Here is a 144179-nt window from a genome sequence, read left to right as displayed (position 1 = left end):
TTTTTTTTAGGAGCCAGCCAAATTAGGTGCTGTTTATAGAATCAGCCCCTTAGAGACCAGACTGATCTGAAGAGATGCCCTCATTTACACCAGCTGTAGGGATTACATCTTCAATTAAGGCATGTTTTCAACCAGTTGTGCTAGTATTTTATAAAGAAAAATAGGTGCCTACTAAAATAGGCTTAAAAGAGGTGCATTTTGGCTGCTTTAATCTCCCTTTTAAGGGTGTAATTTTTATTATGCATTTTTCCTTACCTAAAGCTTACTTTACATGCAGAAAACAACTTTTGCAAAATTGCACAACCGTGTACACACATAAATGCCCTAATTCTATATATGGCGCTCAAAAGTGTGTGCATACACTTTATGTTCACATTCAATTTGTGTGTACAATGTAATTGATAAATGAGCCAATTAGTGGGCACTAATACTCAGTTACTGATGCTATTGGCATTAATTAAAATTTGCGTGCACATTTTTAGGTACCTCATCGGGCCAATGATGATCACAACAAAAGAGTACCCCCTTTGTGTGAATTTCAAGTGGGCTTCAAGTGGAATTTGGACAAACATGTTTTGGATCAGGTAGTAGTTATAATTAGTTTTGATATTGGTTTTATTTTGTTTTATATTGTTGTATTAATTATTCCAGGCAGCATATTCTCACAGAAGGGTGATGTCTTCCATGGAGGCCTGGTAAACTGATTGCCTCTTTAGCTGCAACTCAGGAATGGGCAAACACCAACTAACTCTGTTTTGTTGCAGGTTTCCGAGTCTCACTGCGCCTTGTCAGGTAGAACCAATGTTTCAGCCATCATGCTGTGACTTTCTTTAGGGTTTGCAGTGAGGTCTGCAGTTTGTCTTTATATAGTAGGTCCTCAAACTCAATTGGTTGGGACTTTAGGTGAATGAGGCAGGAAAGTCCATTGGTCACCAGTTTGAATTTTGGTGGGAAAGTCAGTTGGTTACAACTGCAGACCTCACAGCATGCCCTGAGGAAAGCCACAGCATGATGGCTGAGACACAGCTGCTCGACTCCACGGAAAACTAAGAACGGCAGGGCTTGCGAGCTGACAATGGGTGGGAACGCACTAGCACACACGTGGTATGGGCAGTCTTAAAGTGACAGTACACTTTTTGACTATTCGTGCTGGGTTCCGTGTGTAATGTCACTCTCAAGTGAGAATATAAGGCTTGCTTATCCTCGGAGAACATCAAGTTACAGAAAATACAACAATAGGACTGGAACTAATCATAAGGCTAGTCAAAGAATAGTCAAATAGGTTAAAAGCTGCTTTGAAAAATACAGTTTTGATCCTTTATTTAAAAGCTAAATAAATAATCTAAAGCCCTTATATCTTTAGGAAGTTAACTGCACATCAATGGAATTGTTCATGCACCCGATTGTCAGCACCTGCTAAACAGCCCCTTTCAATGATTTTGTGCCATTTATAAATTTATAAATGGCACAAAATCATTGCTTCCTTCTCTAGAACAGTTTTGGTGTCATTTATAAATATGTTAAAAAGTACTGATTGCAGTTCAGATCTCTGGGGCACTTCACTATCAGACTGATGCTCAAAACCAAACACAGGTGCTGGAAAATACTGTGGGAGCAGTGCAGGCTAAAAACTTCTCAATGCTCAAAACTAATAGAATGCAAATCGCGACCTTAGAATTACATGGTTCTAACTGTTGGCTCGCAGTTAGAACCTTGTAATCCCATGCATAGACTAATTTCTGTACATAGAACCATGTGATTTCTTATGAAATGAAGGAACGGTTAAGTTGCAATAAATCCTCGTGAGTGTTGTAACATCTACATGTCAGATAGAACCCAGAAGTCATCGGAGTTAAAAATACTGAAAATTGTCACTTAGAACCCTGTAATTCTAAGGTCGCGAAATGTATATGCACATTCTTAGCATTGAACATTGGGAAGTTACGGAGCTGAGACTTGATATACCACTCTTTCTGCGTGGCTGCAATCAAAGTGGTTTACATAGTTTAGATACAACAAGAAAATACACAGTCAAGTTACGTTATCATGACCATCTGCTAATACCCAGAATAAACGCCTCTGTCAGCAAGTCGGCAGCCAGACGATGGGCGTGACTCAATAAGATGCTGGGCGGTTGCTAGAGGTATCTGAAACCATGCAGACTGCAGTGCGTCTGACAGTTACTGACATGTGCATGGTGGTGGATCCAGTCATCGAACATGTCAATCGAGGTAGTCCCAAATGTGCTTGATTGGGTTAAGGTCTGGGGAATTCAGAGGCCAGGGAAGTAGCTGGAAGACTTGGTTGAATTCTGCCAACCACTCATAAACAATTCTGGCGGTATGATATGTTGCATTGTCCTTTTGAAAGATTCCATCGGCCATAGGGAAGACCGTCAATATGTACAGGTGTACTTGATTGGCAAGAATGGAGAGAGACCTATATCAATTGAGAGTGCCTTCCAGAAGTATCAAGGGATCCAGATCATACCAAGAAAACATTCCCCAGACCGTAATGCTGCCACCACCAGCTTGTGTACATCCAACAATTGTTGCTGGGTGTTTGTTCTCAGCGGTTTCATGCCTAACATGCCAACGTCCATCCATTCAATGGAGCTCAAAACATGGCTCATCAGAGAAGGCAACCCTCTGCCAGTTGGTGCAAGTCCAATGTCGGTACTCCTATGCAAATTGCATACGTTTCTTGCAGTGAACCCTCGTGAGCATGGGTGCAGTCACCAGCTGTCTGCTTTAGAGCCCCATTCGCAATAGGGTTTGCTGTACAGTCATTTGGGGCACATATCTGGAAGCCCTCTGGTTTATTTGGAAGGTGAGTTGCTCCACGAAAGTATACCAATCGGCTCGTACCCACCTACACATCCAACATTCACCTCTCACATTGATGACTCATACTGCCCTACAGTTATCATGGGTTGTCAAAAAGGTTCCATTCATCCACTTACGGTACATTTTAACCTTAGCAGCTCGTGAACAGTTTACAAACTGCGCTGTCTCTGAAATGCTGCCTTCTTTGTCCCGGTAGCTGATGATCATGCCTTTTTCAGTGTCTAATAAATTGGGCTTTTTACCAATGAAAGCCACGGTTGCTATATTGGCAACTGGCTGACATCTCACCTTATATATCCATGGCCTTACCTACATTGTAAACCAGCACTGTATAATATTTAAGAACAAATACTTTGGTTTTACTTCAGAGTACAACACGCCGACAAGAGAAAATAGCCTCGCTTTCATTATATGAAAATATATACAAAGAGGTTTTTATATCTTCTATGACATAGGTTATTCTCATACACCTTACCAACAAGTAACTCACCAGTCCCCTGAGGAAGGCTTGGGCCGAAACTGGGATCCTAGTTGGGACCGTAACAGATGAGAGTGTTTCTCTTTGTTGGACTAATAAATGTGGATTTTTCGGTTGCTTTAAGACATCTCACTTGCCTTTTTTGTTGTGTTTCCTTGCTGATTTTATTGAGGCTGGTTTCTCATTGTGCCTACCCTCATATTCCACGACATTTTTATTTCCTAGGGAACTTTTCATGGACAAGAGTTTGGAATCAGGACTTCCAGGTTGTGGTGTGCTCGAGTCCGGTAGTTTTCCGGTCTCCTCATGTATTTCATTTAAATCACTTGTTCTTGTTTTTAACAGTTTACACTCCAGTCAGCCACAATACCTTTCAAAGCTTTTGATACCTTTTACTCCTTCTAGATCCTTTTGCTCTTCAGAAAAACAAATATTACGTAGAAATACTCTCCGCCGCACTCTTTACCTCTTCTCCATCAGAGCAAAAATATTCAGCGTGCAGGAGCCACAATTATGGAATTCACTTCCATTAGAACTACATCTAAAAACTTCCATCACTACTTATAAGGACAAACTCAAAACATCTCTTTTCGATAAAACATTTGCTCTTTAGGAGTGCTTGCCTGATCCTCCCCTTTAGACGGTGTCTGATGTCTCCTAATTTGGCACAAACTAATCCACTCTGCTCCCTTTTCTCTCCTATATTATTGTAATTTCCCTTTTCCGTATCCTGAACATGTTAGGAATATAAACCGCTTTGATGGTCTTCCCTAAGCAGTATATTAAGCTAAAATAAACTCAGCAATTTCTCCCACAGATGAATACGAACTGGCCACCGGTATTGCAACGTCCGATGCTGTCTTCTTTGAAAATGTTTTAAAAAAATTGCTTCTGGTATTGGTACTTTCCTTGGCCCCTAAAAGATAGTCGACTAAATAATGGTCAAATTTCTGATAGTTGATGATTTACTTTTCACTGCATATACCCTCTCATTTACAAAGCTTTGCTAGTGTTTGTAGTGCCAGCCGCCGCGGTAACAACTCCAACGCTCTTAGAATTCCTATGAGCGTCCAAGCTGCTAACACCGCGGCTGGCTTTGCAAAGGAGGGGGATAATCTTCTTGATATTCACGAATCTGTATTCAAGCATTGATATGCTTGTCTTTAAGGGCCTGTTTTACAAAGCCGCGCTAGCGGCTGCAGTGCGGTAACGGCCCCGAAGCCCATAGAAATTTTAAAGGGCTTCGGGGCTGTTGCTAGAAAACAGGCCCTAAGTTGTAATTCCTAAATAAAAAAAATTAAAATTAAGTTCAAATAAACATGGGAACTTGGTATTTTAGGAAAGTATCTGCCGACATGGGGCCTTTTCGAAAACACTCGCAAGAATGCACATGTGTTTTTGCCAGCTTGTGCAGCAGGAGCAGCCACTTTACAAATGCACAGCTTGCACCCAGAAGCTTCCATCTCTAGGCGTCAGCACTTATATGTCGAAGTGGCAATTTCACTGCTTCCATATGTAAGTGGTGGCATGACCATGTAAAGCTGTCCCATTTTACAAACCTACACATGTAAGTACTGAGGGCACAATTTTAAACTGGCTTCATTTTAGAGCCGGAAATAAACAATAGCTCTGTCAGTCTCTCATGTAAAGCCCAAGCAAGCACTATTTGAAAAACAAAGTGGGCTTCTGAGCCGATGTAAAGCCTGAGGTAGAAATTTGTCCTTGTACATGGATATGTGCTTTGTAAAATGTGGAATACATGCGTAGATTTTAGTCCCATTCAAGCCAAGCCTAAACTAGCCCCACTTGACATCACGATTTAGCATCTGCTTAGCTCATTGGCTTATTATTCAGGCAGTGGCGTAGCAACGGTGAGAAGTGCCTGGGGCAGTGGTTCCCCTCCCCCTCTTCTCTGCCCCCCCCCACACACTCCTTCCCCGCCCCCTCCTGCCACGCACACACAACTTCCCTTCCCCCATATAACTGTAATGTTTGTGGCACGGGCAGTAACCCCCAAGCTGCTGTCGCACCAGCATGACTTAAAGATTTTTTGTTAGGTTATTTGCACTCTGGGGAAGGGTGATAGTTGAATCTGGCATACTTGGGGTGGTTGAGGAAGTTGGCTCAGGACCCCTCTACCTTCAGGGTTGGCAGGTATGCCAAGCCTTGCCAGCTGAAGATGTCACCTACCTGAGTTGCGCATGCAGTGACAATTATGGGAAGATTCTCAAATATTATTGGTAAAATCCAACGGGCCTCTACTCTAGATCAATGCCTAACCATGAAAAACCAGGTGGACTCCTTAATCAGAAAGGGTTTCTTCACTCTCTGGAAACTCAGATTCATTAAAGCTTATTTTGATACGTCGGCATTCAGAACCCTGGTCCAATCCCTCGTACTAAATCAACTTGACTACTGTAACATCGCCTACTTAGCCATTTCCCAAAAAAATATGCAACATGTACAACTAATGCAAAATGCAGCGGTCAGATTAATCTTCGGACTAAAGAAATTTGATCATGTATCACCCTACTATTGGCAGTTACATTGGCTACCGATGGAAGCACGCATAAAGTTTAAATTCGCCTGCTTCTGCTTTAAAGCGCTAAACGGACTTGCCCCTAAATACATAATTGACCTTTTCTCATTCTCTGCCAACAGACACAAGAGAAGCTCTCATTCCTACTTCGTTTCCCCCCCAGTTAGAGGTTGTAAACTGAAAAAACACCATGAACACCTTCTTTCACATCAAGCAGCATTGTGGGGTAAAGACCTAGATCAACTGCTTTCGCCCACTACTTATGAGGAATTCAGAAAACGTCTAAAAACTCAACTGTTCCTAAAGTATCTAGACAACTGACCCACTCATCTTCTTTCTCCTCCATAGTGATTCCTCTGTCCTATTAATCTCTTTCTCCTCAACAACGCATTTCCGGTCCTATTAACTCTCCTCTTCCCCCCTCTTAAATTCAATCAATTTGTACCTCGCTTAATCTATTGTAAACCGCATAGAACTTAACGGTATTGCGGTATATAAACTGTTATTATTATTATACCAATTTTAAAAAGTCAAGTTGTTCTTAAAAAGCCATGCATACAAATGAGGTTGGCGGAGGGTTGCTAAATTTGCATGTGCCAATCACTGGTGATAGCGAATGGCACATGTGCAGAATAAATGCAAAAATAAAAATAAGACCCCCAAATAGAAGATTAGCAGGAGGGATGCCCACTCCCTCCCACTGCCGATGTCAAGCAACCCCCCCTCCCCTGGCAGTATGAGGAATGCCCACTCCCTCCCGCCCAGCAGCTGGAGAGATGCCCACTCCCTCCCACCACCAAGCAACCTCCCTGACACCCCCCAACCCCCACCCCAGCAGCAGGAGAGATACTCCCTCCTGCCACCAAACAATCCCCCCCCAGCAGTGGGAAGGATGTCCACTCCCTTCCGCCACCGCCGTATTACCCCCAATAGCCCCGCCTCCCCCTTACCTTGTTTACGGAGGCCAGCCGGAGGGATACCTCCTACCTCCCGCCAGCAAGCCCATCTCTTCAAAATGGCGAGCCTTCCCCTCTGCGGTGTATCATGGAATACGCCAGGGAAGGACCTAAGGCCCCTGTGGAAGGGACCTTAAGCAACCTATGCCGGTCAGAGCCTTAGGCCCCTCCCTGGCGCATCCCAGGATGCACCATGGAGGAAAAGGCCCGCTATTTTGAAGAGGCAGGCCTGCTGGTTGGAGGTAGGAGGCATCCCTCTGGCCAGCCGTTGTAAACAAGGTAAGAGGGCAGAGGATCATCATAGGCGGGGGGGTCGTTGGGAGTACAATGGTAGTTGTGGGAGGGTGTTGGCATCTCTCCTGCTGCTAGGGGGTGTTGAGGGGGTTGTTTGTTGGCAGGAATGAGTGGGCATCTCTCCCACTGCTGGGTGTGTGTGTGTGGGGAGGGTTGCATAATGGCAGTAGCAGAAGGGAGTGGGCATCCCTCCCAGTGACGGTGGGGGGGTTCGGTTGTGTGACGGCAGCAAGATTTTCTGGCAGGTCTGAGCTGTCAAGCCTTACTTTCTTGTCATTGTCTAAGCCAATTGGCACTCAGGCACTGATCAAAAAGTAAGTCTAAGACAGCTCAGACCTGAAGGAAAAGTTTGTATGCAGCGAGCACAGCAAGGTTAGGGAATCACTTGGCAATAATAGAGAATTGCCCAGAGTGACCATTTAAATATTAATGACCTCATTGTAATGCATTTGCATGGCAGAGTTGGAGACTGCGGGGAAAGCTCGGAAAAGGCCACGATAAGCTGTTTGGAAAATCTGCTGCTAACATACATGAACACTAAACCGTCTAGAACCGGTTTAACGACCAGGTTGAAGTTTTGGGAATCTTCCCCTTAATTCGCTCAGGCTTGCTTTGGCTGCTAATGCCACATGCTAACTGAGCATACACAGGAGAGTTGGCTTTAGCAGCCAAAGCACACCTGAGTGAATTGTTGGTGCAGGTGCAACTCAGGTGAGAGATGTCTTCAGCTGGCAGGGCTTGGTATTCCTGCCAGCAAAGGTAATATTATGGTGGGCAGCAGTTGGGTGGGTGGCCTGGGGGAGGAGAAGAATAGCAGGACCCCCCCCCTCCCCCAGTCCATTTTTGGGAACAATCCCTGGCATAAATGCATAGTTAAATGAGTTAAAAGCAGACATCACTGGGGCAATTCGGAAAGTACTTCCTGGAGGTAGTGGCAAAATATTGTTGTCAGGGGCTCAACTTAGATTACGCCAGTCATGTCGGTATATTTTGCAGCGTTTTGAGAATTTTCTGCTGAGCCCAGCAATATTTAAATGCTGAGTTTCTCTCGTGCAAATGCTTTTGTTAAATGGTTTATCTAAACTCAACTTCTGCTTCTTGTTCTCTGTCAAGCGTAGCCCCAGTCTGGGATGAAAAATGTCTCTTTGCCGGGGGATCTGGACTTGCTGATTTATGTGGGAACCCGGTGGAGAAGCGCAGACGGGGTAAAGGAACGGGCTCAGGGCTCAGCAGAGCAACAACACAGCGACAGCCGGGAACATTTGCGCGCTTCAGCTTGCGCTACTTTATAGTAACGCTGCCGTTTTCTCCCCAGAGGGGCGATTGCTTTATGGCTTTAAAATAAACACTATTATTTTGTCACTTGCCTGTAACTCTATTAACAATGTGAAGATTTCCGTATTTATAAAAAAAAAGAGAGAGAGAGAGAGAAATTTCCTTGTAAAATCTACAGCTTGCGACATAATTTATTGTTTCACTTTCCTCTGGAGCTTTTATAAACTGTATTACTGGCAAACCAAAAAAAGCCTGTCTACGGACATTTATTCCGATTGAGATTCGGTGTACCGGTATGTTCTTTTTACAACACTGCTCTCACATTTTAAGAATCACATAATAAATTCATGGAAGCATTTATTAACATTTCCCAAGCTACTTTGCAGTCATTCTGCATATCAAACATGAAGGGGGCACTTCAGCTCCTCTAATCTGCATCCTCGGCATCTTAAGGGTTCAGGAAATAAACGATTAAAGATCACCAGCTAATTGCATGTTATCCTGCGCTTATAATAGGCTTTAAAACGTCGGGAGATCGCAAGGTCGTCATCGAGTAGAATAATGTCTGTCCTTAGACTGGGAATTCTAAAGCCATTATCGATCTAGTCCAAGCAAATAATATTGCATGTGCATACTTCAATAGAACAGATATCCAAAAATGCTTGAAGAGCCAATTTGAGATTACTTGTAGAATACGAACGCTGCTTGATTTAGGAGTAAAAATGCAGCCACAGTATAATGTCTAACCACCTAAGAGAGGAGAAATCTTTAAATACCTTTAAGATTAGCTTAAAAACATTTGTGTTCAAAGATGCCTTTCGACTATAATCGTCCTTTTAAGGATGTCTTAGTTGCATTTTAATTCTGCAGGTTGTTTTGTTTTCCCTTCCCTTCATTCCTCCCTATTTCCTCCTTTTTCTTTAAATATTGTAGTTCTTCCCTTTATCCTATTGTTTCTGTAGCGTCTGCACATTATTGTATTCTATTATGTTTTTGTCTCCTGTTCATTCGATTATGTATTTTACCTTTGTAAACCGCCTTGATGTCTGATTAGACGATATAACAAATTTTTAATAAACTTGAAACTTGATAAGCCAAAGGGAATGTCTGTGATAAGCTGTTTGGGCTACTCCTGGCTTGAATTAGTCCTGATGCAATGACTAAAATTACTGTGATATTTTTAAAAATTGTATATTTATGTGAGGAAATAAGAGGCCAGTAAAAGGATGTGATACCTTTTCAGAGGACAAATGTACTACATTTCTTGATTAGCCACTGCTTGCCTTGTATCGGTAGAATGGAATATTGTTACTCCTTGGGTTTTGGCCAGGTACTATTGAGCTGGATTGGCCACTGTGAGAACAGGCTACTGGGCTTGATGGACCATTGGTCTGACCCAATAAGGCTATTCTTATGTAGCATTTCTCAGCATTCATCAAGTGGAAACAGAAACACATACACAGTACATTCCTTGGGGGGGGGGGGTTTCTCAGCCCAACCAACCAACTTCCTAAATCCTGAGTGTTATTTTGCCCTTGTACCTGAAAAGAGTGTTATCTTAAACCCCCTTTTGTCAAACTGCTTAGGGATTTTTATTGCAGACTGCTCTTGTAAAAGCTCCGGCCCTCATAGAATTCCTATGAATGTCGGAGCATTTTTACTGCAGCAACTCACGATTTAAAAAAAACAAAAACAACTCAAAACCCTAATGCAGCTTGATAAAAGGGGGTCTTATTTGGTTAAGTGCCAATTTGCAGAAATGAAATTCTATGCATTTTTAAAAATTGTTTCAGATCATTGATAGAACCATATTCGCGTCATTCTGTTCTTGGTTGGGCTGAGAACTTTTCAGCACCCCCACTCCCTGTAAATGAAGGTGGTTAATAAATAAATGCATGTAAGGGGGGGAAATTCATTTTTTTAAAAAATCATGTGCTTTACACTATCTGGATAGTAACGTTTGGAGACAGGCAAGGGGTAGATGTTATCAAAGATAATGAGAAAGGCAAATATTAAACAAGTGGGTTTTTTGTTGTTGTTTTTTTTTACTACATTAAGTGTTGTATCATGGGCTAGAAATTCTTTTTTTATTTATTTATTTATGAATTTTTAAAATTTTTTAACAAGCATTACAATCTTGTACAGAAAAGTACGATCAAGAAAACATATCATTGATTATTCTCAAACTTGAAAATAAATCAAAATTACATCAAAATTACATAAAAGGTAATAAGTCTGACTTAATCATACACTAGTCCTCAACAATGGATCCAAGATTAAGGAATTAGGAGTAAATATAGTACAATAAGAAATTTAAGCAAAAGACATCATCTGATGCTGAAAGAGAGCTTAATTAATTGATTAAGACACTGATGTTTCTCCTTTTTCTAGGCGCTTCATAGAGAGGAAAGCAGTCAGATGAGATGGTTCAAAGAAAATATATTTAAGGGAATTATATCTAATTACACACTTACAAGGATATCTAAGAAAAAATAATCCCCCCATCTGGGTCACACCAGGTTTTAACAATAAAAATTCCCTCCTTCTTTTCTGAGTTTCTCTCGAAACATCAGGATAAATTTGAATATGGAAGCCAAGGAAATCCCTGGATCTATTTTTGAAGAAAAGTTTAAGAATCCAATCTCTGTCCGGAGCCAAAGCTACAGTCAGTAAGAGAGTGGCTGAACTAGCCACCTCTCTATCAGATTGTTCCAATAAAGCTGTAACATCCAAAGGATTTTCCTGTGGTCTGCCATCACCATCTTTTTTTTGAGAGTCCGTGGGCTAGAAATTCTAAGGGCTTTTGCCTCCACCATTTTCCGTCTATGGGAAAATATATTGTGGATTTAGAAGAGGTACAGAGAAAGGCAACAGAAATAATAAAGGGTTTGAGACAACTTCCTTATGAAGAAAGGCATAAAAAGCTAGGGCTCTTCAGCTTGGAGAAGAGACAGCTGAGGGGGATATGCTAGACTAAGGTTTATAAAATACTGAATGGAGTGGAACAAGTAGATGTGAATCACCTGTTTACTCGTTCCAAAAATACTAGGACTAGGTGGCATGCAATGAAGCTACTATAGTAGATTTAAAACAAACCAGAGAATATATTTCTGCTCTCAATGTGTAATTAAACTCTGAAATTTATTCCCAGAGAATGTGGTAAAAGCAGTTAGTATAGCAAGCTTTAAAAATGATTTTGGACAATTTCCTAAAAGAAAAGTCTATAAGCCATTATTAAGAAAGACTTGGGAAAATACATTGTTTCTAGGATGAGCAGTATATTAGATTTTACTTGAAATTTTGCCAAGTACTTGGACTTGTATTGGCCATTACATAGAAACATAAGAATAGCCTTACTGGGTCAGCCCAATGGTCCATCAAGCCCAGAAGCCCGTTCTTACTAGTACCTGGCCAAAACCCAAGGTGTAGCAATACTCCATGCTACTGATACAGGGCAAGCAGTGGCTTCCCCCGTGTCTTTCTCAATAACAGACTATGGACTTTTCCTCCAGAAACTTGACAGCTGATAAAGGCCAAATGGCCCATCCAGTCTGCCCATCCACAGCATCCACTATCTCCTCCTCTTCCTAAGAGATCCAACATGCCTGTCCTATGCTCTCTTGATTTCGGACACAGTCATTGTCTCTACCACCTCTACCGGGAGACTATTCCATGCATCCACCACCCTTTCTGTAAAAAAAAATATTTCTTTAAATTACTCCTGAGCTCATCACCTCTTAACTTCATCCTATGGCCCTCTCATTCTGGAGCTTCCTTTCAAATGAGAGACTCGCCTCGTCTGCATTTATGCCACGTAGGTATTTAAATGTCTATCATATCTCTCATCTCCTCCAAAGTATACATATTGAGATCTTTAAGTCTGTCCCTATACACCTTATGACAAAGACCACTGACCATTTTAATAGCCTTCCTCTGGACCAACTCCATCCTGTTTATATCTTTTTGTAAGTGTGGTCTCTAGAATTGTACACCATATGCTAAATGAGGTCTCACCAGAGTCTTATACAGGGGCATCAGTACTTCCTTTTTCCTACTGACCATACCTGTCCCTCTTCATTCTAGCATCCTTCTAGCTTTCAATTTTGCCTTTTCAACCTGTTTGACCGCCTTAAGATCATGAGCATAGGGCATTGCAAATAAACATTTTAAGCCTATATATATAAACACTCGCAGGGAAGTTGGAAAGAATGCCATACTCTGCATGTTTTCCCTATGTATTCGCATGTAGTTTATAGTTACTCTGAATAAAATTCAGTTACTGGATGTTTAGTGCATCTTAAAAAGAATACTGTTCCCCTCTGTATGAGGACCACTCTTTAAAAAAAAATGGGACAGTACTTCTGTTACTGATTGTTTTGTGCATACTGTATGCATTCCAGGGAATTATGTATAAAAAAAAATATATCAAAACAATGTACAGGAAAACAACATATTGAACAGAATAATATTTGCAGTATTCTGGAAATATATGGGGTATTGTAATACTTAGCTTGCCAGAACCAGTATCTTTCTGTTGGTCATGTAAACAGTGATATTCCTGCAGCACTAAACTAAAATCCTGAAGTTAATAGCAACCTTAGAGGGACATAATCAAAAGATACATCTAAGTCCGATTCGGACGTATGGCACTAGACGCCCAAAGTTGGAAGTGGGAAAATGTCCATTCTTGAGAAATACATCTAAAAAATTTTTTTTTAAAGAATCGTCTATCTGGACGTCCAGGCCGCCAAGTCATCTATCTTTATACCACATTCACAACCAAAATTTCATCCAAGTCGCAAACGCCCAGAACAAGACCTTTTGGATGAGGGAGGGGTCAGCATTGTGATGGACCGGCCACCCAGACATGGCAACAGAGCAGTGGGGTTCCTTACAGGGTACTGCTGTGAACTTCACAAAAAGGGTGCCACATAAACATCTCACCAGAACTCCATTATGGTGAGCCCCACAAAACACCCCCAAAACCCACTATAGTCACCTGTCTACAATCCCAATAGCCCATATGGGTGCAGGTGCCACCTATATGGCAGTACTATAGGGTTTGGAGTTATTTTTTGGTGGGCACACATGTTCCACCTACTGTAACTGAATGAAACTTACCTTAAGCTATTACTGAGAAAGGTGTGATCTAAATCCAAACCCCAAATCCAGTGAAGTAATATAAATGTCACCCAGGACCTGAAGAGCAATTCTACCATACCATAATAGCAGTAACATCCATAAGTCACGCAACAAGGACCTACTTAGGAAAACAAAACACCAAACACTGCAATGCATACTAGAACATCAATAAACCTATTGGAAAACTAAAGAAGCCAGATTAGTATATATCCATCCTGCACAATTAATACAGAAAACTCCCTCGTCGGTAAACTCGGGTCCTCCCTCCACTTCAGAATCGCCCAGCTCTGGAACAGTCTCCCTTCCCCTCTCCGCAACTTGAGCCCCCTTCTACCATTCCGTAAGCTTCTGAAGACTTGGCTCTTCTCCAAAACGTAACCCGTCCCCTCCCCATTATTATCACACTTAACCTCTCTCTTACTTACTTTTATAAACCCACTGGAGTTCCGCTGCTTCCTAACCATGTAAACCGTGTCGAGCTCCACCAGTTGGAGATGATGCGGTATATAAACCCAAGATTTAGATTAGATTAGATTAGATTAGAAAACCATGTCTTTCCTCTGCAATGTTCTGTCCCGGCAGAAACAGGAAGTAACAGCAGCAGAGGAGAGGCTTCCGGGTTACTGGCAGGCAGCCTGTAGCAATCATAGCCGCTGACTCTGACCTGTTGAAGCCTGTGGAAAGTGAATAGAGGGAGGTGCAGGACCGCGGGAGCTTAGTCTGCTTGCCCGAAGCTGGTGTGGAAAGGTTCTCTTTCCTGCCCCTGCTGCTGCTAGAGCCACTGGTCTGAAGATTTTCAAAATGGCTGCCAAGACTTCATGGGGCAGCCTCGTGAGACTTCACAAAGTCTTGCGAGGCTACTGCATGTAGTCTCAGCAGCCATTTTGAAAATCTTTGGACTTGCAGCTCTAGCAATGTCAGGGGCAGGAAAGAGTTGGGCTCATTCCTGCCCCCAAAGAAGCCACTACACCACTAGGGATGTTAAAAGGTAGGCTTGGATAGGGTGCCCTGGGTCCCCATTGTCACAGTATTACCATGGTAGCGGTTCCTGTTCCCGCGCCACTACCACAGAATAGTGTACCATTGCCATTGTAATATCGGGTGAAATTGGCAACTTGATCCCATTACCATGGGAATTACTGCAGTAACCACAGAATTACCATGGTGATCATTACCGTGTCACTCTCTAACTTGTTTTTACTGGATACTCTGTGAACCCCTCAATCATCAAAAGTGGCTTGCCCCTTGCATGGTGAAACACACTTTCACAAGAATAAAGATATGGTAATGTCATATAAAGAATGTAGGCAGTGCTGCTTCAGTTCCAAGGAGAAAGTTCAGATAGAACTGGAGGAAAAGCATCAGATAAAGGCCCTCCCACCACCACAATGGTGGATAAAGGTGGTCGGGTGATAACCTCACTGGCAAAAACCTCCGTTGTACTCCCAAATGAAAAAACTGTAAGCAGGGCTGTCTATGCTTGATAGAAGAAAAAAACTTTCTACTTATCTCATTGATCGGTACACCGACGATGGCCAGCGTTTCACTAACTTGCTGCCTCAGGGTGTATCAAAAGTCCGATCAAAACTTTAAGCAGGACGCCGTAACGTCTCATCTGATCATGAGACGTTACGGCGTCCTGCTTAAAGTTTTGATCGGACTTTTGATACACCCTGAGGCAGCAAGTTAGTGAAACGCTGGCCATCGTCGGTGTACCGATCAATGAGATAAGTAGAAAGTTTTTTTCTTCTATCAAGCATAGACAGCCCTGCTTACAGTTTTTTCATTTGGGAGTACAACGGAGGTTTTTGCCAGTGAGGTTATCACCCGACCACCTTTATCCACCATTGTGGTGGTGGGAGGGCCTTTATCTGATGCTTTTCCTCCAGTTCTATCTGAACTTTCTCCTTGGAACTGAAGCAGCACTGCCTACATTCTTTATATGACATTACCATATCTTTATTCTTGTGAAAGTGTGTTTCGCCATATTATTGATTTTTCACAGATCCGAGTATCTTGTTGCCCCTTGCATGGTAACATGCACAAATTTGAAAGTTTCTATGTAAGAAATTTTAGTAGAGAAAAAACATGGCTTGCCAGGCATCAAAATGCCTTTTAAAATATAATCCTCTCTAGGAGGAAGACACCTGAATAGTCTAAAAAGAAATTGTGCATCTAGCATGAGCCATAGCTTGTTTCTTGCAAGCCACTCAAGTGAGCAACTTTGGGCTGGGAGAGGGTAAAACAAGGACAAAAAGAAAGCAGCCGTTATGTGGGGTTTGCAGGGATCCTCATTTTAACTCCTGCAGACCTCAGGGATCCCGCTTACCCCATTAGCCTGGACACCTAAGGCCCCACCATAGGAGGAGCCTTAAACAACATGGGCCAATCAGAGCCTCAGGCTCCTCCCCAGTACATCTGGGGAGGGGCTCGAGGCTCTGATTGGCCCAGGTTGTTTTAAGCCCCTCCCAGGATGCACCAGGGAGGGAAAGGCCCAGCATTTTGAAAAGGCAGGTCTGCTGGCTGGAAGAAGTAGGCATCTCTCCAGCCAGCCATCTAAGTAAGGTAAGGGCAGGGGTCGTTGGAGACAAGGGGGAGGGGGGCGTGTGGTAGCCGGACAGATTGGGCATCTCTCCCGCTGCTGAGGGGATGTTGCAGGTGTGTTGCTTGGTGGCAGGAGAGAGTGGGTATCTCTCCCGCTGCCAAGAGGATGTTGGGGGGGGGGTGTTGCTTCATGTCGGGAGAGATGCCCACTCTCTCCCACTGCCCGAGGGGGTGTTGCTTAGCAGTGAAAGAGAGTGGGCATCTCTCCCACTGCCAAGGGGATGTTGGGGGGTGTTGCTTTGGCAGCAGGAGAGCGTGGATATCTCTCCCATTGCCTGGGGGGTATTGCTTAGTGGCGGGAGAGAGTGGGCATCTTTCCCACTGCCACGGGGGTGTTGGAGGGGATTTTGCTTGGCAGTGGGAGGGGAGATGCAATGTTGGCTTTTAACAAGTGTGCATAAGACATGCCTTTTCTCCCACAAAAACTACTATAATGCATAAGACATGGCTATATACACGCACTCAAGAAGTGTTATTTTACCACTCCCCCTAAAAACAAACTATAATTTATATGAATTATGTAAATTTTATTTTGTTTCATTAACTACAGTCAAAACACATACCACGAGATGCATTTTTCACAATGCTGGCACTGTACCGGCACCCCCGGACAAAAGTCAATGCCACACTTGGAGAATGACTTGGCGATGTTTAAGAATCCACCAGAGTGCTCATTTCAATATTCAAGAGCCCATTTGTATGGCAGTGTTGAAGACTGCTAGAAAGCTCTCTAAAGACCGCAATAAGTCTTTTTGATAATCCGCCGCTAAAATGCATGCAAGCGACCGCGTTTTGAGAATCTGGCCCTAAGTGTTTATTTCAGTGGGATTTAGGACCTTAGAGCCCTAGATTATTAATATTTGGAATGTTAATTACTATTTGGCCAAATACAAATAATGTATTTGGGGCCACATCAAACTGAATACAAATATAGCCCTAGCGTAGAGGAGGGGTGATCTTGCAACACAGAGCATGGTCAGAGGAAGATGCCTTCCCTTGCTACTGCTCCTGCATCCTTGCAAAGAAACTCCTCCGCTCCTTTTCACTCCTACACCTAAATATTCTTAAAAAGTAAATCTAGGTTGGTTCTGGGCAATAATAGAAGGGTTTTTTTTTTCCTGCATTGGCCCCCTGGGAGATGACAGAAGAGGAGGGGCTGTTCAGATTAGTCACCAGAGCCTGTGTCAATACTTTAGATCAGTGGTCTCAAACTCAAACCCTATGTAGGGCCACCTTTTGGATTTGTAGGTACTTGGAGGGCCTCAGAAAAATAGGTAAAACTCTTTATAGTTGATAAATCTTTCCTTTTGGCTAAGTCTTAATAATAATATTGTCATTTATAGCTAAAGAGACATATGATCAAGAAACTGTTTTATTTTACTTTTGTGATTATGATAAACATACCGAGGGCCTCAAAATAGTACTCGGAGGGCCGCGAGTTTGAGACCACTGTTCTAGATCATTCTGTGCCCTGTACTTTTTATTTATTTATTTAGTCGATTTTCTAGCCTGTCCTCCCAGAAGAGCCCAGATAGAACGGGTTACAATTTTACATACACGGTGGAAGGTTATCAACAAGTTACAAATTCACACAGAGCAGATATACAGAACAACAGAATGAAAGGAGGGACGGCAATAGTGAGATAATTTCTATGCACTGTGTGTAGGATTGAATACATGTTTAGGGGGGTTGAGCACTATAGCACGGCAATTGATAAGGCAGTGTAAGTATAGCAGCTAGAAAAATAATACATTCGTTGTATAGGGCAAATACATTTGATGCGAAGGACAATGGAAGGCATTCTTGGTGTAGATACATGTAGTGGGGGACAAGGTCTTGTATAGTTTGGAATCGTGTGCGTGTATAGAGACTTAGGGCCCCTTTTACTAAGGTGCGCTAGCGTTTTTAGCGCACGCAGCAGATTAGCGCGCGCTAACCACGCACTACGCGGCTAGAACTAATGCCATCTATTCCGTACGTTAATGCCCTAACGCAGCTTAGTAAAAGGAGCCCTTAGTTACAGCTACAAGTCAGGTGGAGGGCACATACAGTGAGGCAGTATAACTTTTCTGGGGTAGAAGTAGAGGTTAGGGTAGGGTTACCAGACGCCCGGATTTCCCTAGACCTGTCCGGATGGCTTTTCAAAACCCGGCACTTTCTCCGGCTTTTGAAAAGCTTCTCATCAAAATCGCGTTGGGAAGGGGCATGAGCGGACACAATGCAGTGACATCATTGCGTCACGTCCACGCGAGCGCAGATGCAATCTGGGAGCAGAGCTGGGGGGGTGGAAAGGGGCGTGGCACAGGTGGAACAGGGCAGGCCTGGGGGGCATGGCCATGGGTCCGGATTTTCCTTCGGGAAGATCTGGTAACCCTAGGTTAGGGTGTTCTTTTTAATTACTGTTACTAGCACCATTAGGGCCTTTTTCCCTTTTCACTCTTTTAACCACTATAAGCCACAATGTGCATGTCAAGATATTCACAGTTTGCAGCCTATTTTACAAAAGGCCCACTGAACATGGATTGTGCATGGACATGCAGGAGTACGCATGTAATTTGCTGGCACAGACAGTGGGAGCAGCCATTTTATGAGAAAACACGTTCAGAACAGGAGCAGCATCAACTGCGTGGGCATGCACTGGAGCTTGCATATGCAATTACTTCCTTTCACAAAACTACATGTATAACAGTCACCATGTTTTTTTTTTTTTGTTTTTTTTTTTTTTAATTTATTTATACTTTTACAAATTAACATGTCAATCAGTGCTTGAAGGAAATATAACAATCCAATAAGAAAAACAATTATTAATTATAAAATAATGCCACATAGTAACTATGAGTAAAGTCCACAATCTGAGAGGAGAAGGAATCAATCACTTCCAAGGGTAGTTGGTTCCAAGAAATAAACTAAATTAATACAATACAAATAACAGAGTGCAGTTGGAGTTATTTAACTAATGGCCTGCTGGATAGATTCCATGGAGGTATCTGGAATTCTTGTGGTTACTTTACCTTCAAGAAAAAACTGCAATTGATCGGGTTCATAAAAAATATATCTATTACTCTGATAAGTAATGCAACATTTACAGGGGAAACGTAATTGAAAAGTTGCCCCTAAACTCAAAACAGACTGACGACAAGCCAAAAACTTCTTACGTCTGGCTTGTGTCCACTTAGATACATCAGGAAATATAGAAATTTTGAGTCCATGAAATTCCACCTTTTCAGTCCTATAGAATAGACGAAGAATTGATTCTTTATCTTGAAGAAAGACAAAAGTTACCAATAAAGTAGCTCTAGTCATTAAATCTTCTTGCGATGTCTCCAGCATACCAGTGAGATCCAATTCTCCCGGTATAGCGTTCCCTTTATCTTTATCCTCCTTTGGTAAATTTAGGTAATATATCTTTTGTAATGGTGGCATGTTATTTTCAGGAAATTTCAAAACAGTATTCAAAAAAGAATGAAATAGATCCCTAGGAGATTGAAACTTGGAAACAGGAAAATTTAAAAGTCTCAAATTTAGGTTCCTATTAGCATTTTCCAAATTTTCAATTTTCCTAGCAAGTAAAGCTTTCTCCTTAAGTTATAAATTAGTAGTAATCTTCCCATCTGCCACAGATTTCTCCAATTTATCCATTCTAAGAGACTGTTGCTGGAGTTTCTCTTCAAAAGTTTTAAATTTAGTATCAGTATTTTGTGTAGAAAGTACAATTTGGGAGCATACCTTATGTAAAGTCTCCATAGCGCTCCATAATGCCTCCATGTCAATCACCGCTGGTTTAATCAGGGGAGCAGGGGTAGCTATTCCGGGGGACTCCACCATAGGATCCATCTCCACCTTCCCCGCTTCCCGCTGACTTTCAGGTCCTCCGGTTTCCAATGCTGACTGTAAGGAAGTCAGCAAGCTGTGGTTTCCATCCGGGGTCAGGGGTGAGACCTGCAGCGCCGCCGGAGACATCAATTCCGGCGCTTCCTGTGCGTCTGAGGGCGTCCCCGACATCATCCCGGGACGCGGAGGAACTCCGGGCCCAAAGGGGCTAAGCGAAACGTCGCCTTCCAAGACCGAGGTCTGCCCTCCTCGGTCAGCGGATGCGCCCTCTCCAACTGGGACGACATAAGATGTTATTGCCGTTTGCCGAGTCAGTGAAGTGGAAGAGGAGGCAGGAAGCACACTCCTCTGCTTACCCCTGCGCTTAGGCATAGCAGGTAAATTTCTATAAGAAAGAGTTGAAAAATTGAAAAAAAATGCCAAACAGAGCAGGAGCCACTTGGTAGCTCGACTCACTCCGACGCCATCTTAACAGTCACCATGTTAAGAGGCCAAGCTCCTAAAGTCTAGTTTTTTTCTTTGGAGTCATTTAAAAACCAAGTCGGTTAAGCACAGCTGCTCCTTAGGGTTTATGGACACTTATGTGTGGCCTGGAGGAGATACAGGGGATAGATTCCGTACAAACGTAAGGAAGTTCTTCTTCACCCAGAGAGTGGTGGAGAGCTGGAACGCTCTTCCGGAGTCTGTTGTAGGGGAAAACACCTTCCAGGGTTTCAAGACTAAGCTGGACAAGTTCCTGCTAAACTGGGACGTACACAGGTGAGGCTGGACTCATTTAGAGCACTGGTCTTTGAGCTGGGGGCCGCCGCGTGAGCAGACTGCCGGGCAGGATGGACCACCGGTCTGACCCAGCGGCGGCAATTCTTATGTTCTTATGTACAGAAACTGATAAAGGAGGAGACGCTTTTCTGCGGCAGTTTCAAGCAACAATAGAAGCAGACCCAAAGAGAGGAGAGTGTAGTGCAGCGGTTAAAGCTACAGCCTCAGCACCCTGAGGTTGTGTGTTCAAATCCACACTGCTCGTTGTGACCCTGGGCAAGTCACGTAATCCTCCCATTGCCCCAGGTACAGTCGATAGATTGGGAGCCCTCCGGGACAGACAGGGGAAAATGCGTAAGTACCTGAATAAATTCACGTAAACCATTCTGAGCTCTCTTGGGAGACCAGTATAGAAAATTGAATAAATAAATAAAAGGATGAGAATCCAAAAACCATTATTTGCTTCAATTCATGAAGATAAAGAAAGCATTACCCAATGCGACCACATTTCACCCTCCTATGGGCTACATCAGGAATTTGACTGTCAATGAACATAACAGTATAAATTCATAGAACATTAAACACATAAATAATGCCTGAGATATTTAAATTTATTCAATTTTCTATACCGTTCTTCCAGGAGAGCTCAGAACAGTTTACATGAATTTATTCAGGTCCTCAAGCATTTTTCCCTGTCTGTCCCAGGGGGCTCACAATCTACCTAATGTACCTGGGGCAATGGGGGGATTAAGTGACTCGCCCAGGATCACAAGGAACAGCGTGGGTTTGAACCCACAACCCCAGGATGCTGAGGCTGTAGCTTTAACCACTGCGCCATACTCTCCCTCTAAGCCAGGGATCTCAAAGTCCCTCCTTGAGGGCCGCAATCCAGTCGGGTTTTCAGGATTTCCCCAATGAATATGCATTGAAAGCAGTGCATGCACATAGATCTCATGCCTATTCATTGAGGAAATCCTGAAAACCCGACTGGATTGCGGCCCTCGAGGAGGGACTTTGAGACCCCTGCTCTAAGCCATTTTATCAAAAGGTAAATTAAAAGTCAAACATATGATTGTAACTCATGGTGCAGCTCCTAGGAGGGCGAAACGTGGCCACGCCAGGTAACTTTTTCTTAATCTTCATGAATTGCAGCAAATAAAGGGTTCCTTTTAAAAAGCTGGGCTCACAATTTCCATGTGGCAAGTGTGACAAAGTCCATAGGAATTGAATGGGCTTTGTTACATTTGATATGTGGGAATTTCTAGCGCAGCTATGTAATAGCAACCCAAAGTTTTTGAATTTTTATCCTTTTACATTCATCGGCTCATGCTCTTTCTATTCTGCAGGGGTGGGCAACTCCGGTCCTCTAGGGCCGGAATCCAGTCGGGTTTTCAGGATTTCCCCAATGAATATGCATTGAAAGCAGTGCAAGCAAATAGATCTACTAAATGGCTGCCGTTATATCCAATAAGAGGCTCCAGATTATGATTTCAGATAAGTTACCTTTATTCAGTGGTATTTGTATTAGAAAGTAATAAGATAACATTGGGAGACAAGGGACTGTAAAGGCAAAGATGGTCCCATTGGCAACCATAGTTTGGTGATTACACTGAACAGTTTTGGTTGTAGGGTCTGAGCACTTTACACTATTAATTAATTATTTAATTAAATTAATCTATATATATATAATCGGAGGTATGTATGTGTGTATGTATGTGTGTATGTGCCGCGATCACGCAAAAACGGCTTGACCGATTTGAACGAAACTTGGTATGCAGCTCCCTCACTACCTGGGGTGATATGTTCTGGGGGTCTCGCGGCCCACCTGCACACATGGGCGGAGCTACAAACAGATAATCAGATTTCACCCATTCATGTCAATGGAAAAAATGTAAAAAGCTGCCATTCTCACAGTAATTCCAACTACCTGGGGTGATATGTTCTGGGGGTCTCTTGGCCCACCTGCACACGTGGGCGAAGCTACAAACAGAAAATCAGATTTCACCCATTCATGTCAATGGAAAAAATGTAAAAAGCTGCCATTCTCACAGTAATTCAAAAACGGCTTGACCGATTTGAACGAAACTTGGTATGCAGATCCCTCACTACCTGGGGTGATATGTTCTGGGGGTCTCGTGGCCCACCTGCACACGTGGGCGGAGCTACAAACAGATAATCAGATTTCACCCATTCATGTCAATGGAAAAAATGTAAAAAGCTGCCATTCTCCCTGTAATTTAAAAAACGGCTTGACCGATTTGAACGAAACTTGGTATGCAGATCCCTCACTACCTGGGGTGATATGTTCTGGGGGTCTCGCGGCCCACCTGCACACGTGGGCGGAGCTACAAACAGAAAATCAGATTTCACCCATTCATGTCAATGGAAAAAATGTAAAAAGCTGCCATTCTCACAGTAATTCAAAAACGGCTTGACCGATTTGAACGAAACTTGGTATGCAGATCCCTCACTACCTGGGGTGATATGTTCTGGGGGTCTTGTGGCCCACCTGCACACGTGGGCGAAGCTACAAACAGAAAATCAGATTTCACCCATTCATGTCAATGTAAAAAATGTAAAAAGCTGCCATTCTCACAGTAATTCAAAAACGGCTTGACCGATTTGAACGAAACTTGGTATGCAGATCCCTCACTACCTAGGGTGATATGTTATGGGGATCTCGCGGCCCACAACTCTATGTTGCTTGCTCAAGGGTGGGTTCACCCAATAATTTATATGTTCTTGCTCCAGGAGGTGAAACTAAAATTGTTGTTTATAATCACGTTTTGCGTTAGTTGTATTGTATTCATTTTGTCAAATATTTCACATTATAATTTGATTATTGTACTTTTTATTAAGCTGTAAAAAAATAATTTCATTCACCACTATAAAGTATCTTTATTTGAATCCATTTACAGTGTTATTGCTATAATTAAATACCCGTGCAACGCCGGGGCATCAGCTAGTTATTTATAAATTTAGAGCTGTGATTTTTGATTGAAATTATTTATATCATCACAGAGTATTTATTAATACCGTCCTAGAATTTGAGTGCATAAAAGATACACAGATATAAGAAAACATTATAAACAATGCAAAACACAGCATGAGTTCCTATTAACTAGCATAGTAATAATAATAATTTTATTCTTATATACCGCCATACCAGTACAGTACTCCCCCGAAATTTGCGGGGGTTCCGTTTCAGGAACCCCCAAGAATCTTGAAAAACCACAAATACGGTTTTTCATGGGGGAGACTGGAGAGGGCAGTGGGAGACGCAGGAGAGAGCAGTCGGAGCACCGGCGAGTGAAGGAAATCACTCACTGTATGCTCCGACGGCCTCTTCCTGCACTACAGTTGGGCCTCACCAATCAGGAGCTGCGTGTCAAAACAGCTCTTGATAGGTGAGGCCCGATTTTAGTACAGGAAGAGGCGGGTCAGAGCATACCGCGAGTGATTTCCTTCACTCACCGGCGCTTCGGCTTCCCTCTCCAGCTGTCCTCTCCTAGTCAACGGTCGCGGTTGGAAAAGACTGCCAACCGCGAATGACTGGGAGAACACTGTACTGTAAAACTGTTAAGAATTCAAATATTCTTTTAATGAGAACCATTGCAAACAAAATTGTTGCTACCTGACAGATTTTTTAGCAATTTATATGCCTCAAATCTATATGTTATGCACACTTAAATGCTTAGGTCTTATCTGTTACACTTGTAGGGCCCCTTTTACTAAGCTGTGGTAGCATTTTTAGCGCACACTGAAGATTAGAGCGCGCTAACCCCCGTGCTACGTGGAAAAACTAACGCCAGCTCTATGGAGGCGTTAGCGCGTGCTAAAACCGCTAGTGCAGCTTAGTAAAAGGAGCCCTCAGTTTCAGTACATTTCCCATTTCTTGCAAAGCAAGAGGAGCCTACTGGACATTAAAAACTAGTATCTGTACAAAAATGAAAAAATTCAGAATAAAGAGGACACGTTAGATTTTTAAAAAATTTCTTTATTAATTTTCAAGCTTTGACAATGTATTATAATTAATATAACTTTAACAGATTGCATAAAATACACCATATTACACACATTATTAAAGAAAACATCCATTTCCCCCCTCCCAATTATTAATATATTAAATCATATTGTTTATTACAATATTATATATAAATATTTTTAAACTCTTCCAAATACTTTCCCCTCCCCTCCCGCCACCCTGGATGTGTAAGGAAATCTAAGAAATAAAAGATATATCTCTATTATTGTATGTTAATAAATGCAGTCAATGGGCTCCATAGGACACATGTTAGATATTTAAATGATCTAAAAATGGTTAGTTTTGCTGCTCTAGGCAGAAACAAGACCAAGAAATTTGATACATTAGAACCTAAAGAGATCTGAGACTGAAAGAGGAAGTCAGCCTGATATTTTCAGGAGCTGCATGAAGGGGGGAGCAGTTGAGAGAGAGAGAGAGAGAGAGCAGAAGATAGATCAAAGTTGAAGTAGGGACTAGCTCAGGTAGGTCTGTGCCTGAAATGCTGCATTTCATGGAGGGTTGAATCTTCCCCACTTCTGGGCTTTGAGGACAGGAGAACAGAGGCGTCTCTCCACAATACTCGTTGTACAGCAAAACAACAACAGCAAAAAAATTGCTCAGGATGTGAAGGGGCCTTGATGAGTAAAGTATGAGAGTTGGAGACAGCCTGGAAGTTATTTGTTTGTTTCCCCACATTAGCACGGCTAATTTACAGGGCCTCCTTTTAAGGCATTCAAGGAGCTGAAGATCATCCCCTGGAGGCTAATGGAGCACTTAGGATCACCTGCATAGGGAGCTGTCTAAACAGTAAATAGCAGGGGAAAGAGACTGTCAGATACAATCTCAGGATTTGGCTTGGCTGTGTGATGAGTCTGATGTTCTTCTGAGGCTTTGACCAGCAATCTTCAAAAATGGTTAAACTAACAAATAGATGGACAGATCTAGTGTACCGTAGAGTTAAAGCTAAGATATACAAAATAATTGAGGTTGCAGGGAGGAAGACTTAGGAGTAATGTTAAGAAATTCTTTTTCAAGCAGAGGGTCGTGGATGGCTGGAATGCCTTCCCGAGGGAGGTGGTGGAGAGGAAAACGATGATGGAATGGAATTCAAAAAAGTGTGGGATAAACACAAAGGATCTCTAATTAGAAAACAAACAAATTATATAAATTAAAGAACTAAGGCCAGTTTCGGACAAACTTGTAAGGTTTGTGTCCCATATGTGGTGTGGTGATTCAGTGTAGGATGGGCTGGGGAGGGCATCAATGGGAACTCCACTAACTGGAAACATAGGACGTTACTGGCCAGACTTTACGGTAGGTATCCTGCAAACAACGGGATAGTTGGATAGGCTGGAATGAGCTTAGATGGCAACTTCAGCAGCTGGAACCTAGGACAATACCAGGTGGGCTTTAGTCTATTGCCCAGAAATATCAAAGAGGAGATAAGCTAATTTAATCATGTATTTTTTAATGAGAATAACTAATGGGCAGACTGGATGGCCCGTTCAGGTCTTTATCTGCCGTCATTTACTATGTTACTATATTCTCACAAACAGAAAAAAAACTAATTTTATAACCATTTTAATGTGTAAAATACTGATTTGGTTCACACCTATATGATGTATACACATGGTGTAGGCTGGTGCATACTTATACAGGAAGCATGATAAGGGGCAGAGATGCGATTTACAACACATACTTTACAAAATAATCGTGCGTATCTTGGATGTGGATGGTTATGTTATAAGGTAATGCATGGTATGGCTCCTGGGTATTTAATTGACCAATTTTTCTAGTTTTCAACGTGCCCCTCGTGTATCAACAATGTTTGAGTTACCACCGATTACAGGATGTCATTATAAAAGATTCTACAATAGATTGCTTTCATATCAAGCAGCTATCTACGATTTCATTCTCTACAGATTATTTTTTGCTTCCACATTGTATATGAATTTGAGAAAACAATTACAATCTTATTTGGATGATAGATTTTTATAATTGACAATTCTTTTTTATAATTCACTGACAGGTGTCCAGTTTTTCTTAATTGACGGTTAACCGCAAGGATCCATATGGTTTTGCGGTATACAAATGTTTTGTTATGTTATGGATATTTATCTTGCATGTGGATATTTACAGTTTTACACCTGCCCTCAAGCAGGCCTAATGTCCATATCGTCAAATCCAGATGTGATTTATGCATGACCTGTATTAGTAAAGACACCTAGAAGCAAAAAAAATAGAGGCTTTTCTGTGACCCTGGGCAAGTCACTTAGGCCCAAATTCTGTAACCAGCGTCTAAAGTTAGGCACCAATTTCAGAGGTGCCCAACTAGATAGGCGCCTATCTAAATTGAATAACAAGCTCAATAAAGTTTTTTAGTCGCGCCGATTGAAACACAGGCACCTATCAAGAAAGCGCGATTCTGTAACAAGGCGTCTCTAAAAATTTAGGTGGCCTTCAAAAATATAGGCGCTATGCATGTTAGGCGTGGGCGTGGCTACACGTTAGGTGCCTTGTTGCAGAATCACTGCTCTTAAGCGTGCTTAAGCGCTCAGCTAGGCGCCTTTGAGTTGTGCCTAAAGCTGGCCTATTTCTTGGGTGCCTCCAAAATAGGTTCCGCTTAGTGTGATTCATTAAACAGCACCCAATTTTACTTGAATCGCGCTGAACAGTGCCTAATTAGGAGCCTAACTTTCGGGCACTTCTTATAGAATTTGCCCTTTAATCCTCCAGGGCCCACCGCTTTGAATGCCAAAGCCACAAAAAGGCAGTATATAAGTCCCCATTCCCTTCTGTAAACCCAGATATTCAATGATAGAGCCCGGATGGGGCCCAGCATAAATTTCCAGGCATAACACTGGCAGTACTGTGTGCTGTTAGTTGAATACAGAACCCTATATTTTTTGTTAGAAAAATAGATATGTCAATAGATATACCATTGACAAATTCCTGTTGATAGATTTATTAACCTTGTTAAATTTTGGATACGTGGCCTGGAGTAGTTGCGAGTGTCAAAATTGATAGGGGAAGAGCTGAAACAGCTTTGCTTCATAGTAGCGCTTCTCTGTAATATTATCTGGCCCATTTAGAGTTCTTCTAGGTGTCAGGTCAAAAGCGCGCCAGGACAAAGGCGCGCGCAGACAATTGAGCGCAGCGCGGAGGTGTGCGCTGCACAAAATTACTGTTTTTACGGCACCGACGGGGGGGGCGTGGGGGGGAACCCCCCACTTTACTTAATAAAGATCACACCGCGTTGTGGGGGGCGTGGGGGGTTGTAACCCCCCACATTTTACTGAAAACTTCACTTTTTCCCTGTTTTTAGGGAAAACGTTAAGTTTACAGTAAAATGTGGGGGGGGTTACAACCCCCCAAACCCCCCACAACGCCGGCGCGATCTCCATTAAGTAAACTGGGGGGGCTCCCCAACAAAACCCCCCGTCGGAGCCCCTAAAAACTGTAATTTTCTTCGGCACGCGCCTCCGTCTTGCGCTCAGTTGTCGGCGCGCGCCTTTGTCTTTCGCCGACTTGTCTATGAACCGTCAAAATTGATAGGGGAAGAGCTGAAACAGCTTTGCTTCATAGTAGCGCTTCTCTATAACATTATCTGGCCCATTTAGAGTTCTTCTATTAGTGGGAAATTATCGCCAGTGTATCTTCTGAAAAATGTACTTGCCGCGCACACACCCTATACAGTGTCAAGAAAGGTCACGCTCAAAACGAGTTGATGTATGGATGTTATCTCCTACTTGACATCCAAGGTTTGTGCTGGGAAATCTTCCCCGTCTTGGGTTATGTCCTTTCTGTTTTGCAAGGACCTAATATCCCATCAGTGAAGAACATCCATTATAATAATCCCCCTGTCTAAACATTCTGCTTATACTGCAAGAGACAACAAGAACAAGCTGTAAACAGAGGGCAGGAGAGTATTTTAATGATATAAATAAAATAACCATTAATAGTGGAAATTATGAAATGAACTTTAGGTCAAGCTTCCAGCACTTGGAAGGAAGCAAGAAAATTTAATCTTTCAGGTAAACCTCTAATTAATGATGTAGCCCTTATCTAAATCAAATGCAGGTGAGGTAGCTGGACTGAACAACCGAACGACAGCGCTATAGGATATATTATTTGTGTTTTGTAAGCAAAGAATATGGAAATGAGCTGAGGGGAGGCGTTACTGATGGGAACAGGACCTAACACAATTTAATTAATGATCATTCAACTCTTTGTTTAGAAACTGTAGCCAAACAGTCAGCCAGCTAGAAACACCCTAACGCATAACCATCTCACTTTAAGGTGTGTATAGTGGTCATATTTAGGAACAGAAATTTATATAGTGGGGGGGAAAGCACATTTACTTCCAATTCAATGCCAGCGCAATAGTGTGGGAGGCTTTTCACACAGTTCAGTGCATAATTTTCAGCACTATTGCCAGGACTGAGAAAAGGAGCTTGGCAAACACAGTTGAGCTCAGCCCACCACTCATCTAAATCCCATGATAAGGAAGGTTTGGTTTGGTTTATTTTGTTTATATCCTGCCCTTACCCAGGACAGGTTACAGACTAACATACAAAAATACAAAATTACATACAAAAATACTTACCAGATCGACAATAAATATACCCAGAAAACAGAGCAACAATACAAACAATAAAATACATAGGCGATCAGCACCTTACTGTCATTTCTTCCTCATTAACCATTCAATCTCATACCCTGTATTCCAAAGATGCCGTATAAGCAATCTTTTGAAATTCTGTATATAGGTATTGGCTATTAACTGCAAAGAAATGTGCAGAAGACCTGAAAGCTGAGTGCATGGTTTCCTAATGCTGGGGCTTTACAACAAGGTGTTAGGAGTAATTTCAGGTCCGTTCCTTCTTCCTTGGGAGAAACGTAAAGGACCTGCAATGTTTCTTAATTTGTGAAGTGTATAGTTGAAGAAAACCCTATGTCAGTGTCCTGCAAACTTTGTTGAGCCGTGACACACTAAACGTAGCGGCCACAGCTTGAGGCATCCCGGAAGTGCGCAACATCGACGTGATGACATCACGTACGTACGTGACATCATCACGTTGGTGTCCATGCAGGTGCGAAGGCCCTCCAGATTTGTCCTGAGCTGCCAGTAGGGGTGCTGGTATGGAAAATGTGCGGAGAGAAGGAGAGGTACTGGCGCCGGCCGATTGCCTACAGGAAGTGCCTCTCGCCATGAGACGTACGTCCTTTTAGGCAGTCAGCCAGCGCCGGTACCTCTCCTTCTCCCCAGTGTCTCGTGGCACACCTGAAATTTCAGGAGGCACACTCGTGTGCCACGACACAGTTTGCGATACACTGCCCTATGTGAATGAGGAGCTATGGGGAAGGTGCCATGGCTAGGAATGGTAAAGCACTGGCCTACATATTTATGCACAAAATAACATCCCAAAAATAGAAGATATCTTGTTTAAGAGTGGAAACCAACAATATTCAATCCATAGAGATAACTAATCTCAAGTGTCTGCAGTCAAACCTCAGAGCAAATCATGAGGAAAAACCTTAGCGCAGACTATCATTCATCGTTTTTTATCTCAATTTTTGTCACGATTTTGTCAAGTGCTATATATTCATATATATGCATATCATAATCTCTAAATACTTCCTTCCTCAAATCCAGTAAAATCATCTCAAACGCTTTTACGAAGCGACCCCCATCCCTGATGTTTTATATCCTTCCCCTCTCTTCCCTTCTTTTAACTTTCATTTTAATAATGTATTTATTGACCTTTCCTTCACCTTAATACCCTCAAATTCATGTAAGTCTTTGTCTATTGTATTTTAATGTTTACTCCTCCCCATATATATATATAATTATTATTTTACTTTTTATCTTTTTTTATTTTTTAGCATTGTAAACCGGCCAGATACATGTTGATGGTCGGTATATTAAACTCAATAAAACTTGAAACTTGAACTTGAAACTTGTTAAGGCTCTTCAGCTTGGAAAAGAGATGGCTGAGGGGAGATATGATTGAAATCTACAAAATCCTGAATGAAATAGAACGGATCAATTTTACACTTTGTGGAAAATTACAAAGACTAGGGGACACTTGATGAAGTTACAGGGAAATACTTTTAAAACCAATAGGAGGAAATTTTTTTTCACTCAGAGTATAGTTAAGCTCTGGAACGCGTTGTGGTAAGAGTGGATAGCGTAGCTGGTTTTAAGAAAGGTTTGGACAATTTCCTGGAGGAAAAGTCCATAGGCTGTTATTGAGAAAGACATGGAGTAGTCACTGCTTGCCCTGGATTGGTAGCATGGAATATTGTTATTCCTTAGGTTTTCGCCAGGTGCTAGTGACCTGGATTGGCCACCATGAGAACGGGCTACTGGGCTTGATGGACCATTGGTCTGACCCAGTAAGGCTATTCTTATGGTACAGTTTAATATTAAGATGGGTATAGAGAGGGCTCATTCAAAAGTAAAGGTTCTAGACTTTTAAAAAACTAACTTTGTTTGGATGGAGATTTATGTCAAGGAATTGTCTGGGTGGGAACGTCTGGAAGGAGTGGAAATGTGGTGGGCAAAACTAAAAGGAGCGATTGTAAGGGCGACAAACCTTTTTGTGAGGCAAGTAAGTAAAAGTAAGAGGAAAAGAAGGTCGCTTTGGTTCTCAAAAGCAGTAGCTGAGAAGGTAAGGAATAAGAGGTTAGTTTTCATAAACTACAAAAGATCGCAGAAAGAGAAAGACAGGCAGAAATATCTTGCAAATGGGGAGACAAGACATTTTTTAGATATATTAGCAAAAGGAAGAAGTGCAAAAGTGCCATTGTGAGACTCAAAGGTGAAGGGGAGGAATATGTAGAAGCTGATAAAGAAAAGGCCGAATTGCTTAACAAATATTTCTGTTCTGTGTTCACGGCTGAAGCGCCAGGAGCAGGACCACAGAAGACATTAGGGATGGAGGAGTAATAGACCCTGATTAATTTTCAGAGGGTTGTGTTCATGAGGAGCTAACTAAAATAAAGGTAGATAAAGCGATGGGGCCGGATGGTATACATCCAAGGGTGCTGAAGGAACTTAGGGAAGTTCTGGTAGCTCCGTTGACTGACCTTTTCAATGAGTCTCTAGAATCGGGAGAAGTACCGGAGTATTGGAGAAGGGCGGATGTGGTCCCTCTCCACAAAAGTGGAAGTAAGGAAGAAGTGTGGAATTACAGACCGGTAAATCTGACTTCTGTGGTAAGCAAATTAATGGAAACTATTTTAAAACAAAGAATGGTCAGGTTTCTGGAATCCTGTGGATTACAGGACTGGAGGCAACATGGATTCACTAGAAGTAGGTCTTGTCAGACAAATCTGATCAATTTCTTTGACTGGGTGACCAGAGAATTGGATAGAGGATGTGCGCTAGATGTTGTGTATTTAGATTTTAGCAAAGCCTTTGACAGTGTTCCACACAGACGTCTAATAAATAAACTGAATGCCATCGGGCTGGGTCCCAAATTGACGGGCTGGATCAAGAACTGATTGAGTGGAAGGCAACAAGAGGGTAGTGATCAATGGAGATCACTCTGAGGAAAGGGTTGTTACTAGTGGTGTGCCTCAAGGTTCTGTTCTTGGGCCTGTTCTTTTTAATATTTTTATAAACGATATTGCTGAAGGGTGTTAGGTAAGATTTGCCTATTTGCGGATGATACCAAAATCTGCAATAGAGTAGAACATAAGAACATAAGAATTGCCGCTGCTGGGTCAGACCAGTGGTTCATCGTGCCCAGCAGTCCGCTCATACGGCAGCCCCCAGGTCAAAGACCAGTGCTCTAAATGAGCCCAACCTCACTTGCATATGTTCCAGTTTAGCAGGAACTTGTCCAAATTTGTGTTGAATCCCTGGAGGATGTTATCCCCTATAACAGACTCTGGAAGAGCGTTCCAGTTTTATATCACTCTCTGGGTGAAGAAGAACTTTCTTATGTTTGTATGGAATGGTGTGAATAACATGAAGAAAGACCTGGCAAAGCTTGAAGAATGGTCTGAAATTTGGCAGCTAAAATTTAATGCTAAGAAATGCAAGGTCATGCATTTGGGCTGCAAAAACCCAAGAGAATGGTACAGATTAGGGAGTGAAGAGCTTATGTGCAGGACAGAAGTGCGGGACTTGGGTGTGATTGTATGTGATGATCTTAAAGTGGCCAAACAGGTTGAAAAGGTGATGGAAAAAGCTAGAAGGATGCTAGATTGCATAGGGAGAGGTATGGCTAATAGGAAAAATGAGGTATTGATGCCCCTGTATAAGACTTTGGTGAGAACTCATTTAGAATATTGTGCACAATTCTGGAGGCCGCACCTTCAAAAAGATATAAAAAGGATGGAGTCGGTCCAGAGGAAGGCTACTAAAATGGTATGTGGTCTTCATCATAAAGCGTATGGGGACAGATTTAAAGATCTCAATCTGTATACTTGGAGGAAAGGTAGGAGAGGGGAGATATGATAGCGACGTTTAAATACCTACATAATGTAAATGCGCATGAGTCGAGTCTCTTTAATTTGAAAGGAAACTCTGCAATGAGAGGGCATAGGATGAAGTTAAGAGGTGATAGGCTCTGGAGTAATCAAAGGAAATACTTTTTTACAGAAAGGGTGGTAGATTCATAGAACAGTCTCCCAGAAGAGGTGGTGGAGACAGAGACTGTGTCTGAATTCAAAAGGGCCTGGGATAGCCACATGGGATCTCTCAGAGAGAGAAAGAGATAATAATAATAATAATTTTATTTTTTTATATACCGCCAAAGCCATGATAGTTCAAGGCGGTTTTCAACAAAAGGTGCTGGACAATCAGCGAAGTGGATACAATACAAAGTCATCGAATATAAGGTACAGGTTGGGAGAAATGATATACTATTAGATTCTTAGGTTACAATCGATTAAACAAATTCATTTTTATTGATTTTCTAAAATTGAAGTAGGATGAGGACTGCATGTTAATGTTACCCAGCCAGTCATTCCATTAACCTGCCTGGGAGGCAAGAGTTCTGTCCAGGAATCTTTTGTAGCGGCAGTCCTTTAAAGATGGATAGGTGAACATATGAATTCTGCGTGTGGGCCTAATAGAACTGTCCAGATTAAATTAAGAAATCAGGTACATAGGGGCCAGGCCAAAAATTGATTTATAACAAAGGCAAAAAAATTTAAACAAAATTTGTGCTTCCAGGGGCAGCCAGTGAAGTTTTTGATAATAGGGACTAATGTGTTCCCATTTTCTCAACTCAAAAGTCAGTCGAACTGCCGAATTTTGAATGACTCGGAGTCTTTGGAGGTTTTTTTTGAAGGTTCCCAAATAAATGATGTTACAGTAGTCAAGTATGCCTAGAATGGAAGATTGAACCAATAAGCGGAATGATACTGCGTCAAAATATTTTCTGATGGTTCTGAGTTTCCATAATATCGAGAAGCATTTCCTAACCAATAAATTCATGTGTACGTTTAGAGTAAGGTGTCTGTCCAGAGTCACTCCCAGAATTTTTATGGAATCTTCAATAGGGAAGGCCTGACCATTCACAAAAATTGTTGAGTCTTTAATTTTGTCATTTGGGCTTGCTAAGAAATATTTGGTTTTGTCTGAGTTGAGTTTTAAAATGAATGACAGATGGTTCTTTGTTTCAGACGACAGGGTTGTAAGGGGGATGACTATAGTGATATCTTCTACATAGATAATGGTTACTGCAGATGGGTAGACTAGATGGGCCATTTGGCGTTTATCTGCCATCATGTTTTATGTTTCTATGATTTAGGTGTTGGTAGGCGCCTCACCGAATTCTGTGCCTAACTTTTAATTTTTTTTTTCCTTAATTATTCAATTAACTTCAATGGAGCAGATTATAGTTAGATGTCACTAGATAGCCTCAATTAGGGCTCCTAGCGGCACTTAAGGCACAATGTACAGAATTTGGCTGTCAGGCACCTACATCTAGGGCATATGAATGGGCGGCCCAAAATTCGAAGAATGGAGGGTCATTTTTGAAAAGGATGTCTAAGTCCGATTTAGGCGTTTCTTGCGAGACGTCCAAATTTGGAGGCTCAGAAACGTCCCTGTTCAAAAGGTGAACTGCTAGATGGCCCCACCCCACCCCCAATTTTTTTTTGGGGGAGGGGAATTGCCTACTGGACATCTTGGCCAACAGGAAGTCCAAAGGATGTCCAACCATAGGATGCCTAACTTTTTACCCCATTTTGACAACATAAATGTCCAAGTCCAAAACATCCAAATCCAGACCATTTGGATGTGGGAGGGACCAGCATTGTAATGGACTGGCCATATAGACATCCTAACAGAGCAGTGGTACATCTTAGAGGGCTGCTGTGAACTTCACATAAAGGGTGCCAGATATACATCCCACCATAACCCCCTTATAATTTAAGGTGAGTCCTCCAAAACTCCCCCAAAACCTACTATACACACCTGTCTAGCTTATGGCTACAGATGGCACAAATACAGCAATAATGAAGGGTTTTGATGGGCTTACACTTTCCACTATAAATGTAGTGGGTAGAGTGGCTTATGGACCTGGATCTCCTCTCTATAGTTCATTAGCCCACCCACCTGGCTACTTAAGACACCTGTGTGTTGCTCTACTAGGTTTTCCGATACCAAGTGCTACTGTTCTAAAGGTAGGTATGTACTGTTTCATTTAGATGTTTTTGGGTTGGAAGGAGGTTAATGACCACTGGGGGGAGTATGGGGAGACATTACTTAATTCCTCCAGTGGTCATCTGGTAAGTTTGGGAATCTTTGTGGCACTTAGATGCTTCTAAAACAGGTCTAACCCGCCCAAAACCCATCCATAATACACCCATAACATGCCTGGCTACTTAAGACACCTGTGTGTTGCTCTACTAGGTTTTCCGATACCAAGTGCTACTGTTCTAAAGATAGGTATGTACTGTTTCATTTAGATGTTTTTGGGTTGGAAGGAGGTTAATGACCACTGGGGGGAGTATGGGGAGACATTACTTAATTCCTCCAGTGGTCATCTGGTAAGTTTGGGAATCTTTGTGGCACTTAGATGCTTCTAAAACAGGTCTAACCCGCCCAAAACCCATCCATAATACACCCATAACATGCCTCCCAAAATGCCCCCTAGACCTCTGGACGCACAATGGGCAAAACACCTCACTAGACAGTCAGAAAGTTGGCTTTGAAAATCAACACATGGACATCCCAGTGATTAGGACATTCAACTGCTAACTTATGATGGTTTTTGGTTTAAACTCCTAAATGTAGGTGAATTTTTAGTTGAAAGCTTAAGCTCTTAAATTTATCTGAAAATAGGAGACAAAGGTTCTTTGATTTAGGAATTCAGCTTGCTTGCTTAATTTATTTATTGAATAACAGCATCAAGATGCCTATCTAGGACAGTAATGACTTTTTAACACTAAAATTTCTCCCACTTACAACCTTGATTTGACCTCTGCAACCAAACCTTGTCTGTAGCCACTTCATGCACACAGATATAACGATAGTTTCATTATCTCTTTTTCCAACAGCTTAACTATCTTCTGCAGAATTTCTGGAATGGAAGTCATCTCAGCCACTAAGGGGAAGGTTCTCTAATGTTTGCGGTAAAATCCAACGAGCTACTGTCACGGCTGCTATTGTAACTATTTAAAAAGGCGAGTCATTCTTTAAAAAAAACTATGCAAGCAAAGAGGTTTGTGGAGAGTCATGGAGGGTTGCTAATTTAGCATGTGCCGATTATTGATGATAGCGATCGTCACATGTGCTGAATACACACAAATCTTTTTAAAAGACCCCAAATCAAAGATCAGCAAAAGGGATGCCCATTCCTTCACGCCACCACCAAGCAACCCCATGACACCCTACCTCCTCAGTGCATCCAGAGAGGGGCATAAGTCTCTGATTGGCAGATATCTCAGGCCCCTCCCATCCCTGGAGCACTGGGGAGGAGAAAGCCTGCCATTTTGAAGAAGCGGGCCTGCTGGCCACAGGGAGGAGGCATCCCTCCAGCCAGCCTTCATGAACCAGGTAGGGGGCAGGGAGTCATTGGGGGTATGACAGTGGTGGCAGGAGGGAGTGGGCATCCCTCTCACTGCCAGGGGGGTGGTGTTGTCAGGAGGGTTGCATGATGGGAGTGGGCATCCCTCCTGCTGCCAGGGAGTATCGGAAGAGGGGTTGCTTGATGGCAGTGGTGGGAGGGAGTTGGTACCCTCCTGTTGCCAGGGTAGTATGTATGGGGTGGGTTGCATTAGGGCAGTGGCAGGAGGGAATGGGCATCCATCCCACTGCCAGCAGGGGTGTGTGTCGGGGGGGGGGGGGGGAGTTGCTTGATGGTGGCAGTGGGAGGGAGTGGGCATCCCTCCTGCCGGAGGTGTGAGGGGGAAAGGGCAAAATTTTCTGCCAGGTCTGAGCTGTCAAGCTTTACTTTCCTGTCAATGCCTGAGCCAATCAGCGCTCAGGCACTGACCAGAAAGTAAGGCTACGACAGCTCAGACTTGCTGGAAAATTTTGTCCACAAATGTAGGATAGCAAGGTTCGGGAATCACCCGGCAATAATAGTGAATCGCCTGGAGTGTTTGTTTAAATATTAATGACCTTGTTGTAATACATTTGCAAGGCAGAGTCATAGTCTGCCAGTAAGTTTAGAAAAGACCATGGTGAACCCTTTTGAGAATTGGCTGGTAGAATGCTTCCATGCTAAACCAGCTGGAACTGGTGAAGCAACCATTGTTAAGGGCAGGGTGGGTTTTGAGAATCTTCCCCTAAGTGCTCCAATTCAACTCTCTCCTCCACACCAGTACCAGACTCAGTCAAGGACAGAATCTGTAAGGAGACTTTATGCTGCTTGTCATAAGAAATGTGAAAATTCTTCTTCCAGAAGGTTCTTCTCCTCTTGCAAGTCACCATCTATTTCAATTGGTTATCGGATAGAAAACAAAGGATAGGGTTAAATGGTTATTTTTCTCAATGGAAGAGAGTAAACAGTGGAGTGCCACAGGGATCTGTACTGGGACTGGTGCTATTTAACTTATTTATAAATGATCTGGAAATTTGAATGACGAGTGAGGTGATTAAATTTGCAGATAACACTAAACTGTTCAAAGTTGCTAAAACACTTGCAGATTGTAAAAAATTGCAAGCAGATCTTAGGAAATTGGAAGACTGGGCGTCCAAGTGGCAGATGAAATTTAATGTGGACAAATGCAAAGTGATGGACATTGGGAAGAATAACCCAAATCACATTTACCGGATGCTTGGGTCCACATTGGGGGTTAGTGCCCAACAAAAGGATCTCGGTGTCATTATAGACAATACGATGAAACCTTCCACCCAATGTGCAGTGATGGCCTAAAAAGCAAACAGGACGCTAGGAATTATTAAAAAAGGGATGGTTAACAAGACTAAGGACTCCTTTTACAAAGGTGCGCTAGCGTTTTTAGCGCACGCACTGGATTAGCGCATGCTATAGTGCGCGCTAGCTGAAAAACTACAGCCTGCTCAAGAGGAGGCGGTAGCGGCTAGTGTGCATGGCACTTTAGCACACGCTATTCCGCGCGTTAAGGTCCTAATGCACCTTTGTAAAAGGAGCCCTAAGAATGTTAGAATGCCCCTGTATTGTTCCATGGTGTGACCTCACCTAGAGTATTGCGTTAAATTCTGGTCTCCTTATCTCAAGAAAGATATAGCAGCACCAGAAAAGGTTCAAAGAAGAGCGACCAAGATGGAACTCCTCTCATATGAGGAAAGACGAAAGAGGTTAGGGCTTTTCAGCTTGGAAAAGAGACGGCTGAGGGGAGATATGATTGAAGTCTACAAAATCCTGAGTGGAGTAGAACGGGTACAAGTGGATCGATTTTTCACTCCCTCAAAAATTACAAAAGACTAGGGGACACTCGATGAAGTTACAGGGAAATACTTTTAAAACCAATAGGAGGAAATTTTTTTTCACTCAGAGAATAGTTAAGCTCTGGAACGCGTTGCCAGAGGATGTGGTAAGAGCAGATAGCGTAGCTGATTTTAAGAAAGGTTTGGACAAATTCCAGGAGGAAAAGTCAATAGTCTGTTATTAAGACATAGGGGAAGCCTCTGCTTGTCCTGGATTGGTAGCATGGAATATTGCTACTCCTTGGGTTTTGGCCAGGTACTAGGGACCTGGATTGGCCACCATGAAAACGGGCTACTGGGCTTGATGGACCATTGGTCTGACCCAGTAAAGCTATTCTTATGTTCTTAAATATGACAAAGCCCATAGAAATTAAATGGGTTGTGTTGCATTTGCCTCACAGGACTCCCTACTGCAGCAGCTTTGTAAAAGGGGCCCTAAACTATTATAAAGGTAGCTTGGATAAGGCTCAGGAAGTGCTTTACTACCACTACTACTATTATTTATCATTTCTATAGCACTGAAAGGCATACACAGTGCTGTACATTTAACTCAGAAGAGCTTACAATCTAATTTGGACAGACAGAGAGGAAATATAAGCTTGGGGAGTTTCTTGCAAAGAAAATGATAGGATGGACACAAAGATTTGTATATTGGTAACCAAACCATTTTGTGTCACCTTAGGATAACTACACTTCTCCGAATCCACGGTTTCAGCATCCACGGATTTGGTTATTCGCGGTTTGAAATAAAAAAAGACATTTACATTTTTCAGGCTATTTTAAGCCCTATAAGCCCCTCCCCCTTAAGCCCTACCTGGTGGTCTAGCGGGTTTTCGGGGCAGGAGCGATCTTCCCACGCTCCTACCCCGTGCAGATCGCTCATAAGAAATGGCTCGAGAGACTACGAGAGCTCAAGGCAGCCATTTCCTGTGAGCGATCTGCACGAGGCAGGACCGTGGGAAGATCGTTCCTGCCCTGAAAGCCCGCTAGACCACCAGGTAAGGCTTAAGGGGGGCTTACAGGGCTTAAAATAGCCGGGGGGAAGCGGGGGTTAGGGGCAGAACTGGTCTGAATATTATTCAGGGAGAAGTGTACACCTAATATGTGCCAACTAGGATGAAAACTTGCATTGTAATCTTGTACTGATATTATGTACAGTGGTGCCTCACACAACGAACTTAATTCGTTCCAGGAGCAAGTTTGTTATGCGAAAAGTTCGTTATGTGAAACGCGTTTTCCCATAACAATACATGTTAAAAAAAATAATTCGTTCTGTAGCATAAAATATGCTAAGATGACATAAAAAAAGATAAATTTTTGTTATTATTTTTATTTAGATACATCTAAAAACATAATTGTTTTTTAAAACAACACACATTTTTTAAATTTAAAGACAGACTAAGTAGAGTCTAATTTTACAGTGAGAGAGGGCAGAGTCTCAGTGGCAAAAACTGGGACTTAACTGTTCATTTTTTTTTTCTAGTATCGGGGAAGCAGCGAGAGTAGCTCCGCCCCCCCCCAACGCATCAGCAGTAGGCGCCGGGCCCCTGCGAGCCGACGGCCCGCCACTGCACAGGGAGCCAGGCGGAGAGAGGGCAGTTAAGCGCAGTGCCTGCGCGGAAGGATGCAGCTCGGGCGACTTCGTTGTGTGAAACGAAGTTCGTTGTAGGAAGCAAGGCATGAAGTTCGTTGTGCGCAGCGTTCGCTGTGCGAGGCGTTCGTTATGCGAGGCACCACTGTATATTTAATCTGTAACCCGCTCTATGCTCTTTGGGGGACAACAGGATAGAAAAATGAAATAAATATCTTATGGTGCTTTTCTAGGCCTTCCTGCAGAAAGGACAGGACTTTGGAAATGAGAGCCCGTAAAGGATCCAACTGTTTCTCTTTACACCGGTGCTGAAAAACTTTCCACACTTTCACCTACAATCGCTGGCTTCTTTGATTGTAGAAGTATTGTGATAACCTTATCCGAATATCCTATTCGTGCTACAGCTGCGCACTCAACAGCCATGCCATAAGCCCATAGCATGCTGGGTTCTCTAGGGCTAGGTGCCCCTGGACAGAAGATCCCGGTGCCATGGTAGTCTGAGATAGCTGTCTCGCTAGTTCCACATACCAAGGATGATGCAGCCAATCAGGAGCCACCGGGTTTACTAATCCTCTTGTGCTGTGTTCTTTTTATGAGCGGTAATGGAAAAGAGGAGGAAGAAAATACGGATGGGGGAGATCTAAGTGATGGTAAAGAAAAAAAAAAAAAAACTTTGACAAAAATTAATTATGTATGTTTTATTGTATTCCACCTAGGTAGATGCAGAATATAAATCTATTAATTAAATAAATAAATAAATATTACAGCCTACCACACTATCCAATGAAATCCTTAGGTTCATCCCTACCTATAACCCAACAGCTCTAACCTTCTCAGTCATGACCTTGCACTGTTACTATCCCCCTCTTGTACTGTGTCCAACTTTGGTCTCCCAACCTAAAGAAGGATATAAAACTGCAGAGACGAGCAACGAAGCTAATAAAAGGTATGGAGAACTTGGACTACGAGGAACGACTTAAGAGACTGGGATTGTTCTCCCTTGAGAAAAGGAGACTGTGAGGGGATATGATCGAGACTTTCAAAATACTGAAAGGAATCGACAAAATAGAGCAGGAAAAAAAATTATTTGCAATGTCCAATGTGACACGGACAAGAGGACATGGACTGAAGCTAAGGGGGGGACAAGTCCAGGACAAATATCAGGAAGTTCTGCTTCACACAACGAGTGGTGGACCCAGAGGAGGTTATTGTGGAATCCACCGTTCTAGGATTTAAAAGCGAACTAGATGCACATCTCCTTACGATAGGCATAGAGGGATATGGGTGAGTAAAATTACACCAGGTGTACACCTGGCTGAGCCTCCGCGTGTGTGGATCGCCGCACTTGATGGACCGAAGGTCTGATCCAGAGATGGCAGTTCTTATGTTCTTATATTAGCACGCGCTAAACATGCGCTAAAAGCTAACCTGTGCATGTTATGCTATGGACGTGTTAGTGGTTAGCGCTCCATTGATTTAATGTGCACTAAATCCACGCTACAATACTTAGCGCACCTTTGTAAAAGAGGGTCTATAAGTTTTCACTTGCTGGTAATCTCCACTATGTGGAACCTGTTTCCATACAGTGCCATGTACATCTGCTAGGTACGAGGGTAAATAAAAAAAGTAAAGGCAAAATACATTTAATGGTTTTAATGGAAATAATTGTGAGCAGTTGAACATATCACTTTTCCATTTGTGGTATCGTTCAACTAGCTTCTGCATTCCTGCAGAGAAGTTTTTCGGCTGCTCCCGAAGCCAGGTGAGCGCCGCTTCCTTTACTTCATCATGCATTGTCTTTTGCTCTCCAGGTTGCAGTGATGCACCCGTGTCTCATCGCCAGTGACAACTTTCTCCAGAATACTTCGTACCGTCTCAGGAACTGGGCCGCAACCTTCACCCACTGTTGCTTGTACAGATCAATAAGCTGTTTGGGAGCCCATCGTGTGCAGGCTTTCCTGTATCCCAAGTCATCATGCATTATGGCAAATGCAGATCCATAGCTGATATCCAAATTTGCAACCAATTGAGACACCATTATTCATCAGTCTTCTCTAATCAAGGCAACTGCCTGCCAATGTGCTCTTGTGTGCATGATGTTGACGGGCGACCAAAACGATCTTTGTCAGTTACACCTGTTCTTCCCACTTTAAACCTTTTTATCCACCCACGAACCTTTCATTGATTCATGGTGCTATGTCCATACTGAGTCAAAATCCAACGGTGAATCTCCACAAGTTACGTTCTCTCTGCCCAAAGAAAGCGCACTCCTGCATGTTGTTCTTCGATGCAATCTTGCAATGGAGTGTCCATGTTTCTGACCTCGTGGCTGCCATACGATGAAAGGCCAAGTGCTGTATTGTATGTGAGCGAACTATCCAACAGACAATGTACAAATACGTATGTTGTATTTTGCTAGCTCTGATCCAGTTATCGCATAATTTAAGAATTGCCTTTAATTTTTCATTCGCTCTAGTACTATACACTTCTCCCTCGTCATTCGCGGGGGATATGGGCAGAGCCGGACCGTGAATGACGAAAAACTGCGAATATCCGGCTCTGACCCACCTCCACCTCCCTGCCGCCTTCCCGGCCTACCTGGTGGTCTAGAGGGCTTTCGGGGCAGGAGCGATCTTCCCATAGTCTCGAGAGACTACAGGAACTCCCAGCAGCCATTTCCTCATGGCGATCTGCACGGGGCAGGAGCGTAGGAAGATCGCTCCTGCCCCGAAAGCCCTCTAGACCACCAGGTAAGGCCGGGAAGGCGGCAGGGAGGAAAAAAAGATGGATATTTTGTACATGAAGACTGTTTTTTTATTTTCCCCCTCCCCAGAAAAAATTGCGATTATATGAAACCGCGAGTGCAGGAACCGCAAATGGGGAGGGGGAAGTGTACAAAGAATAACTATGCTAAACATTTATATGCTGATGGATGCAGGCAAGCAACCTTGCTAGAAGGTGTCTGACTTTGGAATGCTAGAAAATGGGGAAGGTGGGAGGAAGAACTAATTTTCAGAGACCTTAAACAGCTCACTTTTTTTTCTGCTGGTAACTTCCTAGGCTTCTAGCTCACACTTTTCATTACCACTCTGATCACCGAGAGGAGCATGTGCTCTCTGCTTACTCACTAACCTACCAAAACACCTCTGTTCTGGGTGCACTCCTAGTAGCTGAGAAGACATCTATGGAACAAATCGCCAACACAAGGAAACAGCGCAGCTTTACAATTTCATATTTCTGAAGATGTAGTTGCTGGCAGCAGGACCTCTGTTTGTTTCTTATTTAGGGAAAAAGTTTGCGTGACTGGGAAGGACATGATTTATCTCAAACAGAATATAAACAGAATCAGCTTCACTGATAATGAGATAAGAACAGGTCATCGGGTAGCCTACTGTGCAAAGCTAGGCTCCCCTCCCCCCATGTTGCATCAATGGAAAACTATATAAAGAAAATAGATTTTTTTTTTAAACAGCTAATAACAGTGCTTAGTTTTCCCTCTTCTTTAGTAGACAAATGGGAGGCCCAAAGCACTAACCATAGAAAGCTGCCATGCTTAAGGAAGAATGTTTCCCAGTCATAGTGGTTCTTATTTTCTCAGCATCTAGCAACTCGTTCTGTTTAAACTTTTTTCTTTATATTTCGGTTTATCTTTATTTTTTTTATGTTTTTTTAATCTTTTATCTTATCATTGCTGGTTCACCTTACGATTGTTAACCGAGTCGAGCTCCATTTTCTTGAAGATGACCCCATCTATAAATTTAAGGTTTAGTTTAGTTATCCCATCCCCAGGACTGGGGACAGTGGGAATCTGTTCTGGAGTTCATCCGCCGGAACCGAACACAACATCTTGTTTTAACTTTCTGAACATAAGTTATACACTAACTGACGTCTGAAGGGAAATGCTGAGCTCGTATTTCCCCCACAGAGAGAGGCCATGCTGAGAGCGACATTTTAAAAACTTTTTCCTTCCTACCTTTCACGATTGTCCCCGGTAGAACAGGAAAAGGCTTCAGGTGCATCAAGCTGGATCAACTGGGCACTGAAGTCAACAAATGTTGTGACTCAGCAGTATTTTTTTTTTTATTTTTTTTTTTATGATTGGTGGAAATTACACCCTAGGGAGGGGAGCAAGGCTGACAGTGCAAAAGCGGTCAGGATTTTGTTTCTGTTGATCTATTTTAAGATCGATGGATTATGTGTTACCTATTGAAAGAAAAAATAAAAATAACTCAATACTGTGATATGAACAAGGGTAACAGAAGAAAAGGACGATGTGAAAGAAAGCGAACAAAAGAGGGATTCAATGAGAATTAGAGATTGGGCAAAGGAATGAAAGGAAATAAAACGAGCATAAGTGGTTGAAGATGTGGGGGAGCTAATGAATGATAAAAGAAATTGGATGACGTTTGATAGAAGAGTGTGGATGCTGAACGCTGCCTGCAGTGGCAATAGAAGCAAGTCCCTCTGCAGATTAAAGGATGTCTTTACCTTCCGCCCATTGCCTCAATAAACCTCATCCTCAGCATTTTGGGTTTGTGAAGCACTGAGACTGTATTTTATGAGGCGTTAGTGCATTTTAATCCTCGGCTCTGCCACTAGACAGAAAAGAAGCAGCAAATGCTCGAACGTGATTTGTCATCATCACAAGTCACCGATTTTGACCTGATCTTAATCTAAACAAAATTGCAATAGCTAAAGGTGCATTTTGAGTTCTGTTTTCAGAGAAATGAAAAATCTATCTGCTGAAGCAGAAAATTTACGGCAAAGGTGCTGGGCACATTTTTGTGTTGATGCTGTGAAGTATTCCTGATGTCTACCTGGCTTTCTATATAAGTAAAATTTATCGCTCGTCAACATTATTTGGGAAAATTCAGGTTTAGGAAAATTGGAGATGTCATTTTCCAAAGTACTCTATTATATATGATTTTCTCCCAAACAATCAGAAAACGCAGTTCCGTGGTTTTGTTAACATATTTGATCTTTGGAAGCACACCTTGATAACTTTAATAGCAATTCTATACTATCGACAAATCACAGAGTTCTGAATTTAGAAGAAATTTAACAAATCAAAGTACAGTTGGATATATTACTTGTTTGTTTAGCTGTTTGCACTATGCATTTGATTTTAAAATGAATAAAGAATTTTTTTTAAAAAGGAAGAAATTTAACAAAATTATAAGACCTATTTTTTTAATTTAAATATGATTAGATACGATATGCACATTTATGTTTTCAATGCACACATATAAATACATTTTTTTATATTTCTACACACACACACATACTTATTACATGTCTATCTTTAGACAGAGATAACTGAATATTAAATAGACCAATTAGTAAACATAAAAACATAAGAAGTTGCCTCCGCTGAGGCAGACCAGAGGTCCATCTTGCCCAGCGGTCTGCTCCCGCGGCGGCCCATCAGGCCCACTGCCTGAACAGTGGTTTCTGACTAATTTTATAATTTACCTCTAATCCTGTCCCTATAACCTTACCTTACCTTTAAATGAAAAACAGATTCATGAATAACTGTTACCAAAACATATAAAATCTTTGCAGCTGAATGGAAGAGGTAGTGGAAGAAGATTCAAATTAGTGTTTATATAACTTATTAAATGACAGTTTCTGCTTCTACAGCCCCCTTGGCAGTGGCCATTAAAAGATACCTGCCTTTGATTTATTCTTAAAAACTCTCACTTTCAGATGCATTGGCAATTAACTCATGATAATAGCCTTCTGCAGTTAAGTGCTTGGGTCTGTGTTTAATTGTCTAGTAATTTTTCATATCGTTGCTGATATATTTTTACTTCACACCTATCATAGTTACCGATTAAATAAGATAACTGCACAGAAATAAAGCCTGTATTGCGAGCATGTAGAAGCTACAGCTTACAGGTCTAAATATGAATTCAGTTCAACAAGAGTAAATTCATATATTATGTTTTAAATTGAATGTGTGTGTGTGTGTGTGTGTATGAATTTAAATCAATAAACCCCGATTTTGCGAATTGGCAAGAAATTTATTCAACATTTGATCTGTTAAATAAAATCACCCAAGCTGCACGTTTTTTGTCAAAAGATTTTTTTTTTTTTGGCGCAGTTCACTGTTTTCCTATGAAGATGTTTTCTTTTAGTTTTTAATAATAAAATGGTTCATAGGGCTCCGCCAAAACATACATTTCTGATGTTTTAAAGTCAACTTTATCTGCTTCTCAGTCCCTACCTAGGAGAAATATCAACCAAGTTAAAGGCTGCAACTAATGTGCATTAACGATGCAAAAATGACATAGAAGCGGATTGTGATTCTGCCTAGTTGCACTTTTAAACCTGTCTTTCTTTTTTCCCCGTCATGTACAGCGCTGCGTGCGTCTGGTAGCGCTACAGAAATAATACGTTGTTGTTATCATAGTTAAGGGCTCCTTTTACGAAGGCACGTTAGGGCCTTAACGCGCGGAATAATGCGCTCTAAAATGATGCATGCGCAAGCCGCTACCACCTCCTCTTGAGCAGGCGGTAGTTTTTCGGCTAGCGCGTGCTATAGCGCACACTAATCCGGTGCGTGCGTTAAAAATGTTAACGCACCTTCGTCAAAGGAGCCCTAAATCTAACCGCAGAATTATATTTTTTTGTTTTGTTTATTTTTTAAACAAGTTGCTTAGCAACGTCATTCTAGTAGGAAGCCCCCCAAATTCAGTTAAGGCTTCTTTAATATTTGTTTTGCAACTTACAAGCAAATAAACCATGTAACTGTATTTAAATCGATTCGGTATTAAATTATTCAGGAAACAGAATAAATACAAATAAAATGACACCCCCCTCTCCCCGCTCATACTCATTTGTTCTTATTCGCTAAAATATTTGTTTTAAAATCTTACAATGCAGAACGACAATAGCGCTCAAAACTGATAAAACGCAAGGGATCATAATAGATACCAAAGAAAAGGCAAGTGCGTACCCAAATGGTTTTTACTTACTGTCGCCGGCACTGATTAAAAGTGACAGAATTCGTTCCGAATAACCCGCGCAATTAACCGCCCCTATTCTGAAAAGTGATCTGAGGAGGAACAGTTTGAGATCGCAAGTAAGGAGTGGAGTTGACCGATGCTTTCCCCGGAGACTGTAAAATAGTTCTACAGACCCAGATCCCAAAGTACTTTTTTTTTTTTTTTAACTTCCTTAAGTGAGAAGTCTCTACTGTTGTTGCAAAAGGCTATAAAAATCCTATCTGAGTAGAACCTTTTAAGTTAGAGGTGATAAAAAGTCTGTAAAGCAGGAAGGGGATTCCTATGTTAAAAAAAAAAAGCCCCCCCACACACATTGTAAAACTTTCCAAACAGTTCTAGCGTGCTTTTGAAAGATGCGCGTTATATTTATAGCGCAATTACGGGACTATAGTGAAGTGCCAGCTGATTGTGCTTTCTTTGTGCTCAATATTTTTAATTTGATATAACAATTATGCAAAATCTACAAAAAATCTACACGTGTATGAGAAGAAGTCTGAATGTGAAGATCAATGTATGGAATTCAGTTTAGAATCTTTGTAATGTTACTAGATTTAATTTTTTAATGATACATAATTTATTATGTTTATTATGTTAAATCCTTCCCATATATCATATCTGAAAAAAAACCTCCTATATAATGTATTCTAAATTAATTTTCCTATGTACTGTTTCTCCTGCCTTCTTCTATTCTATGTTTCTAGCCTAATTAATTTATTTTTCTCAAGTACTTTAGCAAGATTGTGAACCTTTGGGACAGTCAGGGAACTCTAAGTACTTTTTCTTCATTTTAATTAATCTTACTTAATTGCATCTCTTCTGTATCTACTGTAAACCACTTTGAACCTCACGGTATAGCGGTATACAAGAAATAAAATTATTATTATTATTATTATCTCTGAACTACTTCACAATAAGCAATCTTGATAGTTTTTGATAGTTGGGGGGGGGGGAAATCACGTTGTCGATACATTTTTATTTTTACCAATCCTTTTTCCTGAATTTTTTTTTTTTTTCTGTATACGGCATGGACGAACGTGTTTGGAAATGTAATTTTTAACTGAAAATACCACAAAGCTAAAGGGCTTTCTGGCCGCCCATAATCAAAATATAATGTGCTCAGAAACAAGGGCTTTTGCAGAAAGTTCGTGCACTACCTTTTGCTAACTTCAGATAATTTCAGAGTACTAGAGACATCTGACTTTTAAAAATATGTTTATCCTGTTGCTCAGTCCATGGGTTTGTACACAGAAACATGAAAATTATTGCTTCAAGAAGTAACTAGAGAATCCATTTTTGTCTAAAAGGGATCTTAGCCAAGTGAATCAGGTACTGTTTCTTTGCTCATATTTCACCGCCATGCAAACATTTGTCAGTGGCGCCCGGCTAGGAGAAAGGAGACGACAGGGCAGAGGCTCAGGGTCCTTCCGGAAACACCACCTAATTCAAGGAGGGGGAAAAGATGAAGCTTGGACAGAGTCTCTGAATTAAGGTGGGCTGTCACAAAGCATCTGAATTACATCTTCTTTTCTCATTTAGAAGCTCAAGGACAACAAATTGGAAGAGTTCTGATACTTTAAATTTTCCTTTTTGGTGGGCAAATTTGTGTTCTAGTTACAAATATGAAAAAATGAATGTAGAATTTTTGGCGAATAATAAGGTATTTAAGTTAGTGTGGGGCCCGTTAGCAGCTTTTTTTGCATCTATTTAAGATATGTAGTTATATATTTATGTCTTATATCTCTTTTAAATTAGGTTTTGTTCCCATACACATCCGGGGAAGGGGAGGGGGATACCGCATATATATTTGATATATGTTTACATTTCTGAGTTATACAGGGTTGGGGGGTAATGATGTCTTTTAATTTCTGTAGTTCAAAAGTGTTTTGTAAAGATTTGATGTTTCAGATGTATATATTTATATTGCACTGTTCCTATTAGAAAACAATAAAATTTATTTAAAAAAAAAAAAAAAAGAAGCTCAAGGACAAACATGATTCCTTATTGCTAGATTAGCCAGTTTCCAGAATACTTTTGAAACAATTTTTACATTTTTTTTGTACATACTGTAATAAGACTTTCAATATTTTGCTGAAGAACTTGTTTTCCACGGAATCTGTCCTGCCATATTGTTGCCTGATCAAACAGTAGACTTTTCCGTAATGAAATAACCACAGAATTCCTGCAACCGGCTGGAAAACACGGAGTTGCAAGCAATTTTCCGTTTCCTGGTGATGTTCAACACAAACAGCAAATTATATGCACCCTGTGCTGAGTACTTTGGTGAAACTGGGAAGGAACTATTCCTGGCATCATGCACAAGAGCTGAGCACTAGGCATAGCTCTTAAGCGCACAGCTGTGATTGCTGGAGCTCCTCAACTAAAGCAAGCAGCAGTCTGGGGCGGGGGGAACCCACAACTTTTCAATTACAGCTGAAGCAGAAGGTGTTTCCCCCCCCCCCATTGCAATTTTGGATGCAGTTGTTGTGTATGTTTTATGTACTTGTCCTAGGGCCGGCATGCAGCTGTTGGGCGCGGGACACACATGCACACAAAGCATGCACAAACAGCTCCTGTTAAAGCTATGGACAGCTCCAGACCTGCCTGAAAAGTTTTCACAGTAAAAGGTGGGTGTTCCTTTCTGTGCATTTCACGCAGTGCTCATTTTAATACTAATGAGCTCCTTGCAATGCATTTGCTTCTGTCTCTGCTACTCTGATTCTCTGTGACTGCTACCGTGATTGGTAAAAGCCCCGCCCAAGAACCCTTATGTGCAACCGAGGCTGAGCTAACTTCCAACTTCCAAGGAAGGGAAGCAGACCTGTATCATCATGCACTAAGCAGTTTGCATGAAAGAGTCAATAACAGCTGGATCTGGACTGGCCTTGCTATCGCACCCATCCCCCCTTACTCCCTTCCATGCCCTGTTGTCTCCCTCCCCCTTGTTTTTGCCCCTCCCTTGATACTTATTCAATGCTGGAATTACTTATTGAGCAGCTTTGTTTATTGAGCATATGAATATCAAATAATTTACAAACAACTGACCCCTGAGCTACAACAACCACACATTGCATTTTGACCTGACCTCCTGGCTCCGCCCTGTCAGTTAGGGCCTTAGGTTGGCATGGACCTCCATGCTGTGTTTGGGTCACCTGACCCTCAAGATACTGCTCAGCGAGCTTTAAGACCTGATACTGCGCATTGTCCAATGAGCACATGACTTCGTAGCTCAGGAATGCCGCCACAGGGCTGCAATGAAGTTGCTGTCCCCTCCACCCAACAATGTTGCAACTTAGTTTCCACCCGGGTGAGATAATCTCTCCAATAGCACCGATAAGTCGCCAAGAATAAGTCCAACCCAATATCCGAGAGATGAACCCAGTCCCCTGAAAAGAGACCGGCACATGAGGCCTCAGCCCAATCATGCCTCAGCTGGCAGCCACCCCTGGTGGTTAGCCATAACCCTACTTGTCTGTTGATCTTTATGAGTCCACAAGACCACTTTTTAGATGCCATGCTCCGAGGCCTTGAGATGATGTCTGACCATAAGAGGCATGTAACTGGGAATCATCCCGCAATGAAGTACGTCATCTTTTATAGTATTTATCAGTAACTTTCCTGTCTAGTGTCAACGTCATCACCCCCAAGGTGGAGGACCAGAATATCAGGGTGACGTGGTCTGAAGCATAGGGTGTATGAGAGTGGCAGAAGCTGTGACCATCGCATGCCTCTGCATCCAAGCCAAGAAATCCATAATCCCAGATGCCCCATGCCGAGGTGTAATCCTCCCAGATGTTGAGCCTCCTGGTGTCCTGCCCATATGGACATTTGAGTGACCCACTATCCAAACCAAGTAAGCTCTACCAGCTGCATCTGGAAATGAATCGCAGAAGTGCAAGTGAGGTTACCAGCAAATGAAATTAGTCAGACAAGAGGGCAAAGTTGTGCCAATCACCCAGCAAGCAAGACATATCTGGAGCTACAGGCTCCCACCAGCCCCACAGCCAAAAGGAGACCCAGAGGTTATGCACTGCACCCACTAGAGTGTAGGGATGAAAGAGGAACCATCCCATATGCCCCCAGTGGCACTTATTACATCTATCCTGGACACATGTAACCTTGGAAGACTTTTGACAACCACATGCCCAGTCTCCGCACAGCCTCTTTGGGTAACCCAGCCACATTGGTGCTGGTGACTGCCCCAATCTGAAAGGAATGGGACCCAAACCAAGCTGGGGGCTCTCCCAGGGCACCCATCGCTTTTCACAATACTGCCAAAAATTGGCACCTTGTGAGACCAACTCCATCCTCGGGGATGAATAAGATCAAACCGCCTACTGGTCGTACAGTTAAGTAATCTGACAGCAAAGTCACAGGGCATGAGACATGTCCCAGCACCTTCCACAAGAATACCATCTGTTCTCTACCCCGCTGGTTGGTTTTTGAACTTGCAACCTGTATATGTAGCTGATCCCTTTCCACAGACATGTGGCTAACTAGCAACCCCGTAGACAAGGCTCTGCCATTCAAATGGCAGCTCGCTCACATGTAATGCTCCAGAAAAGGCAAGCACAAAAGCGGCCTTAAATAGTTTTTCTTCAAAAGGGGAACTAACGATTGAAAGAAGCATGGTCATTAACAGTACTAGGTGACTATGGGTGATCAGGAGTCTGCTGTCCTGCTGGACAGGACTTGTCCAACCCCACACTATGAACATCCTGCTTACCAAGAAACCAGGTGCCAGACTGCCCCATCCACTAGCTTTGCAGAAGAAATTAAATCCCGATATGTGGCCCGCTACTGCATGATACTCCTGCATGCTTAGCATGGCAGATGTATTTGGCCAGCTACTCATCTGGCACTGGCCTGGAGCTCCAACCTAGCCCACTTAAGAAGTGTTGCACTTTCTTAAAACCCTCCACATACTGGGATTAAGTAGCCGGGGCTACTGATTGTTGGAGCATCACTCACACTGCTCCAGTACCAACTCACAGACATGTACTGGCATCACCTCTCCCTCCAACTTGGACTCTGGTGCCAATCGATGGAACAGCTGGAATTGAAAACAGGATAAGGCATCAGCAATTCTGTTTATGTCCAGCGCATGTTTAGCTTATTTGCTCAAATTCAACTTCAAGCATTTTAACACCAACTCCTACATTAGCGCATTCACTTGAAAGCATTGGGTTACTTGCTTGTTTACTATCTCAACCATGCCTTTGTTGTCACACCAAAAAAATGATTCTCCCTATTTCTCAGTTTTTCGGGCCAAATCTCACAAGCGACTAGAAATGGGAAGAGCTCAAACAACATAAGACCCTGGGTGATCCACTCCTATGGCCACTCAGCCACATACCAATCCCCTTAGCAATATAGACCAAAATCCTGTCCTCCGGCTGCATCTGAAAACAATTTCACATTGGACACCTCAGCACCCTGGATGAGAAGTGTGCCATTAAATGAACCTAGAAAATGCAACCACATACATAAGTCAGCACATACACCTGCTGTCAAATGGACCATGTACCCCACCTGTGTTTAACACCCAATGTTGAGAATGCCAATCTTCTAGAGAATGCCCTGCCCATTGGCATGACCCTGCATGTGAAATTTAAGGACCCTAATAAGGAGTGAATAGTGTTCAATGTGGACTTCTTTGAACTCAGGATTTAGGCAATCGAGGCAACCAGCTGCTCCACTTTAGCTGCTGGAAGTCTAGTGACCATTGCTTGAGAATCTAATTCAGTGCCCAGGAGAGTAAGTGTCATGACTGGCCCCTCCATTTTATCACTTACTGGTAGAACACCAAATCCCTTTGCCACCTCACCAAAGGTCTACATCAATAAGGAGCAACAGTCGCTTTATGGCAGGCCCACAAACTAGAAATCATTCAAACAGTGGACCAGGGCATCATAACTTACCTTCTTGACCGTACCGTGTACAAAGGTGCTGAACATTTCAAAGTAGGCACAAGAGATAGCACATTGAAATAAAAGCATATCTCAAACTGGAATAAAGGAAAAGAAGAAGGATAAACCGGCAGTAAGTGAAAGGCAGATTCAATATCTACCTTCACCATGAGGGCCCCTCTCTCCTCCTGAAGGATAAGGCATAGAGTGCAATGGAACAAAGCATACTGCACTGAACACAAGTCCTTTGGTATTCCATCATTGACTGATCATCTCACGAGTAAGATAGGTTGTGTATGAGCCGGAACTTACCTGGCTCTTTCTTCAAGGTGACTACTACATGGGAATGTGCAGGTCTGATATGGTCCGGCAATTCTGCCCTTCTCCAGTTCCTCCAACAGTTTGAGCCAGACTACCTGGCAGAGCTGAGCTACCAAGGACGCATTCTTGACTGCCAAATTCAAAACCCTCCCTGAAGCCCTTTTTCAGGAAAGCAGCCACAGTTTTATCTCCATAGTGCTGAAGCCACAACTACATAGCCATGGTGTGGGGGCTCTCACTTCAAGTGTCCCTTTTTTCTGCAGCAGTGCCACTGGGACTCTTTCTTGTGCACTTTGCTGTGCACATATCTGAACAAGGAAGGAGGATGAAGAAAAGTGGGAAATGAAAAAAGAACAGCAGAAGATCAAGAGATGATTAAGAGATCTGTGCATGAATTGGAACAGGGAGATTTGGATGATGTGGCAGAAGAACCAATGGAGGAAGCTCCTGTTGCTCTAGAGAAAGCTAGAAAGAGGCCAAAATACTCGTATAATACTGAAGATATAACCAACATATTGTAGCTTTTGCCAGTTTAAGACACCATACTGGACTGAGAGAGACAGCAGAGATTGCTACTGCTGCCTGGATTAATGCAGGACTCATCACTCACCTGGACAGTACTTTGGTGATTCATCACAACAAGATGAAGAGGGCTCAGGCGAGAATCATGAAAAAATTGGATGTGCATTTTGAGGAGGAACTGCAGCAGAATGGCATCAGTTGCATCTTCTTTGATGGTTGTCATGATGAGACTAGGATCATGTTAAAGGCAAAATGTATCCAGGTATGGTGAAAGAGAAACATTATATGGTTGAACATGCTGTTCACCACCGTTGCCTGGCCTTCTTGATCTATCAGCTGCTCTTGACACTGTTGATCACCACCTATTCCTTGATACGATGTCCTCACTGGGATTCCAAGGTTCTATTCTCTCCTGGTTTTCTTCCTGTCTTTCCTATTACAGTTTCAGTGTATGCTATCCCACCATCAATCAGTGTACCTCAAGGCTCTTTCTTGGGACCTCTCCTTTTCTCTATCTATACCCACTCCCTCAGTGCACTGATCTCCTCCCATGACTTTCAGTATCACTTCTATGCTGATGACTCCCAGATCTACTTCTCCACACCAGATATCTCTACAGGAATCCAAGCCTGAGTCTCAGCCTGCTTGTCTGACATTGCCGCCTGGATGTCTCACCATCATCGAAAACTGAATATGGCTAAGACTGAGCTCCTTATCTTTCCACCTAAACCCACCTCCCCCTCATACCATTCTCTATTTCTGTGGACAACACTTTACTCCTCCCTGTCTTGTCAACTCGCAACCTCGGGGTCATATTTGACTCCTTTCTCTCCTCCACTAAAGCCTGTCATCTCTTCCTCTATAATATTACCAAAATTTGACTATTCCCCATCCATTTCAGAATACAGTTCAAACTCCTCACTCTGCAGCCCCTCAGTATCTCTCCTCGCTTATCTCCCCCTATGCTCCACCTCCCCCCCCCCCCAGTGAACTCTGTTCAGCAGGTAAGTTCCTCCTATCCGCACCCTTCTCCTCCACTGCCAGCTCCAGACTCCATTCCTTCTATCTTGCTGCACCGTGTGCCTGGAACAGACACATTACATGAAGCTCCCTCTCCAGCAGTATTCAAATCCAAGCTAAAAGCCCACTTTTTTTGAGGCTGTTTCAACTCCTAACTCCCACTCACCATAAGACACCCATGTCCATCCTCTCATTCTCTCTGAAAGAAATTCCCCAACCCTGATATGTAAGCTTTTCTGTTAAATGTACAGCGCTGCGTACACCTTTCAGTGCTATAGTAATGATAAATAGAAGTAAGTAGTAGAGCCAGGTGGCAGATATCTGAGGTATTTTGTTCCTGCAAAAGCAACTAAAGTGAAGACATGTGGACATAATTGCTGATAATCTGGTTGCATGGCTGAAAGAGGAGCAGACAAAACTCTTCAAGCTATTGGAGGTGATTCCAGGAAAACACCATCCATCAACAGTGAAGCAACTATACTCACCCAATTACTTGACTGAAGCTGAGTCTCTGAGCCTCCTCTTACCTGTACCATGACAACAGCAGAGATAAGGCATTTTCGAGCGAGCCCATAATGGTTCTAGACTGGCCATCACATATCCAGTCCATAAAAATGACAACTGATGCTGCTGATCATGTGTACGATCAGGAAAGGAGGGAACATTACATTAGGGGTTAGATGGTCAGCCTGGCCTCTGTGCTGAATTTTGTTCAATAACATTCAATTAACTGCATAAATGACATTTTAAAGACAGTTATGTGGCTACAGATATAGTTCAGACTATTTGTAAGTTCAAAGAAATATGGCTTAATTTCTACATATTTCAACTGTGATTTGATCTAGGTAAGACTCTCTTTCAGCTAGTTTCTGAAGATAGCTGTAGATTCAACCTGCAAAACTGCATAGACTTAGTCACTAGTAGTTTGTAAAGTTTGAAAAAATGAAACGCTACCTCCAAAATTGACATGCCTTAGTGCATTACAATGGCATATATTTAGAACACATTTATTGTATACAGTAAAGAGGAAATAAAGAAGTTGAACTCTTCCGGAACAGGAAGGCAGGCATATTGTATTTGACTTTAATAATTTTGATATACCATATGGATTACATCTATCAAATAGGTTTCTATGAATCTCTATATCCTTCCAGTATTTAAGGAACTGGTTTCCTGAGCTGTCACCCCAAATTCTTTGTTTCCTCCCATATTCTGCTGAGCCAGATGTACAGCAGCTGCTGTTTATGCGAATGTGCACTTAATCCTGATCATTCTTACCTCTTTTACATACAATAAACAATGGCCAAGGATCAGCAAAAAAGAAATCCACTGAGAGGACATACAAAGGTCTATAAAATCCTGAGTGAAGTAGAACGGGTAAAAGTGAACCTTTTATTCTTTCCAAAAGTACAAAAACTAAGGGAAACTGAATGAAGATACTTTTAAAACAAACGGGAAGAAATAAGTTTTCACTCAGGGTCACATTCTGTATCTGGTGCCTAAAAAGATCAGTGCCAATCAGAATGGCACCTTGCATAATTATATAAAAGGGATCTGCTATATACAGAATCAGACTTAGTAGCCATATGTATTATCACAAATAGTAGCAATTACTATTTATTCTTAGAACAATAATTATAGTTTTGTAGTTGTATACTATAAGATACTGTGAGATTTCATGCAATTCAGTTCAATTCAATTCAGTCATTTAATTCATTTAATCATTTTTCTGACTTCAAATGCATCAAAACCTCAGATACACCACTCCACCGCCCAATATATAGTTTTCTTAACGGGGAGATTTTTTGGTTTTAATTCCTCATAGGCCTGAGCATTTTTTGATAAATAGTGCCGCTGAACAACCAAAGCTAAACAGGGCGTTTCAGGAGGAGTGTCAAGGGGGGAGCGTGGGCAGGACATGGGCCAGCTTAGACTTAGTCGTACAGCATGTATAACCGAAAGTTATACAGCCCAGGATCGACGGAACTTGGACATTGTGACTTAGACCATGTAAAACATGGTCTAAGTCACAAAAACCCACCTAAAGTCACCAGATAAGCACTGCAAACACATAATTTAGACCCCCACACACTACCCCAGTGATCACCGACCCCCCCCCCCCCCACCCCATACAAATATTAATCACACCTTTAAAATTCAGCCTCCAGACTATCATCACCTGGCCGCCTGGCATAGGAAAGCCTAGTCGTCCAGCACAAAGGCAGCTTAAGCCGTCTTGGGGGTGGGTTAGGGACCCATGAAGAGGAGGACCAATGCCCATAAGCCCCTGTAATCACTGCATTGATACTTAAACATGTGCACTCCCCTATACACCCCCAAAACCCTTTTGTACTGGCATATAAGTGGCTTCTGCAGCCATAAGGGCTATTGGGGTGGTAGATAAGTGGGTCTAGGGCGGGGGTCGGCAACCTGCGGCTCCAGAGCCGCATGCGGCTCTTTTCCACCTTTGCTGCGGCTCCGGTAGTGTGTCACGCAGGCATGCAGCTTACAAGTCCGGCGTCGCGGCGGGAAATAGCCATGCTGAGCAGTGAGCTCAACACATACACAGATGAAAGCCTTGCTTGCTGATTGGTCCGGCGGCCCCGTGCCGCCGGACCAATCAGCAAGCAAGGCTTTCATCTGTGTAGTGCTGAGCTCACTGCTCAGCATGGCTATTTCCTGCCGCGACGCTGGACTTGTAAGGTGCACGCCTGAAAAAGAAATCATCCTGGCCGGGGTCGGTGTCATGCTCCGGAGATCTACAGCCTTCCTATCTCCCTCTCCCTTCTACCTGCTTCCGGCCACATCCCCTGCTCCGCGGCTCTCTTCGGCAACTCAGCAGCAGCGATCGACACAAGCTTCTGACGTCGGGGCCTACCCTCTGCGAGTCCCGCTTGTTTCAATTTCCTTTTTCCACAAAGGCGGGACTCGTAGAGGGAAGGCCTCGATGTCGGCAGCTTGTCTTGATCACTGCTGCTGACGAGTTGCTGAAGAGAGCCGCGGAGCAGGGGGGTGTTGCCAGGTGCAGGTAGAAGGGAGAGGGCCAGATGCAGGACTCGTGGGTGAGGGAGGAGAAAAGAGAGAGGGGAGGGAAACAAAAGGAAATATTTCATACTGGGCTGGGCCGGAGTGGAGGGAGGGTGGAAAGATTCTAGCTACAGGGTGCAGTAACAAAGGAAAAGAGGGGAAAGCTGAAAATGGAGATAGTGACACAAAGAAGAGAAAGGGTAAGCAGGACCTACTGAATAAGGATAGAGATACAGAGGGGACATGAAGAGGAGGTGAAATAGAGACATAGAAGTAATGCTGAAAAAGTGTGTGGGGGGAGATAAAGACATTGAAAGGGCAAATGGTGAACATGGCGTAAAGATAAGGACAGAGACAAATGAAGATTCTGAAAAAGTGGTGAGATAGGGATATAGGTGAGATGGACACAAAGAAGGGTGATGCTGGAAAATAGGTGGAATGGTAATTCTGACAGAAACAGAAGGGAAATGCTGGATCAAGGAGAGATGGGGCTCAGGCTGGATGGAATGAGGAGAAATGCCTTGTTGGCCCGGAACTTCCTCTCCTACGTCAGAATTGACGTCAGGGAGCGGAATGCTGGTCAGCGCAACACTTCTGCAGGGAAAGCTTGGGACGGCGGTGGCTTGGGGGCTGTTCCCCGATTGCGGTGGCAGCAAACCGAGTGGCTTGGGGGACGGCACGGAGACAGAAAGAAGGGGGAACAGGGAGACAGAAAGAAAAAGTTGGGGGAGAGAATGAGGTCTGGAGGAGAGGAAACATACAGGAGGCTGAAAGAAAGGAAGAAAGATTGGATGCACAGTCAGAAGAAGAAAGTGCAACCAGAGACTCATGAAATCACCAAATAGCAAAGGTAGGAAAAATGATTTTATTTTCAATTTAGTTATCCTGTATATAGCATTAAGATAAGAAACAATATATGCAGTGTTAGATTTGTTTTATAATGGTTTTGCGGCTCCAAGTTTTTTTTTCTTTTCGAAAACGGGTCCAAGTGGCTCTTTATGTCTTAAAGGTTGCAGACCCCTGGTCTAGGGGATTCTGGAGGTGGTTTGGGGGGCTCACCATGACCTATAAAGGAGTTGTAGTGAGGAGAAGACAAGGCACCCTTTTTGTGAAGTTCACAGCAGTGCCCTGTAAGGTACCCCACTATTTAGGTGGCATGTCTGGGTGTTCAGTCCATCCCTTTGCAGATCCCTCCCACATCCAACAGGACTTGTTCTAGGCGGTTTTGACTTGGACGAAAAGTTGGACGAAAATGTGGTATAAAAATTTAGCGACTTGGACGATCAGATCGACAGGATGTATACTTAGACGATTTTCGAAATGAAAAAAATTGTGGATGTATTTTTTGAAAATGTGTCCTAGGCTGTTTTTTACTTTGGACACCTTGCGACTTAGACGAAAATGGACTTAGACGTCCCTTTCGATTATGCCCCTACCACGTATTAAATAGTTTACCACTGCCGCTGCATTCCGACCTTCATATACAACTTTTGAGGTAAGATGGCGGCGGCATGCAAAGGGCTCTTTTTAAGTCTCATCCTTAATTAACTCAGCTGAGTTTGCCCGCACCTCATTGGTTACATTCTCACTGCACAGACACAACATGAATTGCTATTACAACAGAAGGAAACATATCATGACAAAAAAGAAAGACTCACCTGTGTGCTGCCTTTTTCAGCAGCGGATAATAAATTAGTGGCGATCAAGAGTAAATATTGGCAGGTTTTAACATTACATTCAGTATGTCAACAGTTTCCTTTAATAGCCTTTAATAGAGGTGTCACTATTGGCCAAAAGCTGAAGTTTAAGAAGTTTAAGAACAATTTAATGGTGGAGCAAGGACACCATAAACAGTGTGCGAGTGTGCCAGCACCATTGAAGGAGATATATGGGATGTTCCTGGTAAAAATTTGACCATTAGATCCAGGGCCTATACAGATTGTAACAGCAAAAACATGATTTATGCAATTTTATGTCCATGTTCTTTAGTGTATATAGGACGGACTGGTCGTCCGATTAAAATCTACTTAAATGAACATAAATTCTGAATTAATAAAGTGAATCTGCAAGCCCCTATAGTTTCACCCATGACACAATATAAGCATACTTTGAAGGATTTACAATGGAGGGTCATCGATCATATAGATGAAGGGAGGGTGAGAGGTAATATAGAAAAGATGTTAAACATTAAAAGAACAACGGTGGATTCACTGGCTCCAGAGTGTGGAGCCGTCAGGTTTAAACATAGAAATAGAATTGTCCTCGTTGATTTGATAGACAGGTTCAGCTGATTTGACGTTTTCATGTCTTGATTCCACTGCGTAATAGACATCTCTCTCCAAAAGGGGCGGGAGTGAGTTGTGACTTTGCAGTGAGAATGTAACCAATGAGTAGCAGGTAAATTCAGCTGACTCGTGAGAACTGATCGCAGCCATTCAGAAAACAGCACGTGCCAAAGCGGGAGCGCAGAAAGCTTTGCTCCTGACTGCTGCGCTCTTCTGACCTTGGTGCTGCTGGCTGGGAAATAAGAAGAGGAGACAGCTAGCGAGCGTGGAAGGGATTTTAAAAGGTACTGGGGGGGGATATTTAAAATAGCAAGACAGCCGTCTAGGGAGGGAGGGATTTTAAAAGGTACCGAGGGGTGGGGGGATGTTTAAAATAGCACAACAGTCGTCGAGGGAGGGATTGGGGGGATGTTTAAAATACATAAAAAGCTGTCTAGGGAGGGATAATTTAAGGTATTGGGGGTACATGGGGGTATGGGGGGATGATTTAGGGTACGTAGGGGATATGGGCCTGCCTGTCATTAGGCCACTAGGCCAGCCTGCCACTAGGCCTGCCTGCCTGCCACTAGGCCAGCCTGCTTGTCACTAGGCCAGCCTGCCTGTCACTAGGCCTGCCTGCCTGTCTGTCCGCTCTGTGCCCTGTCCCTGCCCACCTTGTGCCCTGTAAAAATCTACCACTAGACCACCAGAGGGGGTCAGGGTATAGAGCCTGGCAGGGAGGGGGGACAGGATGCAGAGCCTGACAAGGAGAATTTGGTTCAGAATGGTTTTTTTCTTGTTTTCCTCCTCTAAATCTACGGTGCGTCTTATGGTCAGGTGCATCTTATGGAGCGAAAAATACGGTACGTTGCATGTGCATATTAGGTATGCATATCAGGTATCACACTGATTTGCACTCGCAACATAGGATGCTATTTATAAAATTTGGGCCTCAATGAAATGTAGGATGTAGTAACAGCAGTTAGCGTGTCTGGGTTTTGGACAAGATCTTGGAGGAAAAGTCCATAGACTGCTATTGAAATAGATTTGTGAGAAGCCACTGCTGTCCCTGGGATTGGTAGCATGGAATCTTGCTACTATTTGGAATTCTGCCAGGTACTTGTGATCTGGATTGGTCACTGCTGGTAACAGGATACTGGCCTTTCTGGACCATTGGTCTGATCCAGTATGACTATTATTATGTTTCTTAAGTAATGCAAGTGAATTGTAGCAGAAATCCCAATTGAAAGAATCTCTTAACTCTTCTCTGTGTGCTTAGATCTACTCCCAGTACTGCCACTGGTCATTACGTTTAAATCATTAGGAATGTCAAAGATGTTATTTTATTTCTTTTTATTATTATGTGGCTTATTCACAAGTCATTTGCATTAGCACTAAATAGTCCCTGCACAAAAATTAAAACTTAATGTGCACAGCATTTTTATCAGAAACACAATGAAATCCTTTTGTGTGTGTGTTTTAACCTGTTTTGTTTTTTTTCTGACTTGGCAGTTTCATTCTGCTCATTTGGACTCTCAGCTCAGTTGGAATCTGAACTGGAGCTTGGTTCAAGGAGCCTTCATTTGCACCTGCTCAGGGATTTTTCCCAATTTCATAGCTCCTATGCGCAGAAAAAAACACATAAAGAAAAACCAAAAACACAACAGTGGGAGAGATGCCAAGCGAACCCCCCCCCTCCCAGCAGTGGGAGAGATGCCCATTCTCTCCCGCTGTCACACAACACTCCCCCCGCCTCCAACCCCTCTCCCCCATACCTTGAATTAGAAGGCTGACCAGAGGGATGCCTATGCCCTCAGGCCAGCTGGCCCACCTCTTCAAAATGAGCCTTCCCCGGTGTATCCTGGGGTTTACCGTGGAGGGGCCTGATGCCCTGATTGGCCCAGGAGGGGCCTTAAACAACCTGGGCCAATCAGAGCCTCAGGCCCCTCCCTGAATGCACTGGGACATGATTTCTACTGGAATTTTGGACATTTACTCCAAAACATCCAAACTCAAACTTAGATGTCCTATTGAAAATGCCCCTCCAAGTCTCAAACTAAATGTCTCCGTTTCAATCTCTGTGTTCTGTATAGAGCAGGCATCCCTCCTGCGTAATGCAGTCCCGCTTTAAACATGTGGGCTCACACTGCAGGGAAGGTGGCAGAGAGCAGGAGAGTCAGGGCAGCAGAGATCAGTCTGGGCGGCAGAGAGCAGGGGGAGTTTGGATTCGGGACAGAGAGCAGGGCGGCGAGTCGGGGCAGAGAGCAGGGCGGCAAGAGGAGAGTTGGCTTCTGCAGAGTAAAGGAAAGCAGGAGCTGGGAAGAGAGCAGGGCAGCAAGAGGAGCTAAACAGTCCAGGGCTTCTGCAGAGTAAAGGCAGCGAGGTCAGGGCAGAAGAGAGCAGGGCGGCAATGGAGCTGGAGAGTGGGAAAGGATGTTTGCGACTGATTAGCCAGCCCAGTCGGTTTGCAAAATTTGTTTAGTGAATCGCGTCCCTACCTACTTTGCATGCCGTTCCCTTCATTCGTATGCGCGGACCGGAATCGGATCGGCAGAGAGGTAAGTGAATTGGGCCGGAGTAAAATCTAGCCCTGTGTGTTAAAGGAAGGCCTGCAAGAGCGTACAAGTATGGCAGATGATAACACGGCGGTGGCCATGCTTGATGTTCGGGACAGCGCTCCACCCTCCTGGGCCAGATTGGTTGAGTAGGGGGAGCCTGAGCAAATGGAGAGTGGAGCAGATACCAACCACCAGTTTTTAAATCCAAAGTTCCTCTTTTCTGCCAGCAGCCTATGCTCAGTGTTAGTTGGTCTCTGTTAGTATTAGCCCTGCTTACCCCATTTGTTGTTCATTATTGTTGCATTTTGTCACAGCTGCAGACAGTGGCGTAATAAGGGGAGGGGGTCCGCCCCGGGCGCCATCTTCCTCGGGGCGCCGGCACACCTCCTCCTCTACGCCCACTCCTCCCCCTGCCGTGTGTGCGCCCCTTCCCGTCCCCATACCTTTTTAACTTCGGCGCGGTGCGAGCAGCCACCAACCTGTTGCCCGCATCGGCTCCGGTGCTCTCTCTGACATCACTTCCAGCACCTACGCCTAGGAAGTGACGTCAGAGAGAACACTGAAGCCGATGCTGGCTGCTCGCGCTGAAGTTAAAAAGGTACGCGGAAGGGGCATGCACGTGCAGCGGGGGGAGGGGAGGGATGCCACTGCCCCAGGTGCCACACACCCTTGCTACGCCACTGACTGCGGAGGCACCGGAGCCCAAATAAACATGCACCTGGCAACAGCATCCAGGCAAATGATTATGAACCACTGGAAGATAAGGCTTAGGCTGGTACAGGGCTGTGGTTCTGTTTAGCACAGATGGTGTGGGAAGGTAAAGTGGCTGGAAAAAACTGAAGCACATTTGGCCTACCTAGCTGGATAAGAGCGCAAGGTAGGCCAAGGTGTACGTGAGCTACAGAATACTTCCTTAGCTGGTTGCAAGGTGGGGAGAGGCTCCACGTGGACTACTGGCTTCCATTGGCTTGAGCGCTTCCGTAAATTTGTTACTCAGTTGCTTAAATAAAGCTGTAGCCTATATTTCCACATTTACTGCACACTTGGACTGTGGGTTCGACTTTATTAATAAATAAAATACGTTGTTTTTGAGGACCTGACATAGCGAGTGTTGCTGCCTGCCTGTGTTATGGGAACATTGACACATGACCTATAATTAAACCAACAGATAAAAGTCCTAAAAAAGTACCACATTCCCAAGCTGGGTTTAGTGCCTGTGTTAAGAACAAATTTTGTTGCAGCTTAATAATACGACCCCTCTGTTCTACCTCAAAAGAAAAGACATCCCAAAAGACAATTTAATGAATTGTTATTTAAACAAAATGGATATTAACCCCCTCTTTTACGAAACTGCGATAGCAGTTTCTAGCGCAGAGAGCCGCGCTGAATGGCCTGCGCTGCTCCCTACGTTGCGTATCCCCCAAACTTTTGTCCTTTTTTTTTTGTACTCAAAGAACTCTTGAACTGGCATGAATAAACAAAGAGGAAACAGCACAGAACTTGGAAATAATATTCCACAATCTACATTTTGTCGGGAAAATTGCCTTGAATCAACTGCATTTTTTAAAAAATTGTTAGTGACTTAAAATAACCTAAATTCAAAAGCTTATTTAAGTAAAATACATAAAAACATAGCTATGAGCCCCCCTCCTCATCCTCTTCTGACTTGCAGTGTGCCACCCGCCTCTACTAGTGTCAGGAAGAGAAAAGGCTTTGAGAAAGGTCAGTCAATTCCCCCGCAGGATGTAACACTGATAAGATACTAACTGTTATCAAATATGGGGGACTGATTTAGTATTCTGTGTCAGAGAAGGGGGAAGAAAAGCTTATTAAAGTCTACCCAGAGACAGAATGCTTTCACAGTATTGATATTTTAACAACAATGGAAGATAATGCTTCTAAATTAGTCACACCATATCAAGTTGTCCATATCAGAATCGCCTCCTCTTTAAAGAGGGTCCTTCCTTTCTCTGAGTTAAAGAAAAAGCACCCCTGGAAATTGATTTCTCATTCTCTGATGATTATTTTGGTCTGTCATTAGTTAAAATTTTACTATAAATCACTAAAGCTGTGTACACACTGTAAGAAATCACACTATAGTGAAACTGTTCCCTTTTATTTGAAGAAGCCAGAAGTAATGACATTTTAAATAATTGTCTCCTTTCTGAATTCTGTTCTATTTCGAAAAAAGGCGCTTGAAATGTTTGGTTATCTGTTTCCCTTGAAGTTTAGCCCATATTGTCCTGGGACTATAAACACATTCTAGATCAACTGTCATGATAACCAGATATCTAAGCCCCAGTTTAATTCGGAAGTTCCATGATGCGACCTCACCTGGAGTTTTGCGTTCAATTCTGGTCCCTTTGCCTCAAGAAAGATATAGCAGCACTAGAAAAGGTTCAAAGAAGAGAAACCAAGATGATAAAGGGGATGGAAAGGGCTTCAGGGGAGATCTGGGAAATTATAGACCGTTAACCCTGACTTCAGTGCTGGGCAAAATGGTGGAAACAATTATAAAAAATAAAATTGTGGAACACATAGACAAACATAATTTAATGAGCAGAGTCAGCATGGGTTCAGCCTAGTGATATCTTGTCTCATCAATTTGCTTGACTTCTTTGAAGGTGTGAATAAACAGGTGGATTAGAGAATGAAACGGGGCCAAATTTGTCCCCCTCTCCACAGGTACTCAATTTCACCGTCCCATCCCGGTGAGTTTTGTCGCTGTCCCTGTCCCATTCCTGTAAATTCTGCCTTAACTGCACAAGCTTCGAACCCTTATGATTTTAAAGTATTCGAGGCTTGTGCAAATGAAGATGGAGCTTGTAGGAATGGGACAGGAATAGAACTCGCGGGGACGGGATGGGAAAATGAGTGCCTGCAGGGACAGGGAAAAATTTGCCCCCGTGTCATTCTCTAATGTGGATAAAGGTGAGCCAGTTGATGTAGTGTATCTAGATTTTCAGAAAGCTTTTGATAAAATTTCTCATGAGAGGCTCCTGAAAAAGTTAAAGAGCCATGGGATAAGTGGCAAAATTCGGTTGTGGATTAGGAATTGGTTATCGGATAGAAAACAGAGGGTAGGGTTAAATGGTCCTTTCTCTCAAAGGAGGAGAGTAAACAGTGGAGTGCCGCTAGGGTCTGTACTGGGACTGGTGCTATTTAACTTATTTATAAATGATCTGAAAATTGGAACGACAAGTGAGGTGATTAAATTTGCAGATGACACTAAACTGTTCAAAGTTGTTAAAACGCATGCGGATTGTGAAAAATTGCAGGCAGACCTTAGGAAATTGGAAGATTGGGCGTCCAAGTGGCAGAAGAAATTTAATGTGGACAAATGCAAAATGATGCACATTTGGAAGAATAACCTAAATTAAAGTTACCAGATGCTAGGGTCCACCTTGGGGGTTAGCGTCCAAGAAAAGGATCTGGGTGTCATCATAGACAATATGATGTAACCTTTTGCCCAATGTGCGGCGGCGGCCAAAAAGCAAACAGGATGCTAGGAATTATTAAAAAAGGGATGGTTAACAACACTAAGAATGGTATAATGCCCCTATATTACTTCATGGTGCAACCTCACCTGGAGTATTGTGTTCAATTCTGGTCTCCTTATCTCAAAAAAGATATAGTGGCGTTAGAAAAGATTCAAAGAAGAGCGACCAAAATGATAAAGGGGATGGAACTCCTCTTGTATGAGGAAAGACAAAGAGGTTAGGGCTCTTTAGCTTGGAAAAGAGATGGCTAAGGGGAGATATGATTGAAGTCTACAAAATTCTGAGTGGAGTAGAATGGGTACAAATGGATCAATTTTTCACTCTGTCAAAAATTACAAAGACTAGAGGACACTTAAAACCAATAGGAGGAAATATTTTTTCACTCAGAGAATAGTTAAGCTCTGGAACGCATTGCCAGAGGTTGTGATAAGAGCGGATAGCGTAGCTGGTTTTAAGAAAGATTTGGACAATTTCCTGGAGGAAAAGTCCATAGTCTGTTGAGAAAGACATGGGGCAAGCCATTGCTTGACCTGGATCGGTAACATGGAATATTGCTACTCCTTGGGTTTTGGCCAGGTACTAGTGACCTGGTTTGGCCACCATGAGAACAGGCTACTGGGCATGATGGACCATTGGTCTGACCCAGTATTCTTATGTTCTTATAAAGAGAGATGCCAGACCATGAGGAAGGAAAGGAGGGGGGTTAGGAAGGAAAAGAGATGCCAGGCCATGGAGGGGAAGGAAGAGATGCCAGGGCATGGGGGGGGGAGGGAAGAGAAGGAGACAGAGATGCCATACCAGGGAAAAAGGAGGGAAAGGAAAGGAAGGAGATACCAGAGCATGGAGGGGGAGAAATGAAGTGAAGGAGAGGATAGAGATGCCAGGGCATGTAGGGAGAGAAGGGAAGGAGACTGAGATAACAAACCATCAGGAAAGAAGGGAGGAAGGAAAGGAGAAGAGAGAGAGAAATGCCAGAGCATGGGGAAGTGTGGAGACAGTAAAAGAAAAATGGAAGGGACAAAGAAAGGGGGAGGGGACGCTGGATGGAATAGAGAGTGAAGAGAAGATGAGGAAAGCAGAAACCAGAGATGACAAAAGGGAGAAAAAATATTTTTTTGTTGTTGCTTTAGAATAAAGTAGCATTGTAACTGTACTGATAAACATTTATAAATAGAAAATAGAAATAAGGTAATCTTTTTATTGAACTAATTTTAATACTTTTTTTTACCAACTTTTGGAGACCAAAATCCCCTTCCTCAGGCAATGGCATATCAAGGGGAGTGGTCCACCCAAGGTGCTGCTTTTAGGGGATGCTCCTCCGATCCCTTTTTATATGGGGGGTGTTAAACAATTAGCCCCAGGTGTCACACCCTAGATACGCCACTGTTATGGGATGTGCGCTCTTGCTACTAGCACCAAAGTCTTGAGCATCAGGCCCACTGACTGTATGAAGTCCTACCAGGTGATGGGTTATTAGACCTATGTACTAAGCATTTTTCCCCAGAGACTCAAATGGGAAACACTTTGGAAGGTTATGTAATCTACAGAGATGTTAACAAAAGTCCTATGGAGCCTGGAAATGTAATGTTTTCATCCATGAACACTTCCTTTCTGCAGTGGTTTGACAAAGTAGGTGACTAGCCCTAAAGCTATCATATACTTTTTATGATCCTTCATTCTGTTTGTTTTAGAATAACACTATTTTTATTGGTGTTTATAGTGTTTGCTATGTCTGGTGTTGTGTAATTGGAGGTTGCACTCAGAACTGTCTTTTACTGTACTACATAAAAAGACTGCACTTAAGAGTTTCAATTGCCAGTCCTGGGTCTTTAGCGCTCTTGCTCGACCGGTTTTACCACTTTCTGCCTGCGGGATCCAATTAATCTTTTTTTTTTTATTTCGCTCGTGACCTCCCTCCTTCTAGCTCTCTCCAATCAGGTGCCTATAAATTTAGTCCAGGAGAAAGTTTTGATAAGGTGATCGGAGCGCTCCTCGGTTTGGGCCGTTGTTAAGGTATTAAAGCAGCGGCGCCCCCTCCCCCCCCCCTCCAACTTCGGAAGATCCACGATCTGACGCATCAAGTCCCGGACGTTCGGAGAAAACCAAGTGAGTGTTTATGGTGGGGGAGGGGGACAGCGCTCGCAATCGGAAAGGCAGCTCCGAGGGCCACCGATTTTATCTGCTCGGCCTGTCATTCAGTTTTACTCTAGGAATTTTAATTGCTAGTGGAGCCCAGACTATCAGCCGATAGTACATTAATAGCGCACGACCGATAAAACGGGCACCTGATTGGGGCGATGCAGACCTGCCTGGTAAAGAAGAAAAGGAGCTTCCGATAGCAACGTCCCAGTTTCCTTCCTAGGATTTACTAAAGTTGCTCCCCCCCCCCCCAGTCATAACTTAAAACTGCGCATTTATTATGCAAACATTCCCGAGGTGGGGCTGTAAAGACGTAGCCCTCCAGAAACATTTGCCCCCCAAATAATGCTATAAATTAAAATATGTTGAAACTTTCTTCAAGGCTTATTAGTTTGTAAGGTTTTTGTACAATTGAACTCCCCCCCCCCCCCGAAGTTTCCTTGCGCACCATTTCAAAGTAGTGCAAGCAAAATGGACTTGCTCACGTTTTGTGCCCCGTATTTAAATCTAACCCTTGACCTTTTCTTCCTGGCCTAGCCTGAAAAATCTAGGCAGGGTTTCAGTGAACTTTGTTGGTCGAACGGCGAATTCTACTATATGTGCCTCAAACCATTTCGGAAGTCTTTCAAATAATTTTAAAAGCGCTATCATTTAATAGTTTTGCAATCTCGGGTATACAAGTTTAAAACAGCATTTATGTCTTATGTATCCTGACAAGGAATTATGGTAGCAATTACATCCACTCTATAGTCAGACTAAATTACCTAAAAGTCAGTAGAAAATTAAAATAAAAAAAGATTCTCTATTATCGTTGATCTATCGACCTCTTTTTGTGAAGAATGTTGTAATATAATGTGCATCGCTTGAGGCAGACAGGGAAGGATAAAGGGTGTTATTTTATTCGTGACATCAATTTGCAGAAACGAAATTCTGTGGGATTGTGGGTTTTGTGTTTTTTTTTTGTATGTTTTTTTTTTTTACATCATTTCAGATCATTGATTGAACCATACCCTTGTCATTCTCTTTGATTCACGTCATGTTCCTTTCCTCAGTTCTGCCTGGGGTCTTTCTTTAGAGCTGAATTCTCGTTAAATCCTTTTCGGTCTCCATTTGCTGCTCCTGCTTAAGAGACGCTAAGTTTCTCCCGAGTTCCTGATAACTATGAAACGATTTTCACGAAGTTAACAAGCAGCCTATCCTTATAATAAATCCGAATGCATGTTCCCTGTGTCAGTAGGAAGTGTTTCCGATATTAGAGTATTTGTCATTAATTAAAAATTCGTAATTCATAATTTATTTTTGCAAGTCCTGTTTATTTTCATTGAGCCCAGTAAACCCTAATAGAAAAATGCTTTGGAGGGTTTTATAAAGCCTTTGGGCTCCTTTTATTAAGCCGCGTTAGGGCTTTAACGTGCTAAATTGCCCCGAGCGCTAGACCTTAACGCCAGCATTGAGCCGGCGTTCTAGCCGTGTAGCGCGGGTTTAGCGCGCGCTAAAATGCATGCGCTGAAAACGCTAATGCAGCTTCGTAAAAGGAGCCCTTTGTGTAAATCCTGAACTTTTCTAGGAATAGTCATTTTAATTAGGAAAAGTTACCTCTGTTGTCTCCTTTCTTATGTTTCCATTTAATCTCGCCCTGAAATATGTATTTTCTTTATTATTGGGTTTTAACCTGCGCTTTGATGTTGTTTTAAAGCTACTTGTCCATTTAGAAAGCCGGCCTTTTGGACGCCTAAAAATTCATAATTCTAATTAGAAAAGAATCTTTTAAATACCTAATCGGAGTAATTAACATTTTTCCACTTTGTGAAACTCACCACTTGGATCCCCCTGCCCCAAACCCCAACCGATTTCGTTACTTTACAGTCACCGAGGGTTAAACTGCAATTCACCACGTCGGCGTAAAAGGCCGAGGGTTGTGATCATAGGCACAGAACGGGAAAAGTCTATAGTAAATACAATACAAGACGCTGCGACACTTTTCGGATTGAAATGTTTAATTCTTTGCTTTGGTGATAAGGAGAGGGGGAGGTGTAGTTCACTCTGATAGACTCTTACCTTCTCTGAATTAAACTATTTTTCAGTCTTTCGGATTTTGCGGTGGTGCTTTTTCTTTGCAAAATACAAAGCATGAAAAAAAAAGAACATATAGGTGGAAAAAAAATCCCTTAAAACAGATTTGATTTCTGAGCAAAAGGAAACGAGAAAATTGTATTAGCAAATGTGTTTGTCTTCACTATTACCCTTTTTCCCCTTTGAATTTTTGTTGAGGAGAGGAGCTGGAGAAGCTGATAATTTCAAGAGGAATATCTGCAATGGTGTTTTCCACTAGTTAACCTTTTCTCTAGAAGGAAAGAGGATTAGAAGTACTCCTCTTTTCAGCTACAGTGGCAAAATAATGCTCAGAAGTTGGTTGGCTGGGCTGATAACTTTTCAGCACCCCCTGGTAGGTGGTTATTTGCACCACTGTGTGGAATATCTCTTTTATTTAAAGAGATATCTCTACATTTTCCAAATACATGTGGGATTTATAAGTACATCGGGCTCATCTGCAGTATAAGTACTTAACATAAGCACTAATTAAAGAAATCTATTTACAACACAGAGCTAACATTGTTAGTGCTAGGAATAAAGATCCAATTAGCAGAGGTGCAATTTGTGACTTGTTGGTAAACTATGCAGGAAGATTTCCTAATCATTTCCAAAACAAAATTACTCCCGTTTCACTATGGTGTCTTTTTATTAAACTACAGTAAAAAGTAGCCTTGTCCCCTTATTCAAGTTTTTCCTGCATGCTAACCATTTCTACCACAGCCAGAAAATGGTTGATTTTCCGAATTAATGGCTATGCTCTAAAAGTGCCATTAGAACGCAGCCATTACCAGTGTGCGAGCCTTTACCACCACCCACTTTGTACATAAGAGCTATGCACTAATCCCATGCTAATCAGTTAGTGTGCAGTAATGTGGTTACACCGATTTGCACTGTCATGCCCACTCTTTGCTCCCCCAGGAATGCCCCCTCTGAGAGAAATAAAAAAATTATAGCACATGGTTTGCGCACACACATTGGGATTTTTCAGCAGGATGCCTGAGTGTGTGTGCTAGCACTTACCACAGCTTAGTAAAGGAGCCCCCTCTGAGGAAGAAAGTTTGCTGATGGCTGAGTACATTCTTCTAAAGCTCACCCAAATTTGATGCATGCAAAACTTGCATGCTATCTTTTGTGATGCTGATATTAATACACAAAATTACATTCCAGAATATAGGTGGACTAGTATTTTAGCCCGTTACATTAACGTGTGCTAGAATATATGTCTGTCTGTCTTTATTTCTGTCTCTCTCTCTCTGTCCCGCTGTCTTTCTTTCTGTCTGTCTCTCTCCCTGGCCCCCTTTATCTGTCTGTCTTTCTGTGTCTCTCCCTGTCCCTGTGTCTTTCTTCTTTTCTTTCTGTCTCCCTTCCTCCCGCTGGTGCTAGAATATATGTCTGTTTTTCTTTCTGTTTCTCTCCCTACCCCTGTCTTTTTCTTTCTGTCTCTTCCTCCCGCTGCCTTTCTTTCTGTCTCTCTCCCTCCCTGGCCCCCTTTGTCTGTCTGTCTTTCTGTCTCTCTCCCTGCCCCTGTCCCTTTCTTCCTGTCTCCTTCCCTACTTCCCTGTACAGCAGCCGCAGCATTCCCTCTCCCTCCATTTCCCTGTGCATCATCATTTTTTCCCTCAGTCTAGCTTCTCCTGCCCCTCCTACACTCACTACTTTAAACTTTGGCCCAGCCTGTAGGTCAGGGGTTTCTCGGGCTGACCGCTACCCGCTGCTGGTGGCTCCATGCTCGGCCACCGCGGCCTACAGCCGCCGGCAGTCGACAGCTGCCGCGGCCTGCAGCCGCCGATAGCCACCGCAGCCTACAGATGCTGCAGCCTGCAGCCGCCGACAGCCGCCACGGTCTGCAGCTGCCAACAGCCGCCGCCGCCGACATCCGCCTTGGGGGAAGAGAAAAAGAGAGATTTGCGCACATGCGCACTCCTACCTGCGGTGCCCTACAGCGCATGGAAAAAGGGAGCACGCAGGTGGGAGTGCGCATGCGCGGCTTAGGGTTTTATTATATTAGATACAATTTTTTTTTTAATGCAGATCAGTCACCTTTCCCATTCTGCATTTTTGTTTTTCCCATGCTCTTTATGAAGGTCCTGAAAAAGAATTGTAGGAACTATTATACTTACATCAACTAGAAACCTCCCCCCCCCCAAGTCTGGCATTAAGGGGTCCTTTTACTAAGGCTCGCTAGTGCATCTTAGCATGCGCTGAAAATTAGCATGGGATTAGTGAATAGCTCCTATGTACAAAGTGTGTGGTGGTAAAGGCTAAAAATTAGTGTGCGCTAAATGCCAACGCGTCCGTCCATAGGATATAATGGATGCGTTAGCACGTTAGCATTTAGCGCATGCTAAGGTGCACAAGCGCACCTCAGTAAAAGGACTCCTAAATCACATAGCAGAATAAGCTCAATGGGGCAGGGGGCAGTGCATCCCGGGTGCCATCTTGGTGGGGTCGCCGGCACCCATCCTCTCTGCCCCTGCTCCATCCCCCATACCTCTTTAATGTTCCCGGTGCGAGTAGCAACCCCAAGCTGCTGCTCATGCCAGCGTTGGCTCTTCCTCTGATGTCACTTCCTGGATCCATGCCTCGGAAGTGACATCAGAGGAAGAGCCGACACTGGCGCAAGCAGTAGCTCGGGGTTTCTACTCGCACCGGGAACATTAAAGAGGTATGGGGGATGGGAAGGGACATGTGTGCATGGCAGGAGAGGGCAGGAAAGGAGCAGATGGGGGCGGGGACAGAGAAGAGGGCGGGGAAGGGGTGCCACTGTCCCGGGCGCCTCGCTACACCACTTAATAAGTTAACCCTTCAATGCTGCCTCAGACCTAGCATTCAAGTTCTGCACTGGAGCAAAATAACGAATAGCTTATTATCAAGGTTTAAGGATTATTAAAATGTGATTATAATTGCCTATCAAAGTTTCTAGGCAAAGATACAAGTAAAAACAATACAAAAATATCAATTACAAAACCACAAGTACATGAATTGACATTCCCTGGAGGGAAAACGAACAAGAACATGAAGGAAAAGAAGGAAGAACTGCAATAATTATAGACTAGAAAACATAAGGTTAGCACAACTGGGTGGGGGAATAAAGGAAAAATAAGAACATAAGAATTGCCGCTGCTGGGTCAGACCAGTGGTCCATCGTGCCCAGCAGTCCGCTCACGCGGCGGCCCCTAGGTCAAAGACCAGAGCCCTAACTGAGACTAACCCTGCCTAAGTACATTCCGGTTCAGCAGGAACTTGTCTAACTTTGTCTTGAATTCCTGGAGGGTGTTTTCCCCAATGACAGACTCCGGAAGAGCGTTCCAGTTTTCTACCACTCTCTGGGTGAAGAAGAACCTCCTTACGTTTGTACGGAATCTATCCCCTTTTAACTTCAGAGAGTGCCCTCTCGTTCTCCCTACCTTGGAGAGAGGGCGAACAATCTGTCTTTATCTACTAAGTCTTTTCCCTTCATTATCTTGAATGTTTCCATGAATAAAAGAAAAAATGGTTACAAGGTAGAAAAGATTGATTTTAATATGCTGTGTGTTGGTGTTTGACACAGGGCATTGTGTAGGATTAGCTTCTCACTCATCCCCTTTTTTTTGCATCAAGTTCCCACAAAATTTAGCCTTTTTAATGAAGCTGTGTTAATATTTTTTATCGCTAGCTGCGGCGGTAAAAGCTCTGACGTTCATAGAATTCCTATGAGCATCGGAGCTTTTACCGCCACGGCCAGTGATTTTAAAAAACGCTAACGCGGCTTCATTAAAAAAAGGGGTGGGGTTAGTGCAGATGTTGCCCTAATTGTATGCTTCCATCTGTGCTAGCTTTCTGTATCGGCTGAAAACGGGGACAAATTTGGTAACCAGGATCTGGAACATGTTGTTTTTGTTTTTAAATATATTTTTAGTAAATGTTGATATTAGCCCTTCAAAACTGCCCACTTTTTAGAAACTGCTGGCAACCCTCCCAATCCTCTTGCATGCTTCCTTCAGCTGGTGGAGTGGGAAGAATCTAAGACTGATCCCAATTTATACTATCATCATTGCACCCAGCTCATTGTAATTAGTATCTCGGTAGTGCTACATATTTATTAAGCATGTTTTCAGTAAATTGATCCAGTTCTAATCCTCCATTGCCCCGGGTACAAAATAAGTGCCTATATATATATGTAAACTGCTTTGAATGTATAACCACAAAAAGGCAGTATTGCAAGTCCCATTCCCTTCCTACATTTCACTGATTTGGCCATTTTAGTGATAGACTTTAGAAATGAGTCCCATTGAGGGCTTGCATTACAAAGGTTTTGAGGTTTGTTTGTTTTTTTTTGGGGGGGGGTTCCATTCTATGTAGGGAAAGCATGTCGAGGCCTGGCTTCAAGTATATTTTCCAACACAGATTTGTAAAAGGGAGCACTAGCAGTTAGTGTTTTTGGAATGCTGGTGATCAGTGTATTCCAGAACAACCATTAACCCCGATATCTCAGTCTGCTTGCCCAACACAAGGCATAGAGATAGGAGGACATGCAGCCTGTATGGAGGGGAAGGCACAATCCCAAACAAGGACATAGAGCAGTGTCCCGCAAACTTTGTCAAGCCGCAGCACACTAAATGTAGTGGCCTCAGCTCGAGGCATCCCAGAAGTGCACGACATCTATGCAGTGATGGCACAGGCATGTGTGATGTCATCACGTCAACATCCATGCATACGCAAAAGCCTTCTAAACTGGCCCTGAGCTGCCGGTGGGGGGGTGCCAGCAGAGAAGACACTGGAGAGGACAGGCACTGGCATTGGCTGATTGCCTACAGGATGTGCCTCTCGCCGCGAGAGGCACATCCTGAAGGCAGTCAGCTGGTGTCAGTGCCTCTCTTTCTCCCCAGCATCTCACAGCACAACTGAAATTTCAAGAGGCATACTAGTGTGCTGTGGCATACAATTTGCGATACACTGGCATAGAGGGATGTAAACTTTTGCAGAGGAGCAAGTACAATTCTAACCACCTTACTGGGCAAAAAAGATGGACCATACTGGTCCTTTATCTGCATCATTTACTGTGTTACAGGGAGGGAAATATACAGGGGTCAGTATTCGAAGGGGTTTATCAAATACAAATAAATACCCTAGCATTTCAAGCTGGTAGGCAACAATCTTGGTTAGGTAAATGTATTCAGCAAGTTATGTTATCCTATTGCAGTTTTCAAAAATTAATTAAAACCTCTAATGTATGAGGCAGTTATTTGTGGTACAATATTACATGTTAAACCCCTTAGATCAATATAAAAGTTGTCTTTTCCTTATAATGACTGGGATAGCCATCCAGATGATCACCCGAAATTGGAAGAAATGTAATCGTTTGAATTTGAATTTTTCATTCTGGTAGGCAAATCTTTGCTCTAGTTATAGATTTGAAAGTATAAATGCTGAAAATATAGGACATGGTAATATATTTAAATGAATATGGGGCCCATTGGCATCTTATGTTACCTCATTGTAAATGTTCCTATATTCTGCTAATACCAAATGCAGTGGTCTCCAATGCGTAGCCCCCGAGCTGCACGTGGCCCTCAAACAGTTGGCTGAAATGCGCTTCAATTTCTGTAAATGCGTTAATTTCAATCTTGACCACTTGATATAGCAACCGTAAACAATATCTTAAGTGTGTTACCCGGGTGTCTCATATATGCAATTTCCTACTGTTGACAAGCCAAATAAAGTGAGCTTTTAAAATATATCCTTAAAGTGTTGTAGAATCAATATTAGTATTAATTTTTAATGTCTGAAACCTGGTCTGAACAATCAGGTCAAGGTGGTTTACAAAATTAGTAGTATGTGTAAGCTCAATCTTTTGGTGGTCCTCGGGAGCTTTCTCACGTTCACACTGACCCTTTACGTGAAAAAGGTTGGAGAGCACTGCCATACACGGCTCTAAGCGGATCACAAAGTGCAAAAGAGACCCATTGGGAACTAAAAGTGAATTGTATAATGACATAATCAGAACATTTCTGTTAGGCCGTTCTATACCTCTTACTCTGGTGGGGTTTTTATTAGATAAATATGAGGCTTTTTGCTTTCCTCCGGGGGTAGGTCGGTTATTTTTGCGGAAGGCTGGCTTAGTGGTTAAGAAACTTATATTGGGGGAATGGGTTTCGGATCGGGCTCCTTCTTATTGGGCTTGGCGTAACCGTTTGCATGCTCTGATGTTGCTTGAGAGGGGTGGGTGCATCATTCTTTGCGCCAAATGAAGGTTTTTTTTTTACAGGTGTGGGGTTCTTATATTTACTCGCTGTCAACTCAAACCTGCAGTTTGATTCTTAATACTTTGCCTATTTGATTTCTACTGAGTGGTGAGGGGTTCGCGGCCTTGGGGTGGCCTCTTCCCGGCTTCACTCTGCTTTATTTATTTTCATTTTCATTTTCATTTCCTTTTTTTTTTTTTCTTTTTCCTTTCCCCCTTTTTGTTCTCTTTTTTTTTTTTTCTTCTTCTTCTTTGGGAGGTACATTTTCTGATCCTTTGGGGCTCATCAGAGTCCAGGGCCCTGAATTTTCTGCTTTTGCTTGGTTCTTGTTCAGACCTCCTTACTTGGCTGGGTTGGGTGGCTTGTTCTTTTTCTACTGGTTTCTTGTTGGTAACTTCTTTGTTCTGCTAGCAGCATTCGCTACTGTATTCGATGCTGTGTTCTCTTTTTAGGTTGGATTTCTTTGGCGGTTTTTCCCCATTTTGTTTCTTTTGATTTCTGTTGTCTGGGGGTAGAGGAGGGAGAGTGGGGAGGCGGTTTGGGGGATAGTGGTGGGGTTATGGGGATTGGAGTATATTTTGCTGTATGGCTTTTGGTACACCCTTATGTTCTTTGTTGTATTCATTGCCTTTTTTCTCTATTTCCGCTGTGCTCAATAAAAATTGTTCCAAGTAACATAATCAGAACATAATAAATTATATTAATAAGTCAATTACCCCCCTTTTTTAACTAAACGGTGATAGCGGTTATTAGCGCAGGGAGCCACGCTGAATGCTCCCAATGCTCATAGAGTTCCTATGAGCGTCGGGAGCAGCGCAGAACATTCAGTGTGGCTCCCTGCGCTAATAACCGCTATCACAGTTTAGTAAAAGAGGGGGTTAGATAGGAAAAGCTCCTTAATTAAAATCGTTATTTTAGACTTCAGATATTTCTGGAATAAAAAGGACAGCCACTGATATTCAGAAGCTGTTAACTGAGTAGTGTCTCTAAATACAGGTAGAGATTTTGGGGCCAAAAAATGGCCCTGAAATGGGGGTCTCTGTTTATATTTCTAGTTTATATGTCTAGTTACTCCCCACTGTGTATGTTCATTTGTAAACAGTTCTGAGCTACTGGGAGGACGGGATAAAAATCTAAATAAATAAATAAATAAATATTTGAGTTAACCCCATCCCTTACCCACTGTGGGCCTCCATTACTGCCCTGGTGGTCCAGTGGTGTGGGGAGTCGGAGTTGCTGTCAATCCCTTCCTCCCAGCAACTTTGTTTTTTCACACTATGGAAGCTTCGCACAATTAAATCTTAGTTTGACTTTTCGCCTTTTAAATTGATTGTGCAGTCCTTGGTTCTGAGTACTTTAGACTATTGTAACATCGTTTATCTAGGTTCTTATTAAAAAATCATTAGGAGGATGCGAATCATTCACAAAATACAGCTGTGCATCTAATTTTCAATCTAAAAAAATCAGAACATGTAACACCATACTATTGAAAGTTGCATTGACTTCTGGTAGAGGCAAGAATAATTTTTAAATTTGCCTGTATTTGTTATAAAACATTATATGGTCATATACCAAGTTACCTTTTAGATAATTTTGAACTAGTAGAAAATAGACGTTCTTCATGAAACACACCCTTATTTTTCCCCTCAATAAAAGATTACCTATGTATATAAAAGATTTCTTAATAGAACCATAGTAACATAGTAGATGACGGCAGATAAAGACACGAATAGTCCATCTAGTCTGCCCAACCTGATTCAATCTAAAAATTTGTTGTTGGTTTGTTTGTTTGTTTTCTTCTACTTCTTAGCTATTTCTGGGCAAGAATCCAAAGCTCTGCCTGGTACTGTTCTTAGGTTCTAATTACTGAAGTCTCTGTCAAAGCTCACTCCAGTCCATCTACACCAGGGATCTCAAAGTCCCTCCTTGAGGGCCGCAATCCAGTTGGGTTTTCAGGATTTCCCCAATGAATATGCATGAGATCTATGTGCATGCATTGCTTTCAATGCATATTCATTGGGGAAATCCTGAAAACCCGACTGGATTGCGGCCCTCAAGGAGGGACTTTGAAGCCCTCCCCAGCCCATCCTCCACCGAATGGCCATATACAGACACAAACCGTGCAAGTCTGCCCAGTATTGGCCTTAGTTCTTCAATATTTACTATTATTTTCTGATTCTCTAGATCCTCTGTGTTCATCCCACGCTTTTTTGAACTCGGTCACTGTTTTCATCTCCACCACCTCTCTTGGGAGCGCATTCCAGGCATATACCACCCTCTCCGTAAAGAAGAATTTCCTTACATTGCTCTTGAGTCTACCACCCCTCAACCTCAAATTATGTCCTCCTGGTTTTACCATTTTCCTTCAGGGGTGCCCAAATGGTCGATCATGATCAAACAGTAGATCGCAAAGGCAACGCGAGTCGATCGCGTTGCCTTTGCGATCTTTTTCTCCCTGCTGCTTCCCCGAGCCAGGCCTGGCGTGTACTAGCGCTGGACTCACAAGACTTCACCTCCAATCGCTGCCTGGCTGGCCTGGAACTTCTTACCTGACGTTAGAATTGACGCCGGAGGTGAAGTCTTGTGGGCTTGTACGCGCCAGGCCTGGCTCGGGGAAGCAGCAGGGAAAAATCGGCATGGTGGCTTGGGGGTGGGGGTAGGGAGAAAAAGGCAGAAATAAAGAGGGGGCAGGAGGGAGAGAGACAGAAAGGCAGAATGAAAGAAATATTGGCTTTACAGAAGAAGAAAGTGCAACCAGAGACTCATGAAATCACCAGACAATAAGGTAGGAAAAATGATTTTATTTTCAATTTAGTGATCAAAATGTGTCCGTTTTGAGAATTTATATCTGCTGTCTATATTTTGTACTATGGCCCCCTTTTACTAAACCGCAATAGCGGTTTTTAGTGAAGGGAGCCTATGAGCATCAAGAGCAGCACAGGGCTTCTTGCGCTAAAAACCGCTATCATGGTTTAGTAAAAGGGGACGGGGTATATTTGTCTATTTTTGCATAGTTGTTACCGAGGTGACATTGCATATTTTAAAGTCATCTGCCTTGACCTCTGAAAACCCCCCGAATATTAACATTTTCTCTGCGTACAGTGTGCTTTGTGTTTTTTAAAATTTTATTGTTGGTAGATCATTTTGACTTGGTCATTTTAAAAGTAGCTCACAAGCCAAAAAAGTGGCACCCCCTGCTCTAAGGTATACATATTCAGGGCTTCATGTCTCTCTTTGTACGTCTTTTGTCGCAAACCTGCCATTTTTGCCGCACTCCTCTGGACCGTTTCAAGCCTTTTTGTGTCCTTCTCCATATACGGTCTCCAAAACTGAACACAATACTCCAAGTGAGGCCTCACCAATGACCTGTACAGGGGCATCAACAACTTCATTCTTCTACTGGTTACGCCTCTCTTTATACAGCCCAGCATCCTTCTGGCAGCAGCCACTGCCTTGTCACACTGTTTTTTCACATTTAGATCTTCGGACACTGTCACCCCAAGGTCCCTCTCCCCTACCAGCATATTTGGCTCCTTCTGATTGTTAATCCCCAAATGCATTACTCTTCATTTCTTTGCATTGAATTTTAGTTGCCAGATATTAGACCATTCCTCTAACTTTTGTAGATCCTTTTTCATGTTTTCCATTCCCTCCTCGGTGTCTACTCTGTTACAAATCTTGGTATCATCAGCAAAAAGGCAAACCTTTCCTTCTAAACCTTCAGCAATGTCACTCGCAAACATATTGAACAGGATCAGCCCCAGCACCGATCCCTGAGGGACTCCACTACTCACCTTTCCTTCCTCCGAGCGACTTCCATTAATCACCACCCTCTGGCATCTGTCCGTCAACCAGTTTCAAATCAAGTTCTCCACTTTGGTTCCTAACTTCAGCCCTTCAAGTTTGTTCAAGAGCCTCCTATGAAGAACTGTATCAAAGGCTTTGCTGAAATTTAAGTAAATTACATCTAGCATATGTCCTCAATCTGGCTCTCTGGTCATCCAATCAAATAATTCAATCAGGTTCGTTTGACAAGATTTACCTTTAGTAAAGCCATGTTGCCTCAGATCCTGTAACCCATTAGATTTTAGGAAGTTCACTATCCTTTCTTTCAGCAACACTTCCATTATTTTTCCAACAACCGAAGTGAGGCTCACCAGCCTGAGGTTTCCCACTTCATCCCCGTGACCACGATTGGTTTGCTTAGTGAATCTAGGCCTTAGTGGTTTGATCTTATTCTTCTTCTTACGAGGCCTGTAGGCGATTATACACATTTATCAAAACAGATAAGTTTTTAACAATCTAGATAAGTTAATGATTTCTTAATGTTATATTTTATATATAAAGAACTGTACTTTTTCGCCGTGTTTTTACAGTTCTTACCTCTTAATTGTAAACCACACTGAACTGTGAGGTATTGCGGTATATAAATTTTATTATTATTTGTGCAATTAGTCCACCCTGCCCCTGCTCCCCCTGCTGGTCTACCTTAGGTCTCGGTGGTCCAGTGGTGAGGCAGGGCATTGGTGATCCCTTTACGCTCCTGCCCAGCAGTCTCCATAGTGAAAAAATAACTACCATGAAATCCCAGCCAAACTTCACGAGACTGCTTACAAGCTTTTCAAGACAGACAAACAGGATGAATAAGGGATTAGGGAGATATTATTGTGAGAATGATTAAAACAAACATGGGTGCTGAACGGGTGAATAGAGGGTTAAGAGCTAAAAACGGTCTCGAAAAGGTGGGTTTTTAGCCTATATCTGAACAGGGCCAGAGAGAGAGTATGATGTACCAACTCAGGAAGTCTGCTCCAGGCATGTGGCACAGAAAGATAAAACAAATGGAGTCTGGAGTTGGTGCTGGAGGAGAAGAGCACAGATAAGAGTGATTTACCAGATGAATGGAGTTCCTAGGGAGGAGTGTACAGAGAGATAAGAAGGGAGAGAAACTGAAGCATTGAAGAATGAAGGCACTTGTAAGTCAGCAAGAGGAGTTTGAACTGTGTACGGAAACACACATAGGGAGCCAATGAAATAACTTGAAGAGAGGGATTATGTGACTGTAACCACACTGGTGGAAGATAAATTGTGTAGCAGAATTTTGAACAGATTGAAAGGGAGAGAGATGGTTTAGTGGAAGACCTTTGAGAAGTATTTCACAGTTATTTAAGTGTGAGCTAATAAGAGTGTGGATCAGTGGCATACCTTGCTTGGTTGCCACCCAGGGCTGAGTACCCTCCCTCCTTCAGGTGCATCACCTTCAGACCAAGCAATAAGGTGGCACAGTGAGTAGGCATGGAGCTCTGCCAGTCCCCACCCCCTCTGATGTCAACTTTCTGCTCCAGGGTAGGAGGTTGGAAGAGCTGACAGCTGCACACCTGAACATTGCAACTCGTGGACTGCTCACTGCTGTCTGCCTGAAAGGAAGGAGCACATTTTGGTGATGTTTTAAAGAAAGAAACAACAGGTTTTAGCAGTCTGATGAATATGTGCAAAGAAAGAGAGAAAGCAGTATAAGCTGACAAGACAGAGGATGAAGGTGTCAGCCACAGAAACAGAATGGGGGGAGGGAGAGGTAGGGTTACCAGATTTTTGGGAACAAAAATCCAGACCCTTGGCTCCACCCAAGTCATGCCCCATTATGCCAGAGTCATGCCCTGCCCCCTCAACCTGGTTGCTTGGCAGGAGGGCATCTGCGCATGTGCTGGTGTAATGCAATGATGTCATGTACATGGGCATGACATCACCGTGTTGCATCCATGAATGCGCATATGCCGTCCTGACATCACTGCTTACCTGGAAAGCTTTTCAAAACCTGGACACATTGCCGGGTTTTGAAAAGCCGTCCGGACCCCCGGACGTGTCATCGAAAAGGAGGACGTGTCCAGGGAAATCCAAACGAAGGGTAACCCTAGGGAAAGGAGAGGAGAGTAGGTGTGTGGGGGGGGGGGGGGAATATGAAGTTCAGTCTTGTCCATGTTCAGTTTTGTCTGTATGTCTCACCATCATCTGAAACTGAACATGGACATCAATGTCAAACAAGCAGGGTAAGACTTGAGAGCCTGGATTCCTGCTGAAATTTCAGGTGAAAAGAGGCAGATTTGGAAGTCATCGCGTAAAGATGATACTGAAAACCATGGGATAAAATCAGAGTACCAAAGGAACACAGAGACAAGAAGAGATTTGAAGACCAAGCCCCGAGTTACATGACTACTCCACTCTGCCCTCTGCTCACCACCCTGGTCGGCAGTTTAACCATCCCCTCTAAGTGTAACCCCCACCCTGGCATTCTGTTTGTCTTGTTTGTTTTAGATTGTAAGCTCACCCCAGCAGGGACTTGTCTCTTTTGCGACTCTGTACAGCACTGCGTACATCTGGTAGCACTCCAGAAGTAATTAATAGTAGTAGTAGTAGTAGTAGTAGTGGTGACTGTCAGTTTCTTCAAATTTACATCTGTTATATTTATATTTTGCAGAGTATTAGGGGGCTATGTGTCATTGTTTCTGCGGTGTTTCACTGTATGCATTTGGCTTCTTTATCTACATATTTCTATTTTTAGTTTGTGATTACTTATTCCATACTGGGTGAGGGTGTATCTGCTGTGTTCTGTGTATGAAAGACATGGTTTTCTGTTAGCGTTGACTAGGCGAAATGCATCGGGCATGGTTCTTGGGAGCACCTTGAATAAACCTGATTTGAATCTCCTTATTTTCTGCTGATATTCTTTTGTTTCATGTTGGATTCTTTGGACTGCTTGCCTTGTTTCATTACAAGTTGGAGTAGAACATACTAGAGGAGTTACAGATTTGGTTGTTTTATACATACATATGGGTTATAGTTGGTTGACAGAGTGAGGCAGTTGAGAGGCGTTGTAAACTTGGTTATAAATATAGACTTATATTTTGGATAGTATTACTGCTTTACAATATATTGGAACACTTTTATATATGTATGGAAAGGGTTCAGAGTTAAAGTCCTGGGTAAGTAGGTGGGAAGGGAAGGAAGGGGGGTTTGCTCAGAGATGTTTGGGGGTTGCATAGAAGAAAAACTGTGCACTGGTATGCTAATCTTTGTTTGTTTTAAATAAAAAAAAGAAATACAAGTGGAAATAAGAAAACAGATAAATGGAGGTGGGGAGTGGGGCAGGGGGGGCCCAGTATACTTGTGTGCTTAGGGGCCCTCAAATTAATCCTGCCCTGGATTCGGATGGGATTGATTCCCTAGTCCATAAATAAAGTCAAAGGAAGTTATCAGAAGAGGAAGGTTTTCACTGCTTTCCTGAAGCTTATCAAGCTTTCCAGTGATTTGATGTGTGGGGATAACAGGTTCCATAGTTTTGGGTGGAAGTGGGTGAAGGAACGCATATGTGCTGTTTTTCCAGGGGGTGTGCTCATGGTTATTTCCACCTCTGAAATGGAGCTAAGTTAACATTACAGCCTTGCTACTTAATTGACGGCAGTTACACGTGTGGTTGTGTAAAGTGAGGCAATATGGACACAAAATTCACAGCCAAGCAGAAGAGGTGGGAATGACCACACCAGTGCTCCAGGGTGAAAGAACCAAGTTTTTTATACAGGAACTCACAAGGTGAGCAGTGGATCCAACACGGGCCGTGTTTTGGCTTTAAAGCCTCCCTAAGGGGTTCTCATAAAATAAGCGGAAAATACAGATAAGTCCTTTTTCTTCTGCCTCGAAAATGCAAAATCACCTCTTGCATGTGGAAGTATCGCCTCTTCCACATGGAAGATGCCAGAATCTTGCCATTTGTTTTATCCATGTGTATATTTCAAACGGGCTGCTCCCCCCTACATTGTGCAAGCAAATACAGTACAGGTGCTCTTCCGAGACCCTTTTCTAAAATACTGCCGTAATTGAGTCTGTCCCAGCCTAGATGTCTCAATTCCAACCTTCATGTTCTATGTAAAATTGGCCTCCAAATGTTTAATCAAGGCTCTTCCAAGCTCATACCGCAAGATGCGCCCAAAGACCGGTGGCTTGCTAGCTGCGTGGTGGGCATGACTGCATGTTAAGCGAGCACTGAGCACCCTCGGTGCTAGCACTTGCTTTGCCCTCTTATGCGCCTAGCTGAGTCCAACTACCTGCAGCATCACTGAACCTGTGCCATTTCATTGGATCCCTGTTTGCTGAATGGTGTGGATTCATGGGGGGAGGGGTGGGATCAACTTATCGTTGAGGGGTTGGCGTACAGGGAGGTGTTTATTTACACCAGTCATTCTTTTTCCTGCCTCATGAGTGCTTTCAAATGCTTACTTGGCTTTCTTTTAGCCAGACCCTTACATTAATATTACCCTGGTGTGAGCTGGAGCTGTCCCGGTGACTTGGAGGGCTTGTACTTTGTCATCCCCTAGGAGCACGTGCCAGCCCCCTTTTTCTCACCTCTGGGGGCATTTTTTCATATTGTACCTTTGCTTTTGCAGAGAGGATGAAGATTGCAGCAAGGTAGTCGGAGCAGTAGTTTCAGCATTAAAGAGACTGAGGGGTCCTCTTTATTAAGGCGCGTTAAAGAGTACCGCGCACTAAATGCTAAAACGCCCATATCTTTAGCGCATTCTAAATTGGTTAGCACATCTTATTGAAAGGACCCCCTGAGGTATAAATTTGTTTGACGATTTCTCCTATTTTTGCACTGGCTACCTGCATTGTGCTGTTTTGGGCAGTTCCGACTAGAAGCTGTTTCTCAGTTTGGGCATAGTTTTGCACCACCTTTGTCTGTGTTCAGGATTGAGAGGTTTTTCCATTTTGCAAAAGGCAGGCCCGAGACCACGCTGGCTGGCATTGCATTATTCCATAAGATCAGGGCTGGTATCGTAGAATTCCGACCCTGGGGCCTCCCTCAGCAACTGCTTCAGCTCAACGAGCACCGTGTCATGGCTCTCGGGTCACCAGATGAGAGAGAAGTATTGAAGCCTCTTAGCAATCTCGAGTTGCTCTCAGGATAGTTACTGCTATAAGCATGGGAGCACACATCCTACTAATACTTCTATTATTTCTATAGCGCTGCCAGACACACGTAGCCCTGTACTGAGTCGCAAAGAGCTTACAATCTAAACAGGCAAGACAGACAAATAAGATGCCATAGATACAGTTAAGGGCTAGGGTGGTGGGCAGAAGGGAGTATAGGACAATCGAGCCATTGTGACATCACTGATGAGGTTGGCTCTTAGGCATTGGTGGAATGAGGCATTATGACATCACAACAATCTCAGCTCTGCTTCCCAAAGACTGAAACTCTTCACACTACTACTATCACTATGAATTATTTCTGTAGTACTACCACTCGTATGCAGCGCTGTACAGAGTCACAAAGAAGAAGACGACAGTCCCTGCTCAAATAGCTTACAATCTAAATAGGCAAGACAGACAAATAAGATGCCATAGATATAGTTAAGGGGAATGGTTAATCAGCTGGCTGGGTTGGAGGGCAGAGGAGTAGGATTAAGGATTGAAAGCTATATCAAAAAGGTGGGTTGGATGTTTTCGAGACCCTGTGGGGGTAGGTGATAGGGTTAACTGCTGAGAATCAAATCCTGCTGCTAAAGTTAGCAGACTGCAGACACAGAGAGCAGCTGTCATTCACTGTTTCTTTTAATTTTATTTTGCCATATAGGTCCCTCCACTTCTCACAATTCACTCATCTTTCAACAGCTTTGAATAATTTTGTGTCATGCAGTGGCGTACCTAGGGTATGTGGCACCCGGGGCCCATCATTTTTTGACACCCCCCCATGTAAAAAAATATTTTTGGTAATGACCATGAAACGGAATAAATGGTCAGAATAGAAACAGGCAGTGAAAATTTTCTTATATTCCAAACATAACATAAATTATGTCTGAATTGTCATGACATCAGAAGTACATATGGAGTAGTTGCAGGTGATGCTTGGGACAGTTCTGATTGTGTTAGTTCGGTTTTATGTGTTTTTTGAATAGAAGGGTTTTTATTTCTTTTTGAAGGTTTTGCAGTCTGTGGTCGATGTCAATTGGTTGTAGAGTTGGGGGTCGAGTGTTGCAGCTCGAATGGCTAGGAGGTTGTCGAACAGTTTTTTTTCTTTTGACGTTTTTGGTTGGAGGGTGTGTGAATGGTGCGTGAGTTCTCCTATGTCTGTTTGAAGTGGATTGAATTATTTAGCTGAAGAAATTAGTTACCCCCTCATCCCACACACATTAATTCTCTTCCATTTTTGTTCCCATTATAAAAAACACTGATAAGTTCCCAGAAAAAAAATACATTAAAATAAGAAGTGAAAACAAAGGCCCCTACAGATGAGAACATAACATAAGAATAGCCTAACTGGGTCAGACCAATGGTCCATCATGCCCAGTAGCCCATTCTCATGGTAGCCAATCCAGGACACTAATACCTGGTCAAAACCCAAAGAGTAGCAACATTCCATGCTACCGATCCAGGGCAAGCAGACACTTCCCCCATGTCTTAATAACAGATTATGGACTTTTCCTCCAGGAATTTGTCCAAATCTTTCTTAAAACCAGCTACACTATCTGCTTTTACCATAACTTCTGGCCACTTCATTTTTAAGTTTAGATCTTTCCTTTCAAACAGAGACCTTGCTAGATGTCAAATACAGCACAAGGTAACTTCACATGGACTTAGCTGTGCAGGAAATGTGAATCTCCTCATACACCCACCATATAGTGCAAAAATGTGCAAAGGTCTGTTTTTTTCTTTCGATCACTACATAGCCTAATGCCACACAAGCAGCGCTGTTACAAACATATTCTGTAGGTCAATGCTAAGGATAACAAAGTTTCCTTCCTTGGACCAGAAGGAGATAAACCACTGGAAGAGATCCCAAAACAACACCCAAAGACCCACTCAGTGTGTGAACCAGTTGAGTGGAGTGGACTAACTGGGGGGTGGAAATGGGCCCGGAGTTTGCTCAGCAGAATTTCCCAAACCACCTCTTCCTCTCGACACATTGACACGCTGCCACCATCACCACTAGGAACACCTCACTGGGTAGGCCAGCTATGCTATTAACTTTATAAAACACATTATTATATTTTCTTATAAAGCACATATTTTAACTGAACTCTCTGACATCCTCAGCCTTTCCATTCACAAAAATAGAAGGAAGAAAAGTTCCCATTTCCTGCTGTCTCATGTCCCCGGCCTATACAATATTTTTTTTCTGCAGACCCTTCAAAAGTCTGACCAAATCCTCGTTTCACTTGCATTATAAAGTACTGAGGATGCCATCTCTCCCCAATCCCAGGTCCTAAAGTCTAAGACAGTAGCGCAAACTAATGCTGCCAGATACAGGGAAAAATTTTTTGATTCGATTCAGCCCTATTGAATTGGTTTTTCAATTCAATTTTCCTGCCCAGTTGGGTGATTTTTTTCAAAACTCCTGGTGGGTTTTATAGCTTTTTCACCCCCTTTGGCTTCTCCTAACCACACTGGCGCTGTGGTGTAAATAAAATAAAGAAACAAAAAGGACTTTTCCTCTCTCTGTTAAATCCTAGCTCACGTTTGCAGTCCAACACCAGCTCTGGCAGGATACACATTTCAAATCTGACATATTATAATCACAAAACAGAAAATAAAATTAATTTTTCTACCTTTTGTTGTCTGGTTATATTTCAAATCTTGTTGGTCCAAAGCTCTGGTTTTCTTCTGATAACTTGCTTGCTAGGGTCTCCTTCTTTCTGCATGCTAACCATCCATCTGCCAACTCTGTCCTCCCTTTCCATTTCCCTTCCCTTCCCAGGAAGTCTGGTATCTTTCCTTTTTTTCATCTCCCTCCACAGATCCACCTTTTCTTAAATACCCTTTCATCCACCATCTCTCCCTTTCTTTTCCTAATTACCCTCCTATCCAATTTCTCTATCCCTCCTCCACACCATCCCTTGTGTCCAATTTCTCTCCCTTTCTGTTCCTTCCCTCCCTAAATCCCATGGTCCATCATTTCTCTCCCTCTCCTCTATTTTCAGACCCATTATTTCTTCCCCCCCCCCCCAAAGTTTGGCATATGCACGTCTCTTTGAACACCCCCTTCCCTCCGTGTACTTCTAAATCATGGTCCCCCCCAAAGGCCTGTCCCCTCTTAAAGGTCTGCCTGTCCCCCCTTGAAGGCCTGTCCCATCCCCTTGTAGGCCTGTCCCCCCCTTGAAGGCCTGCCTGCCTGCACCCCCCTGAAGGCCTGTCCCACCCCCTTGTAGCTTCTCCCCCCCCCTTGAAGGCCTGCCTGCCTGCCTTTCCCCCCCTTGAAGGCCTGCACTCCCTTGAAGGCCTGCACTCCCTTGAAGGTCTGCATCCCCCCGAAGGCCTGTCCCCCCTTGAAGGCCTGTCCCCCCTTGAAGGCCTGTCCCCCCCTTGTAGGCCTGTCCCCCCTTGAAGGCCTGCCTGCCTGCCTTTCCCCCCCTTGAAGGCCTGCACCCCCCCCTTGTAGGCCTGTCCCCCCCTTGAAGGCCTGCCTGCCTTCCCCCCTTTGAAGGCCTGTCCCCCCCTTTGAAGGCCTGCACCCCCCCTGAAGGCCTGCCTGCACCCCTTGAAGGTCTGCACCCCCCCCCCCCGAAGGCCTGTCCCCCCTTGAAGGCCTGCCTGCCTGCCTGTCACCCCCTCCCCCTTGAAAGCCTGCCTGCCTGCCCGCCCGCCCCACCCTGAAGGCCTGATGCCCCGACCCACCCCGAAGGACCGCTCGCCCCCCTGGCCTCCCCGCACCACCTATGAAGCAGCCGCAGCAGGATCGCGAAGTCAGCGTCAGCGATCCCTGCGCTGCTTCCTGCGCCACAGTCCCGCCCCTCCTCTGACATCAGAGGAGGGGCGGGATCGTGGCGCAGGAAGCAGCACCTAAGCAGCGCAGGGTTCGCTGACGCTGACTTCGCGATCCTGCTGCGGGCTGCTTCACAGGTGGTGCAGGAAGGTCAGTGGGGCGAGCGGTCCTTCAGGGGTGGGGGGGGACTGAACGGCAAGGCCGGGAGCACCCCCTTAGGGCTGGCACCCGGGGCGCACCGCCTCCCCCTTGGTACGCCACTGGTGTCATGTACAGATTTTAATTACCTGTCTCATTGCTACCATTACTCTTTTTTTCCCCCATTGGGGGATGTGCAACAGTGAAGAGAGGAAATCTTATATGTTTGAATGGGTTGCATACGAAGGGGTTGCATACGAAGGGGTTTCGTCAGCCGTAAGGAGGAAGTCATTATGCCATTATATAGATCCATGGTGAGGCCCCACCTGGAATACTGTGTGCAATTTTGGAGGCCACATTATCGCAAGGATGTGCTGAGACTGGAGTCGGTGCAGAGAATGGCCACCCGGATGGTCTCGGGACTCAAGGATCTTCCATATGAAGAACGGCTTGACAAATTGCAGCTATACTCGCTCGAGGAGCGCAGAGAGAGGGGAGACATGATCGAGACGTTCAAGTATCTTACGGGCCGCATCGAGGCGGAGGAAGATATCTTCTTTTTCAAGGGTCCCACGACAACAAGAGGGCATCCGTGGAAACTCAGGGGAGGGAAACTGCGAGGAGACACCAGGAAGTTCTTTTTCACTGAAAGAGTGGTTGATCGCTGGAACAGTCTTCCACTACAGGTGATTGAGGCCAGCAGCGTGCCCGATTTTAAGGCCAAATGGGATAGACACGTGGGATCTATTCACAGAGAAAGATAGGGGAGGGTCATTAGGGTGGGCAGACTGGATGGGCCGTGGCCCTTATCTGCCGTCTATTTCTATGTTTCTATGTTTCTATTGGATATGTGAATGAATACAGATTCTTCATTTCTCTAGAAGAAATTGTGTTATAATTTTTGTTGGCACACTGGAGAGTGGAGAATCTTTTGTACTTAGTTTTTAGATCCATTGGTCCCTAAAGGATTTAGACATGAAGTCCGTCCGTCCGTCCCCCCCCTTCCCCTCATACCCTCTGCCTCTGATTTTAACCACATCTGGTGCTCCACATCACACTGAAGACACAGGAAAGAGGCTTATAGCTGTATTAGAAATGGCATAATTAACCTGTCGGGGATTATACCCACAAATCTTTTCAGCCCCCAATTCTAGGCCACGGAATGTATACTTGTTTCACTGCTCTCTGGAAAGGAAGGAAAAGATAATTAACATCTAACTAAGAGTCTCTTTGGAGCAGGGACTGTCTTTGTGACTCTGTACAGCGCTGCGTACATCCGGTAGAAATAATTAATAATAATACTAGTAGTATACACAGAAAAGTGCCCCCCCCCCCCCCCCCCCTGAAGTCAGCCACTTGAAAATACCAGACTCTAAGCCCCAGTAAGAGACGAAGTGAGGTGCAGCATCTTTGTAGCCTTTAGGTCGAAAGATATAGGCTTTAAAAACCTGTATAAAATTAAATTATATTCTTCCAGGTACAAAATAATGTGTCTTGGGCAGGATTAATTTTTTGGTGGGCCCCCTGGCCCTGCCCCACCATGACAAAAGCATCAGAAGAAAGCTTCCAGAGCAATCACAGGCGGCATGTAGGAACCACTGCCCATGACCTTGTGAAGACTGAGTTTGGGTGCACTGAATAATGAAGAATCAGGAGGAGGCAGTACTTGGACAGCTGGAGCCAGGCCCGGAAACAGGTACGCTGACATCAGAGCAGGCAGCGCACTAGGCCCCTTTGAACTCTTCGGGCCCAAGGCATGTGCCTACTTGGCCCACCCTTTCATCCAACCCTGGCCTTAGGGCTCCCTTTACTTCATGGCACACATGAGTAGGGACATCCTAGGGCATTGTAGTATCCAGGGTAGGGAAGAGGGGGCCGAGATCTGAGAGATACCCCCTCCAAAGACAGATGTGAAGAAGGGGAGGGAGTCTGCTGATCGTGCAGTCATAAGGCTGTACAAGAGCGGTGCTTTACTTCACCACTTTAATGATAGCAGTGGCAGCTTCATGGATCCCCTGGGCTTAAGAAGGCAGCTCTGGATGCAATTGCATGGTACCTTCCCTCACCTCAAGATGCCACTTATCATGCCTGCCTATTCCAAAGATGAGTTTTCTATCCTGCAACAAGCCTATCGGGTCTCCTCCCCCAGTGAGTGGCAAATAACTCTGGGATCAGATGACATAGAAAAAGGAGCATGAACAGTGAAAGAGGTAGTTGACCCACCGATGACCAAAAGGCTAAAAGGGTTATCAAATATAAACCCCCACAGATAAGCTGAATGATTTCTTCATGTTAATTGTTGCCAGAGAGCATGTTTGTGTGCTCCCCAAATTAAAGACCTTCCTTAAGGATGATGCCTCAAAGTGCTGAAAGACATCACTGTGGAGCGGGAAAAAAGTGATAAGCGTTATAGACAGGTTGAAAATTGACAAGTCCCTAAACCAGATGGAATCCATCCAGTGCTCTGAAAGAACTAAAACCAGAAATTGTAATTTGCAGTAACAGCTGTTGTGCCAGAGGACTTGGAAGATGGCCAATGTGATTCCAATTTTTATTAATTTATTTAAAATATCTTTATACCAACAATCATGAATTTCTTGACAGTTCATAATGCAGATACACATAAAGTTAAATCTGTCAAATGAACAATATTTAATATAGCAATGTACAATGCATTCACGCCCCCTCTCAAGATTCCAAGTTCAAGGGTGGTTTGAAAAGCTTGCTAAAAAATCAAGTTAAACAACATAGTCTCCATTAGCACTAAAATAACATTCGTGCTCTCCAATGACCATAATTTGGTCCCACAGACCCTATCCATGTAGAAAGAATTGTTTTCAACCTCTATAAAATCACCCTTTTCAAAAAAAAAATCTCCCATTAGCCTCAACCTTCAAGTATGTATAGAGGGTTATTATGTGAGGTACTTGACTGGGGATTTAATAGTTAGTTTAGTATAACCCAGCATAAATTTATTTATGAGGGTGGTTTGAAAAGTTTGGTAAAAAAGCAAGTTAAACAACATAGTCTCCATCGAGGGTTGTACACATAGTTCGGCGAGTTTCCAGGTTTTTCATATTATAGGAAAAAAAGCTTAAGAAAAAAGTTGAGACTCGATGGAGACTACGTTGTTTAACTTGCTTTTTTACCAAACTTTTCAAACCACCCTCATAAAATAAATTTATGCTGGGTTATACTAAACTAACTATTAAATCCCCAGTCAAGTACCTCACATAATAACCCTCTATACATACTTGAAGGTTGAGGCTAATGGGAGATTTTTTTTTTGAAAAGGGTGATTTTATCGAGGTTGAAAGCAATTCTTTCTACATGGATAGGGTCTGTGGGACCAAATTATGGTCATTGGAGAGCACGAATGTTATTTTAGTGCTAATGGAGGCTATGTCTGTTTCTGACTGGGATACGAAGAAAGGTAGGATTTTGCTTGATATTTGGAAGACATTTTTAGAAACATTGACTCCAGCTGCTCGCAGTCGTGTTCTTTTAGGAAAGCCTTAATTTGGTAATTTTTTTTATTATTATTATTATGCAGTTCTGGAAGGGGATAGAGATAGATATATTTATTTACTTATTTCTGTATTTATTTTTCAATTATTATATTTACATATTTATTACTTTGGAAATTGGGTGTGTAGGGATGGGACATGGGATGGTAGGATAGAGATTGGTAGTTGAAATTGCAATTGTTTAAATCTGATCTTTGATGTTTGTATAAATGATTTTCTTTTATTTCTGCTTTTTATTGTATTTCCTTATATTCAATAAAAATAATTATAAATTAATTTCTACCTTTGCTGGCTGCAGACCTCACAGATCTTAACCCTATGCCCGGGTCCGCAGAGATACTCGTTTTAACTCCCTCAGACTTCACAGATCCTGCTCACCCCCAAGGTAAGCAGATTTTTAAGGGCGTGCAGTTAAGATCCATGAGGTCCGCGAGGTCCTTGTTTTACCCAGTCCCCTCTTATGCTGCTTAGTAAAAGGAGTCCTTGGTTTTTAATTCTTTTTAAAAGACCTTTAGATCCTGTTCTGTTTTAAATTTTGATTAGGAGAGAATTTCAGCATTGTGAGCTGGCCATTTGGCTTGATTAATACAGTTTTATTTTCAATGACAGCACGAATCCTTTATGAGAGATAAGACTGGAATGTTTCCTGATGTTCTAAGGCTCAAGGGAGGGCTGAGAAATTATAGACATGCAAACTTGACATCAATACAGGATAATAGAGAGTGAATAAAATGATATCATTTTATACATAGAAACATTAGAAAACAATGGCAGATATATGGGGCATAGAGAAGAATTTCTCCAAGGGGGAGTATAGTAATTTTTTGCATTACACAACAGAACTTTCTATGGAATAGATAGTAATAGGGAGGGTGACACTAATGAGACTCGTAATGTGGAACAGAATATTTTAGAATGCTTGAATGACAGAGATTAGCAGCAATAGCAGACATTTCTGGTCTCCCCCCCCCCCCCATCATATGGCCATATGGCCCATCAAGACTGTCTATCCATTTGGGGGAAGCCTCCATCGAGAGCTATACACTTAAGGCTCCTTTTACTAAGGTGCGCTATGCTTTTTAGCACGCACTAAATATTAGTGCGCGCTAAATGCCAACGCATGCATGTTAGTCTGTGGACGCATTAGCGCACATTAAACGCGCGCTAAAATGCGTAGCGCACCTTAGTAAAACAGGGGGTAAGTCTAGTGATTTTCCGCTTTTTTTTCATTCCATCAGAAAAATATGGAACAAAAAAATTGGAAAATTGCTGGACTAAGTGTACAGCCCTCGATGGCAACCGCCCTAACTTTGTTGGTTGGGCTGAGAACTTTTCAGCAGCCTCTCGTATTCCTTCCTTAGATATTGTTTGTGCTTGTTGTGTATGAGGGTGGGTTGAAGAGTTTTGGTAATAAAGCAAGTTAAACAACGTAGTCTCCATTGAAGACTATACACGTTAGTCCAGCGAGTTCCCAGTTTTTTTTATATCTTAGGAAAAATAGCTTATGAAAAAAATGGAAACTCGCTGGACTAAGGGCTAGATTCACTAAGCCCACCGATCGACTTCTGACCATTTAGTGACCCCTTTATGACCCACTTTCCCTCTGTCCCGATCATCCTCTGATCCGCGCATGCAAATGAGGGGGAACGGCATTGAAATATAGGCAGGAAGCGATTCACTAATATAAAAAAACAACACCAACTCTCTGGAAGAGAGCTCAAAGGCATCATATGTGGCTTGCAGCATGAAGAGTTGAAGTTGAGACAGAGTCCGAATAATTTGTTTGAAGGCACTGTTCCTCTAGAGCCGGGTAGAACTTAAGCATCAATTTGAGGAAATGATTAAAATAAGCAGTGAAAGTGTAGTTGTAATTGAGAATTCTGTTAGCCATCATGGAATTCTGGTATAATCTACAGCCAAACTTGTCCATGCCTAGAGGGACCGCAGCGTAAAGCTTAGATGGTTGAGCTTTCTTTAAAGAAGATTCCACAACCAAGGACTGGTGGGACAATTGAGATTTCTCAAAGCCTTTGCAAGGTACTGTGCGATACCTGGATTCCAGCTTGGATGGAATGGCTGTAATGGAATAAGGAGTTTCCATATTCCTGAAGAAAGTTTGCTTCAATACTGGAGTCATAGGAAGCCTCAAGGTCTCCTTGGGTGGATGTGGTAACTCCATGTTGGCCAAGTATTCAGGAGTGTACTTGGAATCAGAGTGGAGATCCAGCTGAAGAGCTTCCCCATGTCAAAGACAAACCTGGCAAAAGAGGCAGACTTTGAGGTCGAGGCACTTTCAGGAGAAGGAGTGCAAGACTTAGGAGCCACTGAATAAGAAGGAGAAGCCTCTCTGGAATACTGAGAAGGAGGCTCGGACTCCAGGCGCACCGTGATTGAAGAAGCTCCACTACCCGCAATAGGAGGAGTTAGAGAGTGCTTGCGCTTCAAGAACCTCGATGGTGAAGTTCCTGGGGTTCGAGGAACAGAGTGAGTCAAGGCAGGGGAAGAAGGCTCCCTTGGAGGCGGTCTCGATGGAGGCGTCTTCTACCTCGATGGACTGCGAGGAGAAGCAGCCGGTGTAATAGCTTTGCGAGACTTATGTTTAGATTTAGTAGAAGTCTCGGTAGCCTTTGATAAGACTCAGTATCTGGAGGAGGAGAGGGTTTCTGGTGTAGAAAAGGCTCCTGACTGAGCTTGGAAGCGAGATGCTTCAATCGAGGTTGAGGAGACTGTGTCCAAGGGATAGGCGAAGAGTCACTGGATGAGAAACGGCGAGACTTCCGAGGCTTGCCTCAAGGTGCTTCAACAGGGGTCTCAGACTGCCGCTCAGGCTGGCTCGCAGGAAGCGGAGTCGAGGCCGGGAGAAGTTGAGCCAAGACTGAGGAAATCTGAGTGGTCAGAATGGCTTTTAACATGTCCTCGAACATGGGCACCGAGACAAAGGGATCAAGCCTCGAAGGTGCAGCAGTGCACGCCAAGGAGGCATGCTTAGCTGGAGGTCTAGAAGAGACTGGCAGGACCTCAGATATGGCCTGGGATGCCTGGGACTCTGGAGGCTTCTTAGGAATAGTACCAAGGAGAGACAGGAGACTTACCCATCGAGGAAGACTTCAGAGGAACTGCCAGCGAGGCCTTCGAGACTGAAGGTGTCGAGGTTGAGGCCTTGGTGGAGGCAGATGCTGGCTTCGAGGTCAAGGTCTTGGAGATCGAGGCCATCCCCGAAGTCGAGGTCGAGACCTTCTCAGCTGTCTGAGCCATAGTGCCAAAAATTTGAAGAAGCTTGGCATGGCGTCTGCAAAGGGCTCGAGGTTGAAGGGTAGCACAGCGCGAACAAGTGTCGGGGTAATGTTCAGGACCCAGGAAAGTAATACACCGACTATGAGGATCAGTAATTGAAATGGTCTTGCTGCACTGGCTACACTTTTTAAACTCGGTAAGAGGCCGAGACATAGGAAAAAATAAGGGCCAGCTTAACGAATGAGGTGAGCGGCCAGGCCTAGGCCAAAGGGCCGCTGACTGGAAGAAAAACAACAAAAAAAGTTTTTCTCTCTCTTTTTCTTGTTAAAAAAAAAAAGAGTGAAAACGCGAGCACAGCGACTAATAAAATAAAAAAGCCGCGGTGAGAGAAGGCAACAAAGGTTGCAGAACTGAAGTGAAGAGGACTTCTCGGCTCCGGAAAACATTGAACTGATGTACCTCAAAGGAGACGCGCGCCCTCACTCGGGGGGGGGGAGGCACTCGCGCATACGTAGTGCAGCACTCGTAAGCTCTTACAAAGATCTTCAAGCAAGTCTGCTTGCGAGGCTGTTCACTGCTGGGTTCCATCAGTGAGACATCCACTGTTGAGAATATGCTGCCTGCTTGTCCTGGGATAAAAAATGTTACTTACATACAAATCACAGATGCAATGAGGACTAAAAAGCATTTATGTTATCTAACTAATATACGTATGAAGTAATTTTATTAAAATATAACTATAAATACTCCCATTTAGACCAGGGACTAGATTAATTTTGATTATAAGAGACCATTAAAATTACATTTATATATTATACTCAATAATACCAGTTGGATAGTATCTATTAATTAGGGTAAAAAGAAATATTTGCTATCGGTGCCCAAATTTTATTAGATTTAAAGCTTTTATTAGTAAGGGAATTGGTGATATAGTACTTATGATTTTCCAAACTGATTTCCAAAATGGTTGAACAATTGGGCAATCATAAATCATATGTTTCAGGTCACCTAAGTTATTCTTACAGTGCCAACATTTGTTAGAATCTAATAGATGAGATCTATGTAATTTATTAGGGGTCCAATATGCTTTATTGAATAGAAAGTATGATTGCATCTCTTCTTTCATGCACAAAAGTACTTCACCTCTTATTCTGCACTTCTTCCTTGGGTTTTTGAAACCAGATGTATAATCCTGAATTTTTTTTAGCATTAAATCTTAGCTGTCAAATTCTGGACCAATGCTCAAGTTTCACTAGATTCCCCTCTCCATGTTAACTACACGATCAGGGATACCTACCCTATTGTATATTTTGGTATCATCCACAATGAGGCAAGCCTTACCAGACAGCCCTTCCACGATATCATTCACAAAAATGTTAAAAAGAATTGTACCAAGACCTAATCATATGGCACACAACTGGTAACATCTCTTTTCTCAGCAAGAACATTCACCACTGCCCTTTCTTACCTTCCATTCAACCAGTTCCTCATCCAGTTAGTCACTTTAGGATCTATACTGAAAGCACTCAGTTTATTTATAAGTCACCTTTGTGAAAGCATGTCAAAAGCTTTTCTAAGTACACCTCATCTACTATTCTCTCTTAATCTAACTCTCTGGTCACCCAGTCAAAGAAATTAATCAGGTTCATCTGACAAGACCTACCATCTAATAAAGCCATGCTGCCTTGTGTCCATTGGATTCCAGAAATCTCACTGTTTTCTTTTTAGAAGCATTTCCATTAATTTACTCACCACAGAGGTCAAATTCACTGGTGTGTAGTTCCCAAAGGTACTTCCATTTTTTTGGAGAGGAACCACATCTGCCCCTCTCCAGTCCTCTAGAGAGGCACTGAAAAAGTCAGACAGCAGAACTGCCAAACTTCTTTAAGTTCTTTAGTACCCTCGGATGTATCCCAACCGGCCCCAGTACAGATTCCTGTGGTACTCCACACAACTTCCTGCTTTGAGAGATTTGGCCATTTAATGTGGACCCCCTGGTGGTGGAACAGTGCAATTACTATTAAATACAAATATGAATTTAGTGGAAGTGTTACAGTACCTGCATCTGGAAGGGTTCCCAAATAACGCCACACAATCAAGGGATTCAACAAGAAAAGACTTACAAAATTTATTAAATAGAAATAATTGCAAAGCACTAGGTAAGCTCTTCAGGTAGGTACCAAATTGTATGGCTAGATGGTATTTAGCAGGTGGTAAATTTACAAAGGTAACAGGAAGTTAGTTACCACTTAGTTGGTAGAAGTTCAGGTTAATGCTATAAAATCAAACTTGTTTACATGTTTACAAACTTAATTATTTCTTCATTCCCCTCAGTGCTTTGACTACTGGAACTCAATTCTGTGCAACCATCAACTTTAACATCTATAGCATCAGATAAGTACACCATTATTCTTCTTCACTTATACAGTCTAGATTGTTGCATTAAGACTAATTCTTTGTCCTCAATTTTTTTTCTCTTCTCTGACAGGTGGCAACAGGTTCACATTCAGGTATCATACAATGAACGTCTACAGGTAACTTGAGTACGCTGATCTGAATATGTTGTATTGGAATGAATCTGGCCTAGTACCCAAAATATGTGTGCATACGGTGTTACTGGTCTAGGAAAGTCTCTGGAAATGTTTCAGCTGTCACACATTCGGTACCATGAACTCTTTGGGGTCCAAGTTAGAGAATGACAAGATGACAAAATTCATTGCCGTTCCCGTCCTCACGGATAAACCATTTCTATGTCATTCTTTAAGGAGAGATGGAAAAATCGGAGTATGAATGAGCACAACCTCTGACCTCAAGCTTTGCATTGAAGAATGCTAGTGTAGAAGGATAGAGGTTGAGATAGACATTAAAGAATGGCACAGGATTGTTTACCGCAGTTATCTACAGATATGGGAAAGGTGATAAATTTTAGCACCATGTCATTCTCTAGTCCAAATCTCTGCAGGCAGGCAGGTAGGATCAGCTCACCAGCTCAGGAACTCCAGGGTACCTACTGACCTAACTTAAACAAATCAATAAAGCAAAACCCTAACTCTTGGTCCTCAGTCAGTGAAGGGAGTTTCTGGCAAAGGGATAGTATAGACCAGTGGCCTTCATTGCAAGGCCTGGAGCCAATGGCCACCCGCAGAGACCTGGGTTGCCCATGCAGCTGTCTGGGGTTGCATTCCTCTCCCCCAAAGGATCTAATGCATCTCCTTCCCAGCAGTCGTGTTTTCACTCTTCAAATGGCTGGCAGCATGAGTGAGGTATTCACTGCCCCAACAATTGGAAACTAATGTTAGAGAGTTCAAACTACAAATTCTTCAGAATACCATACAAAATAGAACTCTCTAGTGATTCAATGCAAAGTAATACCCACAGAGGATCTCGAAACACCCCTGGAATCCAGTCAATAGAAGAAGACCAATTTCGGGGTTAGGGTATCATCATTGATCACAATTTCTGTGGGAAAATTTTAATAATTTAATTTATATTAATCTTTTTAAATGATTTTGTTAAATATTCGTGTAAACTTTAGGGGGGGAGACCGCGATAAGTTGCTCTTACAACGTGAGCAACAGTGGATCGATAGACTACAATCACTCAAACCCCAAGATCTTAATAACCAAATAGAATGGCACGCAATTTTTTTAGATAAACATCAGTACCTTTATCAGTTCTCTCTAGCTGTTTGTGTTCAGCAGTCACGCTTTTATATTAAATCTAAACAGAGACCTTAACTATTTGTAAAATCTAGCTCTTTAAAAAATTTTTTGAATTGTGAGAAGGAGTGACATCAGTGGCTGTTTCAGCTCTGATTGGTGACTCATTTCATTAACGTCCTGTTTAAAATTGGACGCCATTTTGAAATAAATTTAAGAGCTTGTTTTAAGGTAACGTTGTGATATGTAAGTGGTGCTTTTCAAGTTTCAAGTTTATTAAAATTTTTGATTAATCGCTTAATCATACTTCAAAGCGATGAACATACATAAAAAAACAATTAAAATTACAATATTAAAAAGTAATACATTATTTAGACGTAAACATTAAAATAAACTAGACTATATACAAACTTAACAAACAAGAACAAAAAGGTGAAGGATTTGAACTACAAATTATTATAGAAAAGGAGGTCAGGTAAAAACACAAGGTTGGGAATTTAAGGTGAATGGTCAAATACAACATTATTAATAAATTCAAGATTAAGAATTATTGCTCGAAAGCATCTTTGAAAAAGAATGTTTTTAAATTAGTCTTAAATTTATCAATATTATGTTCTTCTCTTAAATAAATTGGAAGAGAATTCCAGATTTGTGGGGCAGTAACAGAAAAGATAAATTGTCTTCTAGTGTTGATGATCTTGAGAGAAAGAATTGTCAGTAAATGTTGTTCGTTTGACCGCAATATTCTGTTTGAGGAGTAAGGAATCAGTGATTTAAAAATAAATGCGGGTGTTTTAAAAAGCATTGATTTAAAAGTGAGTAGGCATATTTTATAAGTTATTCTATGAGATACCGGAAGCCAATGAGCGTTCTTAAGAAGTGGTGTTACGTGATCAAATTTTTTTGTCTTTGTTATAAGTTTAATGGAAGTATTTTGTATGATTTGAAGCCGTCTAATTTCATTTTGTGCAATTCCTTTAAAAAGGGCGTTGCAGTAATCGATTTTAGAGATTACTAAGGAATGGATAAGGATATTTAGTGATTTAGAACAAAGATATTGTGAAAGGGAACGGATTTGACGAAGTCTATAGAAAGATGATTTGACGATACTACCAATATGTTCGTGAAAAGTTAATTTACTGTCGAATATAACTCCTAGGATTTTAATGGTATTAACCAATTGCAAGGGAATATTTTTTATAGTAATAGGGGCAATAAGTTTAGGAGTTTCTTTCCATGGGAAAAGTATCGTTTTTGTTTTTTCAATATTAAGGGCCAACCTATTTATATCTAACCATTGATAAATTTGTTCAAGTTTATTGTTAATTGCTATGATATCCAAAGAGTTGCTGGGATCTAAAGGGTGCAAGAGCTGAATATCATCAGCATATGCAAATACATGAAAACCTATAGATTGTCAGACGATCATTAAGGGGGCAAGAAAGATATTGAAAAGTAGGGGAGAAAGAATAGATCCTTGGGGAATACCATGAGAAGTTAATGAACTTTTAGAATTTGAATTATTAAATGCAACAGTAGATGTACGATCAGAAAAGTAAGATACAAACCAAGATAAAACTTGGTCGGTGATACCAATTGAATGTAGTCTGTCTAATAGAAGATTGTGATTTATGGTGTCAAAGGCTGCAGAGAGGTCGATAGAAATAAGTAAAACCGATTGATGATGGTCTAAAAAGTAATGTATTGAAGAAGACATACCAATCAATGAATGTTCAGTACTATGATGCTGTCTGAACCCTGTTTGGTTCGGATGAAGAACATTAGTTTTTTCAATGAATTCAGAGATTTGATTAAAAACAACCTTTTCTGTCAATTTTGCCATGAAAGGAAGATTTGCTATTGGTCTATAGTTAGAAACTTCTTCCGAACTAATCTTACAATCTTTAATAATGGGTCGAATAACAGATGTTTTCCAGAGTTTTGGCATAGTACTTTGAATTAAACTTTCGTTTATTAATTTTAAAATGAAGGGACCAAAGATTTCAAAGTATTTTTTTAGGATAAATGGAGAAATTAGGTCTGCTTTTGAACGCTTAATATTGATGGACTTTAATATGGATTCTAATTCTTTAAGACTAGGTAAGTTAAAATGGGAACATGTTGAATATGATAAATTTGTGATAGGATGATCATATTCAATTATGGGTTGCTGTTTTGTAAAAGATTTTCTAATGTTCTTAATTTTTTCAATAAAATGATCTGCAAGATTCTGAGCTGTCGGTAATGAATTGTGAGCTTGTATTTGCTGCTTTTTTGTAGTTGTTAATGAATTTAGTAATGCGTAAAGTACTGATGGATTTTTGGCTTTTAGTATTTTTCCTGAATAGAATTTTGCTTTTGTTTGATTAATTTTTAATTTATACGATTTTGAGTGTTCTTTAAATAGTTGAGTGTTTTCATGTGTTTTATTTTTCCTCCATTTGCGTTCTATAGATCTAAGTTGTTTTTTCATAAGAGCGAGGTCAGCTGTATACCATGGGTTTTGAATTCTTCGTGCTGAGATTATTTTAGTTTGCAGTGGAGCATTCTCATCTAATAATGTATTTATGGAAGAAACCCATTGTGTTAATAGGTCTTCCACATCAGTGTTTTTTGAATCGGAGAAATCAAGCTTGAATGATGAACGAATTAATTCTAGAGTGAGTCTCTGATATTTAGCGTCCGATGTTCAGAGTGAGGCGTATTCAATGAGATTATTTAATGTTTTTAAGTTTAGGTCATGATTTAAGTAAAAAGAGATAAAGAATATAATGCATGTGTGTTTTCTTTCTTTTTCTCTTGTTTTAAAGAATATCAGACAATCGTTAAATGTAAGACACTGGCATCCAATACAAGCCGTGGTGTTTCCCCTGAAGAAGCCCGTTGGCGTAAAACGGACTTGGCCTCCGTCGGGTTTAAAAGATAAAGTGCTTGTTGATAATCATTTGATCATTTGCCAGACTCAATGTCTTATGTCACGTTATGCTTGTTGCCAGCTCTTTGAAATCCTTGAATGAGAGAGAAATGAATTATTGAAACATATTAAAGTTTATCCCAGGACAAGCAGGCAGGTATTCTCACTAGTGGGTGATGTCATCCAACGGATCCCCGATGCGGACATCTCACAAGCATACTTGCTTGTAGAAACTTTTAGAAGTTTCGAGTTGCCCACACCGCGCATGCGCGATGCCTTCCCGCCCGATGCCCGTGTGTCTCCTCAGTTCTTTCTCTTCCGCGGAGCTGAGAAGTCTGTCTTCAACTCTCTGCGTGAAGTTCCTTCACTTGTGCCTTCTGTGCCCGCGGTTTTGAATTTTTTGGGGGCTCATTATCGTTGGCTCACGTTGCGTTTTCTTGTTTTTAAAAAAAAAAAATTTCTTTTGATCGTTCGACCCTAACCCCGAAATTGGTCTCCTTCTGTTGACTGGATTCCAGGGGTGTTTCGAGATCCTCTTTTCTGTGGGTATTATTTTGTATTGAATCACTAGAGAGTTCTATTTTGTATGATATTCTGAAGAATTTGTAGTTTGAACTCTCTAACATTAGTTTCCAATTGTTGGGGCAGTGAATACCTCACTCATGCTGCCAGCCATTTGAAGAGTGAAAACATGACTGCTGAGAAGGAGATGCATTAGATCCTGTGGGGGAGAGGAATACAACCCCAGACAGCCTAGGCGAAACTTATATGTTGTGAGTTAAGATGATGTAAAGACAGGTATAAGTGCCCAAAAGTTATCGAAAGTGACCAGATAATTGCAGAGACAAAGTAAAGACACCCACACACTCTTCCTGTGTTCACTGACCCCTTTTGCATCCCCACAAAGTTCAAAATAAAAACTGGAACATAAGCACCTGGCATAGGAAAGCCTAGTAGAGCTGCACAGAGGTGGCTTAAGTAGTCTAGGGGATGGGCTAGTGAACCAGAGAGGATGACCCAGGCCCATAAGCCACTCTAAATTCTACATCATGTCGACATCTGTGCATGAGCAGTGGCCCTCCAGATGAGCCCCTGAGATGCCAGTGGGGGGGTTGTCGAAAAAGAAAAGGCGTAGAGAGGAGGAGAGGTGCTGGCTGACTGCCTACAGGATGTGCCTTTTGCCATGAGAGGCACGTCCTGTAGGCAGTCAGTCAGTACTGGCACCTCTCCTCCTCCCCAGCATCTGGCGGCACACCTGGAATCTCACATGGCACACAGTTTGCAATTCACTGGTTTAGCAAATTAAGGGAAGACTATCCTTGTAGATTCTGTCCCATTAAACCATGCCTAAGTATTCTGTAATTTTCTTCTTTATAATAGGGTCTCCCATTTTGTCCAGCAATGATATATAAAGTCCATGGTCTGTAGTTTACTGGATCACCCTTAGAACTCTTTTTATAAATTGGTGTTATGTTTACCACCCTCTGATCTTTAAGCACTGATGATTTTAATGATAGGTTATACATTATTGATAGTAGATCTGTAATTTCATTTAAGTTCTTTCTGTACCCTAGTGTGTATACCATCTGGTCCAGGAGATTTGCTCTTTAGCTTATTAATTTGGTCAATTACATCATCCAGGCTCACCAAGATTTCGGTTTACAAAGCTACCAACTTCTGGCATTGGTAACTCTTACATCTTTCTCAATAAAGAATGATGCAAAGAATTCATTCAGTCTCTGCTATGACCTTGTCCTTCCCGAATGCCCATGATAATCTAGTAAATCGGTGCATTTTATTGATTTGCTGGCTGAATCATCTGTTTTTACATTTGCTGCCTAAATATATACTATACTGTACTTTCAAACACAGCTGTACTGAAATTCTGAATCCTTGATGCAGGCAGTTTGCTGAAACATGGATCATGTTAGGTTCATTCTCATTTATTTATACACTGAATAAAATTGTTGCCAGCTTGGATACCTCAGTCATCTCTGCTCCTTTTTTTTGTATTATTTGCTTCAATTCAGAGCTTTTTCCTTCTTGTCTTTGTGATCTAATAGTTCATCTTACTTCATCATAGGCCTTTTGCTTTTAATGTACCTGAAAATGTTTTTTATCAAGAATTTTTCTTTCTGTGGCAAGCTTTGCCTTCCATATCAATGCTTTACATCTAATCTAATTTGCTAGGGCTGTTTCCTTTTTCTTCAGATTAATTTCCATTTTTTAAAGATATTCTTTTAGTTTAAGTTTATATGCTTTTATAACAATGTTATTGAACAGATCCCTTCAGAATATATTATGTAGTAACAAGAATTGTTCCCTCATTTAGAAGTTCTACTAGTTTATAGTTAGTGATTTTGACCAGTAGGTGGCAGAACAGAGACTGTAGAGGAAAAGTTTCCTGTTAGAAGTGACAAATTTGTAAAGCATATATAGAAATAACTTATTCGTCATAGTACAGTATTCAAATAACTTCAGTTTAAACTTTGAGGACTTAAGCAGCTAGATTCAGATCGCAGCAAGCAATACTGAGAATTGTTTAGCTAGACTTCTTCATCAGTCCTTTCAAATTGTTTGAGATACAGTATTTTCATAAATATTACTGTTTCATAAATCTAATCTAATCTTTGGTTTAAATACCAGGTCATCTCCCAGTGGAGCTCAACTCGTTTCATATATAATTAAGGCTAGAGTACATAGTAGAAAACATAGGAGAAGGAAGAACTAATTAAAAACTAAAGTGCATAAGAAAAATAACTATAATATTATCATTTCGTTGAGGCTGTAGTTAAAACCATTTAGAAATTGCGAGAACAAAATTTTCAGGAATTTACAAAATAATTGCAGCTAGCTTAAAAGCCTAATGGAGTCAGGAAGTTCATTCCAGATCGCTACAAACTTGAAAACAAAAGATCGACTGAGCTTCCCAGCAGATTTAATTCCCTTAAAGGAAGGGAAGGCTAACTTATATCTTTGTGTGTTTCTCAAATGGAAAAGTCTAAGGGTATTCCAACATAAGGGGACAAAAGGATCAAATATTCCATAGAGAAACTTGAAGATTATGCAAGCACATTTGAACTGGATCTTAAAGCGAACTGGGAGCCAGTGAAGCATTATCAGCAAAGGGGAAACATGATCATACTTTTGTTTCCCAAAAATGAGCTTAGCTGCAGCATTCTGTATTAACTGAAGTCATTTTAGACTGCTCTGCTTAATCTAGCTGAGAAAGCACAGTGGATTGTACCAACACTGAGAAATGTTCTTGATGAAATAGTGATCTGACCTTCCTCAATATGCGCAGACTAAAAAAACACTTTATTTCTGTTCATGAAATGTTAGTGATGACAAGGCTTGTTCCCTATAATAACCACAACAATAGCGCATTAGTTTAATGTGCAAATAAACTGCTATTTTTGTGGTTATTATAGAGAACAAATCTTGAAACATGAAGCAGTTATGTAAGATGAGTTATTCATTTTCATACATATTACTCTTAAATACATACTTATTCATTTTCATACATATTACTCTTAAATATAAAAAAAAACAATTTGAAGGACAGATGAAGATTTTTCAGTATTGCTTACGGTCTGAATCTAGCTGCTGAAGTCCTCCATGTTTAAACTAAAGTTATTTGAATACTGCGAGGAATAAGTTATTTTTAAATATGTGTAGTGAATTCTCACAGAATAGAATAAATTGGCTAATACCAATTGCTTGGATAGATTTTATAAAGCAAGCAGTGGTTCAAAACTGGTGTTAGACTTTCAGGGGTCCAGAGCAGAAACTGGGGAAAAGGCCCAAAAGCCCATGTGAAGGCTTTTTTCTTCTTCAGTCTGAAGAAGGCTTGGGGCCGTCTATGGCATGGAGGCCCAGGGTAATTGCCCTGATGGCCACCTTCTGATGCCATCCCTCACCAAGTTCTGTTGTAGGAGGGAAATTTTATACCAGCTCTGGATTTCTAACAACTCCATCCAGATGCATTTATGACCTATGGCAATGGTTTTGATGTGTAGAATCTGGGATTACAAATACCACATTGCTTTGGGTTGTTAGTGTAAAATTAGAACCACTTCTCCAGGTACAGGAAAATGTGGGCTCTTCTGCAGCTGCCCTTGGGCAACAGAATAGCTGCCTGCCTATCTACTTCCTCCCCAACAAGATAGTGTGGGCTCAGTGGTGTAGTATAGTAAGGGGGGATGGGGGGGCGGTCTGCCCCAGGCACCTTCTTGGTGAGGGTGCAGATACCTATAGTACTGCCCGATTTCAGAAAAAAAAATTTTTGATTCGAATTCAGCCCATTGAATTGGTTTTTTGATTCGATTCAATTTTCCTGCCCAATTGGGTATATTTTTCAAACATCCTGGTGGGTTTGTTTTATAGCCTCTTCACCCCCTTTGCCTTCTCCTAACCACACTGGCGCTGTGGTGTAAACAAACAAAAAAGACTTTTCCTCTCTCTGTTAAATCCTAGCTCACGTTTGCGGTCTAACACCAGCTCTGGCAAGATACATGTTTCAAATCTGACATATTGTAATCACAAAACAGAAAATAAAATTGTTTTTCTACCTTTTGTTGTCTGGTCATTATTCAAATCTTGTTGGTCCCAGGCTCTGGTTGTCTTCTGATAACTTGCTTGCCAGGGTCTCCTTCTTTCTCCGTGCTAACCATCCATCTGCCATCTCTGTCCTCCCCTTCCGTTTCCCTTCCCTCCCCAGGAGGTCTGGCATCTTTCCTTTTTTTCATCTCCCTCCACAGATCCACCATTTCTTAACTACCCTTTCATCCAGCATCTCTCCCTCCTTTCCCACCACCCCAGGGTCCACCATCTCTCCCTTTCTTTTCCCAACTACTCTCCTATCCATTATCTATCCCCCCTCCACACCATCCCTTGTGTCCAACTTCTCTCCCTTTCTATTCCTTCCCTCCCTAAATCCCATTGTCCATCATTTCTCTCCCTCTCCTCTATTTTCAGACCCATTATTTCTTCCCCCCCCAAAAATAAAATCCGGCATATGCACGTCTCTTTGAACTCCCCCCTTCCCTCCCTCCCTCCGTGTACTTCTACACCTATGGACTAGGTGAGGGCCTGGCCCAGGGCATCGTTGATAAAGAGCGCCAAAATCCCAGTCCAGTCTACTTTCAGGAATAGATGCCAGACTGGAATATTGGCACTTCTTGCCAGTGCCTAACCTGGTCCAGCAGGACGGGGAGATATTGGATCATGGTGGGAGGGAGAAGAAGGAAAGATATCAGATTGGGGGGGGGGGAGGTTCAGGCCACCACCGTCCTTCGAGTCAGGGAATAAAATTCATGTTGTATAATTCCCCAATAAATCCACAAGCAGTGAAAAGGTAATTTATTCTGCCAGAGAACTAATATTGGAAGTCTCCCCAATAGCAGATATTGCTTTGACCAAATGTAGCACTAGCATCGGGATTTTATAAAGTGGGATGTAGGATTCTTTGCGATTGGTTCATGAAACAGGTTGCTCTGAACGTTTGATTTTCTTCAGCAGCTGTGACCTTCTCCAGTTTGTAACATTTCAAAGATAAAAACTTTTTTTTTAATGATATAGATTCTATTATATTTCATGTAGCTTTTCTATACAAGTTCACTTTGATTTTAAGAGACTTGATATTATTGGTTTAGATATAATTAATTTTGGTTTAGAAATATAGGTTCAGAGCTATGATTATAATCTAGATCCACCATGGAACTTTACCACTACCCAGAGTTATCATAAGTATAATCTCTATATGAATGTTCTGAGTACATTTTCTTTGTAATGGAGTTCTATTAAGCTTGTCCTTGTATCATTTCTTAGGCTGATGTTGATTGGTCAGAGAGATATCTGTTCAAGAGTATTCCAGCGATGGGTAGAAGATAGTATTCTCTTGGAAGGAACTCCATGAATAAGAACTGTTGGATGTTACATTGGAATAACAGAAGAACTTTATCATTCTACATTGCTATTGTGACTGTTTTTGTCTAATAAGTGCCAAAAAGTAAAACAAAATTTAATTGCCAGCTTGAAGGTTATACTAATAGCCTTTCCTGATGGAGGCTTCCAAAGAATCGTTCTGTGCCTCTGCCACAAGCACTACATGGGGCAGATGAGTTTTTTTTTATGGGTGCCTGAATGAGCAGAATGGTTATACTATGGTTGCTAGTGGTGTAGTGAGGGAAGCTTGCACCTAGAGTGGAGTGCACCATACAACCCCCCATGCATTCCCCCACCTCCTCCACCACCACCACACCCCTGTATCGCTTCAAATCTTCACTGCCTGCGAGTAGCATCTCTTACCTGCTGCCGGCACTGGCCTCATCCTTCCCTCTGATATTACTTCCTGGTTCCTGTGAACAGGAAGTGACATCAGAGAGAGAGATGAGGCTGGTGCAAGCAGCAGGTAAGAGATACTGCTCGCAGACAGCAAAGATTTCAAGAGGTATGGGCATGGGGAAGGAGAAAAGGAGAGATGCCAGCACTCCTTTCAAGATGGCACCCAGAGCAGCCTGCCCCTTCAACCCCCTTACTACACCAGAGGTCACTACCGATGACAGAGGATGTCAAATATTTATTTTTTGTTATTGTCTTCAGTCTGAAAATTTTTTTTAAAAGATATTATTCATATTACCTTTTTTCTTTTTAGTTCAGAAGTTTTGTTTTTTTTTAATTAAATTTTGAAAAAGGCAATAACAAGAAACTTCGATGTGTACATATTATGGTGTGTAAAACTGACAGCCTTTTGCAATAGCTTATACCACAGTGATGCTTTTCTGTCAAACTGAGAAAATTTATGGTTCAATAAATTTAGACTTGGTTGTGTTGTCAGGTCTAGGGCATCTGGTATGGTCTTCTTCAAGCAATGTATTATCTGCATCCACTTATACTGCTGGTTACTAAGCAGACCCCATTTATTGGATAGCTCCTCAAACGACATCCATCTGTCCCCTCTCATCAAGTCTTGTAGTGTCCATATTCCACACTGTTGCCAGGTGGGCCAGGAAATAGGTGCTTCTTGGATTTTAATCAAAACTTTATTCCATAGAGGAATCATTCTAGAACAGACACCCATTATTCAGGCAGTGAAGAATCAATCGCGAGTAAAGTCATTTTACACGAAGAAAGGATGAAGTCAGACTTATCAAGTTTGGACAAGGATGATTCTGCTAGATATTTCAAGCGTAATTCACCATATATTGCACGGTCCAGTATAAGCCAAGCTGGTGTATCTAAATTTCTTTAACCATTGTGACCCCGAGACCATTGTCTCATGAGGAAAACATTATGATATTGTAAAAACCCAGGGAAGCATACTCCTCCATCATCTTTAATGGCCTTCAGTTTGGACAATGCAATGCGAGGTTGTTTTTTGTTCCATAAGAAGTATGTGAGCAGAGAGTCTATGTTTTTGTAAAAGGAAAGAGGCAGGTGAAAGGGAGAATATTCAATACATAATTGATCTTTGAAGCTATCATCATACGGATCGTTTTAGCCATCCCCCACTAGGACAGGTTCAGTGGTAGCCATTTGTTTGTTGCAGACTTTACAAGATCAAGCATATGTTTCATATTATACTGTATTGTCTCCTCAATTGTGGGGCTAAAAAAGACCCCCACATATTTCATCTTCGTGTCTGACCATTGGACACCATGCGATGAAACCTCAGCTTTGGCACCAGGGATATTACCTTTAATTAAACCCTTGTTAAAACAACACGCTCTTTATTCACAAAGACTTGTTCCTTCTTACATTTTAGAAAACTACTAAAATCAATATTATTTTACAAAATTTCTAGAGCACTAATGATTTTATGACAAGTTTTGTAGATCACTGGAAATGTCCAATTTTTATCTTTTTGTGAACCGCATCAATCCAGAAGGTTTTGCGGTCTAGAAATGTAAATGTAATGAAATAATTATTTGGTGAATGTTATATCTAACATCAACATATATATGAATCCTTGATTCTTTGCGTTGCAGCCTGCTGCTATAACCAGTAGGCTACTCTTCCACTCCAAGGTGCATCACATAAAAAAAAAAATTATATACCAAAGTTTCAGTTGTTTCATCTTTGACCCATAATCCTTCCAAACAAGCAGAGCTGCAGGTGGCCCTTGAGCCACAACTTCAGAGGTGTCATGCTTAATTCTCAGACTGTGGCGGAAGTTTCAATAATAGCTGTGCAAAGGCATGTTTCCAATAAAGGCCATACGCTAATGTTGCCTTAATGCACTGACTTTTGCATGTGAGCCCCTACTGCCACCTAAGAGCTCATTTAGGAAAATGCTGAAAACACAATTCTATGTAAATGCATTTCTTTGAGAAATTGATTCTATGTAAGGACTGAATCTGTTTGCCTTGTTTTAACCTTGCTTTGAATTGTATATCTTATGTATGTAACCATTTGTAAACCAGTATATAAATAGTATATAAAACAGTATATAAATTTTAAAAATAAAATAATAAAGAAATAAAAGAAATGAAAACTGCAATTGCTGGTAATATTTAGCAAAAAGTAGCCTGTGACCCTAGAGGTATATAGTACAGTATATTAAAGGAATGCATTACCATCTTATAACTTGGCTCTGTGTAATAGTGAAGAACAGATACTTAAGGCATTTAAGGAAGAATTAAAATTTTATTTTTATAGAGCAAGATTTATTTATAAGATTAGGCAGGCAATGCAGTAATAGTAGTTAAAATTTAGGGATCTTTAAACAAGGGAAATGTGCCACAAGATAAAATATTGTTAGAGAAGCAGAATGAATAATTTAAGATGGATTAAAAGTAGCTCACTATGATGAAAGCCCTTGATAGAAGAGTTGTTCAGTTGTAGATTAGCTGGGAGCACATGGCATCTTGGATGTAGAGGAGAGAGATCCCAGCATAGTGTGTTGCAGAAAGACCAGTGGTGATCCAAAGAGGAGGAGCTTAGGTGAATCCCCCCTTTTTATGGAGTCTGGTTCAATCACAACTCAGGAGTAGTGGCCAATCACAACTCAGGAACTCAGTTCAACCTTGTTTCTGTTCTGGCTGGATGATGTCATCTGGTTTGCTTTCTAGCTGGGCAGAGCCTTGATTTAATTTTAATACAGTCTTTGTCTGGGAATGCCCAGGTAGATGGTTATCCTTTCAGTCTCATCTCAATTTTGAATGCCTTGAAAGGACAATATAATCTAAATGAAAAATGAAGTAATTAGATGAAGAGTATAAAAACATACTAAATTAAATATTGAACATAGCTGAATGATAATTATATAAAGAAAATTGTAAAACATCACCTATTGTTATTGCTTGTAGAAGGTATATCATATCAATTAGAGAAAACTTTTAAGGGTCACTATATGTGAAAATGAACCAAAAAAAAATTTTTGGTTCATTTTCACATATGGTGACCCTGAATAAATTTTCTCTAATACATACAAGAAAGAGATTGAGCACCTAAGGTCACCTTCACTGTTTTCCTTGCCTTGATGCAAATTTCTGCAGAAGGATGCCTTTAAAGTCCCTTCCATTGCTGTCATCTTGGTCTGAAAGGATATTGTAGCATAGAACATGATGCTAGATGAAGACTCCCATGGCCTATCCAGTGAACTTGCCATGCCATGCAGGTTATCCCTCCCCCTTTTGTTTTAGGGTTGTAACTGCTGTTCCTTGCAGGTTACCACACACTATACCTTCCTTTTTAAAGGGTAAAGGGCTAGATTCACTAAGGGCATGGATCCAATCCGTGTCCGGGGGGCTGATTCACGAATTGCCCTCATGCAAATGAGGGCAATCGGAATCACAACCCCACCAGACTCAATCGGATCGCTGAATAGACCATCCATAGATGGTCTGTGCATGCACTGGCCCTCTGTGTTTGGCAGAGCAGGGAAATTTCTTTTTTTTTTTTTTTTTGGGGGGGGGATTCTTCCCAAGCCCATGGTTTATAACCCGCTTTAAGCCTGTGAGTTAAAACCACGGGCTTGCACTGCGGGAAAGGGTGGGAGAGCTGGCGGCAGGAGGCAAGCAGGAGAGATTTGGAGCTGGCGGGAGAGATTTGGGGCAGGTGGGAGAGATTTGCGGCCGGCAGGAGAGATTGTCAGCTGTCAGAGGAGATTGGGGCTGCAGGAGTTTGGAGCAGAAAGCAGAAAAACAGGGTAGAGAGCAGGGCGGCAGAGGTCCTCAGCAGTCACTTGTTTGTGATCGGCCAGCCCAGTTGGTGTTGCAGGGCTTTTGTTAGTGAATCGCTGCCTGCCATCATTTGCATGCACGGATCGGAGGATGGTCAGGACATAGGTTAGTGAATCAGGTCACAGGGAAATTGGGTCGAAAAGGGTTCGCAAACCGATTGGTACACGATTGATTTGCTTAGCGAATCTAGCCCAAAGTCATTTAAATCTGAAAGTTCTATCCTGCACAAATAGTCTCTTACATATTTGTGTACAGTGCTGTATATGTCTTGTAGCCAGGGGCGTAGCAACCATTGAACAAACCTAGCAAGGGCTGCCTGAAGCTGCTTTCTCCCGAAGGTCTAGCATCCCTACTTTCTTCTTTCCATCTCCTATTCCCTCCCTTCCCTTCAACCGGCCAAGCATTACTATTTCCCCCTCCCCCCTCCCCATATCTGTGGCTTCTCCCTGGTGCTGTGGTGACAGACAGCAGTGGCAGAACCAACGCTTAAAACTGACTATCTCCAGTTTGTTTGTTTATTTATATCCCACCCTTACCCAGGGCGGATTACAAACTTACATACAAAACTATAAAATTACATCAAATACATACACAATCAACAATAACTACTCCCACAAGACAAAGCAAGAAATACAAACAATAAAACGCATAGGAGACCAGCATCTTCTCCTCTTCATTAATAACATAGGCCCTCTTTTACTAAGGTGTGATAACTGATTAGCGCGTGCTAATCGATTTAGTGCACACTAAACGCTAACGTGTGCATGTTAGTCTATGGACACGTTAGCGTTTAGCATGCACTAATTCGATTAGTACGTGCTAATCAAATAACGTACCTTAGTAAAAGAGGGGGATAGTCTCATACTCTATATCGCGTCTGGCAAAAACGATGCCATTTCAAAGTTCTGTATATTCTGCTGCCATCTGATATCCTCAGGGAGATTGTTCCATTCCCTAGGCCATATACAATGGAATATACTATCCCTAGATATCGTCAGCTTCAGCGCTTTCACAGATGGAGTTTGCAGCTTTAGTTGTTCTGCAGAGCGAAGTGGGCGAGGCGGAACGCGTGGCCGAATGCTCTCAGCGCAATGTTTAGGAGCCAGGTTAATGCAAGCACATGTAAACATTTAGGGCCTCTTTTACAAAGGCGCGCTAAGCGTTTTAGCGCAGATTTAGCGCACGCTGAGTCAATACATGCGCTAACCGCTAATGCGTCCACAGGATAACATGTACTCATTAGCGTTTAGCGCATTTAGCATGTGATAATATTTAGCGCGCGCTAAAAAGCATAGCGCACCTTTGTAAAAGAGGGGGTTAGGATTAGCTTGAAGCCAATCCTATCCATCAGCCTCAACCAATACAAACTCACGTAGCATTCTGTCACGTGCTCTCATCTCCCCAACCTAAAGAGAGTTCTGATCACTGAATTTTGGGCTACCTGGAGAGCACACAACGCTGATATCGGTACCCCCCAGGAGTACCAAATTTCAGTAATCAAGAATTACAGTTATCAAATTGGTGGAGCCTTTCATCTGCTGCAATCAGCCTCTCTGCTGTAACTTCTTTTGGGCAGGACAAGGCAGAGGAAAAGCCCCACCGGCAGGAGACAGCCAGTTTTCAGCATTGCCTCTTCTGCTGCTGGTCACTCACGCAATACCAGGAAGAAGGCACAGAGATTAGGGGTTGGTATGGAAAGCAGGAGAGATGCTGGAGAAGCAGATGGGTGGGAGAGAGAGCAAGCATAAGGGAATGTGAAAAGAAGGTGTGTAATGCTGAACCTTGAGGGGGGGGGGGGGGAAAGAGAGAGACTTGGACCAAAGGGGACAGAGAAGTGAGGGACAGGTTAGAGGTGTAGTCAGGTTTTGATGTCAGGGGGAGCAGACCTTTTGTAAAACAGATGCGAGAGGCTGCAGGCCCAATTCTCATAGGTGCCACTTCATTCAAAATCTGCCTTTGAAGCAGATGCTACACTGGGAGGGGGAGGATGGAGAACAGATGGAAGAGAGAGAGAGATCTGGACCAGGACCAAAGGGGATGGAGAAGATGGGGGGCAGATGCTTGACTGGGGGGGAGGGAAGAGAGAGAGAGAGACTAGACCAGAGGAGAGATAGAGATGCTTTACCAATGGAGGGAGACAGAGAGAATTGCCATAACATCAAGGAGGATGGGGGTGCAAAAGGAAGGAAAAAGAGAGGCGAGAAGCAGGGACACAGAAGATGCTGACCATGGAGGAAGCATGGGGACAGGGGCAATATACTAGACACAAAGGGAGGGATAGGAATACAGAGGGGAGAAGCTGAACATGGGTAGATGAAAAGGTCTTACCACACTTGGAGTATGGTACATTATCACCTCCTCCTTTCTGCTGATTATGCTCATTTCAATGCAGCTAATCATCCTTCTGGCCTTGTCCATCACCTTATCACATTTTTTTGCCATCTTGAGTTCCTCAGACACTATCACACCAAGGTTCCTTTCCTGGTCCATGCATATCAGCTTATCATATACAATTCCCTTAGATTTCTGAAACCCAAATGCATCACTCTTCATTTCTTCACATTAAAGCAACTGCTTCTAATTTTTGTGAGGGTATTAAAATTTCAGGGGCACAGGACAAAAAATGGGGAGAGCCCAAAGCCCATCTGCAGGCTATGTCTCCTTCAACTGAGGCAGACTTGGACCTCTCTGTGGCATGGGGGCCCAGGGCAACTCCCTTATTGCCACTCTCTAACTCCAGCCCTGACTTTTGTAGATCACTTCTCATGCTTTAAACTCCCTATTTGAAAAATCATACTTTTTCTACTAAACTTTCAGCAATATTGCTGATAAAAATATTGAACAATATTAGCCTTAGGGCTAGGGTTACTATATGACTCCAGAAAAAGGAGGATGGATTGAGACATCCGGGTTTTACTTTCATTGCTTTAAATGGAAGTAAAACCCAGATATCTCAATCTGTCCTCCTTTTTCTAGAACCATATGGTAACCCTACCCAGGTCAGGTATTGAAGGCAGTCCACTACTCGCATTTCTTTCTTCCAGGTGAATTTTCTCACCTTCAGTTGCCTGGTAATCCACCAATTATTTGATACCGAGGCCATAAGATGAAGTATACTAAAAGGTTTAATCTCTGCTGGTGGGTAGTAGCTCTATATGTATTAGCCCTATATCTATATTTACAGGAGTAGAGAGAGTTAATGGTTTTGTCCTATACCATTGGACTTCCAGTTTAGTTGAGAAAAGGGCTGGGATATGGTGCAATTAACCTTCATTTTCAACAACCCTGGGGATTTTTTCCCTCTTTTTTTTATATGCCCCTCTAACTTGTCCAGTCCTTTCACTGCAATGACAGCCCTTGGCTAAGGGCCAAGCATCAGGCTCTTGCTGAAACCCTACAATCGTGGTCACTAAATCCAGCCACTAGGTGTCACCATTGAGCTTGATTGGGTCTCCCTTTCCCCAAGGACTGTGAATTCTGTTACCACTGAATTCCCATCCCTGACCAGCCTGACCCAGGAACTGAAGCCATGTTCTTCATATGGTAGTATAAAATACTCCTATTATAACTGAGACAGCAGACCAGTCCACGGTCTGATTTACTAATCATGTTTTCTATGTAAACACAGAATGGGAAAAAAAAGCTTTGGTGAATTGAGGGGGGGGGATTAAGACTTGTATTTATACAACCACACTCAAAGTGGTTTACATACAGGCACTTTGAGCATGTTCCCTTTCTGGCCCAGTGGGCTCACAATCTATCTAATGTACCTGGGACAGTGCAGGATTAAATGACTTGTTCAGGGTCACAGGAACCCACAACCTCAGGGTACTGAGGGTGAAGCTTGAACTACTATGCTACACTTTGCTCCTCCTCCTTTAATCACTAAAGCAAAGGGGCATCTGTATCTTTCAAAATTTCCATCCTGTAGTAGAGACAAAATTCTCTTTAGCTCTGAAAAAAAACTCTCCTCCTACCTTCTTTGTCTCTTCTCAGTTCTTTTCCCTTTTCTTGCCTTATGCATCTTTTCCTTTCCTTTCTTTTAATTGTTTATTGCTGATTTCTGCTTCCCTTGCTTTTGCCTCAGTTTTGTGTTTCAACCCCTGTTCACTGAACTTACTCCTGCTTTCAACAATGAGCATCTTTGCACTGCCTCTAACTAGAGCATAAGAATAGCCTTACTGGGTCAGACCAATCAAGCCCAGTAGCCCATCCTCATAGTGGCCAATCCAGGTCACTAGTACCTGGCCAAAACCCAAGGAGCAGCAATATTCCATGCTACCGATCCAGGGCAAGCAGTGGCTTCTCCCCTGTCTTTGTCAATAACAGACTATGAACTTTTCCTCCGCTCTTACCAGAATCTCTGTCAATGCATTCCAGAGCTTAACTATTCTCTGAATGAAAAATATTTCCTCCTACTGGTTTAAAAAGTGTCCCCTAACTTTTGATGGAGTGAAAAATGTTTCCATTCTACTCCACTCAGGATTTTGTAGGCTTTAATCATATCTCCCCTCAGCTGTCTCTTTGCCAAGCTGAACAGCCCTAACCTTTTTAGTCTTTCTTGATATGAGAGGAGTTCCATCCCCTTTATCATCTTGGTCGCTCTTCTTTGAACCTTTTCTAGCGCCACTATATTTTTCTTGAGATAAAGAGACCATAATTGAACGCAGTACTCTAGGTGAGGTTGCACCATTGAGCAATACAGAAGCAAAACATTCTTAGTCCTGTTAGCCATCTCTTTTTAAAATAATTCCTAGCATCTTGTTTGCTTTTTTAGCCATCGCTGCACATTGGGTGGAAGGTTTCATCGCATTGTCTATAATGACACCCAGATCTTTTTCTTGGGTGCAAATCCCCAAGGTGGATCCTAGCATCTGGTAACTGTGATTTGGGTTATTCTTCCAATTTCCAATGCATGCAATTTTTCACAATCTGCATGCATTTAACAACTATAAACAGTTTAGTGTCAATTGCAAATTTAATCACCTCACTCATTGTTCCAATTTCCAGACCATTTATAAATAAGTTAAATAGCACCGGTCCCAGTACAGAGCCTTGCGGCACTCCACTGTTTACTCTCCTCCATTGAGAAAAATGACCATTTAACTATACCAGTGGTCTCAGACTCAAACCCTTTGCAGGGCCACATGTTGGATTTGGGCCTCAGAAAAAAATAGTTAATGTCTTATTAAAGAAATGACAATTTTGCATGAGGTAAAATTCTTTATAGTTTATAAATCTTTCCTTTTGGCTAAGTCTTAAAAATAATATTGTAATTTATAGCTAAAGAGACATATGATCAAGAAACTGTTTTATTTTACTTTTGAGATTATGATAAACATACCGAGGGCCTCAAAATAATACCTAGCGGGCAGCAAGTTTTTCTATCCGATAACCAATTCCTAATCCACAATTGAACTTTGCCACCTATCCCATGATTCTTTAATTTTCTCAGAAACCTCTCATGAAATACTTTGTTTAAAGCTTTCTGAAAATCTAGATACACTACATCAACCTGCTCACCTTTATCCACATGTTTATTCACACCTTCCAAAGAAGTCAAGCAAATTGGTGAGGCAGGATCTCCCTCATCTGAACCTATGTTGACTCTGTCTCATTAAAATTCATGTTTGTCTACGTGTTCTACAATTTTATTTTTTATAATTGTTTCCACCATTTTGCCCGGTACTGAATTCAGTCTTACTGGTCTGTAATTTTCCAGATTTTCCCAGGAACCCTTTTTAAAAATTGGCATAACATTGGCCACCCTCCAATCTTCAGGTTCTACAGACGATTTTAGCGACAGGTTAAAGTTCACTAACAGCAGGTCAGCAATTTCATGTTTGAGTTTAGTACCCTGAGATGTATACCATTAAGTCCAGGTGATTTATCACTTTTTAACTTGTTGATTTGGCTTAGTACATCTTCCAGACCTATTATTATATTGTTGCCCAACTTATCAGCTTTCCTAATCTCTGAAAACATTTCTTCATCTGTATGCTCATTTTGTCCCGGGGGACGGTAGTATAACCCTACTTTTATATTTTTTCCCTTCACACATGGAATTTCTATCCATATGGATTCCACACTATCTATGTCAGTGGTTCCCAACCCTGTCCTGGAGGAACACCAGGCCAGTCGTGTTTTCAGGATAGTCTAATGAATATGCATGAGAGATATCTGCATATAATGGAGGTGCAATTCTGCTCCATGCATATTCATTAGGGCTATCCTGAAAACCCAACTGGCCTAGGACCAGGACACGGTTGGGAACCACTGATCTATGTCATGCAGAATGTTTATTTGATTCAATTCCCTCTTTAACATATAGCACAACCCCCCCTTTCCAATTTGATCTACACTTCTCCCTCGTCATTCGCGGGGATACGGGCAGAGCCGGACCGCGAATGCCGAAAAACCACGATTATCCGGCTCTGACCCACCCCCACCTCCCTGCCGCCTTCCCGGCCTTACCTGGTGGTCTAGAGGGCTTTCGGGGCAGGAGCGATCTTCCTACGCTCCTGCCCCGTGCAGATCGCCATCAGGAAATGGCTGTAGGGAGTTCCCGACGTAGTCTCGAGAGACTACGAGAACTCCCAGCAGCCATTTCCTCATGGCGATCTGCACGGGGCAGGAGCGTAGGAAGATCGCTCCTGCCCCGAAAGCCCTCAGACCACCAGGTAAGGCCGGGAAGGTGGCAGGGAGGAAGAAAAGATGGATTTTTGTTACATTTTTTTATTTTCCCCCTCCCCAGAAAAAATCGCGATTATATGAAACCGCGAGTGCAGGAACCGCGAATGGTGAGGGGGAAGTGTACTCTATCCTTTCAATATAATTCCTATCCAGGTAATAGTGTCTCATTGATTGTCCTCCTTCCAGCAGGTCTCTGAGATGCCTGTTATATCTACCTCATCATTGAGTGCTATATATTCTAACTCTCCTATTTTATTTTTTTAGGCTTCTAGCATTTGTATACAGACACTTCAAATTGTGTTTTTCCTTGTAACTACAAGCTGCTGAGAAGACAGGGAAAATTTGAGCCTTTTACTCTGCCTTCCTCTTAAACATTCGTGGCTTTCTTTCACCATTACTGAAACCTTTCTCCTGAAACTCCCTAAATATCCGGTTTCAATAGTATCCTTCAAGTCTAAAATGTGGTGTGTAAAATCGGTACACCGACGAAAGCGTACAGGACATTGACAGGCCGACAATCGCGTGCCAACACCTGCGCGCCGCCGGTTCCGCCTCACACCACACTATCCGCTCCTTGAACAACTGTCGGCTTACCCTGCATCTCATTTCATGCACAAATTTCCTCATATGTATTATTATGGTGCTTTTTTGTACATCAAAACCATAGCGGCGCACTACGACACACGGGAGCCCTTTCACCAAAGTGCACTAAAAACTGGGCTTAGCATGTTTTCAGGCAGGATTTTCCCACGCGCTAAGTCCATCAAAAGCCTGCAGGACATTCGCACGCCAACACCTGAACGCAGGACAAATGCGCACCGCCAGTGCCGCCGCTTTTATGCTTTACTGTTAGCATTCTGAGAGGGGCGTGGGGGGGAACCTACCCCCCCCACTACACTGAAAACTCCTGAACACTCCCAAACAGCGAGAGGATGGACGTTTTCAGTGTACTGGGGGGTTCTCCCTCCCAAAAACCCCAACGGGAGCGCTACCAGTTATAAGTGTACTGGGGGAGTCCCACCCTCAGAAGGCTAACGGTAAGGCATAAGAGCGGCAGAACCGGCGGCACGCATTCATCCTGCGGGCAGGTGTTGGTGTGCGATTGTTGGCCCGTCAATGTCCTGCACGCTTTCGTCGGTGTACCGATTTTACACACCACATTTTAGACTTTTTAAAAGATATGTTTCTGTTTAAATCCTTTTTATTCATTTTAAACAAGAAAAACAAATCACATTGCAATCCAAATCCACTCACCCCCCCCCCTCCCACCCTCCCAATAGGCAACAGCATAGTACAAAAGAGGATGGATTCTGGCTTCTGAAACCAGTCAATTCAAAATCCTACTTCATGCGGTAGGAGTCAGGGTATTACACAATGGTAACCAACATTGACTATATAAAGTCCCTTTCTGTGAGTTTAGGTTGGATATAGCTTATGCAGGTCATGCACTAATGTAGCCATTAGCGCACAACCTGTTTGAGGAGGTTAATGCGGGAGCACTTACCCCTAAATTCTGTAAAGTGCACATAAAGTCAGGCACCTACATAGGTGCCTACATCTCTCCTGCCTTCCATACATCTACATCTCTCCTGCCTGCTTCTGCTTTAAAGTTCTTTACGGTCTTGCCCCTAAATACATAACTGACCTCTTCTCCTTCTCAGCCAGCAGACACAAGAGAAGCTCCCACTTGCACCTCGTTTCTCCCCCGGTCAGAGGTTGCAAACTAAAAAAACACTATGGACACCTTCTCTCACATCAAGCAGCTTTATGGGGTAAAGAACTAGAACAACTCCTCTCGCCCACCACTTACGAGGTGTTCAGGAAACGCCTCAAAACTCACCTGTTCCTGAAGTACCTAGATAGTTGACCCATTCCTCCCTTTCCCCTCCTTAACGGTTCTCTGGTCATTTCTCCCACTTGTTCTCCCTTCCCTTAAGTCCTCTCAACTTGTACTTCACTAATCTTTTGTAAACCACATAGAACTTAACAGTACTGCGGTATATAAACTGTTATTTATTATTATTATTCCATACCAACCCCCAACCCCCAATCTCTGTGCCTTCTTCCTGGTATTGCATGAGTGACCAGCAGCAGCAGAGGCAATGCTGAAAACTGGCTGTCTCCTGCCGGTGGGGCCTTTCCTCTGCCTTGTCCTGCCCAAAGGAAGTTGCAGCAGAGAGGCCGAATGCAGCAGATGTAAGGCTCCACCAATTTGATTACTGTAATTCTTGATAAGTGTAATTTGGTACTCCTGGGGGGGTACCGATATCAGCGTTGTGTGCCTGGCCGATATTGGTGCCTAAATTGATTGAATCAGCTAAATCAGCACAGATAGGCGGCACTCAACACCTCAGTTGGCACTAAGGCCCTAATTCTGTCAGTGGCAACACCAGACACTGCTTGCACAATCGTTGCTCCGAGAACCCCAGGCACTAGAATTGTAGGCCAGACTTTTACAAGCCTACATTTCTGGTACCCAGGGTCCTTCCTGAATCGCGGCCAGTGGGACATAGTGATCCCGAAGTCTAGCACCGCCCCTAACCATGCCCATTTCTGGGTTTCAGCATCACTATTCGCCGCTAGTCACCAGGGACTTAGGTGCCGGTCTCAGAGAAAATTTCCACTGCCACAAATAGGTAGCAATGGAGATACATCAGTATGGTACCCTATAAATTTACCCACTTGTTGCCCTACTGTGTACAAAGGCATACACAGTATGGCAACAGGTCCGTGCCACTTTTAGTCTCAGCATAGGTTATGGTTCTGACAGACCTCTATGACAATTTAGCTCTGATGGATCCTAATGCTTCCTCCCCCCCCATGCTGAGACTAAAAATGGCAAAACTTTTACCCTGAGGTCTGTGCCATTTTTAGTCTCAGCATAGGGAGGGAAAAGCATTAGGATCCGTCAGAGCTAAAGTGTCATAGAGGTCTGTCAGAGCCCTAACCTATGCTGAGACTAAAAGTGGCATGGACCTCAGATTTTTAAGGACATGCAGTTAAGATCTGCGAGGTCTGCATTTTACCCCTTCCCTGTTACCAGTCCGATGCCATACTGAATTTAAAATTCTGTTCCTGGTTTAAAGCTGAAGCTGGGGGTTGTCACCAAGGTATATTCAAGCGAGAATCTCCACTTATGTATCCACTAAGGAGTAAATTCTATATAAGTCTCCTAAAACATCAGCACCAAAATGTTTGGCATTTACGAGGGCTCACTGAAAAGTTGGGGCAGTCTCCATTGAGGGCTATACACTTAGTCCAGCGATTTTCCACTTTATTCATTCTGCATATTTCCATTCTGCATATTTCCAACAGAATGTTTACTATCTCTATTTTGATTTTGGCCAAACCTGAAATAGTTGGATTATAACTATACTGCCATTAAGGAGTTTGGGGGGGGGGACAGAGTTTTGAGGGAAAAGGTTGAGTGGAATTAGAAGTTTGGGTTGTTGGGGGTAGGCAGTGGGGTTCTTGTGTGGGGGAGAGATAGGTTATTTTACTGTTACATCTATTGCATTTTGACGGCCTGTGTCTAGTGTTATGCACATTGCATGGAGAAGTTTACAGAGATGTGATTTGTAAGCAGAAAGAAATAACTAAATACATCTCAGTGCTAATGGTAGTGCAGGGAAAAGAACTCTGTTTATAATAGGCCAAAATTTGCAATCTAATGGAATCTCTTATTGGTGCACCTTTGCTTTTAACATTAAAATAAAGATACACAGATTGGGTAGGCTGAATGAGTAGCTTTACAAGAAAAAAAAGCTCATCTAGCACAATTTGAGACACACTATGAATAAAATGCAGAGCATTATTTAAAATAAATAAATAACTCTTCCATCTTGTTAACTTTCAAGATATTTCTACAAAGCTGTCCACTTGGGATAATTTAAGGGCAGGTCTATAAACTAGGCTCCTGAGTTTATACATCCTTTGTGCACATAAATGTAGAGAACACTGACACTTATGTGCATAAATTTTTCTGTGAAAGTGCCAGCAGGGCCCCTAGGCACTATTTGCTAACAGAATGCCTAACTTACATTCTGCATAAATGCAAAGGAGTGCATACATTGGCAGAGTGTGGAGAGAACATGGGTAGGATAAGTGATATGCAACTGTGCCTTTTATTATGCCATGTTGGGAAAAGCCAGTATCACATTATGGTAGTATTCTGTAAACAGAACCTAGGCACCCAGGTGCTGTTAGACTAGGCTCCCACCACACATCCCCTTTTGTAATTTTTTTTTTTCAAGGGGGGAGGAGTGATCACACAGGGTTGAACCTGAGAGCAAAATTTACTTTCCCTATCCCAATACATAGGCTGAAGACTAAATTTTTCATTTCATGCATGGGAGCACTGCACTCCAAGGCCTTACTTTGCACATGAATCCCTCTGCCACCTTGCGAAACTAACAATTTTAAAGAAATAAAGAATTCGCCTTTTACAAATGCCATTATCCAAGATATAGCGCTTGCTACGCCATACAAAAGCTTAAGGATTATCGTCTAATACAGTGGTCTCAAACTCAAACCCTTTGCAGAGCCAACTTTTGGATTTGTAGGTACTTGGAGGGCCTCGGAAAAAATAGTTAATGTCTTATTAAAGAAATGGCAATTTTGCATGAGGTAAAACTCTTTATAGATTATAAATCTTTCCTTTTGGCTAAGTCTTAATAATAATATTGTCATTTATAGCTAAAGAGACATATGATCAAGAAACTGTTTTATTTTACTTTTGTGATTATGATAAACATACCGAGGGCCTCAAAATAGTACCTGGCGGGCCGCATGTGGCCCCCGGGCCGCGTGTTTGAGACCACTGGTCTAATATGTAGGGTTTATTTGACTGAGGCTTTTCTCCCATCCTTTGTCGATGGAGAGACAGGCTTAGTGAGCTTGCACTACTGTACAGAAGGCGCAAGTCACTAGGCTGCGTTAGCACCAGTGAAAGTTCAAAAGTAACACTGGGAGGAAAAGCGCCTCTGTTGAGGAGTATTCTAGGAATGACACGAATACCACCCATCCTTCTCCGCTCCCACGCTCCCAAACGAATACTATGGGTACCAATCCGCAAAAGCAACGCATGAGTTCAAGCAATCTGCCAAACGAATCGCTTTTGCACCGCTTGTGCTTACGGTGCCTGGATCTCAGGCGATCGCGTCGCAAGAACTTGGCTCCAGCACGTCCCACCGAAAGACTTGGGAAGTTTCCTCCGCATCTCCTTCTGCCCGGGAGGGACGCCGTAATGCCAATGCCCCCCCCCCCCCTTCGGATTCTTCTTCCATGAATAGAATTCTATTCCTAGCGCGGCTGCTCCATCCGGGCAAGCAGAAGGGGGGGGTGGGCGGAGCGCAGCGCAGCCCTCGATTCCGCACGTGAAACCGCGGCTAAGCCCCGCCCCCCCCCGCCTTGACGTCAGCGCCCTCAGCCCGAGGAGGCGGGGCGCTAACAGCCGGGACCCGCAGCCCATTGCTAGTCCCAGCACTGGCTGTAACAAAACCCAGACCCCCAGCTCCAAGCAAATGGAGGCAGTTTAGACAGGAGCAGGACCTCTTCCATCGTTTATCAAAAGCCCCTTCACCATCCAGGAGAGCTACAGATTCCTAGCAGAGAAGAGCTCTGTTTACCCCCCTCCTTTTTTTTTTTTTTTTTTTTTTTTTTACCCTTCAGAAGGATTTATTGATTATTTGTTCTTGCAATTAAGTTGCTCTGATGATGTTACCAAGCCCAGTCACTTCCACACCTTTCTCTGTCAAAGACATCCTAAATCTGGAGCACCAGGGTCAGCAGCAAGTTCCTCACCATCACCATCAGCACCATGCACACTTGCATCAGGACCTGGAGGCGCCCTTCCACCCGGCCTCCTGTATGCTGGCAGCCGGGGACAGACCCAGTTTCTCGGATGGAGAAGAGAAATTGCCCTATCTGAACTCAATGGGAGCTGCCGAGAATCACGGGGAGGTGGGAATCTCTCCTGAAAGGTATGTGCACACAGCTCTTCACAGCTCCTGTGAGCATAAAGAAGACGACGACGAGGAGGAGGATGAGGAGGAGGAAGAAGAAGAAGCCGTAAGAGACCAGACACACAGTGAGTAGATAAAGGCTGAAATAAAAGAATGAAGAAAGAAACACCTACCACAGAACAAAGGAAGAAAGGCTTTTGTTAGTATGCAAATAATTGCACGTCCAAGCTGTTGCCTCAGATTTGCTGCAAGTTTTACTTACCTTTGCAGCAGGTTTTGGTTGTGTTTATGTTTATTTCTATTTTTTTTTTTTTTTAAGGAAAGAGTTATGGAGAAGCTGTTAGTACCGTATGGAATGATTATAATGCAAAAAGTACATAACTGTTATCTATATAGCTATTCATGACCTTGTTGAGTTTTTGTTACATGAACTTTTTCTGTCTTGGCCCAAAATGAGACACAGTAGGAGCAGATGAATTAAATTTAGGTGAAACATATATTAAAAAGAATATTTGCTTAAATAAATAACTATATAATTTATCTCTAATTTTCTCACGCCTGACAACAATAAATCTATAACAACCATACATTTCTCATTTAGAGTCACCGGTATCAAGAGAGTTCTTTTCACTATAAATATATATATATATTGAAAAGAATTTTAAATTTGCACCTAGTTCTGTTGTGGAAGTGAGGATTACGTTTCTCTAAAATAAGGAATTCTTTCCAAATTATGAAACATTCAAAATATGTTTTGAGCCTTTTTTGTGTGTGTGAATTAAATTCGGTAAGGGCAGGGGAAGAATTATGGTTAACTCTCAGTTTTAATAGATCTCGTGCTAAACAAAGTGGAGAAATCGGAAATGATTTAATGGAACTTGATATGGAAACATGCCCATCTTTTGCTGAGCTCCCGAGACCCTGCAGGCCTTTCCCTGCCCCCTTGATCCAGTATATAGAGCCACTGAAATAAAATGAATTTTAAAGCGTACCTTGCTTACAATTAACATGACTTCTCTAAAGAAAGAATAACAGTGTAGCAATTTATCATTTACTCTTCCCTCAGGGTCCTTTATTCACTGGTTAGAGACAGAGAGCGAGAGAGACAGAAAGCTTTTTTTAAAAAACACAAATGAGGCCCTGAAAACATATTTTTGCCAATTTAGTTATACACTCTTATTAAGTAAATCGTTATATACATGCTAAAAGTTTCCACAAGTTTGGAATGAATGTGCCTCTTTTGAATTCGGCCAAGCCGCTTTTGCTTGTTTCCTCGATCTCTGTAAAAAATGCAAGGAAACACTCCTTAAAAGTCAAAAGAAGAGAAAGATTATTTCACTTTATAAGACTTTCTTGGCAGCTACGTTTTTCCGAACGAGCGACTCTAACTTTTTTTTTTACACTAAAAACGCAAAATTATGCCTTATATAAAAATGCTATATGAAATCATCTTTAAAACAGTACGAATGGCTTGCTAATAATAAATAGCTTTTTGTGTTTGCAAATCCAAAAAACATGAAAGGTGTGGTGCAGAGTTATCCAGATTATGAATCGGTTTTTGAACAAAATAGAAATTGGGTTGCAGCAACGTGCTTGCAGGTACTAACAGCGAGAGAGAAAGCTTTTCAAACCAACTTAGCAGTGGTTTGCAGAGGTGCAGCACTGGACTTTTCTTTGCCAGAGTGCTTCATATCCTCGGTGCACTCTTTACCAAATATTAACCTATCTGCAAATAGGCATTTATTGTGTACATTTATAACCTGAGAGAAAGAGAGGTGTTTTTGGTTTTCTCTTTAACCTTATTATGCTAAGAGATCTATTGCAACAAAACATGTTTCTGCTTCTTTTTTGTCTCTTTTTGGCTTTTCCAGAGAATTGCTTCTTGAAGAAATCTCCTGAGACGGACGACAGCAAGCGAGAGGATTCGGACAGGCCAAAACAGAGAAGCCGAAGGAAGCCCCGGGTGCTCTTTTCCCAGGCGCAGGTCTTTGAACTGGAGAGGAGGTTCAAGCAGCAGCGGTACCTCTCTGCCCCCGAGAGGGAGCACCTGGCCAGCAGCCTGAAGCTCACGTCCACCCAGGTGAAGATCTGGTTCCAGAACAGGCGCTACAAATGCAAGAGGCAGCGTCAAGACAAGTCTCTGGAAATGGGGGGGCATCGTCACCCGCCCCCTCCTCGGAGGGTGGCAGTGCCGGTGCTGGTGAGGGACGGGAAACCTTGCATCGGCGGCTCCCAGGGCTACAACGCGCCTTACAGCGTGGGAGCCGGCGCTTACACGTACAACAGCTACCCGGCCTACAGCTACAACAATACTCCTCCCTACAACAGCAGCTACAGCTGCAATTATTCCAGCGTGCCCAGCATGCCCGGTGGGGCGGCCAGTCCTTTCATGAACGTCAGCAGCCTGGCTCAGCTCAGCAACACGGCCCAGCCTCAGAGCCACCAAGGAACTACAGTGCCTTCTTGCCAGGGGACTTTACAGGGAATCCGGGCCTGGTAGGATATGGGGAGCCCAGGTGACCGTGAAAATTACAGCCCGCAGGATATGTTTGTGTTTTATGGCATACACTCCTGGACATTAGAGGGGAACAATGGGATAGACAAAGATGGGAAGTGCCAGCTCTCTCCATCCCCACCCCTCCACCTCCCCCTTCAAAAATAATTTCATAGCACTAAAAAGAATGAGTAATGGAATAGACAGGTGAGCTGCTTTTAGTGGGAGCAGTGGAAAGGAGACGGAAGCACCCTTAACTACTTTAACTACTGAATAAAAACACTCAGAAAAACTGTCCAACAGAAGGAATGCATTTTTTTTCCATAGGGAATATGCCAATTAATGATTTATATACAGCTTATACATAAAGTATGTATGAATTCCTGATGGAAAGAGTTTTCATCTTTTTGCAAGTCCTGACTTGGAACGTTGTAAGGCCAGGTTGTCGACATCATTAATCACTTTGCCTTGAATAAAATACAAATTGGGCTTCAGACAAGGAAAGGGCCTCCCGCAGAACTGACTGAGGTGTACCAAAGGATTTTTTTTTATTTAGCTAGGAGTAAGTCCCCCACAGGTCGGCAAACTCTGGCAGGCATAATTTCACGCAATTAAAGGAGATTCTGTTTGTGGTAGGTGTATCAGTAAACAAGCATAAAGAAACTAGAGTGAAAAAGTTATGTTGCAAAAAGAAAATAAAAAAAGGGGGAGGGAGGGGGTCGTTTTTAACTAGAATAATGCATTTGGTTAAAGCAAATCATGTTTTGCCAAAATGCAAGTTCAATAATGGTTCTCTTTTTTTCAGTACAGTATTCAAATACAGGTTTAATCACTGACAACTTGAAAGAGCTCTTGTAATGTTCCCTGGCCCAAGACTTACTCCAGTTCCCAGGGCACTGCAGGGGACCCCGGGCTGAGGGGAGAAACAGTTATTTGGACTGGATCCGTCTGAACTCTTCCAGTTTGGATGCTGCAGGCTGTTTGATGTAAACTGTCTCTTTCCTCTGCAAGCTTCCCATTTAATGGAATTTCTCACCCACACACACTCCTCTCTCCCTTTCCTCCTTCACCATTCCCCAACCCCCCCCCCCCCCTCCCGACGCACCCGACTCCTAGGACTGACTTGCAGTTCCTTCCTGTTGAGGTGACCCTTTTTCCCTGGAACTGCCACGGATCCAGGGAGGTACTTTCTGTTTTTGACTTGAAGACAGGCCTCTTCAACTTTCAGCACCTGTATTATTAGGGTGTGTGATTAGAGAAAGAAAAAAAAAAACCCACCCCAAAACAAAACCTAGAACAAAGCATCAGTGCTTATAAAAATAAGCCCAACTATTTTATTACTCAAATTGTATATAGCACATGCGAATGTATTGCCTGCATTATAGGAAAGAGGTTTTTATTTCATAATCTGTATAAAAATGTACACCGTGTAAAATACCAGTTGATACACTACAGGTATTAAATAAAACACTGAGGTGCAATATTTTCATACCTTTACTGAGCTGTGAATGTTTTTGCCTTCATAACAAATTACCTACGCTTGTGAAAATTAAAAACTGTATAGATATGAAAATGTGCAACAATAATAATGAAAAGAAATTGGTATTTTTCTAAGTGGTCATGTGATTAATATGTTATTAGGCAATATAAAATAGTTGGACACACAGCTTAGGACCCTAATAGTAGAGGCACATTTCCATTTTCCTTTGATCATGCAATGGATTTATGTATTTAAATCCAGAAAGACAGGGCACCACCAAAGAAATAGTTGCATCTGGATTTGCAACGAGGTTTATTTCATTGCTACTAAGTTTGAAATGCAGAGCCTGGAAAGGTTAAAGGTCCCCAAAACTATAGGCGTAAGTACAGTCAAAATCATCCCAAACACTTCAGATGATTCGAGAGTGTAGTCTTCAAGACTTTGCTATGTTTGTTTGTTTTTTTAATAAAGTTAGTTCAGACCGGCCAGGAGTATTAGGAATATTTTGCATTTGATTTTTTTTTTTTAAATGAAGTTACTTGCTGTAAAAATAGAGCTCGATTTTGGTGAGTCTGCAGCAAGGGGGGAAACGCTTCAGATTCCAAGAGAAGGCGAGCAGGGTTTCTGGACTGTTGTTTTCTTGCAGAAGTTTTTGCATTCAATGTTCTCTTCTTTTAAGGCCAGGACTTGCTCTCTGGTTTTATGCGAAACTCGGCAGCCTTTGCTTTGTGATTCTCTTGTCATTTAGTAAAATGTCTTACAGGGGGCTATTTGGAAAGGGCAACCCTGCCACACTCGAACCGATTGTTAGTGTGCCAAGGCCTGTGAATGGGGAAGGCATTACAACATAGAAAAAGTCTCAGAGAGGTGCCATTGTAGGAGCCCGGGCTACAGTGAAAGAAACGGTCTGAGCTGGCTAGGAAGGTAGGAAGAATAGCTTTTTATTGGATTCAGGAACAAAAGGTGTGTGGTAGGAAGGCGAGGTCCTTAGCAGCAACAAAAAACCCCAAGGCGTCTAGATTGACGTTCCTATATATCCCCCATTGATTCCGAAACCAGGGTTATTATTAAGCAGTCTGGTTAACAGAGGGATGGATAAATGTGTTTAGTTTTGTTCCGCTTTCTGTGAGTGGAGAAAAGAAAGCTGCGAGAGGGGGGAGGGGGGGACGGAGGGCTGGAGGTGGCTGGTGATTAGGGAAGAGTTCTCTAACTGGGACTGTCCAGGGCAGGCGAGCGGGGACATTCAGCGGGAGGTTGGCAGGCTGAATGCAGGGTCATTATTGTTACATGTCTAGCAATTTCACTATTACAGAAGGGGGAAGGGGCGGTAAAGAGGCAGAACCGAGGGAAAGGAACGAGAGAGAGGGTGAATCTCTTCAGCTTGCTAAATATGTCAAGGCCTTTGATAAGCCACTTTTATTACTCGGAAGAGAGTATAAAGTGTATATATATGTGGTCCAAAAATCATACGTCTTTCGACAACATATTATAGATAGATAGGTAGGTAAAGGTAGCACTGTAATTTCTGTTAATTTTATCCTTAGCAGGATAATATATTGATTTAAACATAGGCAGTTTAAAAAAAAAAGTAAAAACATGTCAATTAAGAAAAAATATAAACACAACAGGTTCAAACATTTCACATATTTATCTCCACAGATTATTAGATAAAAAACAACTACCAATTTTAAATATGCAAATAAGAAGAAATCTTAAAATAGATTTTGTTTGATGTGGAAACTTTATAGGAAAAGTAGGAAATATGTAGATAGAAGAGTTTTTCCAAGGAATAGCAAAATCAGAAGAAGCTGTTTTGCTTGTTATTAATGTCATTTTTGCCATCCAGTTAGAAGGCTCACAAAATAAACCATCAGAGCCGGCAGTTTGGTTGTCATTTAGGAATAGTTTTGGAGAACTGCAGGGGGTGCTGAAAAGTTCTTATCCCAACCGAGAAGAAAACGATGAGAATAAGGTTCAATCAATGATCTGAAACAATGTAAACCCCCTCCCCCTACCTCCCCACACACACACACCCAGAATTTTGCTTCTGCAAATTTGCACTTAAGGAAATAAGTGTCAAAAAGAAACACTCAGAATTTAGGAAATTGTTTGGTTTGGATGAGAACTTTTCAGCACCCCCCCCCCCCCTTGTAGTAAAGTTCTGCAAGACTTCATGGCGAATGGTAACAAAACTGGGGGCGAGAAAAGAGAGGGAGACAGAATAAAAGCTGTTTTTACAAGTCTGACAGCTTCAGCTGTGAGTTATTCTGAGACCTGCAAGAGAAAGAAATAGCAGCAGAAAGAAAAGGGAGCCGGAGGGAGGGAGAGGGGGAGGCAGGCCACAGGAGGAAAGGCCCACCGCGCCACACGGTATAGCTACTTCCAGTGATATTCTAAAGAGCTGAAAAGCATTGCAATATATGAGGCCCGCTCAACTATATTTTAAATAAATACTGAAATACAATAGAGTTCAAATAGCCCCTGTTCTCTATCCGGTTCCGTCCTTCCTTTTAGGGGCAAGTGATTCATAAAATAGCTTCATGACAGAGAATAGAAGGTTGACAGATCCTGATAACCTGAGTGAAGACTCTTCCCCTTGCACACATAGGAGCATTGGCCGCATCTAGAGCTCGCATCTCTGCAGGGTAAGGAGCTCCCGCTCCTGGAGAAACAGGGAGCAAGAAGAAAAGGAACCTGATCTTCAAAACTAAGGTGAGGTTACAGGAGATAAAATAGCAAGCATTAGAACTGTTAGCAAATTCCATGTTTCGTAGGGAAGAAAAAGCCTGGAAACAGCTCTGCATATTTCATTTAAATTCGGTTTATTTGTTTTTTTTAATTTATATTCCGCATATCCTACAGTTCTGTGCAGATTACAAATTATTCAGGTACTCAAGCATTTTTTTCCCTAACTGTCCTGGTGGGCTCCCACTCTATCTAACGTACCTGGGGCAATGAGGATTAAGTGACTTGCCCAGGGTCACAAAGAGCAGTGCGGGATTTGAACCCACAACCTCAGGGTGTGGAGGCTGTAGCACACTGCACCACACACTTAACAATTGACGCATTTGACACCCCCCCCCCCCCACACACACACACAGACACCAAATAACATGGGTTATTAAAGATACCTTTTTTTTAATAAAATTCAAATCAACTCTTATGAGACCAAGACAGAAAGAATAAAGAGGTCATGTGTTCTGGGTAAGGCTTTTATCCATAGCGTTAGGTAAGTTCCCATTTTGCAAAAGGTAATTCGAATAAGAATGTTCACCTTAGGGTTACATTAATAGAAAGATTTCAGAGGGCTTTTACAAATGTTCTTTTTATAGGTCTATGGTAAAAAGAATTGGGGAAGTAAGAACCAAGACGGGCCTATCTTGTACTTTTTGTTTTCTTTTACTTTATTTTTGGAGAAGGAGGAGTTCTAACTGATTGGGTTTAGGTCTGGTTGCCTTTAAAAAAAAAAAACACAAAAAACTAGCAATGTATCCTATTCTATGTTAATAGGAGACACCTATTTATGTATTTATTTGCTGTATTTATAGATGCCTCTCCCAGCTTTGTGGGATGGATAGATAAACAGATGTCTTTTCTATCACCATAACTGAGATACGTGCCTTGTTGCAGAAGATGATGGTCATTTAGTTATTTTATTTATTCATTCAATTTTCTCTACCATTCTCCCAGGAGAGCTCAGAACGGTTTACATGAGTTTATTCAGGTACGCAAGCATTTATCCCTGTCTGTCCCGGCGGGCTCACAATCTATCTAATGCACCTGGGGCAATGGGAGGATTAAGTGACTTGCCCAAGGTCACAAGGGGCAGCGTGGGTTTGAACCCACAACCCCAGGGTGCTGAGGCTGTAGCTTTAACCACGGCGCATAAGTTCATGATACAACTTTAAAGCTGTAAATATCTGTAAGAAGTGCAGTTAATCAGTTCTGTCGACAGCACTGAGTTCTGTTTTGTAATAATGCCTTCCACCAACAGACAATAAGTTTTCTATACTGGACGTTTGAGATGCAGGCCAGAAATATAGCACCAGTCCCGATTGTTGTTTTGTTTCATAGAGAAGTAAAAGAGAGGCAGGCAGTTAGGTAAAATCGATATGTATACCAAAAATAGTGTTCTGTAATGGGTCCAATAGTAAATAAAAATAAATGCAATTTTCTAGAATGCAACGAGACTTGGGAGTATAAAGAAACACATTTATACTTACCAAGAATGGTAAACAGCCAAAAAAGGACGAACAGTGGGTACAGTTTCGGATTCTGCAGGACAGACATTAACAAATGTATATGAAGACATTCAAACTGGGGGTGGGCGGGGGCCTGTGCCCTCCCAAAAACATTAATTACGATGAGTGTTCTTGATTTATAGTTTTATAAATAATAATAATAATTAAAAAAAACTATAAGCGTTTTGTTTTACAGTTTTAGAAATAATAAAAACTAGGTTCTGTATAAAACACACTTCAATTCTTGCTTAAACTCTGAAAGGACCATTAATGATCCAAACAGCAAAACTGAGAAAGACCTCTCGGGACAAGAAACTCTCGTGTACTAGGCCGGGGCGCCCAAATTGGTGAACTGTAGAAGGCCTCAGTTTCTCTTTCTCTGCAGAGCAAAAGGTTACAGATCGAGCTGGAAGTTAGGGAAAGGCTCCCAGACATGATAAATTGACCTGAATTAGTCAGTTCCTTAAATGGACCGGTAACCAGAGGTAGATCTACTGAAACACCAGGACAAGTGATTTACTGAGATGATAAAAACGCCCGAGGTGTAGCTTTGGTGTATCCAAAGCAGCCCCTTTTTTTTATCCTGTATCGTGTAACAGTGTCATCACTGGAATCAGGTGGAACCTGAGGAAAAGTGACATGCCTTAATAGCCCTCCCTATCGCCCAATAAATCAGCACTAATGTTCTTAAGAGCAGGGGGGGAATAATGCCTCCCTTAATGTGCTATTTAGAAAGAGTAAACACCCCCCTCCCCTTTGGTCCCCTCCAACAACAGAGCCGCCTGCTTGCATTGCTCCCTTCTGGCAACTCCACTGCCGGTGGGGACATGTTTGCTGTCAGGGATAAAGTGGCCCAAACAAGCTTTGATGGAGGTAAATACAGCCGGCGACAGAGTGGCTTTAGCTCCCAGCTGATGGCAGGACACTCCAGATCGGTATCAGCAATCAGTAGGAGCCGTAATCGGGAGGCCAGTGTATGTTTCTTCTCCAAGCTGCATCCAAATCTCCCCACCCAGCACCCTTCCTTTCAATTCAGTTCCTCTGTTCCCAGCCGCCGGCAAGTCGCGACCAAAAACCGGTTGTTCCCGGTTCAGAACTGAAGTGGGTCATATTCTTCGATTAGGAATGCCTCTTGATTGATCGGTAGCTGACAGAGAGGCCCTGATGCCAAATATGATAGCTATAAAATTATTACCGTAAGAATGAAATTCACATACCTAACCAGTGGCATTGCCTCTTTCTTTGGAATCTCCTTTCAGACTACCTGATCGCTTTTACCTGATCAAATTTGCCTGTCTCTGTTTCAAATCCATTCTTGGTTCGGCCCCCATGTACTTGGTTCCCTATTTTAATTTAGATTGTTCATCCAGACCCACACGCAGAGTACATCTGTGCCGTTACAAAAGATACCTGAACAGAACACTTGCTTTCCAAGCAGGTCAACTGAACGATTGGCTGGGTAATATTATCACGCACTCCTCATCCTATCTAAGTTTCAGAAAACTAGTAAAAACAAACTTGTTTAACCGATTTGTAACCTAAGACCTCTTAAGCCTTATCTCTTCAACTCTAACCGAATTGTTTCCCAAGATCTCTTATGCCTTACCTCTGTATCCTGCTCACCTGTATTTTTGATAACTTTACAGTGTACCGGCTTTGGCGGTATATGAGAATAAAATTATTATTATTATCTTCCTCCTCTAAGGCAGGAGAGAGCTGTTTGCTGTATTTCACTCACTTTAGGCAAGGCCTCGTCCCCCTTTCTCTTTTCTGTGTTCATTAAAACATGCACGTTTCATAAAGGGGATGAGCCCGTTTCACGTTTCTTAAACCCCATATTCCAAGCCAGTTCTTCTATTTCCAGCAGAAATATGACCGATTACCTTGAGTTCCCATTCTTTTTCAATGCACGTGTTTGTTTCGTCTCTTCCTGTTTTCCTCGTAAGGCGGCTCTTCCTCCGTCTTCTGGTTTTTATCTCCTTTGAAACAAATAGATCAAAACGTAATCGAAAGATCCACTTTCGCCTTGGCACTAGAAAACGTCGTATGCAGTACCTAAAACCTGGACTTAAAGCGAGCACTGACAATAAGCAGGAAGTAGTGTCAACATTAATGCCTATTGCATTCAAATGGGAATTAATCCACATGTTTACACTGATTGTAAACGTTCTAAATCTTAATTATGTAACCAATAGGCAATGTCATTTCTTAATGAGTCAGTGTATTAGTCAAGATTAAGCACCTTTTCATGATCTCTACTAATATAGGGGAGGGGTTCACAAACAAACCACCTGCATAAAAATGCTGGAAAGGGTGGAGTGTATATGAGCTGAATGTATCCAGGTTTAGTAATAAAATAACAGGCTTATAATAACGGAACAAACAATATGTATAAAAACTAATACAATTATCAATGGTGTCAAATAAACTCTAATAGGTGCAAAAAAAAAAAAAAATGGGTGATATTCTGGAAGTAGATATCACCTATATGTATACATCTTAAATCAGTCCTCAATGCAGAGAAACACAGCAGCTGACAGGCGATGTTAAGGGTAACCGAAGGTTCGGTGGGACCCTATACGGTCCGTGTTTTGGCCTGTTGGAATGCCTTCATCAGGGGTCCAGAAGTGAGAAAATCTTGAGATTTGCAATGGCATATAAAATGCATGTGGAGAAATCTCTGGACGTCGGTCCTATATCTGCGGATTTCAGAAAAAGGCGTACATCAAAATATGACGATTCTGAGGCGCCTACGCTAAGTAAAAAAAAAAAAAAAAAAAGCTTTCCTTCCTAAATGAAATCTGTTTAGTGCTTTTATTATCAACGTCTTTTTTCTTTTCCCCCCCCCCACCTTTTTTTTTTTTAAAAAAATATCTTTTCAGTTAAAATAAGTTGTATATTGTAATAGCCTTATAGTTTGCATTGCTCTCTTTATGAATATCTGCACTTAATGGGATGGGTGGAGGGGAGTAGGAGGGATGGGAAGGGAGGCGGGAGTGTTGGGAAGTACTTTATTGTGTCTGTATTGTAATGATAATTGAGTGTTGATTTTTTTGAATTTATACATCTACAATGTATTAACTGAGTTGAGATGATATTCTCTATAAGATTTTTGTTATGTATATTTATTTTTAAAACTCAATAAAAATTATTGAACATTATGAATATTTGCACTTATAAAAAGCAAATAAAAACAAAAGTTTATTTTATTTCCTTATTAATATGTTTTTCTTTCTTAGTTCTAAATTATAGAACCAAAAGGTCATCCAACATCTAAAATGATAATTAAATCACTTTCTAAAGAAACGAAATTCAAGGTGTATTTTCTTAATAGGAGCCAGCCTATAATACGCCAGGCACTGGGTGGCTTTTAATTATAGGGACTTGACAAGGTTTATCTAATGAACAAATTAACTTTCCGTCATTAATATGATGACAATTTTATTTCCCATTGTTCGATACTCTGGCGGTTTTCAGCCAATCTTTTTGGATTTAAAGTCACGAGACTAAAGGATACATTTTGGTCGGACCCAAACTGTAGGTAGACCCCCCACTACATTTTTACGTCCTCTCAGTTCCCCCCTTTTTCTTTGAGATCGAAACTGCCAAATCCTTCTGAGGAAAAGAGGCAAGCTCCAAACAATTTCATTTCTGGCCAAGAAAAGGGCGAAGATCCTGCGGTGATCCAGTTCCTAGGAGCGGACCTTAATAGTTTGTTCTCCAATTAGGCTTTCTTGTGAGATTCGGCAACACAAGGGCTTTCAAATATTTCCGCAGAGCTGCTGCAGAAGTCTATTTATCCAGCTTTGCAAGTGGGGCATTTTTTTTTTTATCTGGCTAATTAACTACCTGCATGATTCATATGGTCCGCAAAAAATAAAACAATTCTAGCCACCTTTATTTGTGCCTGACAGGTTTCATAGATTACTGTGACTTTCCCTGTACATTCGATCAATTCGATTTCAACCTCTTCTCTTTCCCGTTATGTTAATTATTGCTTCTTTTTTCTTTTTTTCTTTTTTTTTTTTTGCTGCTATGACCTTAAGTTTTAATCACAGTTTTTCTTTAGAAAAATATAAAACTTATACTAACAGTTTGCCTTTTGAAGATCGGCGATAACAAATCTAATCGCGTCATCTGGTGGCTTATGGTGTTATGTTTAGGGAAAGTGTCCGACATTAAAATGTGCTAGTGATAACTCCAACCAGAAAGTCAGGATCTAGGGATAGATCATTTTCTTTGTAAGTGGATATATGGAATTGGGGCTTCAGGGATAAAAGGGGGGCGGAGGGAATAGTTTTCTCAAGAAGGAGTGAGATGCTTATAAATAAAGACCCTCTACTTCAATATACAAAATATGAAGCTCTCTGCTTTAAGTTTTTCTGTGGGTGAAAATCTTAAGAACCCTTTTACTAAACTGTATTAAGTACTTACCATGCAAATTAGCATGCATTAATAGTTAATGAAGTGATCACACCCAGCCTGGGTTAAGTGGCAGATTGGAAACAGGACAGATTATGCACCTTGTAGCGACAGCATGTTTAACTGTCACCTCCAGGAAGTGCAACTTAATGCCACCTTAATATCCACATTTTAACATGGGGTAAATGGGGGATTTTCTCTCAGTTAACTGCATGGGCAAATGCTGGGAATGCCCTCTACATTTAAGGCAGAGGTTTTGCGGTTGGGGATTCCCCCCAATAACCACACAGTAACTGCAAACTTTACTGCACTTTACCACATATTTCTTACGTATTTTGTGTTGATAGGCTTCTTTTTCCCCAAAAAAATTTTCGTCCATTGTGTGCCTGGGCATACATTCTTGGAAAATAAAGATTTCAGGGGCTCTTAAGGTTTGTCTCAATCTTTTTGAGAAAAAAAAAGACATCATTTTTCAATAGGGAACTGCACTGGTGGAAACCAGTCTACAATTTATGCACCAGGACCCATACTTATTTATTTATTCAATTTTCTATATTGTTCTCCCAGGGAAGCTCAGAATGGTTTACCTGAATTTATTCAGGTACTGAAGCATTTTTTGCCTGTCTGTCCTGGTGGGCTCACAATCTGTCTAATGTACTTGGAGCAATGGGGGGATTAAGTGACTTGCCTGGGGTCACAAAGAGCAGTGTGGGTTTGAACCCACAACCTTAGGGTGCTGAGGCTGTAGCTTTAACTACTGCACCACTCTAGAAATCAAAATGTAGCAAAAGTAGCCAAGTATAGGACAATCAAGCCATTGTGATATCACTTATAAGGTTGGCTCTAAGGCATTGGTGGAATTAAGCATTATGATGTCACAATACCAGCTCTGGTTAGGCTGAAACTTTTCACACTATTTATTCAATTTCCTATACTGTTTTCCCAGGGGAGTTCAGAATGGTTTAGATGAATTTATATAGGTACTCAAGCAATTTTCCCTGTCTATCCCGGTGGGCTCACAATCTATCTAATGTACCTGGGCAATGGGGGAGCAGGTCACAAGGAGCAGTGTGGACGTGCACCCACAGCCTCAGGGTGCTGAGGCTGCAGCTCCAACCATGGTGCTGTATTCTCAGACATAGTATGATAAATGATAGCATGGCAAAACATAGACAGAGATGGCAAAAAGAGAGCTAACAAAGCATGGTGTAACATAATATGATAACACATGATATGGTGAGACATATTGTATGAGATGTGGAGGGGCATAATCAAAACACATGTTTAAGTCCAATTAACAGCAGATGGCGCTAAACGCCCAAAGTCGGCAGTGGGAAAATGCCCATTTTTGAAAAATACATCAAAGATTATTATTATTATTTATTTACTTTTTTAAAAATCATATATCTGGATGTCCTGGCATTTGTTCATCCAGACCGCCAGGACATCTATATTTATACCATATTTTTCACCAAAATTTTGTCGAAGTCTCAAACGCCCAGAACAAGACCAATTGGACATAGGAGGGGGCCGATCTTGTAACAGACTAGCCACCCAGAGATATCAAGAGAGCAGTGGGGCACCTTACAGGGCACAGCTGTGAACTTCACAAAAAGGGTGCCACATAAACATCTCACCAGAACTCCCTTATAGATTATGGTGAGCCCCCCAAAACCCACTGTACCCGTCTACAATCCCAATAGCCCTTATGGCTGCAGGTGGCACCTATATGACAGTAGAGTAGGATTTTGGGAGGGTTTGGGTGGGCGCACATGTTTCACCATAAATGTAGTGGTTAGAGTGCCTTATGGGCCTGGGTCCTCTTCTCTATGGTTCACTGGCCCACCCCTCAGGCTATTTAAGACACCTGTGTGCAGCTCTACTAGGCTTTCATATACCAGGTGCAGATCTGGGGACAGATATGTACTTTCTATTCTGATCTTTGTGGGGGTGTGAGGGGGGATCAGTGAACACTGGGAGAATGTCTGGCGGTCTTTACTTTGTCTCTGCAGTGGTTATCTGGTCATTTTGGATACCTTTTTGGCACTTAAGAACATAAGAAATGCCTTCTCCGGATCAGACCTAGGTCCATCTAGTCCGGCGATCCGCACACGCGGAGGCCCATTTAGGTACTCCTTTATGGAGACCCGGATTTCCCGTATCCCTCAATATGATTAGCAAGAAGGTACTTATACCTATAGGGATCCTCGCAGGCCGCTCTCCACCTTGGTAGCACGTTCCCTCTGACGCGATCATGTTAGAAGGAACATGCTACTGAGGTGGAGAGTGGCCTGCGAGGTTTGCTACAGCCGGACGGTGAACCTCAGCAGGCTGCTTTGTTGAAGAGAAGCAGCAGCGGTTCGTGCCGTTGAGCCAGAAGACATCAGGAACCATGGATGGAGGGAGGGTAAGAATGGGAGGGGGGGGGACCTTATACCTGTTATTACATCATCTAACTCACAATGTTTAAGTTCGACCAGGATGTCTTTTAGGTCGTCCAAGTGCTGAGGGTTTTTAGATGTGTTTAAGTTTTGATTATGAGCCCCATATTGTAGGAAGAGCACCTAACCTAGGCACACTTTTACTAAGCTATGGTAGAGGTTTCTACTGTGGCCTGGAGAGCTAAATGTTCCGACTCTCACAGGAATTCCATGAGCATCATACAGTACCTCCATAGCCGTGATTCGCATGAGAAATACGCAGCATAAATGTAGGCCTTGAAATCCCTCGGGGGCCTTTCACAAAGCCGCGATTCTATAAGCGGTGCTGTTGCATAATTGAAACACAATCACAGCCGCTGCCACCACCGCCGTTTATAGAATCCGGGCCCAGATGTACAAACGTTATGTATAAATCATTTTTATTGAGCAGCATATTGCAAAAAGAACAACAATATCATACATGAAGTTCGTCTCGTGGAAGGAACAAATATCAAGCTAGGAAGGCTGCAATCCTCTTTAATAAAACCCCAAGCGCACATGCTGACTTAGGGTTTTGTGATCACTGCGCCATGCTGTGTCCCTCCGTTTTGGAACATGTAGGCAGGGAAGACACTGGCGACTCCCCCCTCCCGCCCTCACTCTCCAACCGCTGCCGCCGCCGCTGCTCCTCTTCAAAGCAGCCTGTTGAAGTTCACAGGCTGGCTGTAGCGATCCTCGCAGGCCACTCTCCACCTGGTAGCACGTTCCCTCTGACGCGATCATGTTAGAAGGAACATGCTACTGAGGTGGAGAGTGGCCTGCGAGGTTTGCTACAGCCGGACGGTGAACCTCAGCAGGCTGCTTTGTTGAAGAGAAGCAGCAGCGGTTCGTGCCGTTGGGCCAGAAGACACCAGGAACCATGGATGGAGGGAGGGTAAGAATGGGAGGGGAGGGGAACAGAAGGGGGCACAGAGCAGGCAGGCATGGCACAACAGGGGGCAGGGGGAGAGGGAAAGGGGGCTGATTTGGGGGGAGGGTGTGCTGGGGGGCAGACAGCAATCATGCTTTGCTCTGGGAGGGGGGAACAGAAGGAGGCCATGGAGCAGGCAGGCATGGCACAACAGGGGGCAGGGGGAGAGGGAAAGGGGGCTGCTTTGGGGGGAGGGGTGTGCTGGGGGGCAGACAGCAATCATGCTTTGCTCTGGTAGGGGGGAACAGAAGGGGGCCACGGAGCAGGCTGGCATGGCACAACACGGGGCAGGGGGAGAAGGAAAGGGGGCTGCTTTGGGGGAGGGGTGTGCTGGGGGCAGACAGCAATTATGTTTTGCTCTGGGAGTGGGAGAAACAGAAGGGGGCCACAGAGAGGCAGTCAGGGGGCCTGTGAGACAGACAGACAGACAGGGGGCCAGGGAGAGACACAGACAGAAAGAATGACAGACAGACAGACAGCGTCCAAGGAGAGAGAGACAAAGAAAAAAACCCAGACAGACAGATATCTACTCTAGCACCCGTTAATGTAATGGGCTTAAACACTAGTAATTCAATAATAGACCACAAAAGGAGACAGATAGATAACCCACCTCTCTGCCCCATCCCACAGACCAATAGCCCAAAAGGGTAATGAGGTCATGAAAGATCACAAATTCAGCGGTGTACAAATTTTAATAAATCAGTCCTTGAGTCTGGTGGTTCAGTAAAGCCCCTGTCAAATTTCATTTAATTGACTCTGGTTGCTTATTGCCTGCTTATAGGTTCATAGTGGATTATAAACATTAAAGCAAATACAAAAGTAAACAAAATATACAATCAACGATGACACTGAGGTGCTCATTTTCAAAGCACGTGGACTTTTACTGCCATTTTGAGACATCCATGTGCCCAAAACGACCAAATTGTGATTTTGGCGTGGCAGACTATAGCTGTCCTATGCTGCAGTTCATCTACATAGCAAGAGGGCATGTTGTAAGCAATGTCTTTGGTGGGACTATGGAGGGCCTAAAATTAGGGCATTTTTATTTAGACCTGTTTGAATAAAAAAGAAAAGGTGGCTCTGATTGAGCAGGTGACCACTGGAGGGATGAAGGCATGACCCCCTCATGAATCCCCCAGGGATTTCCGTCTCCCTCCCTCTCCCTGAAAATGAAACTGGAAAGGAATGCCCAACTCTATCTTTGCCATCCTAAGCACAGCAGAAAGCAGATTTGAGGAGTGGTCAGTGCAGTGGTCCACTTCGGGTCTCTTTTCTTTTCCATTAAATTGTGAACCCAGTAGCCTAGTAAGGGGGGGGGAGCAGGAGGGCAGTCTATCTCGGGCGCCGTCTTGATGGGGGGGGGCGTTGGCACCCATTCTTCTCTCTGCCCCTGCTCTTTCCCAACCACCCTCTGCTGCGCCCATGCACCCCTTCCCTCGTGCCTCTTTAATTTTCCTGGCCTGAGCGGTACCATGAACTTGCTGCCCGCGTCGGTGTCGGCTCTCACCGACATCACGTCCGGGTCCCTCGCCTAGGGAGTGACGTCGGAGGAAGGGCCTACGCAATGCGGGCAGCAAGTTCGTGATGCTGCTCGCACTGGGAAATTAAAGCAGTATGGGGAAGGGGTGCACATGGGAGGGGGGGTCAGGAAGGAGAAGGGGGCAGAGAAAAGGGTGGGGGAGGGGAGCCACTCACCCTTGCTATGCCACTGTGTGTACCCTCCAGAAACAAATAGATATATACATACGGTACCTAAATATTTATTTATTACTGTTCAGGAAAGGGCTAAAAACTATACTGTTCTCACGTACCTTTACAAACTCAGTCTGTGTATATGTTCAGGTTTATATGTGTAAGGGAGTAACCTACATTGTCATAGGTCTTGATCCTCGATGGGCCTTTTAACCCTTTCAGGACCATAAGGATCGTAGGCCAATTTTTGTGGTTTTGACGACATTTTTATGGTAAAAAGGGCTTGCAGATGCCAAAAAATTGATTTTTTTTGTGAAATATCATTTTTTTTTTTTTTTTAAATCAAACTTCTGGCTTATGGTCAGTGTGGCAAGTGAATCTTCTCGTCAATCTGGCAACGACGCTAATGAATGAATGTCGGAACCAGTTTGTTTACATAAAGGCAGTATCCTATGGAATCCGTACATATCAAATTTAGAACTGTAGACTATCCCAATCAAAACTTATAGGATTTTAAAGTTATGGGACAAATATGTCCCTTGGTCCTGAAAGGGTTAATGTGCGATAGGATGATTGTTATCTTATGACTTGTT

General features: G+C 42.6%; 1 protein-coding gene and 2 long non-coding RNA genes across 4 annotated transcripts; 2 read left to right on the top strand and 1 right to left on the bottom strand.

Annotated features, from left to right (window-relative positions):
• The first annotated feature begins 68298 nt into the window (after window positions 1-68298).
• LOC117360076 lies at window positions 68299-109372 on the top strand. Of its 2 annotated transcripts, XR_004539354.1 has the most exons (5): window positions 68299-68450; window positions 91171-91389; window positions 93519-93605; window positions 98789-98988; window positions 108857-109372. It is a non-coding gene; the product is annotated as an uncharacterized LOC117360076 (long non-coding RNA). The 2 variants fall into 2 exon arrangements; XR_004539355.1 differs by lacking the exon at window positions 91171-91389.
• Window positions 109373-111653: 2281 nt separating this feature from the next.
• On the bottom strand, window positions 111654-125244 carry LOC117358651. The gene is made up of 2 exons (XR_004539051.1): window positions 125040-125244; window positions 111654-112211 (listed from the first exon to the last, which is right to left on the bottom strand). It is a non-coding gene; the product is annotated as an uncharacterized LOC117358651 (long non-coding RNA).
• Window positions 125245-125592: 348 nt separating this feature from the next.
• On the top strand, window positions 125593-129785 carry NKX2-3 (NK2 homeobox 3). The gene is made up of 2 exons (XM_033942830.1): window positions 125593-125992; window positions 127739-129785. Exons 1-2 carry the CDS (start codon window positions 125617-125619, stop codon window positions 128365-128367), a joined length of 1005 nt encoding a protein of 334 aa, XP_033798721.1. The 5' UTR covers window positions 125593-125616; the 3' UTR covers window positions 128368-129785.
• Window positions 129786-144179: the final 14394 nt, after the last annotated feature.

This window comes from Geotrypetes seraphini, chromosome 4 (assembly GCF_902459505.1).
Source record: "Geotrypetes seraphini chromosome 4, aGeoSer1.1, whole genome shotgun sequence".
Lineage (NCBI taxonomy): Eukaryota > Metazoa > Chordata > Amphibia > Gymnophiona > Dermophiidae > Geotrypetes > Geotrypetes seraphini.
Note: the sequence above shows the minus strand (reverse complement) of the source record. Positions and strands in the feature narration are given on the sequence as shown.

Excerpts from the sequence above, each read along its gene's own strand:
- NKX2-3 (XM_033942830.1), top strand. The coding sequence starts at position 125,617 with ATGATGTTACCAAGCCCAGTCACTTCCACACCTTTCTCTGTCAAAGAC. Across the intron at positions 125,993-127,738 it reads CGTAAGAGACCAGACACACA|AGAATTGCTTCTTGAAGAAA; the intron begins GTGAGTAGATAA and ends TGGCTTTTCCAG.